The sequence below is a fragment of the Cupressus sempervirens genome, chromosome 5 (genome assembly GCF_028749045.1).
Source record: "Cupressus sempervirens isolate cs-2001-9-10 chromosome 5, ASM2874904v1, whole genome shotgun sequence".
Classification (NCBI taxonomy): Eukaryota; Viridiplantae; Streptophyta; class Pinopsida; order Cupressales; family Cupressaceae; genus Cupressus; species Cupressus sempervirens.
Window position 1 is genome coordinate 778,433,299 of NC_143122.1, and position 144,179 is coordinate 778,577,477.

Below are 144,179 nucleotides of genomic sequence, written 5' to 3' on the forward strand. Positions count from 1 at the left end.
GAGAAGGAGGTGGCAGAGAGAGAGTACGGGATGGGAGAGACAGAGTGAAAGGATGGGAGAGAGAGTGTGAGAGAGAGTAGGGGATGGGAGAGAGTGTGAGAGAGAGTTGGGAATGGGAGATAGAGAATAAGAGTAGGGGATGGGAGAGAAAGAGAGAGAGTAGAGAAGGAGAGAGAGATAGTATGTGGTGTGAGAGGGAGTGGCAAAGGAGGAGAGAGAGGGATGGGAGTGTGTGTGAGAGATCTAGAGAGTAAGGGATGGGAGAGGGGAGAGAGAGAGAGGGGGGGATGGGAGTGTGTATCTGCAAAAGAGAGAGTTTAGGGGATGGGAGAGGGAAGAGAGAGAGAGAGAGAGAGGAGCTTGAGAGAGAGAGAGAGAGAGCACTAGATAGGCAAGAGAGACTAGGTGGTGAGAGAGGGAGAGAGGGGTGATTGGGAGTGTTTGTAAGAGAGAGTAGGGATGGGAGAGAGTGTGAGATTAGGAGGTGGCAAAGAGAGAGAATGGGATGGGAGAGAGAGTGAGAGGAGGGGATGGGAGAGAGAGTGAGAGGAGGGGATGGGAGAGAGAGAGAGAGAGAGAGAGAGTAGGGAGAGGGAGATAGAGAGAAGGGGATGGGATGTGTGTGACAAATCTAGAGAGTAGGGGATGGGAGAGAAGAGAGAGGGGGGATGGGAGTGTGTGTGTGTGTGTGTGTGTGTGTGAAAGAGAGAGTGTGAGAGTGTGAGAGAGAGTAGGGGGTGGCACAGAGAGAGTACGAGATAGGAGAGACAAAGTGAAAGGATGGGAAAGAGTATGAGAGAGAGTAGGAGGTGGCAGAGAGAGAGAGTTGGGGATTGGAGAGAGAGTAAGAGTAGGGGATGGGAGAGAGAGAGAGAGAGTAGAGAGGGAGAGAGAGAACTTGAGAGAGAGAGATAGTAGGCGATGGGAGAGGGAGTGGAAGAGGGGGAGAGAGAGGGGGATGGGAGTGTGTGTGAGAGATCTAGAGAGTAGGGGATGGGAGAGGAGAGAGGGGGGGATGGGAGTGTGTATCTCTAAAAGAGAGAGTTTAGGGGATGGGAGAGAGTAAGGGGATGGGGGAGAGAGAGAGATAGTATGAAGTGAGAGAGGGAGGATGGGAGTGTGTGTGAGAGATCTAAAGAGTAGGGATGGGAGAGTACAGAGGGTGAGAGTAGGTGGTGGGAGAGGGAGAGCGAGAGAGAGAGAGTAAAGGATGGAAGAGGGGAGAGAGAGAGTGTAAGGGATGGGAGAGGGGAGAGAGAGTAGGAAGAGAGAGAGAGTAGGGGATGGGAGAGAGAGTAGGGAGAGAGAGAGAGAGAGAGAGAGAGAGAGAGAGAGTAGGGAGGATAGAGAGTAGGGAGGATGGAGAGTGATGTGTTTTCACATAGTGCATACACACTATAGTGCATATGCACTATGTGAAATCACCTAAAAATGATCAAAAAGAAACTTTGAAGCCCATTTCATTCATTCTTTGCTTTTGGTCTATTGTGCACTCTGTTATTTCAACAGAAATCACGGGTTTCAACATAGCAAACACTATTTCAACACTTTTGAAAGCTAGCAAACACCAAATTCAATCATTGGATACATGATTTGAAGACTTTTTGAATATTCCTTGTATAGAAAAGGTTAGTGCAATCTATTTTAAATATTGTTTGTTGATATATAGATACAAATTTTATTATAATTTGACATGTTGTTTAATATATAGTGAATTCATTGAAATTTGTATGTTTGAATGAAATGTTATTTCAAAATGGTTAGAAATTTGACAAGTTGTTTGATATGTATTGTGTATTCATTCAAATAATTATAATTTTTATATGTATTTGAATGATTTTTAATTTACACATTTTAAGTAATTCAGATGTTTGAATAATTTGACATGTAGAAATCATCATCATGCCAAGGAAGAAACCAAAAACTCAAACAAATGAAGATAGGGAGAGAGATTTGGCAATTAAAAGAGATAAAATGAAATTACTACGTGAGCAAAGAAAATTGCAAAGCAATAATGAATAATTGACTTTCAAAGAGGATCAAGAACCACCAGTACAAAGAAACAAAGAGGAAGAATTGCAAAGACAAAGAGAACGAATGAGACTGTTACGCTCAAGAAGACAATTGAATTGTGAAGCTACACCATCTTCCAATGTTGGAGTTATATCGCCTGCTACACCATCTTCCAATGTTGAAGTCATATCATCCTCTCATGTTGAAGAGACATTGATTTGTAGATCCGACGATATACACACTCCATCATGTCATGTTGAAGGCACAACATCAACACATCAAGTAGCTGATATTCCATCTTTTGCATCTTATTGCCAAGTCACATTATCTTCGGTTCAAAGTACACAATACACTCAACCTTATGTTGATGTTCAAAATGTTGAGAGAATTGAAGAGATTATAACACCTTCTAGAATTCATTTTAGAAGACCAAAATATTTGATTGATATTGATAGTAACATTTTAAAATCAATGCCTAACAAGATTAGCAAGCGTACTTGTCAAAGAAAAGTTAATCGTATGTGGAGATTATTTTTCGATGAATTAAATATTACAGGTCAATACTAATTATTTGTTAAAATGATGAGGAATTTGAAATTTAGGCTTATCATGAAGATTCTTGGGCTAAGAACGATGGATGATTCAAATGAAAAAAATGTTGTAAAGAATCTAATGAGTGCTTATGACAAAGTGGGCTCTAAATCATGCACCAAAGATAGTACTATCACAAGACGAGTACTTACATCGACAATAGTAAGTAGTCAAACGAAAAAATATCAACTCATGAGAAAGACAAGCAAAACATTAAAAATTGGTAGAGGTACTCTAAGGAGAGCCATGCTAAGGTGTGAGAGATTGGAAGATCCAACAAAAAATGAGTTATGGACATTTAGCGGTAAAATACCGTAAAAGGATACAGAAATTAGTGAAGCCTTGAAATCATTGATTGAAAATTTTTGAAAAAATAACACACGTGTTTTCCCTAATCAAAGAGATGTTGTAAGAAGGAGGATTGGTAGCCAAAATTGCGACCCACATGTGAAACATTTTTTGGACTCAACTCAGACACAATTTTTTGCAAAATTTATTGGTATGTATCCTCAAATTTGAATAAGTCAAAGATTTTTTGAGATAGATAAACCTTTTTATGTGAAGATAAATCACACACACACAACTTGTTATTGTAGGATACATATTAAATTTTCTAACCATTTTGATATTTTTAGGCATATATGTGTATTTTTGCATTCTCAGTTTGTTTTGTAGGATTGTGACATAAATGAGCCAGCAAGATCTTCAAGGGAACTCATATCCAACATTTTATGTGAAATAGGGGATGACCAACAATTTTACAAGACATCATGCTTGGATGATACGTGCTTATTTTGTGGTTCTTTGCAACTTTATCAACTTGTCAACATATGGATAATACACATGCAATTGGAAATGAAATAGTAGATTATGGAAAATTTAAGATAGTGACATATGCTCTAAAAGATGGAAAACATGGTAAAAGATGTGATTTAGTCATTGAAAAGATTCCAGTGTATGAGTTCATGAAGATTTTTTGTGAAAAGATTATTTACGAGTATGCAAGGCATACTCGTAGAGCTCGATGGTTGGATTTGGAATTCAAGTTGTGCAAGGATATGTTTCCACTGGATACCATTGTTTCGGTTGTAGATTTTGCAAAGAACTACAAACTAAAACCACAAAATGAGGTGCAAGCAAAGTATTATACTTCTCGACAGGTTTTCATATTTATTCACATAACATTCATGCATTCACCTACAAGTACAGAGGATGACAAGAAGATTTTGAGGGAGTACCATTTTTACATCAGCGATGATCAATCATATTCTACGGAGTTCGTACATGGTTGTTTTCAACTATTTTATGGAGATTTTGTTAACAGAGGCATAACATATCATTAGCACACTATTTGGTCAGACAATTGTGCATCTCAATTCAAGAATGCACGAATGTTCTATTGGTTGAGCAAGATGCACAGGTTGTGTAGAATTTAATATATGTGAAATTTCACAGAGGCTAGTCATGAAAAGGGAGAGCATGATGGTGCAGGCACATGCATCAAAAGAGCCCTGGCTCATGAAGAACTAAAGTACAAAGATGGATCAATATTGATAGATGCAAAATCCATCATCCAATGGTGTAACACTACAATGGGTCTAGGTAAGGAAGGTGAGACTACGGTTCATAATTTTTTTTGGTTGATAGATAATACTAACATTGCACCATATCAAGATTGTTGCACACTAATAGGATCTCGTGAGTTACACTCTTTTAGAAGCTTTGATGCAGGTTCATGGAGTATCCACATACAAAAAATGGCATGCTATTGTCCATCATGTGCAGAGGAAAATTGGGATGATTGTGAGTCAATTGAATGGGTGGACAAATGGGATATACGAGTTTTGGATCCAATTGACACCTATTGTCCTCCACAAGTATTGGAAATGGTAGAGATGGATTCGTCTATTGACTTTGACCGCTTGTCAGATCTAGTGCAACCTGGTAATATATTTATTTATTTATATATCTTTGTAATTTTAATATGTAACTTTATAACTTTTACCTAAGTATTTTCTGAATTAATGACCGCATTTTGTACATTTGTCACTACAAGCCATGTTTTTGTTGTGATTGCACCTGAAGAAAATGAAGAAGGGACAGATTATTATTTGTGTCATTATGTTCAAGCCAAACAAAATTTAGATCACTCGGTTATAGATGGTGAAGGTTTAGAGTACTATGTCAGTGTGGTGGTTGTAACCAGCACATGGCTTAGACGATATTCTATGAAGAACCCTAACTTGTGGTTATTCGAGGATTGGCAAACAGAGAGGAAGATTCTTCATTATTCAAACCTTGTTGTCGCATCAAATGTCCACTTGATAAAATATGGTGGAAAACCACATAATAAGAATCTTTGGAAAGTTTACAAGTCAGACCACATGGTGATACTTAAGACATTAAAATGTCAAGCAGATCTAGTTGGCTCATTAGATTGAATAGGGAGAGAGGGGGAGAGAGAAAGAGTGATCAATTGGATCCAAATACAATGTTGCAACCTCTTCCCCATGATTGTCCACATGACTAAGGTGGACCGTATTGTTATGATGTGTAAGTGATGAGATTTAGTTTAAATCATAGATTTTATGTTTTGATTTGTTTAGAATCTAGATACATTATTTGAATTTATATTAGGTTCTTTAATAGGACTTATTTTTAGATTAGTCGTTTAAATAAGTGAAAGTTTAGAATATGTTGTTTGGATCAAAATGTAATGAAAGAACATGAAAATTGTTAGAATGTGAATGATTTGTGATGTAAAGTCATGATTGTGTGCATGTAACTAGAAACTTCAAACTGGCGAAAGCAAGGATACAATGGGAGAAGTTTTCAATACTCATCAAGCAAGGGTTATCATACAACTCGGAAAGCAAGGATTTGTAATTGCATAATCAAAAATACAAAAAACCCTAATCCATTCTAAAATTTTGGGTAGGGCTTAGAAAGAAATTCAATGAGAGAGCCATACTTTGTATATATTTGAAATTGTGCACATCTCACTACATACAGCTCAGTCAGAAAGGAAGGAAAATTGGGTAAATTTTAGAAGACAATTTGTTTTCCTCTTCCAAGTGCTAGACATGCAAATAGTTTTTGTGTCTAAGGAATTATTTACTAGACACATATATTTCTTTATAATGCTCTATTTATCTAATATTGTTGGCTTGCCTCCAAATCCTATAAGAATCTCTCTCCAATTTTTTTAAGCTAGAACAATATTTTTCATATTTTCTTATTGTGAGGATGTTTTTCTTTCATTGCATGTTATCTTGGATGACAGGAGGGAGAGAAGAAAAATAAGTAGATTTCCAAATAGCCAGCCACCCTTCTTCATGTAATTTATTCATTTAAGGTAAAAGTCCCATTTCCTTTATTCCTAGTTTCATACTTCTAACACAACCTATGTTATCACATGATATAATACTTATTTTGGCTTTGGTATTTGGTTAAAAGTCATTATTCTGGTTGGACCTTCGTATGTTTGAATTTGGAATTTTTTAGTGTTGAGAAAACCATAGTATGTAACTTTAAACACCAAACTTGTTAAAGTTGGATGTAATCAATAAATTCAACATTAAATGTATACCATAAAACTAGCATCAACCATTCTTAACTGTGGAAAATTAAAACTTTTTGAAGAATTCAAAGATAGTGTTCGCACTCAATTCTTTGATACTTTTATTTTCCATTGAGTCCACCAAATTTGAGTCTTCTTCCTCTATATTAGAATGGAATCATGTCATTTATAATAGTGAACTCTATTTAATATTTTTTTGTCAATTTTATGAGAGGAGGGAGAGAAGAAAATAAGCACATTTTGAAACAAGCAACTGACCTTCTTCATGTAATTTATTTGTTTCAGGTAAAAGTCCCAATTCCTTTGTTCCTAGTTTCATACTTCTGCCACAACTTATGTTATGACATGTTATAATACTTTGTTTGGCTTTGGTACTTGGTTAAAAGCCATTATTCTAGTTGGACCTTCATATGTTTGAATTTGAGAATTTTTCAATGTTGAGAAAACCATATTATGTATCTTTAAACACCAATTTTTTTAAAGTTTGATGTAATCAATAAATTCAACATTAAATGAATACCATAAAACTAGCACTAACCATTCCTAACTGTGGAAAATTAAAACTTTTTGAAGAATGCAAAGATAGAGTTCGCATTCAAATCTTTGATACTTTTCTTTTTTATTGAGTCCATCAAATTTGAGTCTTCTTCCTCTATATTAGAATTTAATCTTATCTCAGATTTTTTACTATGCTAATTCTTCATTTGTAGGTCACCAAAGAAGAGGGCTAATAAAGTCGAAGCACTAGTGATAAAGGGTGAGATGCCAAAATCATCTGTGAAACAGTATTATCAATTCACATCCTCAATATTTATTAGTGACATATGATGAGGTTGTTTGTACAACACAATGATTGAGTTGAAGTGATTTATGAAGTAATGGGCTATTTAATGTAGCTATTTAAATCATGCATATTTGATGGTCATTTCTAATGCAAGGGCATCTAGGAGGGCAACTGAACAAAGGAGGACTCCAATAACTAAGGAGGATAAAATACAATCAAAAGAAGTCAAGTGGAATGTCTTGAAACCCATAATGGCCTTATGTAATGATGAATACAAAAATTTATGTAAAGGTCCTAATAAAGGTCTAAGGACCAAAATACAATGTAATAGATGTTAAATGCAATGTAATGGGTGGGGTAATTTTAATAGTTAAATGCATTCAATAAATCCATTTGACCCTTCATAGGTTGATGGAATAGGCTAGGAGATTAGAACATTCATAAAATGCATAGTTTGAAATTTAAATTTTGAATTCAAATAGTTGTATGTGCATTTTGGAGGGAATTAGCTTTTAGATTGTTTGTAGGCTTAGCTAAGCCTCCAACTGTTTAAAGTTGGTTGGGACAGGTAGATAGAGTCTATTAAATGACCAAGACATCCTTGGTACAAATAGAAAGGAAGAAACTAATGTCTGGCCTAGTACGGGCTGTCTCAGAAATTTGCATGTAAAAGCTTGGTTTTTTACAGCAATTTAAAGGATTCTTGGGTTTCTTTGAATATCCTTGGATTTGGAATGCATTGTGTAATATTCTAGACATTTCTTGATGTTCTAAACTAGGTTTTGAATCCAAATTAGTAAGTTTATTGTTCAATTTTATAGACTGCTGGCTATAGCAAATAGTTTATTAGCAATTTTGAAGTTATTTTCAAATAATCATGTTCATTCCATGAAATGTTCCACTATTTCTTCATGGAATGACATTATTATAACTTGTAACATGTTTTCTAACACTAATATGCTCATCTAACCTAAGGATTTTGGTGGCCACCAAGCAAAAGTTCATGAAAATAAGGGGTAATTGTAGGGTACATACCTACAACAAAGGATTTTCCTTAAGGAGGGAATAGTTTGAGTTTTGATTCATGTTATTGATGTTGAAACAATAGTGTTTGAACCTTTAAATTATTAGAGAAGTGTTGGCACGTGTGAGATTGGTAAAACCCTAGGTACAAGGGTTTCGAGAGGGCGAATTAGGGCTTTTGGGGTTAAGGAACCCTTAGGTTTAAATTGAGTGTGGAATCCTCTAATTAGAGTCATTTTAAGAGCCTATGAAAAATTTGGAAACTAGATCTTAAGTCCTCCTATCAGTTGCTTTGTAAATGCATCATTCTTACATTTTGAAAACAGGGGCATTGTGAAGGATCAGTGATATTGTCCAAAGGAAGTGTATCTCAATTTTACATATTTTTTGTGCAAGGATAAAGGGTATGTAAAAATCCATTTTTTCAAGGATTCTTTTGAAAAAAACCAAAGTTATCTACCTATTTATCTTGCTACTGTCACAGAATTGTAAATTTGCATTGACAACATTTTGGCATGTTGTGCATTTTGGCTTGAAAGGTATTGAAACTCAAGGGAATTGATTGAAACATGCTAGATATGTCAAAAAAAAAATCATTGAAGCCTTAAAACCTCCTAGAGTTGACCATTTGTAGGATTTGACCATCCGGACCTAAAAGGGTCACTTGGCACATTGTTACAAATTTGCTCATTTTGGGTTGTTTAAGGGTTCATCATCCTTTCCTTTGCATCAATTTTCCTCTATTTTTTAGTCTTTTTTCACAACACTATTTCTAACATGGTGTTAGTTGTTCAAGTTCATGAATGATCACAATATCTGTGACAAGTTTTTAGTTGTGAATTGACAAGTTTTTGATCTTCCTTGCTACATGACTATCCCATTATATTAATATGGTCATTTGAGACCTTATTGAACACAAAAAATTAAACAAAACTCATATCTACCCTTTGAACCCCTTACATGACTCCATTAAGCCCATTTTGGCTTAATTTTACAAAATATTGCACTTTTAGTGCCTTTTACATCTTTTAGAGGATTTGATAGCCTTACTACATTATTCAAGACCTTTATAGGTCTTTTCTATCCACCCCTAACCTAGGATGAATCCAAATCCATTCCTAGTGACCCCTAAGTACCTTCTAGGCTCAATAATGCCATTAAGGCTTACCTTAAAGCTTTCATTACAATATGATCAATCTATGATCAAAACAAGATCATGTGTCCATGATTAAACTCATTACAATTTTTAATGACCTTAGAAGGCCATTTTTCTTTCAATTGGATCCATCAATGTCCCAACTGCTTATCTTGCCTCCTGCTTGTGACCTTCATGCTCCTGCACCAGTGTTGGCCAACAATTGGAAAATTTGTGTTATCAATTGAGCTACTAGATCTTGTCATTTTCATTTTTTTCCTTGAGCAAATTCTTACACTTAGCATAGCTACTATCTTTCAAAAGTTCTTCCTTATCCTTATAAATATTATATTTCAATGTAGTTTCAATATTTGGTAGCTTATTACCAAGAGTAGTCATCTCATAAAAAAAAGTCTTCCAGCCTAAGCTTCTCTTGAAACTTGTTTTATATTTCTTATTTTCTTGTTGTTTCCTAGGGAATGGATCTATTATAACATGTTTCAAATGCTACTAACTAATTTGAGTGCAGGAAGAAACATTTAAGGGGTGATCACTGTGACTAATAGTGGGAAAAAGAGAGGAAAATGCTACAACAATCTTTACAAAGGAGTGATATGTTTTTTTTATATATGTTATACAAATTTGAAAAGGGTATCTAAAACAAGTTTTTATTTTCTTGGTGTTTTGGAAAGTTTGTGAGATAAGTCCAAAAAATAGTTTTTGCTGACCTAATAGAGAGAGCAGCCTAGTCAAGGGGGGTAACTTGGTTTGTGCATGAACTTGAGTTTTGGGGTTATAAAACATGTTGAAACATGTCCATTTAAGTCTGTTAAAACACTTTGTGAGGTTGAAATAGATAGTCGAAGGTATATTCCAAATTTGTGCATTTGAGTGCCTTTAAGAAGCCTAGTGAACCTTGTGCACCATTCAACTTTGTGAATTTATTATTGAAGTTTTATTGTCCTTGTGAAAGTGAGTCAAGCCTTGAGTGATCTTGTGGAGTATAGGGGGTTTGGATGGTAGTTTGAGTCGCTTGGTCGATTTATCCTTGTAGCTTTTATCAACTACTCACTTTGATCATTCAGTAGAAAATATTTATACCTTCTAAATGCCTTTTCCTCCATGAGCTTAACATCACATATGAGTATAACTCTTCTAGTGTTTGGAAGAAAATTCCTATATTCCTTTGAGGTTTTACTATAGAAAACAAAGTACCCCATATATATAGTCAGATATTACTTAGTACATGTGTATCACTTGGAATATGAAAATATATCAAACTTCCAAATATATTGAAGTGACTAACATCTAGCTTCTTCCCTATGAAAGCTTCCTCTGGTGTCATCTTCCCTAGCATCTTGTGTGGAGATTTTTTGTATGTGTATACTATTGTACTACATGTCTCTTCCCATAGGTAACAAGGCATGTCCTGGTCATGTAGCATATAATACTTTCTACCTTATATATAGAATGATTCTTTCTCTCAACAACTCCATTCTACTATATATTATAAGGAATATTTCAATCTCTTTTGATTCCTTCCCTAGTATTCCCTTTGTACTAGATCAAGAACAACCTCAAATCTAGTGTCACTCATTAGAAAAGATGCTTTTCCACTTCTTAGAGATTCCAAAAGATCAAACTCCAACTATGTTTTAGCACCAACTAACACCCACTTTGAGTCACAGACGTAATTGGCCAGATTAGGCTAGGTTACAAAGGAAGTATGAGTACTACCAATCCACACATACCAACCATACCAAAATTTCACGACTACCAAACCGTACAAGGCGTACAAAATTGAAACAACAGAGAAAAAGGTAGAAATTCTAAGTTTTATTCAATGTTTGCTTCTCATTGGTCAAGTTGATCACATATAAGTATGGATATCTAGTATGGTTGGATGGATTTGTGAATCTTCTTTCTGTTGCACTTGGAATGAGGTTCTAATTCACTCTACAACTCAAGATATTCCCATTTCACTAATTGGTGTCCCCCATTTTGTGCCATTACCTAGGGTTTCATCTACTTTCCCTCACATCTTGAGATTCCACCATGGGAAATTAAAAACCCTAGGTGGAATCTGAGTTAGGACAAAAAAATTTATGTTCCTTTTGGTTTTAGGTCAAAAGAATGAGGCTAGAGAGAAAAAATTGATGCCCTAGGCATGCAAGATCCATGTGAATGCTAGAAATTTGTAGCAACATCTTTGATAACTCGCTACAGATAAGGTTTTGAGGCTTGAAAATTAGCATGTGATCATCTTAAATTATCCCCCTCATGTTCCAATTTTTGGTTTGAATTTTTTCTCAAGGGGTAGGGTACTTCCTTTGTTAATGGATGCCTAATTGCCTACATTCCTAAGTGAACCTTAAAAAACTTAGTTGTTGCATACTTCTCTTGAGATCCCAAGGCTTTAGTATGTTGTATAAAACCCAAAAGGGTATCCAAATACATGATTCTTTTCTTTGGTTTGTGAGGAGATGTTTGTGATTTTCCATGTTCAAGGCTACAAGCCTAGTCTTGAGTTTGTGAAGCAACTAGCCAATGAATGTTGCATAGTTTGAATCTAATGTTGGATTCATGTTAGTTTGGACCTTAATAGACCCTTTCCATGCTTGGAAATCACCCCTGCTCATTATTTGTATTTGTGGGCTTTTGTGTCAAATATGCCTATGGGCCACTTTTTAGGCATAAAAATGAGCAATATAGGTGATTTATCAAGAAAAAAAAGAATTTTATGTTTCTTAGAAGGTTATAAATGTCTTTAGGGTCATTAGGTTAAGTTTTAGGCATCTAGGAGTTAAGATGTCAAAAATTGCAAAAAATTACAAAAGTTGTCAAAGCAAAATTGCAAAAATGCTAACAACTTTATAGGAGTTTGGGAATTGGTAAAGGGATGAGAATTTGGAAATAAGTTATTTTACTATTTCCAAACCTTTTCTAAGTCATAGAATTAGAATCAAGTGAAAAATGTAAAAATTGCACTTTTTGTGCAAAGTTACATTGTTGAAAGTTGTAAAAGTTGCTCAAATTTGCAACTTAGTGGAAAAAGGGTCATGGGATCAAACTGTCTGCTCCATCAGCTCTGGGTGGCCAAGTAAACCCTATCCCCAACCTCATTCTATCCCCTTCAGTGTTCAAACATTCTCGGGCACGCCGAACCGGAATGTCCCTGAGGGTCACTAAATGCCATAGGGCTGTGATCTTTGACGAGGCATATCTCAGAGCTTGTGTGAGGTATGGATGTGATTCTAGTTCCTACAAGACCATGCTGTGGAGACCTACAATAAACTCTCTCACTTTTTGGAGATCACACTTCATTTTCATTTTATGATGCCATCTTGGGTGATGTTGAAACTTGTAGTGTTGGCAAGTACAAAGTTGCCAACTACCAAATCTCTCTCACCTTTTGTCATGGGATTGAACTATCTACTCCATTAGCTAAGGGTGGTTGGGTAAACCCTATCCCCAACCTCATCCTATCCCCTTCAATGCTCAAACATTCTCAGGCACACCGAACTGAAATGTTCCTAAGGGTCACTAAATGCCATAGGGCTACAATCTTTGACAAGGCATATCTCAGAGCTCATGCAAGGTATGGATGCAATTCTAGTTCCTACAGGATCGTGTTGTGGAGACCTACAATAACCTCTCTCACTTTTTGGAGATCACACTCTATTTTCATTTTACAATGCCATCTCAGGTGATGCTGAAACTTGCAGTGTTGGCCAGTACAAAGTTGTCAACTGCCAAATCTCTCTCACCTTTCATTGTGGGATCAAACTGTCTACTCCATTAGCTCCAAGTGGCTGGGTAAACCCTATCCCCAACCTCATCTATCCCCTTCAGCACTCGAAAATTCTTGAGCACACCGAACTGGAATGTCCCTAAGGGTCACTAAATGCCATAAGGCTACAATCTTTAACGAGACATATCTCAGAGATCGTGTGAGGTATGGATGCAATTCTAGTTCCTACAAGACTGTGTTGTGAAGACCTAGAATAACCTATCTCACATTTTGGAGATCACACCCTATTTTTATTTTACGATGCCATCTTGGGCGATGTTGAAATTGCAGTATTGGCTAGTACAAAGTTGCCAACTGGCAAATCTCTCTCACCTTTTGTTGTGGGATCGAACTATCTACTCTATTAGCTCTGGGTGGCCAGGTAAACCATATCCCCAACCTTGTCTTGTCCCCTTCAATGCTTGAACATTCTCGGGCACGTTGAACTAGAATGTCCCTAAGGGTCACTAAATGCCATAGGGCTGCAATCTTTGACGGGGCATATCTCAAAGCTCGTGTGAGGTATGGATGTGATTCTAGTTCCTACAAGACCATGTTGTAGAGACCTACAATAACTTCTCTCACTTTTTGGAGATCACACTATTTTTATTTTACGATGCCATCTTGGGTGATGCTAAAACTTACAGTGTTGGCCAGTACAAAATTGCCAACTGCCAAATCTCTCTCACCTTTCATCATGGGATCAAACTATTTGCTCTGTTAGCTCTCAGTGGCTAGGCAAACCCTATCCCCAACCTTTTCCCGTCCCCTTCAATGATTGAACATTCTCGGGCACGCCGAACCAAAACATCCCTAAGGGTCACTAAATGCCATAGGGCTACGATCTTTGATGGAGCATATCTTGGAGACAATGTGAGGTATGGATGTGATTCTAGTTCCTACAAGACCATGTTGCAGAGACCTACAATAATCTCTCTCACTTTTTGGAGATCACACTCCATTTTCATTTTACAACACCATATCGGGTGATGTTGAAACTTGCAGTGTTGGCCAGTACAAAGTTGCCAACTGCCAAATCTCTCTCACCTTTCGTCATGGGATCAAACTGTCTACTCTGTTAGCTCCAGGTAGCCAGGTAAACCCTATCCCCAACCTTTTCTTGTCCCCTTCAGCACTTAAACATTCTCATGCGTGCCGAACTGGAACGTCCCTAAATTTCACTAAATGCCATAGGGTTGCGATCTTTGACGGGGCATATCTCGAAGCTCGTGCAAGGTATGAATGTAATTCTAGTTCATATAAGACCGTGTTGTGAAGACCTACAATAACCTCTCTCACTTTTTGGAGATCAAACTCCATTTTTAGTTAACGACGCCATCTCAGGTGATGTTGAAGCTTGCAGTGTTGGCCAATACGAAGTTGCCAACTACCAAATATCTCTCACCTTTCATCGTGGGATCGAACTGTCTACTCCATTAGCTCTGGGTGGCTGGGTAAACCTTATCACCAACCTTGTCCTATCCCCTTCAGTACTCGAGCATTCTTGGGCATGCCAAATTGGAACGTCCCTAAGGGTCACTAAATGCCATAGGGTTGAAATCTTTGATATGGCATATCTCAGAGCTCGTGTGAGGTATGGATGTGATTCTAATTCTTACAGGACCATGTTGCAAGGACTTACAATAAACTCTCTCACTTTTTGGAGATCACACTCTGTTTTCATTTTATGACGCCATCTTGGGTGATGTCGAAACTTGCAGTGTTGGCCAGTACAAAGTTGCCAACTGCCAAATCTCTCTTACTTTTCGTAATGGGATCGAACTATCTACTCTGTTAGCTCCAACTGGCTAGGTAAACCCTATCTTTGACCTCGTCCTATCCCCTTATGATGCAGAGAAAAGTATGATGAGCCCTTTAAACAACCCAAAATGAGCAAAAGTGTAGAAGTGTTCCAAGAGGCCCTTCTAGGTCTTGATGGGCAGAATCTACAAATAGTCAACTCTAGGAGGTCTTGTTTTGGCATATCTAACATGTTGCAATCAATACCTTTCAGTTTTAATACCTTCTAAGACAAAATGCTCAATGTACCCAAATGTTGTCAATGTAAGTTTTTCCAATTCTGTGACAGCAGCAAGACAAATTGATTAATAACTTTTGTTTTTCCCAAAATATTTTTTGAAAAAATGGATGTTTTGGATACCCTTTATCCTTGCACAAAACATATATAAAACTTGGATAGCCTTCCTTTGGAAAATATTAGAGATCCTTCATGCTGCCCTTGTTTCCAACGATGCAAGAATGATGCAATTACAAAGCAACTGATAGGAAGACTTAAGATCTGGTTTCCAAATTTTGCATAGTCTCTTAAAATGTTTTAATTAGGAGATTTCACACTAAATTTCAATCTAAGGATTCCCTAACCCCAAAAGCCCCAATTCACCCTTTCAGAACCCTTGTTCCTAGGGCTTGGTCAATCCCACACGTGCCAACACTTTTCTGACCAATTAAAGATGCAAACATCAATATTTTTTCATCACAAGCATGTTCCCAAAATCAAACACTATCCTTATTAAGACAAATTTCTTGCTATAGGTCCGTCCCCTCAACTTTAACCCTTGTTTTCACAACTTTCTTGCTTGGCGGCCACCAATTCTTCAAATTAAATGCTCATTACAAGGTTAGTAAGCATGGTACATGTTAGAGAAGTGTCTTGGGGAGTATGGTTTTAGTTGTGCGATCATATTTGTAGTGATTCTTACAAACTAAGTTGATTTTTTGAAGATCCTTTGTGTTATTGTGATATTTTAAATTGGTTTGAGATAGTTTAGTTTTGATTTAAAGTGTTTAAGGAAAGTTTTCTAGAAATAATCTAAGAAAAGGCTTGTTAAGAGCTCATTCCACAAATGAATCCCTAACTTGTATTTGAACCAGTGGAATTCTCTAATATTCTAGAAAATTCAAGGAGGGTATAATTATAGATTCCTAGAGCTCAAGAAGTGTCTCGATGGAGAAACCATGTTTGCATTAGTCCCTAAGTTGAATAGCTTAGTGTATTTAGGTAGGATTGAGACCAAAATGATTTTAAAATGTTGAATTGAATTGATGGGTAGTTTAGTGGTGGATTTGGGTTATTTTTGGTTAGTAGAGGAGGTTTGAGGCCATGCACCAATTATCTAGTAATTACTTTGAAAACCAAACCTAGTGTGACCTTATTAAGTCTATGTACTTTACATGGGTTAGGTGCTACAGGAATGGAATTAGGTATCTAGCCTTTGGAGTCTTAAATAAATTCCAAAAGGGTGTCTAAATCTACCCATAGTATAGTTAGATTTCAACCTAAGAGGAATTTAAGTCCAGAAAATCAGAGTAGGAGACCTACAAGGAATTCTATGATAGTCAACATTTTGTATTGTATGACAATTGGAGGGTTAAACCAAGAGTTGATTCTCAATTAGTTCAACATAAGGAAGGTGTCCCAATAGAAACTTGGGGTTGGTAAAGAGTTATAGTTATTGGCTTAGAATAGGGCTAGTGTCCCTAAAACAAAAAGGTGCAAGATCTTGATTGGAGAAGTACTCACCTTGGAGGAGTTCACAAATGACCCTATCACTTTGGATAGGCCACAAAAATGATATCCTAAAGGATTAAGATATTAGGAAGGTCACAAGTTTAGTTTGGTAGATTAAGAAGAAGAAAGTGCTTAAACCTCACTTCTTGCTCAACATCTCCACATTAGTGAGGGGGAGATAAAGAGGATAGATGGCTACATAGATATGGAAAAAATAGAAATATAAAGAGGGGGGGAATAAGAGAGAGTGAGATACAAGGATAGAGAGATATGAAAAAATTTATATAGAGAGATAGAGATAGAGAAGTAGGGAAATATAATTATAAAGGGAGAAGGAGAGAGGGAGAGAAGGAAAGATGCATAGAGATAGAAGGAAACAAAAGAAGGTGTAGGTAGACATGAAGATTAAAGGAAATAAAAACATAGTGATAAATGAATAGAGATATAAGAAGAGGATGAATGTGAGATAAAATAGAGAGAGTTAGTGAGATACAGAGAGACATCTAGATGGTGATATAGATTCATAGAGATCATCATATTAATACTTAGTTTTCTCTAATTCAAAAAATATTGAAGATATCATGCTAGAACTCTCTTATTGATTTTGTAACGACTTCATACTTAATTTGTCTTCTTTAGGTCATCCTTTTTAGGTTTAAGTGTATGTGCATACATTAATGATTATTAGCAATTGTAAAACTTGATCTTCTTCTTATGAAACAATATTTCTATGCTTAGATGAATACACTATTTATTTGATTTAAACTAGTAGCAAATATTATTTTGTTAAGGGAAGTGTTAGGTATATTATAGTAATGGATTTATTTCCAGGGTATTTTATCCTTTTGTGACTACCTCGCAAACAAGTCAAGCTATCAAGCAACGCCTCTTAGACTTTGTGAGATTGATCTTGACTGATAAAGTTTATTGCCAATCAATATTGCATCAAAAATTCAAACTAATTATGTATTGAATTAAACTTGATAAACAAATGACAGAGAAGGAAAAATTTAAACATGAACAAGATCATAAATCATATGACGATGACATATTGCAAATGATTAACTTATGCTTAAATAGTGATAAAGTTTATTGTTAATCAATATTCTATCAAAGTTTCGAACAGATTAGGTATTGAATTTAATGTCATACATAAACATATCTAATTTAATGTCATACATGAACAAACATATAATATAAAATGATAACCAATAATGTCGTATATGAACAAACATATCATATATTAACCAATAATGTCATAAGTCAAATAATGTCATACATCAAATAAATGTCATACATCAAATATAAAATGTCATATACATCAAATGTGTATCGAATATGTCCACTGATGCCTATATATACATGTCTAGATCAACTATATCTTTTCCTTCCCATGAGGGGAAGGAAACAAATCTCTCAACATCTTTTGTCGTTGTGTGGAGGGAGACGGTGGAGATGATGGGGTCCTCGTGACATGCTCGCTTGTCCTCTTGTTGAGGCTCTTCTCTAACTCGAGCTGATACAAACAAAGTAGATATGAATCAATATTTATGATACGTTGAAATCAAATATATGTACACACAAAATTAATTATTTTCTTACTGCCATCAAATAGTCGCTCTGTAAGTCCACCTCGAAGGCTCATGGACAATCAGGCGTGACAAGACCCTACAACAATTCAATCAATATAATCGCTTATAAATAACATTAGAAATTTCAATACTAACTATAATAAACAACTAAAACCAAGAAAATTCTTTCATACCTCAGTCAATGGTTGTGAGCTAGCCATAGCTGCAGCCACTCCACGATCGATAGATTGTTAGAGATGAGGAGTGTCCGACGTCATGAGCTACATATCATACAATACATGTTACATGTAACATGAAACATGAAACAAATATAATCAAATGAATTAAATTAACATGAAACAAATGTACCTTAGCTCGTATGATGTCTATGCTCCGAGTCTGTAGTAAAGGTTAACAGTCCAGTAGAGAACTGATGCACATGCATAATTTTTTTCATCAATCCTTAATATGATTACTTAATAAATATATGTATTAATTTAAATGATTAAATTGATACATACCTCTAGACTCGTGGAAGGGACAAAAAATGGGGCTGGAGGATCACTGCTAGGCCCGCCAACACTCTGACCCTAAATTTTTGAACAATGTCAATAGATGATAATTAATTAATCATTCATTATACATATGAAATGTGATCAAATTAGTAAATTATAATTGTAATTTACCTATGTTTCAATGCTAAATGTGTCGTTCAAGAACTGATCAGTGACAAGCCCATCATCTACACTATCTCCAACATGAGTGCCAAATGTGCATAGGGATCCACATGAAGTGCACATGTGACCACGATGCGCAAAAGGATCCCCGTCATCTAATGGGCTCATGGAATGGATGAGTATCTGTGTCAAAGCATTAATGGTCCCTAGAGTGCTTGCATCTACATGTTCCTTCACAATTGCAGGAATAGTCACATGCTCATGCTGTGGCTTGACCACAGGTGCCCTAACTACATTAGGGTCATGACGTGCTCCCGGCCTCTCAAATGATGACCCCCACCTCTACCCTAGGAGTCTAATATATCAAAATAATTGGGGATCTCCCCAAGGACAAACTCATAATATAATTTCTTCAAAAAATACATGGGAATCTCGTGATTGTTGCAAGGAGGGGCATCAAAAACCATCCACCATCTATCCCAAAAATTATTTTAATAGCATCGTGTATGCACCAATGGATGGGGAATCGTTTAGTACCCTCTCTAACAGTATTTTGTTCACCAGGTTTTCTAAATAATTCACATATTCTACCTTTTAATATATATATATTTTTTTTTTAACATCTTCATATGACAATTTATTTGCATAAAATCTTTTTTGTTCATCCCTCTTAACCCGCCAAATATCTAACTGACCACTAACTGAGGCTATCTGGGTCTTAATGAATTTGAGGGATGATGCCAATTGAGCCCTCATTGGATTGGTTTGTCCAAATTCTTTCAATTGACCAATGAGTCTTTCTAATTTAGTTTTGCCTCTCTCTATTTCATTTATTATATTTTCTTGTGTGCCTCGTAGAGGTCTTGCAATTGTTTCGGGTTGTGGAATTTGTTATTTTTCTTAGGGAGGGTTTTGCTTTTGAGGTTCTTGTGGATTTTTCGGTTGACTATGGACGTTTCCTGATAAAAAAATCAATTGAAATAAATAAATAAATCTAAATAAAAATTGTAAAAACCCTACAAAACAATATAAAAAACCTACAAAACAATATGAAAAACATATTAAACAATGCAAAATGAAGTTTAGATCACATACGGCGTGGGCATGGGCATGCTTGTGATCTTGGATTTCACCGGCGAGGAGGCATATTGGTAAGGGGAATGGTGAAAAGCCTTGTTTTTTCAACTCACGTACATGCTGCTGTTGGAAGAATGTAAAAAAAGTGAGATGAAATAGACCTGCAACCCATTTATAAAAATTCACTTTTTTAAAAGTGCGTACGCGCTATAATGCATACGCATTATAGCATGTACACGCTACTCTAAAATAGAAGGAAAAAAAAAACCACAACTCGGTGCATATACCCTGATTAAAAATAATATTATTAACATATATTAATTTAAAAAATTAACTAAATTATATTAAAATCTATATAATATAATTTTTCTAATTTGTACAACTTAGATTATATAATAAAATTAAATATATTTATAATCTAAATATTATTAATAACTTTCTCATATAAATTGTCATAGGATTGTATTGATTTGTGAAATATAATGGAGGATAAAATAATAATAAATTATATATCAACTATATTTTTTCATAACATGTTGTTGAATAGAAAGTTTGAGGTTGAATTAATACTTATATTTATTATAATTTAATTTTAAAAAAATTACTTTATATTTAGATTTACTATTTTATTATAATATTAATAAATGTAACATATATTAAATGCAAAAAATTAATTATAAACATATAAATAATCTACCTCTACCTCTACCCATCTTCCCCTGTCTCCTTCTATATTTCATTTACCTATCTATCTATCTTCTTTAACTGTATTAGTATCTCCCCCACTCACTCCTCTATCCTTTATCTGTATCCTCATCTCTACATTCCTATCTATTTATCCTCCTCTTCCTCTATCATTCTATCTTCATATCTACTTATATCTCTCAATACCATTCTATTTTGTATCTAGTTTTTCCATGAACTTTGACGTATTGTGTCTCTTATTGCAATTAGGGTTATCATAATTGTTCTGATCTCCTCAATAGAAAGAACCTTGGTGTCATAAAAGGATGACAATAATATGAGAATCTTCAACACAATTTCATCTTCAATACTGGTACTTCCAACAACTCTTAGTCCACAAAAAACTTTCATTATCTTTTGAGCATGTGCCCTAATTGTCTCATCTTCACTCATCTCATTGTAGATTCCAACTTTTCTTTCTGACTTTATAACTTTGCTTGTTGCACAGACTTGTCACCTTCATAAAGTGATTGCAATTTTATCCAAATTCTATGAGCAATATCCTGTTCCATCACATTAGGTTATTTGGTATCAACTAGGATATTAAGTAAGGCTTCTTCAATAATAATATTGTAATAACATTTCTTCATTTGTGCTTCATCTACATTCTAAAGATTTGGAGTCTGGTGGGGATCCTTTGTAGTGTTTTAATCCATAATTCCCATGAAAATCAAGTGTGTAATCGTCCTCCCATTCCATTATGCATAGTTAGTTCCATTAAATGTCAAACTTCCCTTATTAAAGTTCATTGCATATCTCCTCAAGTGGTTAAGCTTCAAAAATAGGACCAAAGAGCTATGATACCAATTGTTAGGAATAACAATGCACACCACGCATTCGGAGGAGGGGGGTGAATCATTTGTGACCAAATTAAAATATTAAAAAATCTATCAATGTACCACATCTAAAAACTTAAATGCAATTAAAATAAAATAACACCATAACACATAACATAAAGATTTCTTCACCATGGAGTTGCAAGAAGAGTGGGTTTAACCATGGAGGGAACTTCATAGTTAAGTGCGCTTGAGCTAGAGTAGTACTAGGATGGGTGACCTCCTAGGAAGTCTTGGTGCTTCAACTCTATGAATATCACCTAGATCCAATGAGTGCTAAATGTTCCATTTATTCTCTATTACAACAATAAGGACAACAATCCTAATCAGACAATAATACAAATCTATGAATAACAATTCACTTGTGGACAACAATGCATTGAGATGAATTGACTAAAAGCATCATCTATGCTAATACAACTCATTTGAAGTATAATATTAGATTCCACTCATTTATCTTTTCTCAATCAACTATAATCTCCATCGCTGATTCAATTTTGCATAATTATTTTTGCATCATATCCTTCTCTCCATTAGTACAAACACAAATTTGCAAATGAATTCATGCTCTTATATGAGTCTCCAACACTTTTTAGGTTGGCTCAATATGAGACCTAATAACAAAATTAATTACATCAACCAAAAAAAATCTAAAAGTGTTAGTTGAAACACATATATAATATATTATAATATCAAACAATACACTATCATTCAATAGTTAATCATAATAATGTAATCAACACATTCCTTAACTGAGTTGACTAGGAAATAAATTATCTTTTAGTATTTAACAAGAAAATTGACTTCCAAGTCACCAATCCTCAAGAAATTTTTTATCTAGACATGATTATACACTTTCATGAAGTGTCCTAAATCACATACTAGAATTCTTCTCTATCAAAACACACCAAAAAGAATACCGGACCACTATCTGAAATAGTTCTCTATAAATATTATCAATATCTGGTCTTCAAAAAATCTCCTATAACTTTTCTAAATCAGCTCATAAATATATACAATATCAAACATAGCATGAAGATTCACCAAACATCATCCCATAATGTTTGCTAGCTCAAGTTCAACAAATTGCATCTTTACTGAAACTCTTTGTGCATTGATCATCAATAGGAACACTACTTGCTAGACATATATGTTGATATCAATGGTAAAACATTAATTCCAAACATAACCAATGAAAATTCCTAATAGGAATTTTCAATAATCTCCAATAGGATGATCCTTCAATGACAAAGCACACTAGTTAGACATGGTCTAAACTAGAGAAGTAGTGGAAAATGGTAAATTTTGATAGGAATCAAAAAGCAATCTAGGACTATGTGGAGCTAGATTTTTCTTTCAAGTCTAGATAGGTAATACTATTGCTTTAAGGAATTTTTTTCTGGGTGAAGGAAAAGACAATGTAGCATAGGCTCAGGTTGCCCATATATTCGTGCAAAAGATAATATAGTTCAATGTGATGAAGATCCACTTTGAAGGCAGTTCATTAATCATAATAATGGCTATATGCAAAGTCAACTCCCGCACAAACACACACACACACTCACTCACACACACATGTGCATGCGTGCGCACACGCACACACACACACACGCACACACACATACACACACATGCACATGCATGCATGCATGTGCGTGCGCACACACACATGCACACACACACACACATGCATGCATGCACACGTGCACACACACACACGCACACACACACACGCATGCACGAGCATGCATACATGCGTGCACACACACACACACACACACCCGCACACACATGCGCGCGCACGCATGCGCGCGCACACACACACACACACACACACACACTCCTTTTTTCATCTATAACTCTAACTTCCCATCCCCTTAATCTTTAGACATGATTCCCTCTCGATACCCATCCCTCTCTCTCTATATTTCTTTTGCACTTTTTAGAACTCTATATTTATATGCTTTTGCTTCTCTCCCACTTCCTAGACCTTTATATTTATATTGCTTAGTTTATCCATTTCTTTCCCACTATCCCTCTCTATATATTTATCTCTTTCATCCATCTCTTCCCATCCCTTTCTTCCTCTCCTTCCTTTATCTATCTATGAGAGATTTTACTAATTCAATAATTAATTAATCTTATGTACTACATGCAAAGGTATGTCAAAAATAAGAGTTTTTTAAAAACTATTTACACACCAAGATGCAATTTCTAATGTTATTTTCTTAAATATCATTTGAACATGAATAATATAATATTTAGTTTAGAAAATATTTCAAATGTAGTGACCCTTTAAAAAAAGTCTTTATAAACAAAGCAAATAGATTTAGTGACCTTGTAAACACGCTTACCCACTATAAAACTAGTAATCACACCTTAGGGTGTAATAGGTACGCCAAAGAAATATTGAAGGTCAAACAAGTGATCAAGTTGGTATATAATTTGTTCAAATTCCTAGCCAACAAAAATAATCATGTCCTATTACTATAAAAAATTAACCTTAAACCTTATCACAAACATTAAATTGCAGTCCTAAACATAATTGTAATCTAAATAAAGATCATAACCTAAATTGCAAACATAACCCGAACCTTAATCATGACATGAGCTTAAACCACTATCCTAATGGTAGCTTTGACTATAAATGTAGTCATGTTTCTAAATCTAACCTTAATCCTAAGATTAACCCTAACTCTAAGAAAAAATTCTAACCATAACCATAATACTATCCATGATGTAACCCCTTAGCCTAACTATCATTTAACCCTACATATTATCATAACCTCAACCTAACTGTAACAATAATATTAATCCAAACATTAAACAATAATCTTAAATAAATTCATACCCTAAGCTATAAATCTAATCCTAACAATGTAACCAATGTGTAAACCTAAACTCTTATTCCAATGTTAATCGCAAATAGCAATCTTAATCAAAACCCTAACCATAATTACAACCATGATAAATCCTAAACATAACCATAATTATTATTGTAAACCCTAACTCTAATTCTAAACAATAACATAACCCAAATTCTAGATCCAATTCTAATCCTAATCATTTCATTAACCTGAACTCTTACCCAATTCTAATCCTAACCATTTCATAACTAGATTTCAAAGAAATTCCAAATGTTTCTTATAAGCAAGACAAGTCAAGCACACTTTCCATGATTCCCCCAAAAGTCATAATGGTCCAAGATGTCATAAAGTGTTATAACTAAAAGATAGGTGGAATTGGTGATATGGAGATAAGGGAAGCATATGACAAGTTGTGTGTGTTGATCAAATAAGTAAGATTGACAAATGAGTGTCAACACACTTAACCATTTTCACTATACATGTTGAGTATACAATGGAAGCCAAGCTAGAACTCTAACACATGCCAAGTTATAGATAGTGCCAAGTAGACCAGAAGACAGTATGTGTCGAGCAAGTTACAGTAGGTGCCGAGCAGATGAGACCAACATGTGTCGAGTAACTCAGGATCCAACAAGAGCCGAGCATTGCGAAGTTAATAGGAGCCGAGTGATTTAGGAATTAGTAGAAGCCGAGCAATGTAGAAAACTAATAGGTGCCGAGTGACATAGTAATTCTATAGGAGCCAAGCAACCAAGAAACACAGTGGATGTCAAGCAATCCATAATAGATGGTATCGAGCATCAGTATTACTTCATGTGTGGAGCAATGCAAGATCAACATGAAATTTTGTGCAATCACAAACAAAGATGTAAAATGGTTATGCATGACTCATAGCAGGATAAGGAGATAAGATCGAATCCTTTCTTTTGTCCATGCAGCCAATCAGAAAATTGGAGATTGCATGCAGCCAATGGGTGAATTTTTAGGATTTGAGCGGGAACACTTGAATCAAGGATGCATAACAAACCACTAATCTTTATAAGGGATTCTTGACACCATTGAACAATATGAGAGTAAGAGAGGAAAGAAGAAGGAAAAGCAAAGCCTATTATTAAGGTCATTGCAAGACATCTGGTGTCAAAGATTTAATGAAAGGACGACAATTACACATCTAGTTGATCAAAACAGAACAAGGAACACAATCAGCAGATCAGATCTAGCAGAGATCAGTGATAAAAGAGTAGACGAAGGGCCTAAGATCAGCATCAGAGATTGCATTAGACCAGGTGTATTATTCTAATACTCTCTCATAATTGTATTAGGAATTTGGAAATCCTATTGAGTTAGGTGGGTTTAACAGCCTTATGTAAATCCTTCAACAGGGTGGCATTCTAAGTTGAATGTTCTTAAGTCCTCTAACAAGGCACACTCCTAACAAGGTGTAGAAATCCTTTAACAGGGTCACATTTAACAATGTGTTGTAGCCTTTAACAGGGCAGGCCTTTAATAGGGCAAACCATCAGAAGTGGTTGAAATTAATTGTTGCATTAATTTTGTGGGTATCATGCCCAACCCTGTTTTACCTTCTTATTCTTGGAGGGTTTCTGGGTCATCAAAATCTCAAGTGTTATGTGGTGATGCATGTTTGCTTCTCACGATTGTTTATTGTATTTATGCATGCATTTTAATTTCAGTTATTTGTTATTAAGGATTTAAAACAGTAAAAAAGGCTAGTACTTCTGATTCACCCCCCCAGAAGCACTCTTCCCATTAAGACATTCCAACAATTGGTATCAGAGCCAAGTTCTCTCAAGAAGAAGCCTAACAGCTTGGAGGAAAAGATCTGAAGATAGAAGTCTTCAAAATTGGGAAGATCATTGAGAACCAGGTGATAGATGTGCATCTCACTGTACACAAGGTAGAGGAAGCTAGAGAGGAACTAAGAAAATCCTTAAAAAGAAGGAAGGAAATAGCTATAGTCAAAAATGATATTCACTACAAGGAGATTGACACCACACAAGTATTTGCTAAAGGAGATTCCAAAGAATTTGATGTAGCAATAGCAAAATTGATGGAGAAAAATAGAGTTCAAGCAGAAGAGATAAGAACTCTTAAGATGGAGCATGAATCATAGGCCATGATGCTATGTGAAATCACTGAGAAAAAGAAAAGAGCAGTTGAGGATAGAGTCATGATGGAAGACAACAAAAAAAATCTTGCAAACAGACTTGAAGAAAAATGTACTGAATTAACAAGGATCTCAAACATGCAGATGGATACACTTGGCCAACTGATGAATCTTCATCATGAACTCAATATGAAATATATTGAGATCTCTACTTTGAGGATGCAAAATGAACATTTGCAGAATGAATTGAATAGAGAAAAAGAAACAGCAGAGAACCTCAACAAGTCAAGTGAAGCTATCAAGTACTTTGAACAGTTTCTAAAATCCCCAAGATCAGCCCATGATACATCAGGACTTGGATACACCAGCACTGAAGTTGGTGAATCATCAAAGAGTGTTGAGCAAAGAAGTAACAAAGGTAAGGATCCTAAACCCACTTGTCATTACTATAATAAAAAGGGGCATACTGCTAATGTTTGTAGGAGTAGAAGGATCAATCAGCCAAACACACCCAAAAGCAAGGGTTACTATCACAAGTGCAACAAGCAAAGTCATATGACACAAGACTGCATGTCTAAAGCCACAAGGACACAAAGATTTGATGGAAACTACCATAATTGCAAGAAGTATGGACATAGAGCCTTTGAGTGTAGATTAAAACCTATGTGGACACCAAATCAGCATGTAAGAAGGGACAACTCTGTACACCATTACAATTGGGACTACGATACAAGGCATAGCTATCATTATTGTCAAGATTATGGACATATACCCCAGAATTGCATAAGAACACACTTCAAGAGGAACTATAAAAGATGGTTGAACCAAACTACTTGCTTTAGTTTTTTGAAAATTGGACATGTTAGCAGGAATTCTCCAACAAAGGCCAAGGCACCCAAGACTGAAGTACATAAGGGCAAAGAAAAGGTTGATGAGGAACACATTAGAACAGACATGAAGAAGACATGGCAAAAAATGGATGGATCAAGTACATCCAATGGAAGGGTCACTTCACCCAAGAGGTCAAGTGATCATATCTCATCCAACTAATCACAAAATGAGCCTATGGGGCTGATACATATAAGGAAGTATCATACATTAGCCCTAAATAAAGAAGAAGCACTGCAAAGTATAAATTTTCATGAGTTAAGATTCTAAGATAAAGTTTGAATGATGATGCCAAGCTGTCTTTGGTTGCTAAGTAAAACTACTTTGGAAGCCGAGTCAAGAAGTCAAGAGGAAGCTGAGTAAAAACTGTAGTGGTTGCCAAGTTACTGACAAAATCAATAGGTGCTGAGTGAGAATAACTATCGAGTGAAATAGAACAGATGTTGAGTTGAAAACCTTTGGAAGCCGAGTGACAGGTGAAGGTATAAGAATGCATTAAATGCAAGGTTTTTGAGTTGCTTAAAGGTGAAAATTGATTCATTTTAAGTCATTCAAATGAAGAGCGATTACCAAGAGCACGACTTAGTGATTTTCGAGCATTCAACTAGCGATTTGCATTGATTCAACATCTACCCAAGCAATTTAAGCATTTAACTAGGTATTTTCTTTAGGTGCCGAGTTGTACAGTTTGTGAAGTTTGCTTAAAATGTGAAACCCTAGTTCGGTTAAAAGTGGCATTTGGTTCAAAGTCGAACCAAAGGAAGGAAAGTCATGAGATTTAGCTTGTCAACAGTGAGGTTAAGCAACCTGAATTCAGGCCAATCCCAGAAGTAGCATACAAAAATGATCCTGCAGGTGCATTGTCTATGATCCTCGAAAGAGTTTTTATGGTCCAAGATGTGCGTAAATGTTATAACTACAAAATAGGAGCCATAGGAGACCTAGAAATCTTCAATACCTATGATAAACTCTGTGATAATGGTATATTGAAGGATGAATTTTCAATTATAGAGAATAAGGGTTTAACCAAAGCCCTAGTTTTTCCAATCGTATTCAAAACTGAGTGGATACGCATAATACTTAGTAGAATTCATGATGGATCATTCTGGTTAGAGCAAGGACCAGTTGAAATTACCAAAAAGATGGTTCATAGGGTTATAGAATTTCCAACCCTAGATTGGCCCAAGACACTGAAAAGTGAAAAGAAGGAAACAATAGAGAAGTACACAAGTGCAAAATGGAATAATAGGGGAATGACAATTGACACAGTAAAAGACCCCCTATTAGATTTTTTTGTGAGGATCATATCACACAAATTTTATTAGTCCAGCAGATTGAATAGCATGCCTTGTATAGCTATTGATGTTGCATACAAACTAATAAAGAAGGACAATACATATGACCTTGCAGAGCTCATGTTGCAGCAGATTAATGAAAATCTTGGAACAATTAGAAAGTCCAAGGGAGCACAATGCAAATTTGGGTTAGTATTGGTATGCATGTTCTTCTATATGATGAAGGAATTCCCTTTGTTTGACAAAGTCAACTAGAATCAAAATAAAACAATTGTTGATCAAATAAATGATTTCATTGCACAAATGGGAGATAGTTTTGATGATCAAATGACTGTATATTTTGATGATTTCAAGACTGTAATGAAAAGGAGAATGAGGATACCAGTTTCACTGGTAGAAAAACATGAGAATGACATATGCTTTCTTGTTGACATTGATTATACTTACATCCAAGCAGTGCTTCCAAGAGTAAGATGGCTTAGACCATTGGGATATGAGCTTGATGTTGATCAAGCTTCTGCAGCTATTACAACATTACTTGTAGAGGAAATGAACAAATTTTCCAAGGCATTTGGAACTTATGACACTATCAAATCAAGAGTTGTTACAAAACTCAAGACTGCCACAGCAGTAAAGAAGAAGGAGAAGCTAGTAAAGAAAATAAAGAAGAAATTTGGTGTTGAAGAAACAAGTGCAACAAGAGAAGCAGAAGAAATTACTGAAGGTGAAGAGGAAGGTGATGATGAGAAAGATGAGGATGAGTCAGAACAAGGGCCACTTAAATTGTCACAAGGCCAAGGTGAAGACAAAGATGAGAGTGTCAAGGAAGAAGGAGCCAAGGAAGCACCCATCAAAGGCAAGGTCATCAAAAGGAAGGCAAAGACACCTCCTACTTCTTAGCCTACACCAAAGAAGCCAACAACTAGAGCTACAACAAGGGCCACCACACAAAAAGCCAAAGAGGAATCTAAAAGGAAGAAGCAAACAACCAAGAAGGCATAGGAAGAGCCAAGGAAAAGGAAAAGATATGTGGCTCAACCTGATACTAATGAAGAAGATCAATCTGAAAAGGTATGTCATCCTCCTAAGTCTTCAGTTGATACATTATGTGAAGAGATTAGGAATGGACACTTAAGTGAAATGAAAAATATTGATTTCAATAAGTTCACTAAAGAGGAACAAAACAGAATAGAAGAATCAGTCTATGTAATGATGGCACAGTTCAAGTATACACCTATTGAACTAGATGGACAATTGCCAAAGGAATTGTCTAAAATTGTAGAAGACAGATGATATTTCTGTTTGAAAATGGAGAAATAAATAAGGGAATCAACCATAGCATGTATACTGCCTGATTTGACAAAGGAACAAATATTTAAAGTAGTCAAAAGGCATAATAAAAGGTTTACACCAAAGTATAGGGCATTCTCCATTTTGCAAAATAAAATTGAAGAAGTTGTACAAAGGACAACAAGATCATGGAAGAATTTGTATAAGAAAATTAAAGATGTTCTTGAAGAGGAATACAAAGAAGAAGCCATAGCTAAACTAGAAGAGAGAAGAAAGAGGAGAGAAGAGAAGATAGAAGTAGAGAAAAAGGTTGAAGAGGAGGAAGGAAAAGATGAAGATAGGGGTACTGATGAGTAGCAAAGTCTATAAGACACACAACTTCCACCTCCTAGTCCTCCTCACTCTACCACCACACCTGCAGAAATCATAAAGATTAAGGATGTTGTTGACACTTCAAGTCAAAACATCAATCCATTAACTGCAAAGGATCTCACTAAGATCCTTGACCAAACAACTCTTCAAGAATAGTTGTGTACAAGTCCCATATTGGTTAGTGTAGATGAGCTCCAAAAGTCAGTAGATAAACTCAAAGAAGCCAAGGTGTCACCACAAGAACCACGTCAAATCACTCAAACTACTAGACTTCCATTTCTACCACCTCCATCACCACCAAGAATAGCCATACAAGTTCATCATGAGCCGAGTGCAATAGCAGGGGAAGTCATAGGTACATCAGTATAGATAACAAGTACACCCCCAGCAATAGTGGCACAAGAAGAGGATAAAGAAGAAACACATGATAAGGAGGAGTTTGCAATACAAACTTTGGTTGAATTGCCAAAAATAGGAACTCCTACCAAACCTATTTAGCAGTCGAGTACTGACAAGTTGACCTTACAAGTCAGTACACCAAGCTCAAGTTCTACTAGGGTAGCCAAGACCATTCATTATGGTATTCCTGAGCTTGATGAAGAAATCCAAATACCCTATTATGATTCAAGCACTCTAACTGAGGAAAAGATGAATGAAATATAGATTGCATTGGATAAAAGAAGGAGACAAGAGGCAATGAGGAAAGACTTCAATACAAGTAGGCAATGAATGAGATCAAAGATATATTCATGGATGCCTTTAGCCTACAACCTCCAGATTCAAGCAGGCCAATCCTTGAGCAACTATCTGATATAGTTGACCAAGTGAATAATGAAGACCATGATACAAATGTAAAACAAATTGAATGGTCAGAAAAGAAGTTTCCAGGAAAGGTCAACCAAAAGATAGCTAGTAACATTATTTTGGGATAGGTTGACCTAGCTAAGAAATTGGATAATGTAAAGATTGTGTTAGGGAACATCTTTTCCCTTTATAGAAAATTGTGTGATTTTTCTAGGTTCACACAAGAAATAAATTCGAAAATTTTGAACCTTGAGAGCAAACTAAAGCTCTCTAGCATGCAACTACCCTCAAATCTTGCACAAAGTGAGAAGCATTTTGCTCAAATGCTTTACACTCAAAGGGAATTAGTTGCATTATCAGCAGAAGAGGCCACTATTAAAGAAAAGCTAATGCAAATACAAGCCTCTATCACTCCCCATTTGGAAGTCTTACACAAGGAGCAAATGTATGTAGAAATAGTCCTGAAGAAGGATCCAAATATTTCTACACATGAAGGAATTGTTGATCTAGCAGCAGAGCTTGCAATCCAACACAAGTCATTGGATATTGCATTGAATAACTGGGATGCAGCTCTTAAAATTCTCCTTGAGGTAAATAAGACATTTTTGGCCAAGCATGGCATTACCATTTAGAATCCTTTGACATAAGTGTCAAAAAGGGGGAGAAAATATTCAAAAGGGGATAATATTTTAAGGGGGAGATATATTAAAGGAGGATAAATGCATATAGTAAAATAAGGAGATAACAAGATCAAAAGGCAAGAACAGGTCAGAAATAGGTCAAAGAACAAAGTACATCAGGCACAATGGCACAAGACATTAGAATTCATGACATAATCAACTCAGGGGGAGTCATAAGGTATAATGTTGTTCACAATATCTTTTTGAAATCTTGTAAGTAAAGAATGGACACATAAGGTTTAGATCATGAATGACCAGTTAAGTGTTTTTGACACTCATGTCAAAGGGGGAGATTGTTGATCAAATAAGTAAGATTGACAAATGAGTGTCAACACAATTAACCATTTTCACTATACTAGCTGAGTATACAATGGAAGCCAAGCCATAACTCTAACACATGCCAAGTTACAGATAGTGTCGAGTAGATGAGAAGACAGTATGTGCTGAGCAAGTTACAGTAGGTGCCGAGAAGATGAGACCAATATGTGCCGAGTAACTTAGGATCCAACAGGAGCTAAGCATTGCGAAGTTAATAGGAGCTGAGTGATTCAAGAATCAGTAGAAGCTGAGCAATCCAGAAAACTAATAGGTGCCGAGTGACACAATAATTCTATAGGAGCCGAGAAACCAGGAAACACAGTGGATGCCAAGCAATCCAAAATAGATGGTGTCGAGCATCAGTATTACTCCATGTGTGAAGCAATGCAGGATCAACATGAAAGTTTGTGCAATCACAAACAAAGACGTAAAACAGTTATGCATGACTCATAGCAGGATAAGGAGATAAGATCGAATCCTTTCTTTTGTCCATGCAACCAATTAGAAAATTGGAGATTGCATGCAACCAATGGGTGAATTTTTAGGATTTGAGCGGGAACACTTGAATCAAGGATGCATAAAAAACCACTAATCTTTATAAGGGAGTCTTGACACCATTAAACAATGTGAGAGTAAGAGAAGAAAGAAGAAGGAAAAGCAGAGCCTATTATTAAGGTCATTGTAGAACATCTGGTGTCAAAGATTTAGTAAAAGGACGTCATTTACACATCTAGTTGATTACAATAGAACAAGGAACACAATCAGCATATCAGATCTAGCAAAGATCAATGATAAAAGAGTAGATAAAGGGCCTGAGATCAGCATTAGAGATTGCATTAGATCAGGTCTATTATTCTAATACTCTCTCACAATTATATTAGGAATTTGGAAATCCTATTGAGTTAGGTGGGTTTAACAACCTTATGTAAATTCTTTAATAGGGTGGCATTCTAAGTTGAATGTTCTTAAGTCCTCTAACAAGGCACACTCCTAATAGGGTGTAGAAATCCTTTAACAGGGTCACATTTAATAGTGTGTTGTAGCCTTTAATAGGGCAAGCCTTTAACAGGGCAAACCATCAGAAGTGGTTGAAATAAATTGTTGCAGTAATTTCATGGGTATCATCCCCACCCTAGTTTTACCTTCTTATTCCTAGAGGATTTCTGGGTCATCAAAATCTCAAGTGTTATGTGGTGATGCATGTTTGCTTCTCATGATTGTTTAATGCATTTATGCATGCATGTTAATTTGAGTTATATGTTATTAAGGATTTAAAACAGTAAAAAAGGCTAGTACTTCTGATTTACCCCCCCCCCCCCCACCCCCGCTCTCAGAAGCACTCTTCCCATTAAGACATTCCAACAGTGTGAAAACAACATTCTAAAAGAAGAATTCAAGATTGTTGCAAGGAAGGGTTTGACCCCTACCCTAGAATTTCCCATGGCATTCAAAATAGAATGGATAAAGATAGTGTTGAGAAAAATACACCATGGATGCTTATGGTTGGAAGGAGGACCAATCAAGATTTCAAAGAGAATAATTTGTAGGGTGACTAGTTTTCCAACCCTAGATCGACCAAAGACTCTGCAAAATTACTCAAAAGTGGTAATAGAAAAGAACACAAGTGCAAAGTGGAATAAGCGTGGAATGACAATAGAAACCATCATAGATCCACTAATAAAATTGGTAGTAAGGGTTATTACTCATATGTTAAATTATCAATCTAGTAGGTTAAACAATGTACCCTATATTGCAGTTGATGTTGGCTATAAAATTGTAAAGAAGGATCATACCTATGATCTTGCAGAGCTTCAATTATAACAGTTGATAGAAAATCTAGGAGCAATCAGAAAAACCAAGAGTGCACAGTGTAAGTTTGGATCAATACTTGTTTGCGTATTTTTCTATGTACAGAACAAATTTTCATCTTTTGTTAAAATAGGTTGGAAAACAAATAGATCAGTGGCTATATAGATCAATGAATACATTGAGCAGATGGGAGAGAACTTTGAAATTGTCATGACCAGCTACTTTGAAGACTTCAAGAAGTCTATGAAACAGGGAATGAGAATACCCATTTCCTTAGTTGAACAATACTACAATAATAAATGTTTTCTTGTTGATATTGATTACACACATGTACAAGCTGCCATACCTAGGGTAAGATGGCTAAGACCCTTAGGATATGAGATCAATGTTGATGAAGCCTCAGCTGCAATCACTGCACTTCTTGTTGAAGAAGTTGATAAAAAAGCCAAAATATTTGGAAATTATGATGTCATGAAGTCCAAAATAGAAATGGAACTAAAGACAAACTAGTGAGGAAATTAAAGGCCAAATTTAGTGAAGGTGCAGGTGAATAGGATGAAGAAGATGATGAAGAGGATGAAGAGGAATAATAGGAACAAGTTAAGGAGCCTCTTGCATTAATCCAAGGATTGAGATAAGATAAGGATGAAGAAGAGGTAGAAGATGCTGAGGTGGAAGAAACCAAGGAAGCATCAATACAAGTAGAATCAAAGAAAAGAAAGGCCAAGGCTCAGCCTATGGCAAAAATAAAGGCAAAGAAGATTGCTAAACCCAACCCAACAAAGCTACCAACACCAACAACTAAGGCAAGCACAAGGGCCACTACACAAAAGGCCAAGGAGAAAGCCAAAGAAAAGGCCAAGGCTATAGGAAAAAAAGGCCCAGTGTAGAAGAAACAAAGAAGGAAATGTGTTGCACAAACAGAGATTAATAATGAGAGGATAAAATTTGAGGATACAAGCTAGTTTAGAGTGGTAAGTCATCAACCAAAATCCAATCTTGAAAATATCTATGAGAACATTATAAATAATGTAGATTTGACTGGTTTGTAAAGTATTAATTTTGAAAAACTTGGTAGAGAAGAGCATAGTTTGATTGAAGAATCAATATATGAAATGATGGCTAAATTCAAGAACATCCCACTTGAATTAGATAATACTATGCCAAAGGAATTATATACTATTGTTGAAAATAAATGGTATTATTGTTTAAACTTGGAGAAAGAAATTAGAGAATCCACATTAGCCTAGGTAAAAATTAACAAAAGGGAAGATTACCAAAGCCAACAAGAAATATGGTGGAAGGTTTGCACCAAAATATAGGGCATTCAACATTTTTTAGAATAAAATTGAAGATGTGAAGAAATTCACTCAAATGTGGAAATTAATTTATGGATTGATAACTGTCAAAGAAGGAGAGGAAGATTCCTTTGAGGGTAGAAATAACGGAGATGCAGGTGATGATAAGGAGGAAGATAAAGAAAAGGATAATACTGTGGAGGATATACAAAATAAAATTGATGACATGGCTATAGCTGAAGAGAAGCAGGAAGAATAGAGTGTGCAAGACACACAGATGCCAACTATGAGCCCTCCTCATGAAACTAGTGTACTTGCAGAAACCATAATTGTTAAGGATGTTCTTGGTAGCTCAACTCAAAACATCAATCCCTTAATTGCATAAGGTCCAAAGAAGATTCTTTACCAATCTATACTACAAGCAAGACTATGTGAAAATCTAGTATTGGTTAGTGTAGATGAACTTCACAAGGCAGTAGCCGAAATCATAAGGGATAAGGTGAATACACAAGAACCACCTTCTGCCATCCCTTCAGCTACCAGCACTCAACCTTTAACTCAAACATCTGTAGAAACATCTATTAAGGTTGACACAAATGTTACAGTTGATTTAGTTGAACAAGCAGAAGAAAAGGAGACACCAAAAGAGCAAACATGACAGATAGATATATCTATACCTAAAGCACATGAACAAGGTGCAACTCAAATCATTATGATTTATGAGAGAAAATATAAAGAGAGCAAGGATACACCAAAGGAAAAGGAGCAAGAAGCTATTCAAGCATTGATAACATTACCAACATCAAACACTTATACAAAAATCCTTCAGAAGCTGGGCACAGAGGCTGTACCACTACAAATTTCAGCACCAAGCTCTAGCTCTACAAAAGTTGACAAGGTAACTCACTATGGTTATGTAACTTTAGATGAAGAAATAGTGATACCTACGTTTGAATATGCAAAAATGACACTAGAACAAATAAACATGTTGCAATAAGCTTTAGAGAAGAAGTGCCAGGAAATACTCAGGAAGGAGTGTAGGCAGAGGCAAGCACTACAAGAAATTAAAGACATCTTCTTAGATGCATTTAGCTTGCAATAAACTTTCGAGATGAAGAAGCACCAGGAAATACTCAAGAAGGAGTGTAGGTAGAGGCAGGCACTGCAAGAAATTAAAGACATCTTCTTAGATGCATTGAACTTGCCTACACCTAAAGAAACAAAGCCTCTATTGGAAAAATTGTTAGAAATTGTTGAAAAGGTCAATAATGAAGATATTGACACAAGTGCAAAACTTCTTGAGTGGTCAGAGAAGAAATTCTATAATAAAGTGAACGAGAAAATATCTAGTGAGATAAAACTTACTCGAGTTGCACTAACTACAAAGGTTGAGGAAGTGAAGAAGGTACTTGAGAATATTTTCTCCTTGTACACTAAACTGTGTGATCCCTCACTCTTCACTCAAGACACAAGCCATAGAATTCTAAGACTGGAGAGGAATTTAAAAATCTTAGGTATGCAACTACCTCAAATCCCAGCTTAGAGTGAGAAGCATTTTCATGGATCAAAAGAGGCTAATATAAGAGACAAGTTGACAAACATCCAAGCCTCCCTTACCCCACATATGGAAATACTCCATAAAGAGCTAGGATGTGCAAAAACTCTGTTAAAGAAAGATCCCCGTCTTTTGACACTAGATGGACTAGTTCACCTAGTAGCTGAGTTGGCAATCCAACTCAAGTCACTAGATGTTGCATGTAACAATTGGGATGCAGCTCTGAAGATAATCACAGAAGTCCACAAATCCTTTTTGGACAAATATACTCTATGTGTATAGTCCATTTGACAAAAGTGTCAAAAAAAGTGGAGAGAAAGACAAGAACAAAGGGGGAGATAAGAAAAAGGGGGAGAGTAAGATAGAGAATAATGAAAGGGGGAGCAAATAGAATAAACAAAAGCTCATAATAGAAAAAGAACAAATTACAGAGCATACCAGATGAAATGTAGTCAAAGAATATCAGCAAGAGACAAATCTACTCAGAATGGAGAATAGATTCCTGATACAAAAATAGGCACATTAACTCCGAGGAGTCATAAATTTTGAGGTATATAGGTTATTAAAAAAAATTGAAATTTTAAAGTTTTGTATATAAATTTAGTTGTGAATATGTTATACTCGAGAATATTAGATTGATTATGTATAGTTAAATGTTTTTGACACTCATGTCAAAGAGGGAGATTGTTGATCTTAGATTGGTTTTGACAATTGAGCATCAACGCACTTAAGTCATTTATTGAGTTCATGTCAAAATAGTAATGCATGTTGAGTATAATATGTAAATACAAGACCATGTCAAGTTGCAATGAGTGTCGAGTCACTCATGTGCCGAGTCACTCAAGTGCCAACCAGATAGACCATGCCGAGTGATTCAAGTGATGAGTAGATCGTAGATGCCGAGTACTTCAGGTGTTGAGTAAAAAATAGAATTACAGTATGTGCCGAGCATCAATAACTTCAAGTGCCAAGTAATACAGAATGGAAATATTTGTTTGTAACTGCACAAATAACTATGTAAACCATTTCCTAGCAGACTTAAGGATAGATTACGATCTTTTAGAGATAGGACGAATCTATTTGTAGAATCCCTATGTATTTGCATTTAACCAATCAAAAAATAAGAAGAGTTAAGTGGCAAAAAGTTTGAATCTTAGTCATAGATTCATACCTAAACCTAATCCACCAAAGTCTTTATAAGGAAGACGAAGCTCTAAAGTTTATTATTAAGGAATGAGAGATAGATCAAGTTACATGACGGTAACAAGGGGTGAATGATCGAATCTGTTCATAGAGCATTCAAGGTGACTTAGTAGATAGAGTGAATTGCAAAATTAGTTAGAGAAGAAAATAAATAAATAAAGATACAACATTGTTATATCAGCTTAGAAAGGATCAAGAAGGACACTGTATGGATTTGATCTTTAATCAGGCAATCCAGAGCCATTCCCAAGATCTATGTTGAAACATCTTGATAGGTGATTTTAGTTAAATCCCCTAGACAAAGTAGTCCTAACAGGTTGTAGTAAATCCTTTAATAGGGTGACATTCCAAGTGGATGTTCTAAAGTCCTTTAACTAGGCACACTTCTAACAGGGTGTTGAAATCCTCTAACAAGGTGGGACTTAACAGTCTTTGTAAGCCTTCAATAGGGCAGATCATGATTCATGATCAAACCTTTGTAACCTTAATTGGCTACACTTTATTGCTATAGGAGTAAAGATTTGTGGGTGTCATCCCCACCCTAGTTTTACCTTCTCATTTGGAGGGTTTCTGGGTGATCATATCTGGTGTTAAGTGTGTATGTTTGCTTACATCTTTTAGATGCATTTGCTTTACATTTTATTTTAGTTCATATATTGAATGCATCTGATGAATGGTAAAAGTTTTAATATTTGAAGTTTGAACTTCTGATTCACCCCCCACCCCACACCACCCCGCCCTCAAAAATACATGTTTCCCATTTGTAATTCCAACAACTTCTACTCCTAGCTCTAAATTGTCATCCTAATCAAAAGAAAACTCTAAGAATGATAGGAACCATCATGTGAACATTAACCATTGTTATAGTTGTAAAAGTAAAGATAGAAAAAAAAAAAGATTTGAGATAATTAAAAGATAACTTCAAAATTAACAATATGAATGATCACAAAAAAAAATCTTAAATAAATTATAATTATAAGTTTAAAATTAATTAATAAGATTTACATTTAACATCATATAACAATTTTGTTAATCTCAAATTGGTTTTGACAAGTGAGTGTCTATACACTTAATCATTTACTTAGTTCATGTTGAATAAGTAACATATGTTGAGCACAACATGTAAGTTAGTACATGTCGAGTAAATAATGAGTGTCGAATCACTCAAGTGTCAAGTAGATAGTATATGATGAGTGATTTAGGAGCCAAGCAAGTAGTGCATGCCGAGTCATTCAAACGACGAGTGACAAAATTGAAGCTACAATATGTGCTGAACACCAGGGACTTCAGACGTTGATTAACACAATTTTGTCATAGTTGTTTTTATTGGCACAAACTACTATATAAACCAATTTTGAGCTGACTTAAGGATTGAATTAAAATATTTTGGTGATAAGTACAAATCTTAAGTTAGAATCCTTATGTATTACATGCACCCAAATAGGTAAAGGGAAGGGTTAAGTGGAAATATAGATGAATCATAGTCATTGATTCATACCTAACCCTAAGTCACCTAGGTCATCTTAAGAAGGAAAAACCCTAAATCTATTAATGAGCAAGCAAGGGAATGAATGAATGAAAAAGGAGAGTTTTGCATGTGCAAACTAGGACATTCATGGTGACCAAGGCACTATGACCTGAATTGTATTGCAAAATCAGTTAAAGGAGAGTAGAGGAAGGAAATAGTGAACAACATAGAGTCATTTGATCATGAAAGATCAAGTACACAAGAAGAATAGAGGTGATATGCCATCAAGCATCAGAGTGCTAACTGCAAGATCATTGTTGAGACATTCTAATAGGTAAATCAATTAAATCTCTTAACAAAGTAGTCCTAACAAGTTGCATTGAAATCATCTAACAAGGTGCTTACTTAATTATGAGTTGAATTCCTTTAATCAGGCACACTTTTAATAGGGTAAGACCTAATAGTCTTTGTAAGCCTTTAACAGGGCAGACCTTTCATAGGGTAGATCATGATTCATGATCAAAACTTGTAACCTTCATTGGATACACTTTATTATTGTAGTAGTGAAGATTTGTGGGTCTCATCCCCACCCCAATTTTACCTTCTCATTGGAGGGTTTCTGGGTAATCATATCTTGTGTCATATATGTGCAAATGCTTACTTGTTTACATGCTTTAGATGTATATGCTTTACATGGAATTTCAATTTACTTATTGAATATGTGAGATGGATGTATGGTGAATATTTAATGGGTCAAATTTTGAAGCACTGATTCACACCCCCCCTAGTAGTTTATCTTTCCTATTTGTAATTCCAACAATTGGTATGAGAGCAAGGTTCTCTGAAAGTGAAGCTTTGTAGCTTTGAGGAAAGATCTTGGAAATGGAAGTCTACAAGTTGGGAAAGATCATTGAGAATTAGGGAATTGAAATACAACTCATTCTACATCAATTGAATGAAGCAAGAGATGATCTAAAAAAATCACTAAAGAGAAGGAAAGAAATTTCCATTGAGGAGAATGACACAAAATAGCAAGAGATGGACACTACTTAGCTATTTGCAAATGGAAACTCCAATAAATTTGATGCAGTTGTTGCAAATCTAATGGAAAAGAATAGAACCCTAGCTGAAGAGATCAGAAATCTCAAGATAGAACAAGAATCACAAGCCATATTACTATGTGAGGTGACCAGACAGAAAAAGAAAGTTATAGAAGAAAAATTCATGATTGAAGATGACAAAAGAGTTTTGACCAGTAGATTAAAAGAGAAATCATTAGAGGTAACTAGGATTGCTAACATGCATTTAGAAACTTTGAGTCAAATGATGAACCATGAACTAAATGCCAAGGATACTGAGATAACTACACTAAAGTTGCAGAATGAACAGTTGAGAAATGACCTAAAAAGAGAAAAGGAGTTTGCTGAAAGATTTAATAAACCAAATGAAGCTATCAAATTTTTTGAGCAGTTGATGAGATCTCCTAGATCTAATAATGACACATTTGGACTAGGATACATAAGTACTGAAGAAGGAGAATCATCCAAAAGAGCTGAAGAAATGAGTAACAAAGGTAAGAACTCTGGTTGTCATAATTGTGGTGAGAAAGGACATGTTGCTAATGTGTGCAGGAGAAGGATTGTAAATCAGAATGATAAGCAAAAGAGCATGGGCCACTGCCATAAGTTCAACAAATAAGGACATCAAGCACATGAATGCAAAACTAAAACCATGCACATTCGAAGGTTTGAAGGATATTGTTATAACTATCAGAAGTATGGACATAGAGCTTTTTAGTGAAAATCCAAACCCATGTTGTCATGAAACAAGCAACAAAGGTAAATAACTATGACAACTCTTATAACTGGGACTATAATACAAGGTATAGAACTATCACTACTATCACGAGTATGGACATATTCCTAAGAATTGTATTAGAACACACTTCAGGAGTGACTACAAAAGGTGGTTAAGTCAAACCACATGTTTTAGCTATTTGAAGATTGGTCACATCAGCTAATATTGTCTAACAAGGTCAAAGACACCAAGTTGTGAGTTTAACAAAGGCAAAGGCAAGGTAAATATGGAAAATGTCAGAGATGAGATGAATAAGACATGGAAGAGAAAGGAGGATTGTAGCACATCAAGTGTAGATGGGATCACTTCACCCAATGGGTCAGGCGATCACATCTCATCAAACTAAACAATCAAGGGTATGTGGGATTGATATTTAAAAGTTATACCATATATCAATTCCAAGGATTAAGTTCTTAAAAGACTACATATGAATGAGTAAAGATGTAAAGTGTTATTGGAAATCAAGGGAAAATCTTTAAAGTTTTGTCAACTTTTTCATGTTACTGCCAAGCATGAAAAGTATCCCATGGTTTTTGAGTAAATGGAAAGACATGTGGATGCCGAGTGAGCCAGAAATCAATTGATGCCAAGCTTATACCTATGTAAGCACTTCACATTAATTATAGTGTTTTAAGGGTTATTTGATCAATTTCTTCTCATTTAACATCATTCAAAATCAAGAAAGAAGATGAAGAGCTAAAGGCAATATGGAGAACTTCATCTAAGAATTTGTAGCAGATTTGAATGACTATTTGACACCATTCCATTAGGATTTTTAAGGTATTTATCATGTGCCAAGTTACATAGTTTCAAATTTTGCAAACCCTAGATTTATGAGATGGTGTCTAGTTCTTCGAAGGTGAAATGTGTTTAGGGTAAAGAAGTTTAAAATATTTAGTTGATTAGTAATGAGATTAAACAACCTATTTTCTATTGGATATAATTGTGTGTTGTCTTTGATGTCACACAAATGTCATATCAATCTTCAATAACTGAGTCATAGGAAGTTCAAACTAAGTGAATGCCTCCCGAGTTGCAAGAACTTGAGTTGCAAATAGAAGCTACTGAATCAACATCTACCGAGCCCGAGCAACCAGATCTAGAACCAGAAGTTGAGACACAGAAGGATAACAATGGAAGTCATTCAAAAGGCAAGGGGCCTGTGTTAGCCAAGTATGTTAGGAAGCATCATGCACCGGATCATATCATTGAAGATCTATCAGTTGATGCAACAAAGTAATGAAGACATTGCATATGAATCAATACATCAGGTACAATGCTATTTAGTTGATTTATGTTGTCTTTGGCATGTGCTATCAAAGAGGGAGACTATACTGTTATATCTTTCTAAAATTTGCAATATAATAAGAGTTTGTGTAAGAGGGAGAGATTATTATGAAAGAGGGAGTTTGTTGTGTTTGAAGAAGAAAGTGAAGTATTTTGTCAGTAAAGACTTGTTTTCAAATTTCATTCTGCTATGACATGTTGTGTTGCTATCAATGCCAAAGGGGGAGATTGTTGGATACAATTGTGTGTTGTCTTTGATGTCACAAAAATGTCATATCAGTCATCAGACTGAGTCTACCGAGCTTAGTTGGTCAGCAAGGCAAAGGACAGAGTCTACCGAGCTCAGTTGGTCAGCAAGGCAAAGGACAGAGTCTATCGAGCTCAGTTGGTCAGCAAGGCAAATGATAGAGTCTATTGAGCTCAGTTGGCCAGAAAGGTAAAGGACAAAGTCTACCGAGCTCAGAAGGTTAGTAAAGAAAGTAGACAGTTGTTACTGAGCTTTCAAGGAATTTAGTTGTTACCGAGCTCACTTGGTCGTCAAAGGGAAATATGGAAGAAACAGTTTTTACTGAGCTCTCACGGACAAAGAAGGAATTTAGTTCTTATCGAGTCAACTTGGTAACCAAAGGATTTTGTAGAAGTTGTAATGTTAATCAAGTCAAGGCAGTTAACTTAGGAAATTTTTGGAAGCAGTATCTACCAAGCAAGGTCAGTCAGTGAAGGATTTCATTGATTTTTGAAATAACGTCTATTTGTCTAAACTAATATTTGTAGCTGACTGATGTATGGATTATTGGTAAATGTAACATGTGAATGAGCTGACTTGATAATCTGAATGGTATAAATAAGAAGTCAAGTTGCAAATTCTAAGAGAGTAGTGATGAACTTGATGTGAGATGAAGACTAATTATTGTGGAAGCAAATTTTGAAGAATGATCAGAGATCATTAAGGAACAACAAAGCTATACTTGATCAAGGGGGATATAATGATGATACACAGAGACCTGTAATCAACAAAACTAGTTGCATCTTAATTCAGGTCAACTCATTGTTACTTTCTAACAATTGTAGCAGTGATTTCAAATCTCTTAACAAAGTTGGTTTAACAGCCATTTCGTAAATCCTCTAACAAGGTGACAGTTTAGTTGAATTGTTCTAAAGACCTCTAGCAAGGCCACTCCTAACAGGGTGATCAAATCCTCTAATAGGGTCACACCTAACAGTGTGTATTGTAACCTTTAACAGGGTTGGCTCCTAACAGGGCTCACTTCAGAAGAGTGAAAAATTGGTAGCTAGTTACTTGGTGGTTTTTCCCATATTGGGTTTCCATGTTAAATATGGTGTCTCTTGTCTTCATTTTATTTAACTTTTGCATGCATATTAATAATTACGAATGCTAGATGATCAATAACTAGTTAATCTACCGAGTTGTAACATTCTTACAGTAATTACCCAATATCAGCAGTAAATAAGTACTAAAGACATCTAAGGGATTTGTGGAATTGTTTTTGTGATAACTGATTCACCCCCCCTCTCAGTTACTTCATCTATAATTCCAACAATTTTCAAGGGTATTCTAGACGTAACATATAAGCAATATCTCTTTAGTGTGTTGTCTATGATACCATTATGAGTCTTAATGATACAAGATGTCAGCAATTGTTATAATTGCAAGATTGGTAGCATTAGTGACATGGAAATTAGAGAATCATATGGAAAACTATGTGAAAATGGAGTATTGAGAGAAAAATTCAATATTGTTGAGAAGAAAGGGTTAACTCGTGCCCTAGAGTTTTTGAATGTCTTCAAAACTGAGTGGATAAGGATTGTCTTAAGTAGAATACATGGCAGCTTAGTACATGGCTAGATAATGGACCAGTTAAAATCACAAAGAAAATTACCCATAGGGTAACAGGGTATCCAACCCTAGATCAACCAAAGACTATGAGAAGTGAGTCTAAAGAAGTTATTGAAAAGAACACAGGGGCTCTATGGAACAAAAGGGGTATGACCATTGATATAATCACATATCCCTAGATATCTTTTGTAGTGAGGGTAATAACACATAAGTGTTATCAATCAAACAGATTAAATAGTCTACCTTGCATTGTAGTGGATGTAGGCTATAAAATTGTGAAGTAAGATCATACTTATGATCTTATCGAGTTACAATTGCAACAATTGATTAAAAACCTAGGAGCAATAAGGAAAACAAAGAGTGCTTAGTGCAAATTTGGATCTATTTTGGTATGTATTTTCTTCTATGTACAAAATACATTTCCTACTTTTGGCAAGGTTGCATGGAGAACAAATAGATCAATTGTAGTACATATAGGAGAGTTCATTAAAAAATTAAGAAATAATTTTGAGTCAGTAATGACTTGTTATTTTGAAGATTTCAAACAATCCATGAAGAAGAGACTAAGGATACCAATCTCACTAATGGAGAAACATTATGATGATGTTTGCTTCCTAGTTGATATTGATCATACATATGTACAAGCAATAATTCCTAGAGTGATATGGCTAAGGCCATTAAGTTATGAGATAAATATAGATGAGGTCTCTATAGCAATCACAACATTACTTGCAAAAGAAGTGGACAAAGAGGCGAAAGCATTTGGTAACTATGAATTGGCCAAATCTAAATTCACCATGGAGTTGAAGATTGCCTCTATAATCAAGAAGAAGAATAAATTGGTGAAGAAATGAAAAAAAAAATTTGGTGAAGGATACTGGGAGGATGAAGAACAAGAAGATGAAGAAGAAGAAGAAGAAACACATGCTCAAGCACCACTGGCTCTAACAGAAGGACAAGGAAATGATCAACAAGAAGAAGGGACAAAAATTGCAAAAGGTGCCGAGGAAGAAGAAGTTGAGGAAGCACCTACACCCACTAACAAAAGGAAAAGAAAAGAAAAGATATCTATAGTGACAAGACCAAAGAAGGTTGCAAAACCCAGTTAGCCCAAACCAATAACACCTACCATGAGGGCTAGTACAAGAGTCACTGCACAAAAGGCTAAAGAGGTAGCCAAGCCTACAGAGTAGGAAGGTGGAGCATAGAAAAGATAGGGAAGAAAGTATGTTGCTCAGGTTGAATTTGATGAGGAGAAGACCAAATCTAATGACATCAACCAATTTCAAGTGGTGATTCATAGTCCCTCCTCAAATCTAGATAATTTATGTGAGAACATCAGAAATAATCCTAATTTGTCAAGATTCTCTCACATTGAATTTGATAAACTTGGAAAGATTGAGAAGAATCAAGTATAGGGAGCAATATATATCACGATGGCTACATTCAAGAAGGCTCCTCTAGAAATTGCCAACTCAATACCCAAGAGTCTATATGAATGAGTTGAGAAAAATTAACATTATTGTTTGAACTTAGAAAGGCAAATGTGGGAGACATCCCTTGGCCAAGTTATGCTAGAACTCAACAAGGTTGAAATGACAAAAGCCATAAAGAAATATGCTATGAGATCTATACCTAAGTATAGGGCATTCAACATATTACAAAACATCATAGAGGATGTGGTAAAGAAGTCCAAACAAATGTGGAAAATTACATTTGGACTAGCCACAACTAAAGATGATGAGTAAGAACCTATCGACATAGAAGATGAAAGAGAAAATAAAAATAAAGAAGGCATAGTTGAGGGAGGTACTGAAATGAACATTGATGATTAGGCAACAATTGAGGAAGAGAAGTAACCATATCAAGGTGTACAAGATACACAAATGTTGAGTACTAGCCCTCCACATGTAATAAGTCTAAGTACTAAAATTGTTACAATAAAGGATGTTTCTGATCCTACTGCTTAGAACATCAATCCCCTAACAGAGGAAGATTTGAAAAAGATACTTAACCAATCCACACTATAGGCCAAATTATGTGACAACCCTATATTGGTAAGTATTGATGAAATTTAAAAGTTAGAGGAGAAAGTGAAAACACAAGTCACACCTACAATCACTCCTCAATTCACAAGTGTACAACCTTCACCACACTTAGTTGTATATCAAAGGAATGAGACAACAAGATGCACTTTCAGTACACCCAAGGAAAGCGCTCTAGTCTCACAAAATGAGCAAGAACCTAAAAAAGACAAGTTTGAGATAGTTGGAGAAGATAAGGTGGAAACACAAGTTAATGCTGAGACACCAAGTCAAACAGGTTAGGTAGATGTACCTACACATAAGTTCAAAGTGCAACTATAATTAACAAGGTAGAAAAGGACAAGTCTAAAGAGATAAATGTGACAACCAAGCTGAAGGAGGTAGAAGCAATTCAAGCATTGGTAACATTACCATAATTAGGAACTCCTTCCAGTCAAACTCTTCAGAGGCCAAGCACAGATGCAACACCTTTGCAATTCTCAGTGCCGAGTCCTAGTTCATCAAAGGCAAAAGAGGTAATCACTTATGGAGACGTTAGCCTAGATGAAGAAATTGTTTTGCCCAAGTTTGATTTTGCAGCAATAACAATTGAGCAGATGGGTATACTTCAAGAGGCCCTAGCAAGAAAGAAACATCAAGAATTGCTTAGAAGGGAGCGTAGGTAGAAGCAAGCTTTGATTGAGATCAAAACAAATTTCTTAGATGTATTCAGTTTGTCTACTCCAGATGAAACAAAGCCAATCATTGAACAACTGACCAACATAGTGGACATAGTAAGTGATACAGACCTAGATACTAATGCAAAACTATTAGAATGGTCTAAGAAGAAGTTTCAACATAAAGTGAATGAGAAGATATCTAGTGATATAGCACTAACACAAGTTGCATTGGCAACTAAGATAGATAGTGTCAAGAAGGTACTAGAGAACATTTTCTCTATGTACACCAAATTGTGTAATCCTACACTCTTCACACATGAGAGAAGGAATCACATCCTGAGCTTGGAAAGTCAAATGCAATCATCCAGAGTCAAATTGCCCATGACCCCAGCTCAAAGTGAGAAACATTTCATAACACTCTTGCAAACCCAAAGACAATTAATTGCACTATATGTAGATGAAGCCAACATAAGGGCTAAACTCATCAGCATCAAGTCAACATTGGCTCCTCACATGAAGATTCTACACAAGGAGCTAGGCTATGTAGAAACACTTATGAAGAAAGACCACAATCTTTCTACATTAGATGGCTTAGTACACCTTGGTGCCGAGTTGGCCATCCAAATCAAGTCTTTGGAAGTAGCATGTGATAATTGGGATGCAACTCTTAAGATTATTCTTAAGGTCCATAAATCCTTTTTGGACAAATACACTATTAGTGTATAACCCATTGACATCAGTGTCAAAAGGGGGAGTAAGACCTATGGGGGATAAGAGCTATGGGGGAGCAAGAATGGGAGAGTAAGAGAAATATGGGGAGTAAGAGCATTCAAGCAAAAACAAATGGAGTAAAAGAAGAAAAAAATGAAAGAGTATCAATTGAGGCCAATCTACTCAATAGGAGAAAGATTTTGATACATAATAGATCAAACAACTCAAGGAGAGTTATAAGATTTCAAGGTACAAGTCATGTTGCAAAATTTTGACATTTTGAAATCTTGTATTGAAGATGGATAAGAGTTTATGTTATGCTCGTAAGAATAAGAGTATTAATGTATGACCAAGCGTTTTTGACACTCATGTCAAAGGGGGAGATTGTTAATCTCAAATTGGTTTTGACAAGTGAGTGTCTATACACTTAAGTCATTTACTTAGTTCATGCTGAATAAGTAACATATGTTGAACACAACATGTAAGTTAGAACATGTCGAGTAAACAATGAGTGTCGAGTCACTCATGTGCCGAGCAGACAGTATATGCTGAGTGATTTAGGAGCTGAGCAAGTGGTGTATGCCAAGTCATTCAAATGCCATGTGACAACATTGAAGTCACAGTATGTGCCAAGCACCAAGGACTTCAGATGCTGAGTAACACAATTTTGTCATAGTTGTTTGTATTGACACAAACTACTATGTAAACTATTTTGGAGTTGACTTAAGGATTGAATTACGATATTTTGGTTTAAAAGACAAATCTTAAGTTGGAATCCCTATGTATTATATGCACCTAATCAAGTAAAGGAAGGGTTAAGCGGCAATATGGATGAATCACAACCATTGATTCATACCTAACCCTAAGTCACCTAAGTCTTCTTAGGGAGGACAAACCCTAAATCTATTAGTGAGCAAGCAAGGGAATGAATGAATGAAAAAAAGAGTTTTGCATGCACAAACTAGGACATTCATGGTGACCAAGGCATTATGATCTGAATTGTATTGTAGAATCAGTTAAAAGAGAATAGAAGAAGGAAATTGTGAACAATAGAGAGTCATATAATCAAGAAGGATCAAGCACACAAGCATAATAGAGGTGATATGTCATCAAACATTAGAGTGCTAACCACAAGATCATTGTTGAGACATTCTAACAGGTGAATCAGTTAAATCTCTTAATAGAGTAGTCCTAACAGGTTGTATTAAAATCCTCGATCAAGGTGCTTACTTAATTGTGAGTTGAAGTCCTTTAATCAAGCACACTTTTAATAGGGTGTTGAAATCCTTTAACAAGGTAAGACATAACAGTCTTTGTAAGCCTTTAATAGGGCAAGCCTTTCACAGGGTAGATCATGGTTCATGATCAAACATTGTAACCTTCATTGGATACACTTTATTACTACAGTAGTGAAGATTTGTGGGTGTCATCCCTACCCCAATTTTACCTTCTCATTGGAGGGTTTCTGGGTAATCATATATTGTGTCATATATGTGTGGATGCTTACTTTTTTACATGCTTTAAATGTATATGGTTTACATGGTATTTTAGTTTACTTATTGAATATGTGAGATGGATGTGTGGTGAATATTTAATGGGTCAAAGTTTGAAGCACTGATTCACTCCCCCCCTCAGAAGTTTACCTTTTCTATTTGTAATTCTAACAGATTTTATATTATAACTTTAACATTTATTATATTAAATAAATATTGTATATTGATTACATTACATTATATTTATATTTAATAAATTAAATATAATATATAACAATAAATATAATTATTGTATTGTAATATAATGAAATTTATATTGTATTAAATATAAAACACAATATATATTATATTTAATAATTTCTAATAAATAATATAACAATCATATCATAATAAAAATAAATTTTAAATAAAATTAATGGGATACTAAATTAAAAACAAGAGGAGCTAGAGTCTCGCCTCATGTCAAAAGTATGTAAAGATAATTTATTATGAGATGAGTTTTTACTCGTTACATTCCATAGCTGATAATGTGATACATTAAAAATTGTACCATGAAAAAAAGTTAAGTTATTGTTAAAATAATTATAAAAATCTAAATATTCTTGATATTTCACATAACTATACTTTCATTTAGTTATTACCACATTAATCTATAAAATATTTAAAAATGTATAAATATATATACAAAAAATGTATAGATGTAAATATGTATCAATATTTTTAAACTTTGAATATTAAAAAATAATTAATGAAAAATAAAATTTCAAAGAAATATTAAATTTTTATTTGTTTGCATATTTCTTATTATTATTATTTTTTCAAGATATTAGAAATTTACAAAGATTTTTTAGTTTTACTTGTATAATACATTTTTGGAGTATTTGAATGGAAAATTAAAAACTATTGAAAAAAAATAAATAGCTAATGACAAAAAAATATATATTAGAAAAAAGTTCAAATTAAAAAAAATAGAACCAAACATTATAATTGTGATTTAATATTGTAGAATGTTAAAAAATAAATAGTAAAAATTTGAAGTGAAAACATCTATAGAAAACTAATAAATAAATAATGTATTTGATATGTAATGTTTTAACCAATCTTCATTATTTGAATAATAGACACAACCCATGTGTGATTTGAATTCAATAGGAGTGACTAATAAAAAAATAAAATAAAAAAAATTGACTATTTACAAAGAGATCGCCATTTAGCCGCCATATGAAATGGAGAGCCAATTTAAAAAGAAAGACATGGCAGAAATCGTTTAAAGAATATGGCAGACGTCACAAAATGGGAAACCGCTTTAAAAAAATCAAAATCCACTGCTAAATGCCAGCCGTGGATGCGATACTGAAGTTCGAGAACTTCAGTATGGTACGTCTTCGGCATAATTCGGCGTAAATATAAGTCCTGAAGTAATACTTGTGCATACAAGTTACCGCATAGATTTGCCCCTGACCAAATCGAGATATCTGTTCTTGTTGTTGTTGTACTCATCCATTCCTTCAAAATCGGCACATAGAGTAAGTCGGAGCTAGCGTGTTAACTCCAGCGTTTTTACGTCCAATAAAAACCTGTCCAGCTTTTTCACACTTGTGCAGAGCTCAAGCAAATATGGCTTCCATTCAATCCATTAGCCTTGGCACACAAGGACTCCAGGTCCCCTTTTTAACTTCTATTAGTACTTATCTTTTTGGCTTGATTAAATCTGTAGTTTATAATATTTTAGGTACATATAAGTTAGCAACATTTAACAGTAATTACAGTCTGTCCTGTCTTACTCTGTAGGCTTTTCCTTCTATGCTGATGTTTTACTTTGTCTTTATCTTGGAAATTGTAGTGATGTGATTCGCTTTATTCTGGTGTATATCGTATTTTTCTTCGATCAATTATTATGCATTTTTTACTTCCAGTTGGAACTGTCAGTGCCAGTTCATTGGCCATATGTCTAATTGTCTTGAAGATGTCTCAAATTGGTTGCTTGCTGCAAATTTTCAGGATTACCAATTCCTTCCTAAGATAGTTGAAGAGTCCTACCATCAATTTTATCTCATTAAATTGCTGAACAAGTGGATTTCAAGTGCTTGAATGCCAGTATACTTTTTTTACATGATCTCATTGTTTCATTTAAAATCATCCATCTGTTTTATGTACTTCCATCAGTCCTTCCCTAGGGTTCTTGAGTAATTCACGCGCTTGAGAAATCTTAGTTTATCCATAGCTTCTCTCAGAGACACACCATAGCTGCGCCTCGATAATTGTCTCATTATTACTTTTTTCGGAACTATAAGACCTGTCCAAAGCAGCAGAAATGTGAAAAAATCGTGATTAATCATAAAACTCACGATTTTGTAATTTATTGCCTAAAATATACAGGATTTTTTTGGAATAAATCCTAAATTATTATTTAAAAAAAAAAGATTTTCCCCCCAAAATAGCGAAAAATATGCTATTTCTGATCATGCTAAAGCAAACTAAATATTCCGTAAGTGTTTAGGTTTCTCAAAATAGCTTTTCAACCCTGTTGTAGAGATATATGTTGGATTGTTTAAAATGACACCCATATTCCTCGTGGAGGTTTTATGGGTGCGATATGACAAATTCCCAAATACAAAATGGCGGACCTTTCACGGGCACTTCGTAGCCGATTCTATCCTCTTCAACATGTTTGCAGAAAATATCGATGTTTTACTTTTATACATCCCGCTTACCCCTGAAATTTCCTTGTATCTTATTACTGTGATACATCTGTTTTTCCCTTAAAATTTTCGTTACAGTACCTTGATTTTTATATGGTTTCCTTGCAGTCTGTTCGTGACCAAGTAATCGGACTTTCTTAAATTGATTTTTTTCCCATTTTAAAACCATTTACTTGTTTTCATATTATAAACTTTAATTATAGAATATAATATAATTAAAGACATCTGAAATGTTTATTTTTTATATATAGTGTAGCTGTTGCAAGTATTAGAGCAAAGGTGTGGTGTACTTTGTCAACGAAATGGCTGCCTAGATAGTAAAACATGCACAATAGTCAAAGGATTTAATTAATTTAAATTAAAGCAATAAATATAAAGGGAAAGGCCACAGACCCAACAAAGCCACTCCAACAACAAGCAAGAAGTCATTGTATTGGTGGCTATTTTTGCTACCATTAGCCTATCATAGATAACCGATCTGAAACATTATCATGGGCTGAACTCTGCTATAGTAGGCTAACCCCTCGTGTTTTCCAATGGTTAACTTGAGGTGTTATCCTCCTCTTGGTTTTTGCTTGTTGGTTCGTTAGAGCTTCCCTTTTGTCTTGCTGAAATGAAACAAAGATGAATGTCGATGAGACATTAGTGATCGGTGGGAGGCAAATGATGTCACCCCAGAAGACTGAATGTTGATGAGACATATGACATGTTTCATTGAAATACAAATAAACATGATGTTCGTCAGAGGGACAAGGAAGATCAATGAGAGAAAAATGAGATCCCAGCGAAATGGCATGTCTCACCAAAATCTCTAGTGGGTTAGCACAATTTGTAGCCATGACACGACACCATGATTGAATATCCAATGCCAAACTAATTTGGGGCGTTGTAAACACAATGCAAGTGCATCTCTATCAGTGTTACGGGGCTTGGACTCGCCTCTAACTCGGAAAGTCAAAATTGGGCTTGACAAGGACTCGGAAATCGAAAAACCCATGAAATTCAAATATTTTTAAGGATTTAAAGATTTTTTCATGCATCATTTAGTCAATTAACATCAAATACACAATAATTGAGATAAATAGAAGCTACTTAACACTCATACATAATTTTGCATAGATCACATAAGTATAAAAGCGAATTTCTGAAGGAAAAAAACTGAATAACATAATATAAACTATAAAGTTAAACATAGCGTCACTATCAAATGTCTACAATATATGAAATCCATGGAATCAAAAGTTCAAAACATATATCAAAATATCAGCTAGAGTGTAGAAGACTAAGGCTCATAGTAGCCTATGCCCTCCTACGAGTATGCCTAAGATAAGTAATGGAAGACTCTAGAGCCATCCTCTCTCCCTGTGTTCAAGGCTGAACCTCAAGGGCATCTTTATCCTCATCCACACCCACATAATCTTCACCATTAGGCTCGGATCCATCACTCCTAGCCTTAGGGTCTTGCACTCAGTGTCCTTGCACTGTAGCGTTCTCGACTGCTATTGCTACTGCCTCTGCCTCCCAATCCACCTAATCAACCCACTCCATGTCTTCATCACTGAAGACAAGATCAACAATCTTTGTGTTCCACTCTGCATGTGGATCAACAAGCTCTAATACAATCGGTGATATATCGGTGCGTTGGATGTCTATGGAGAAGGTGAAGGTTGCAGTGAACAAACTACAAAGACAAGATCATTCAATTTTTGCACAAACAATGGAAATGCAAGTAAGTTTGTAGAAGCCTCCTCCAATGCTTCCTTTAGCTCCTCTCAATACTTAAGTGCAAGCTACAAAGTTGCACAAACAATCAACAATCAAAATGGGAGAGTCAACCGGTTTGCTAATTTTTCTCTCAAAATCCCAATACTCTTCTCTTACTCTTTTGTCTCTATCACAAGCATTAGCAAAGGATGGAATGACCTTTTTAGGTAAAATAGATGTTATACAAAGCATAAACAATTCACTTAACCCTTTATTTTATTATTTTTTGCACTTTATGAGTCATGCTACCAGAGAGAGTCCAGAGCTTGGGACTCTGCGAGTCAGGAGAGTTCTTGGACTCAACGAGTCCATGTTGACTCTGCCGAGTCTGAGTCTAGAGGCCATTTGCCTCGGAAATGTGGACTCTGGCTTGGACTCGCAATGTCCTGTAACTATGATCTCTATGCTCATTTACTATTTGCAAGCATATGGTTGTCCTTTTTATCTACCGGGTGCATCTTTATGGCTTTTTTCTGTCACCTCATGGATCAGATGTGCACATAGAAATTAGATTCTATTTTGATTTATCTTATTTACTTTCCTGCTTTTCTATAAATAACTATTGTATTCTGGGTTATGCTTGGAATTTTTAAAAGACAACCTTTTCCATATTTTTTGGATTCTTTTGCAGAAATCTTTGTTCTACATCTGTAACTTTGTCTTCACCATGCATCAATAAAATCTCTGTTTTATCTTTTCTCCCACTTAGCTATTTGTGCATATTTCTTGTCTGGTTATAATTGTTTCTTTTCTCCCTTTCTAATTCTTATGTTGTGTCAATCTGGTTTGTGAATGTTGCATTGCGAATTATTTTCCTTTCAGCATCTCACAAACTCTGATCTTCATATGAGTTTTTTGGGGGCAAATCAAAGTGATAATTGTGCAAGTTTGAGTCCTTATTGATGTTGTGTGTAGCTACAGGTAGGGAGCAACCACATTCAATTTGGTGCATCACCCCGCTCGCCCCTCCCCCCTTTATTTTATTGTATTCGTTCTCCCCTTTTCCTTCAAAGTTTTAGTTTAGGTGCACCCTCATTGGAAGGAAGCCAACCTTCTACAGAGATTCAACCTCACATGCGCGAGTCCCACACTCGAGGTTAGTCTTAATATTCCACAAGGTTCCCTGAGGATAACATGTCAAGCAAGGGTGCAAACTTTTGTAATAATAGCTTTTGGCATGCTCGGTGGGACCAACATTCATATTTCTCTGCTAAGAATTTGGGTGTTATTCTTAGTGCCAACAACCTTTGGAGACATTTCTTTAAACTTCATGGTGATTCCAAGTTCAAAATCTATTGGTTCGAACTTTTAAGTCCTAGTGCTGGTGTACGTAAAGACCAAATTGGATCTTTTATGTTTGAAAAAAAAACATTTTCTATGAACTTGCAGCTTTTTGATGATTTAACATGGAGCCTTTTGATAGAAACACATCATGTGATCCTCCATATCCTGATATTCCTGCCCTTAACCCTCTTATCACCAATATTATTCTAAACCTTAGCTTGGTTTCTGTTTAGATTCCAACATCAAATGACTAGTACACTTCATCTGCTTGTCACCCTCTCACCCCTACTCACATCTTAGCTAAAATAGCTATTGATGGGATCAGGGATCAAATCATGGATCTTGGCCATAGGTTTATTAGCCTTGACTTGGGTTTCAATCGGGATCCAGACCTGCTCATATATATGGATGTTTTGGGGTATCAAGACTTAAAAATTGTGTTTATTGGGTTGGGCTGGACAACTGCTTGAAAGTAGAGGAGACAAGGATATGATATGCACTTGGAGGAACTGACTCACCGGATCTTTCAATTGTGTATGTAATTTGGAAAAGGAATTGCATGGTAGCACTTTTAGAAAAAAGAGTAGCAATTGGAAGCACAACAAAGGCTATACGAGGAAGAGATGGAGGACCAATAGATACAGCTTGAGGAGAAAGTTGCAAAGAAAGTTTCTACAATAGAAGACCAAATGAGACTCAAGTTATCTCATTTATAGAACCAGAAGTAGAGGCAGCTCCTTTCCCCAAATTTGTCATTCCAAGCTTTAAGAAGCCCCTTCTATCACAAGAGCTTGCTGCTATAACTCCTCCATCCCTTCTCCAAGTGTAACAACTATAATATCTAACATGTAAAAATCAATTAGTTTTCTACATGCAACTGTTTAAGTTTTTGAACTCAAAGCAAAATGGCTACTTTTCCAATGTATTTTTTTTTTGCATGAAGTTTTCAAAGTAATTAACAACATAGATTCTACTCTAGTACTACTTGATAAATGACATATACACACATGTGATTATTCCATTAAACGAAAGGAAGCAACTGGTACACTTTTAAGAAACTAAAATGCAACTATTTAAATTCAATCATAAATCTATCTATGTACTTAGATTATGAATTTAAAACAAGGAAAATAGTAAGAGTACTCACAGTATTCAGATGTGGATGGTGATTGGCTGTCATGTAGGCCATGTGTATCAAGTATGTCCTAAAAATGTTGACCTTGTCTCGAAAAGGGGAAAAGGATATCATTGGGGTGTTTATCCACCTGTAATATACCATTTTTACTAAGCTGAAAGTAGAGAACATATTCTAAGATTATAACCGAATATCATAATAGAATGACAAAGTAATTTATATACCGATACATCTTACAGAAATGGAACTATTTCTGAATTGAATATACAAGATATAAAATCAGAATTTAAGTAATGATTACATCCATTTTATATGAAAGACAATTAATTTAACTTCCATAACTAACTTCTATGATTACATTTGAAGAACAAATCAACTTAACCATATTTACAATTATACACTTCAAGTAATATAAAAGTATGTAGAAGTAAGAGATTTTGAATTCATACATGAATAGGAATAACTGTCGATGTGTTGTGCAAGCTTTGGCATCTAGTGAAGAGAAGCATTGACATAGGCTTAACCTTCCAACCGTGGACCTTATCATATCCCTACACAATCTCTTACGAGAAAGACCCTCCCTACCTCGGGTTAGGCTTTGGGCACCATAATCTTGCCATCCAAGCATTCCGGTGTTGAGCGTCGGCTAAGAAGCAAGCAAGGCTGAGGAATTCCTCCATCAACCTTCCCTCTGTGAGCTAGCACTCTTGACCTCTAATGATCATTCGTGGCTGTAGACACCTAAATTTGATTACACCGCTTTGGTAATCCTATTTAGTTATCTCTAAAGGCATCATTAATTAAATTCCTATTTAATTAATCCTTTGCCATCCCCTAGCTGATTAATTTAATTAATCATCTATAGTCTTAATTGATAAATCAAATAACCTATTATTTATCAATTAAATCCTTTTCTTCTATCTAATTCCAAAATCCCCATTTATCAAATAAATCTATTTGATAAATAAAACCCTCAAATCTAATAACCCCTGACCTATCCTAAACCCCCTTTTTAGTCTAATCCACCCCATCCACCCATACTAACCTAGCTTAGCCACTAACTCACCCACCCTCATGAATGTCATCCACTTACAAATCTCTAACATCCCTAATCTAATCCTAAACCCAAGCCTAATCCACCCCCTAATGTTGTCACATTCCCTCAACAAGCTTAAGACTTTCCTAAGCCAAGGAAAGTCAACAATCTCAACTCCTTCCAAAATATCCCAACCACCCAACAATGAATGCTCTTACAAAGGCCATAAAGACTCTTACAAGCTCTTACAAGCCAGAATGAAGGGTCTTTATGAAGATATTATCCCTTTAGCCTCCTTTGTTGACTCATCCATCCCCTTTCCTCCATCCACTCACCTTGTGACATGTGTCACTCCCTGGTTGGTGCTAAATAAGCACAATCCATGTGCTCCCCTTTGAGTGCATCCTAGCCCTCCATAAGCTTTTTTCTCTTCTTGCATCTTAACCCTCCATCCCTCAAGCCCTTAGCCTATAAATTGAATCCCCTCCCAAGCCATTTCATCACAATCCTTGAGCTAAAGTTATAATGCCCTTTTGAGAAGCTAAATCCATGCTTTTACATACATCCACACCAATTTGCCATCTTCCATCTCCATTGAAGCTAATTTTTGAGCATCTTGAGCATACATATCAAACTAATCCATTAGACTCATCCATATATCAAGAGAATAATCTCATTGAGAGAGCCATTCCATGGCTCATATTCTCATTTGAGGGTTTCTCTTTTGGTCTCTCTTATATGTTATAGTAATTTTGTTAGTTAATGCTTTGTTCTTTTAATAGATTAGTATTCCTTTGCTAACATATTTCTCATATACACTTTGGCACGCCCGATGGGACCCCACTATGGGTCATTATTCATTCATCCATTTCACCCTATCTTTTGTTCTTATAAACTAACCATCTAATGTTTGTTGTTGTTTGAGTGTGTTGTAGGGTGTTTTGCTTGTTTTTGCAGGTTAAAGAACGCACTTAGGAAGAAGAAATACCCTCCAAAAATTCGAAAATAGCAAAAAATTAAAAAAATTCTGAAAAAAATCCATGTTTTTCAGCTCTTTTCGCGCAGTGTCGTCTCCGCAGTTTGGCGTCTACGCCTGCAAACTGTTGTCTCCGCCAGCTACTCTGTCGTCTTCGCAACCAAATTGACGTCTCCGCAGTTTGGCGTCTTCGTCTGGTTTTTTGCTGTCGGCGCCGCCATTAGACTGTCGTTTGCGCATTCTCAACTGTTGTCTCCGCAGATCAGCGTCTCCGCCAGATACTTTGTCGTCTTTGCCGCCGCCTCTAATCTAAACTCTTGTCTCTGCTGCCGCCAACCCAAATCGTCTCCGCAAACCAGCGTCTCCGCAAATCAGCGTCTCCGCTTGTCTCCTATTTTCTGCACCGCAAATTTGACCTGTCGTCTCCGCTTCTTTTTCTCTGTCTAATTAACTGTCGTCTCTGCCTATTTATGTTGCATTTCTGTTTTAGCATATCAGTTCCTGCACTTTTTATTTAAAATTTTTTTTTTTTTTTTTTTTTCTGTTTTAGCATATCAGTTCCTGCACTTTTTGTAAATCAAAATTTGACTTTTAGTGGTTCCGTAGGATTTAGACCATTCTAAGCATTTCTACGCGTAGGAAAAACAACAAAAAAAATTAAAATTTTTTTTCCCATAGTTAAGCTTTCATTTTGGAAGATTTTGGATGACTAATCAATTTTCTTTTTTGTCTTATTGCAGGTTGGAGCAACAGATTTAATCATGTTTTTTAGGTTTTTCGTGGAATGAATTTGAATGGTTAAACACATTTTTTTTTCATTGAATGAATGTTGCTCAAAACACACTCTTGAATGCCATGGACTAAAATCAATTTTTTTTGGAATGCATGCTTAAAACAAACAACTCAATCTTGAATGCAAAAGATCAATTAACCATTGCAATATCGAACACTTCATTTGGAGCTTTTAAAATTGAACAAAACAAATCTCTTTTCCACATGCAATTTAGACAAAGTTTGATTTTTGGACATTTAAGAAACTTCGTTAAGTTAAATACAAATTTGCAAAAATCAATTTGAGTAGTTCCTTGGACTCACCTCTTTTCTAATCACCCATTAATTCAACCATTGGTTGCAATCTCAGCGCCATCTATGGGGATGGGTCTACTTGAAAAAGGTGTTAAATGTTCCACAATCTAACTCACTCACTTGGTCTTTGAACGTTTGCTTTAACTTTATCAAAATTATTAAATGACCAAAACTCTAGATTAAATCGATCACACTTCAAGTTTGGGCACTAAAATTGAACAACTATTGACGTGGAGGGCCTCCGGGCGCGCGCTTGACAATCTAGTTTCACACACCTTTGTTTTGGGCTTAAAACAAAATCACACCAACTCTTGAATGTCTTAAAAGAAATTAATCGATACTTGACGTGGAGGGCCTCCGGGCGCGCGGGTTTACTTTTTTGTTGACCCTAACTCTTCTTCTTGTATTCATTCTTTGCTCAATTTTGCTTTGTTGGCGCATTTCAAAGTTGGAATTGAACATTGTCTCTTAAACATGAGTGCTTGCAAAGTCTAGATCAGCACACATAAGAGTCAGTTGGTAAAAGAACAAGCGTGTTTTTTAGCCCAAGGTCATCCAAGTCTTCTCTCCCCTTGTCGTCTTTCGAGGCCATCTTAGGTGCATAAGATTAGGATCCAAAACCTTATTTCTCTTTTTAGGAGGCCTGCTTGGAGATTTCATCACCCCTTGGGACGACCTCAACTCTAGCGTTCCGGCGGAGTATAAGAATCCGGAGGTGAATCGAAAGACACCTCTCTTGGGATTAAGATTTTGTCACTCGGGCTAAGCCTCAAGGAACTTTATACCCTTGAGAAGTGAAAGAGGAGAAGTGGGTTACCGCTCCTCTCGGCTGTGTGACATCTTTTTGGTTTCATCTACAGATTTGGGCCTCACGTACCTTGGGTATATCGAGGACTCCCTAGCTAAACCAACTGTTAGCCTTGTAGACAACCATCTAGGATGTTAATGTGTTTGAAGTGACTGATCGAAACATTTGTAGAACACACACTCCTTGGCGCAAGTATCACATTCTGAGAATCAAAAACTTCTATCTGGTTGTTCCTATCTATTGCTTGATCTTTTACTTATTGAATAAATGTTTGCCAAACTTGGTCGATCCTAGCTTAGGGCACACTTACCGTAGTCACTGCCTGTTCTAGAAGTTGAACGAGTTGAAGCAAAACAACCAAGACTCTCAAAGCTAAGCAGATTCAGGAATTCATGTCAGAACAACCCAAACCCAAACAGAAGTTTCAAAAAAGTTAAACTCAAACCATCTCAGGCATACCAAGAACTTTCAGCCAAGAGAAAGGAACTAACACCAAGTCCTCGAATTGCCAAACTCCACAAAGCAGAGGACAAAGCTGCTGACGAAGCCCTTCAAGACGCCTGGTTAGATCACACCATTCAATTTAACCAACATCCAGGAGTTAACAATGCCTATGCCTTACCAACTAGGCATGATTTCTATAATTAGACCCCCTTGTTTCTCCACATCTTCTTGCATAAGCTCACTTTTGCATTAGAGTCATCTTTGTAGGTAAGCCAGCCATCTTTAGTCTTCCCCTTAAGCATTTTAGCTCATCCATCTCATTTAGAACCAAACCATCTAGCCAACAATCCAAAAACTTCACATCCAAGCCTTCAAAATTGTTGTCACCTTGCCAAAAGTTTGCCATTCCTAACATCTTCCAAATCCACCAGCCTCACCAAGGTTATCCCTTTGATAGAGCTTTGTCTAGGGTAATCTAGCTTTGTCACTTGTTATCCCTCATCACCTTAAGCTAAAGGTTGGGATCCACAAGTGGTCAATCTCGTGTTCTTCCTAAAAGATCATCGGTCTATCCTTAAGTTGACACAATCACCACTAAGCTTGCACATAGGAAAGCAAACCTTTCGTGCTTTGGCAACATATCTTTGAAGTTAGAATCCTCAACCCAATCCTCCTTAGGTTTTGTCATATAGCTTTGCCTCAACCTAGGAAATCTTTTGCATAGAAAAGCCTTCCCCTTTTGCATCCATCAGCATTGTTGCATCTCATCCCTAGGAACATTCTGCATTTTCATGCCACCTGTCACTCGCTTAGCCAAGAAGAAGAAAACAATGGAGCCCTATCATTTGGATCAAACAGCATCGCTCCCCTTGAGCAGTCAACCATCCTTCAGCCCAGAGAACACCATACCATCACCTACTGACATTGAAGCTTTCATGAACCAACCAGGAAATGCAGTATTGGTGAATGCCATTATAGACAAAAACAAGGAAACAATCATGGCTAACTTTCGAAGGGACAACATTGGAGCCTTTGACTTTGGAAGACCTCCTCCCCTATCAGAGCCATCTCACCCATTTTTTGGACAACTCCCACCACCCATAGGCTCTTATGATTCAAATTATCCTCAATATATGCCAAAAGAAGAGCCTCAACCCACCCCATATGATCCAACAGACCCAAACATACCAGCCTCCACTCAAGTTGAAATCTCCCTTCCACAAGCCAATCCAGCCACCACCACTCCAGCATTGGTCCATACCACTCCATCCCAAACCCCCTTTGCCCAAAACACCTCACCATTCACTCCCTTCACTGTTGCTGCTCTCCAACCCAACCTCAACAATATACAACAGGGATGCCACCCATGGGGCCAAGTAATCAACCCTTCATCACCCCCAGCTTGTTTACTTCAGCTTAGAACACAATTCCATCATTTCCACTAGGTCCTTGGAGCTCAGTGCCATTAGCCACAAATCCACAAGCTACTACCCTCACTCCACAAAGCTATCAAACCCCACCAGCTACTACCAATGTTCTGCCCAGCTCTCAAGTGACCCAAGCTCCTGCCACCACTCTACCAAACTTTCAAATCCAGCCACCAAGCTATCAAACCCCATCAATTCCATTTCCTAGCATTCAATTCCCACCACCTCCACCACCAACGAATCCATTACCTCCTATTACCAACTATTTTTCTATGCCACTTCTAGGAGGAAATCCACCACCACCAACCACCAATTACTTGGCCTCTTTTGCCATGCGAACACCTTCCCAGATGGGGGCACAACCCACATATATTGGTCAAACTCCTCAAATCCAAAGTCAAGTTCCACAAGCTCTCCAATCCTTTCCCCAAGCTTCACAACCATCTTATACCTTACCTCCACAAAGCAATCCATTTATCCCACAGCCAGCTTATGTTCCTCAATCCCAACCTCAAATCCAATATCAGCAGCAAGCCTTGCAATACATGCAGCAATATGTGCCACCTCCACCTCAGCAACCCATCATCCACCATTCAGTTGCCCAAGCCATGTACAATCCCTACCAGCCCATACCTCAAAGCCATCCATATTTCATTGCCCCATCTAGCACATACCTACCTCAGGGCACTCCTACATTGGGGGCACCCCAGCCATCACCCATTAATGCAGAATGGGAAGCCATGAAGATAGCTTTGAAGAACATCCAGGAAGGAAATGATCCAAAAACCTTCAAGTTTGAGAATGTGTGTCCTTACCCATTTGACAGAGCCATTACCATGACACCATTTCCCAAGCATTTTGAGACACTCAAATTTGACAAATTTAGAGGAAAAGGAGACTCTGTCACACATATCAAAGAATTTTACATGCACTGCCAAGAAGTGGCATACGATGATGTCTTCCTTTTGCGTCTCTTTCCCAAAAGCTTGGTCGGACCAGCTCTTGAATGGTTTTATAGAATACCATATGGCACAATTAAAAACTTTGCTGAATTGTCTGAGGCATTTGTGGCCCAATATGCCCATCTTGTTGAAACAGAGCTATCAGTAGTTGATCTTGTCCACACTAAGCAAAAAGGTGGAGAAAGCCTTCTTGAATATCTACAAAGATGGCAAACCCTTACCACCCGCATATCTTGCACCTTGCCAGAGCGCCATTTGGTGAAAATGTTTATTGATAATGCCCATCCTAGCTTGGCTCACCACATCACTATGAACTGTTTGCAGACCTACAAAGATATCAAAGAGAAAGGAATGATCCTTGAGCAAGGACTCATTAAAGATGGCGTGGTCAAGATTTACAAGGAAGCCAACCAAAATCAATCACATTCCAACGACAAGTCTAGGTATTGGAACAAAAACAAGCACGTTGCAACAGATGGCGTCACTGATACCAAACATGTGAATATTGTTGGTCCTTCTCAAAACCAGTCCAACCCACCATATCAACCAAACAATCAGCAAGCTATCAACTACCAACAACAGAATAACCAAAGCTATCAAAACCACAATCCAAGACCCAACTTCCAAGGGTCTACCAATCAAGCTAATGCTATCAATGTAGCTGCAGGACAAAAGCCCAGATTCCAACCTACACCTAGAAATTATACACCCCTTGGTGAACCTTTGGATGTCATTTTTGAAAAATTAGTCAAGGAAAACCTCATCAAATTTCCTCCTACCCAGCAAATCGACCCAAGCCAATCCAAAGCTGCATGGTACAAAGATAATGAGTACTGCAAATTTCATAGGGTAAAAGTTCACACCACCCTCAGATGCATGAAACTGAAAGATTATGTGCAGGACCTCATTGATCGGAAAGAAATCACCGTTGGTGCCCAAACCTCTCCCAATGCAGGCTTACAGATCTATCAAAATGCTTTTCCTCCACACAACAACCAAAATCCTGGAAAAACACCTATCCAAGCCAACAACAACCACACCAACAACCGCCAGCCAAACCAACAGCATGGGAAGAACAATGACCACACTTCATCCTATATAGACTATGGCAGCCTTATAGGTTGTATATTCGAGAAAGAGCTTTCTGTCAATGCTATCAATATCCAAGGACCAAACAATGAGTGTGCAGTCACCACTCGAAGAGCGCGATTTAACATCGCAGGCCCACCCGTTCCACCAGCATCATCAGCTCCATCAAAAAGCCAGTACAATATCTTGGAACACTTTGGGAACATGCCAGCTCAAATCTCCATTTTAGACCTTCTTCGCACTAGTCCTGTGTACAAGAACATCCTTGACAGTGCCCTCATAGAATCCCGTGTCCCTTCAGATATTAACACTACTGATTTTCGTAATCTCGTTGGACACCTATACTCCTCATGTGCCCTATCATTCAAACCCACCGACACACCCGTGGTCGAGCCAGATCACACCCTTCTGCTCCGCATAGCCATCATGGTATCCAATTTTGCCGTGAAAAGAGTAATGATAGATAATGGATCAGCCTTGAATATTTGCACCCTAAAATTCATAAAACAAGCTGGGTATACTGAGGCAGACATCATCAGTGAGGTTATCACCATCAAAGCTTATGACAACTTGGAAAGAACCACAGAAGGAACTATTTTGCTGCCAATCAAGGTTGGGCCAGTCATCCAAGAGACACTCTGCCATGCTATTGATCTAAACCTACCATTTAACATCCTCCTCGGTCGCCCATGGATTCATGCCATGAAAGCCGTTCCATCCACTTACCATCAGTGCGTCAAATTTCCGCATCAGGGCACTGAGGTAACCATCCATGCCGATCCAGAACCCTTTGCTTACTGCAATGCGGTTGAAGCCTCATATACAAACCATTGCCCTGGAATTGATATCGGCACAGCCATCGCTAGCTCATCTCACACTTGTAATGACCCAGAAACCATCCTCGCCTCCACCTTATCTACTGTGAAGATCAATAACAAAGGCTGTGGAGAGTATAGTCTGTCAGATGCATTTGCTGTTGGGGCACTCCCACTTGATCCACATGCCCATGGACGATCGACATATCACAAAGCTACGGAGATTCCACCTCCTCGATACAAACAGTTTGGCCCAACAACCTTTGTATCCTCAAAAATCCCTCTTCATGAGGAGCTCACTCCAGATATCAACAATTGGTTACATAAGGATGCACCTCAAAGAAATCAAGCACGCCTTGATCACTTCAGCCAGAAGTATCCCCAAGAACATAAGCTCATCACTGACAAATGGAACTATCAAGGTGGTGGTCTAGGACCAGAAGAAAGAGGCATGCAGTGCCCCATCGATGCACATAGGTGAGAATCGAAGTCAGGTCTTGGCTTTGGCATACCCACAACTGGGGGCACCAATATGGACGGTCACGCTTTTTTGAACATTCACCGCGACCTTGTCGAAATCGAAGACATTCCTAAGGAAGTTGAAAAGAGAGCCTACGACGATATCCCAGACCAAATCTCCCTAGGAGACTCTGTTCTCCAAGAACTATCCATCCATTTCATTGACCTACCACTCGCCCATCCACAACTCATAGATTGGGACCAACCAAGCGTCATACACATTGATGAGTTCACATCAGAGGAAGCACTTTTGAGATTCATGGGAACCGAAACTCCTCACAAGCAAACAAAGCCAGATTTTGCCTATATCTACAAGCTAGATCCCAAGGGGTATTTTGGAGAAAATCCCCAACCTAGTTCCGATACACCCAAAACTGGAACTAAGGTGAATTCGAGACTAGCTAAGGCAGTGAAGAACACCCCTCATCAAGAACATCCAGAGCCACAAGCAGAACATGAGGATTTAGCATTACCTCCTCAAGATAATTGACCAGAGGTGTCTTCTATTCTAATCGAGGATACTAGAGAAGTCAACATCGGTTCTTCAGAGATCCCCAGACTTGTTCACATTGCTGCATCCCTATCACAAGACCAAGCTGACCTCCTCTTTGAGGTCTTAAGAGAGAACATTGGCCGATTTGCATGGTCATATCAGGACATGCCAAGACTTGATTCAAAGCTTGTAGTTCATCATCTTGCAGTTGATCCAAAGATCAAGCCCGTCAGACAAAAGCTTAGAAAAATGCACCCAAAGGTGGTATTATTGGTCAAAGCTGAATTAGAAAGAATGTTAGCTGCTAAGGTTATCCGACCTATCGACTACTCAGAGTGGATCTCCAACATGGTCCCAGTCACTAAACCTTCCAGTGACATCAGAATCTGCACTGATTTCAGAGATCTTAACAAAGCTTGTCCAAAAGATGATTTTTCCTTGCCCAACATAGATATGATTGTAGATCTTACAGCTGGACATGAAATTTTGTCCCTCATGGATGGATTTTCTGGGTATAATCAAATCAAGATTGCAGAAGAGGATCAGCATAAGACAACATTCACTACCCCTTGGGGAACCTTTTGTTACAACATGATGCCTTTTGGCCTAAAGAATGCTGGGGCTACCTATCAAAGAGTTATGACAGCCATTTTTCATGATCTCATCCATAGCATTTTGGAAGATTATGTGGATGATATCTTGGTCAAATCTCATACCTTCATGGATCATTTTGCTGACCTGGAGAAAGTCTTTGATAGGTTAGCCAAATATCATCTCATGCTAAATCCCAAGAAGCGTGTCTTTGGGGTCATATCTGGCAAGCTTCTAGGGTTTATAGTTTCTAAACGAGGTATAGAGATCGACCCCAAGAAGGTCAAGGCTATCTTAGACATGCCTCCTCCCCAGACACCGCGACAGCTTTGCTCTCTTCAGGGAAAGCTTCAATCCGTTCGGCGCTTCATCTCCCAGCTTGCAGATAAGTGTACGCCATTTTCACATTTACTAAAGAAAGATGAGAACTTCAAGTGGGATCCTTTATGTCAGCGCAGCTTCGATCAGCTCAAGCAGTATCTCACCAATCCCCCTATCTTGGTTCCACCAGTTCCTGGTCGTCTCCTGATTTTGTACATATCAGCAACGCCTACTGCTCTGGGGGCACTTCTAGCACAGCTTGATGACTACAGCAGAGAAAGAGCCATCTACTACATCAGTAGGACCCTAGTTGGTTATGAACTCAATTATACTCCTATGGAAAAAGCTTGTTTGGCAGTTGTTTTCTCAACTCAAAAGCTTCGCCACTACATGCTAAGTCATACCATCCAACTAGTCTCCAAGATTGACCCTCTTAAGTATATGCTCTCCAGAACAACACTTACAGGCCGTTTGGCCAAATGGGTTATGCTCCTTAGTGAATTTGACATCCAGTATGTGGACAGAAAGGCAATCAAAGGGCAAGCTATAGCAGATCACCTAGCTGATGCACCTCTAATAGATGCATATCCTTTGATCACAGAATTTCCAGATGAGCATATTTGTCTAATTGAAGAACAACCTCCATGGAAACTTTATTTTGATGGCTCACACACATCTCGTGGATCAGGGGCAGGAATATTGTTGGTCACACCTCAAGGAGATTACATTCCAAAAGCCTTCAAGCTACAATTCCCTAGCACCAACAATATAGCTGAATATGCGGCTCTCATAGCATGATTAAAGATAGCTGTAGAATGGAACATTGCTGAGTTACAAATCTTTGGTGATTCTTAGCTCATCATCAAGCAAGCCCTAAATGAAATCAAACCAAAGATGAAAAGCTATTACCCTACAAAGAGCTAGTTGATTAGCTAACCCAGCATTTTACAAAGCTTCAGTTTACACAAGTGCCTCGAATACAAAACAAAGCAGTAGATGCTATGGCTACTATCGGCTCGCTCTTGGAAATTCCCCAAGCAGCTACACAGTATGAGTTTTTAGTCGAGCAGCTCCTCACACCTGCCTATGTGAATGATGACTCAAACCGTGTTTGTATCTTGGTTGGTCCTCAATCCCCTTGGTACCATGAGATTCATGCTTACCTTAACGATGGTATCATATCCCCTCACCTCACACGTACCCAACGCCAGAACCTCATCCGAAAATCCTCCCGCTATGTTATCATAGCCAATACCCTATATCGTCGGGGTTATCACGATACTCTCTCTCGATGTTTAGACCAAAACGAGGCCGCGATGGTGTTAAAGGAAGTACACTCCGGACTTTGCGGTGCCCATACGAGTGGTATTGTCCTAGCGCGACAAATCCTTAGAGCAGGCTACTATTGGCCTACCATTGAAGAAGACTCCTGTGACTTTGTCAGAAAGTGTCTCCCCATGTCAGCAACACGCAAATCTTGTGCACGCTCTAGCATAGGATCTACAACCTATTGCACCACCTTGGCCTTTCGCTTGTTGGGGCCTTGATCTAGTTGAAACTATCACACCTCTCTCATCTGATGGACATAAATGGATAATAACAGCTACAGACTATTTCACTAAGTGGGTAGAAACAGTCCCCCTAGTCTTAGCTACAGGAGTTCAGGTCTCCAAGTTCATCTTGTACCACATTGTTTGCCGCTTCGGCATCCCATCCACCATCTTCACCGACCACGGAGGTAACTTTGAAAATCTCAACATGGAAGAATTATGCACTTCCCTCCGCATCCATCACTGCTTTTCTAGCCCATATTTCCCACAAGGTAACGGCCAGGCAGAGGCAACTAACAAAACCCTCCTCAAAATCCTAAAGAAAGTTGTCAATGATTTCGACCGTGATTGGCACCTACAAATAAATCCAGCCCTATGGGCCTATCGAACTTCCTTCCGTACATCCACAGGCACAACTCCATACTCCCTAGTCTATGGTGCTGAAGCGGTCCTACCTATAGAGGTTGAACTTACCTCCTTGCGCATATCTTTGCAAGGGCAAATATCAGATGAAGAATACAGAGTAGCTCGGCTCACCTAGCTAGATCTCTTAGACGAGAAGCGACAACAAGCCTATGATCATCTCACAGTCTATCAAACTCGTCTCAAAAGGAATTTCAACAAGAAGGTGCTCCCACGACACTTTCAGTCAGGTGACATGGTCCTCAAAGAAAATATGAATGTCCAAGCAGATCGAGAAAAGAAAGGCAAGTTTGGACCTACCTGGCTTGGTCCTTATGTTGTCACAGCACCCTTTGGCTCCGGAGCCTATCAGCTATCTACACCGGAAGGAGAACTCTTGAATGATCCTACTAACATCATTCATCTCAAGAAGTTCTATGCTTGAAAATCCTTGGTATACCCAACTTTTGAAAAATATAAAAAAATAGTAAAGAAAAATAAGCGTCCAATGGTGAAAACTTGGCAATTCAAGCGCCTTGGATAGGTACCTTGGTGAAAATCTGGTAATTCAGGCACCTTGTGTACTAAGACTAATCCATTATCTATCACTATCCTATCCCTCATCCATTCACCCACCATCCCATAAAATACCTGCTTGTTCCCTTGGTGTTCCAACCAAATATCCAAAATCTGATGAAGCTTGTAAATACCTCTTCTACAGCTTGTAAATCTTGTACCTTAGCTTGTAAATCTTGTACCAAAGCTTGTATCATACCTTGTAAATCTTGTACCATACTTTGTATATCCGAATCTTGTCCAAAGCTTGTACCATATTTCAGCTTGTAAATAATCTTGTATCCTAGCTTGTATCCTATCACATGCACACAAAGAATCCCATTTTCACTTAAGCTTTTCGCAAACCATCTACCTATCCACCTATCAACTATTGTAGACATCCCACCCTTCACGACCATTTCCATCTCACAAACCCAAACATGAACAACCTTGTACATTTGTAACATATCTTGGTCTGTCAGCTTGTACATCCTCTTTAGCTTAGTACCATTGTATCTATCCAGCTTTCGTGTCAGTTCCTCCTTGATCAGCATCTTGCACACATCACACAACCCTTGGTTAGCTATTCCAATGCATCCATTAGCTAGATCTCCTATCACCAAAGTGTTATCCTTCTTAGTTCCGCTTGCCAGACGCCTCAACTCATCTAAATCCATTAGCTTAGGTGCTCTCCGATAGATCCTTGGCGGATATAGCTTTTCTCATGTCTGATTTTGGTCCGTTAGTACCTCGTCCTACCCATCTCGTTGGCAAACAGTTCTCTTTTGGATTTTTGCTTTCTTTTGATTTGGAATCTTCCCTTTTGGGTCTTGAAGTATCTTTTCCAAGCAATCTTTTTGTTCCCTCCTCAAAGTTGCCACAATCTTCCATATCATGGTATACTTCGAATGGGGCAATCTGAGCGTAAGGTCTTGATCAGGTCTTTTGTTTGTTTTTCTTTTCCGCTCGTGGGTTACCCAGTGTCGGTTCCACGTTGCTTCCTCTGGGATTCATGTGTGATGCTGGGGCAATCCTTGCGTGTTTGTTTTGAGTCAGTTCGTCAGTCCTCTGGACAGTTGGTGAAAAGGCCTTGATGTTCTTGGTAACCTTGGCAATTAACCAATAGTCCTATAGCAAATCTAGTGCTCAACTACATGGTGGTACTTCTCTTTGAAGTATCCCCTCGCTCAAAAAGCTTCAATGGAATCCCTTCATCTCCATTATCCCCCATCCATATCCAGCATCTGTCTCTCCTACCTCAGCTTGTGCAATCGTATCTTTTTGAATCAATCATCACTCTTAGCTTTAAGGATCCACAATCCTAGTCTTAGGATCCACCAATCCAATCAATCCACCAAGCCTCATCTTTCGAGATCCACAATCCTAGTCTTAGGGATCTCCGAAACCCATCTTTCGCCAATCTGACTCTTTGAAATCTTGTTGCATCAGCTTTATAATCCCCTCATCCATCTCCCTATCCTGGATTCCTTTTATAGCGTTCCGCTCCTTCATCCTCCACCCAATCTCGAAAGTCTTAAGCTTGCTTCCTCTTGTGCCTCTGATTCTCCCTTTATCATTCTCCCGTAGTGAGAGTTTGAGCTAACCAAACCTCTTCTCTTAAGCCAATCTGAGTCTCCTTGCTCATCTCGGATTCTTGTACTTTTTAAGAAGCCGTCGAGCCTCGTTTTCTCTCCCCGCCGCCTTCTTGAGGGGGCATCTCTACGTCTAGTCTCTTCTCTTCTTATCCGAGACTGGGGCAACCTTGTTGCTAAAACATCTTCTTCGTGTCGTCTTCGTTCGAACTTCTTTGAAATAATGTTGTCTCAACACTATGTCAAAGAGGGGCAAAATGTAGACACCTAAATTTGATTACACCGCTTTGGTAATCCTATTTAGTTATCTCTAAAGGTATCATTAATTAAATTCCTATTTAATTAATCCTTTGCCATCTTTTAGTTGATTAATTTAATTAATCATCTATAGTCCTAATTGATAAATCAAATAACCTATTATTTATCAATTAAATCCTTTTCTTCTATCTAATTCCAAAGTCCCCATTTATCAAATAAATCTATTTGATAAATAAAACCCTCAAATCTAATACCCCCTAACCTATCCTAAACCCCCTTTTTAGTCTAATCCACCTCATCCACCCATACTAACCTAGCTTAGCCACTAACTCACCCCCCCTCATGAATGTCATCCACTTGCAAATCTCTAACATCCCTAATCTAATCCTAAACCCAAGCCTAATCCACCCCCTAATGTTGTCACATTCCCTAAACAAGCTTAAGACTTTTCTAAGCCAAGGAAAGTCAACAATCTCAACTCCTTCCAAAATATCCCAACCACCCAACAATGAATGCTCTTACAAAGGCCATAAAGACTCTTACAAGCTCTTACAAGCCATAATGAAGGGTCTTTATGAAGATATTATCCCTTGAGCCTCCTTTGTTGACTCATCCATCCCCTTTCCTCCATCCACTCACCTTGTGACATGTGTCACTCCCTGGTTGGTGCTAAACAAGCACAATCCATGTGCTCCCCTTTGAGTGCATCCTAGCCCTCCATAAGCTTTTTTCTCTCCTTGTATCTTAACCCTCCATCCCTCAAGCCCTTAGCCTATAAATTGAATCCCCTCCCAAGCCATTTCATCACAATCCTTGAGCTAAAGTTATAATGCCCTTTTGAGAAGCTAAATCCATGCTTTTACATACATCCACACCAATTTGCCATCTTCCATCTCCATTGAAGCTAATTTTTGAGCATCTTGAGCATACATACCAAACTAATCCATTAGACTCATCCATATATCAAGAGAATAATCTCATTGAGAGAGCCATTCCATGGCTCATATTCTCATTTGAAGGTTTCTCTTTTGGTCTCTCTTATATGTTATAGTAATTTTGTTAGTTAATGCTTTGTTCTTTTAATAGATTAGTATTCCTTTGCTAACATATTTCTCATATACAGTGGCAAGCATGCCTCTAATCTACCTTGGCCAAGGATTTAGATGGGCAAATAAATAGCCCGATCACAACCGCTCGACTTGACAACTGAATATTTTTTGGACAATCATGAGCTGATTTGGACTAAACAGATTTCCCCCTTTCTTTAGATATTCATGCTCTTTGGTCACTGATTTTCAGTTTATTTCTTGCAGGGATAGCTCTCCTCTTCACCCATTTATACTCGACCTAGCTGGTCTTGGTTGCATCTTGGGAGATATGCTGGTATCTATGTATTCTTATTTAGAACTTATGAACACAAATCTGGTTCTTATCTCAATTGGTATACCGATAATACCACTATATAAGTTAGATATATTCTTGTGAAATATAAAGAATGATTCTTATACCATCTTTCAGCATTAAGCATTGCACGGGTAATTGATCAACAAACCAAAGGAGTCTCTTCGGGCTGGATTGCAAGTCTATACTAGCACTTGATTTGTAAGAATGATTACATAAAATGGAAGGCAGAGCTGATGTTCTTTTAGAGTTCTTCATACTATTGAGCCTTCAAATCATGGATGCATTAAACATAATGTTTTGTTAGTCCTTGCGGAATTTATTTCAGAGAATGCAAAATAAGAGATGTTCATATAAAATAAGAAATAGGACTGGTCGAATGATTTCATGACTAGAGAAATTTGCAGCTTTGGATTTGATGGTATGGTCTAGCAAGACGACTCCAGCATGAGAATACTATCAAGCATAGCCAATGCTGCTATTGAGGTATCTAAATGTGATCCTCCAATACACCATTCTTAGAAAAGAAGGTGCAATGGAAAGAGAGGGACTTTGGTTGAGAGAAATCGCATGAGGAAAGAAATGATTTCGAATGCTTCACTCTTGGTGCGAGGAGAGTAAGTAATGTCTCCCGCAGCTTCAGTTACAAGAAGGAAAATTGATCAATGCCAATATCGGTTACAAGAAACTTTCATAACTTTCAAATTAAAAAATAAAAATAAAGCCGATATGAAAGGTGGTAGTGCTCATTGATATGGAGCCAAAATTAAGATATAAAGATTATACTTTCTCATGGTTTGAAACAAATAAATATATATATATATATATATATATATATATATATATATGTATGTATGTATGTATGTATGTATGTATGTATGTATGTATGTATGTATGATGTCATCATGCTATTGAATTTTACCTATAATTGTACATATACATATATCTATACGTGTGTGTAACTTGAGAGTACGTATAATACCTTTTTATCATTATATTCTCTCTAGGTACACATGCATATATGTATATACATGTAAGTGCAATTCATAGATATTACCAGAATATCATGGTGGCATTTTATATATATAAAGTTACAGTGTTGACCACTTCCACAGTTTCAAAATAAAAGAGAGGTAATAGTTCTTCTTATGATATTAATGACCCCATTTAGGAGTGTGGTCTTGAAATCCATTTGGTGCATCTTCCATCATTTGGCTGCTACAATTGTAATAATTGTTCTTACCGAAGTGTATCGAGCAACAGGGGCAAAAGTTTCTTCATAATCAATACCTGCCTTCTGAGAAAAACCTCGAGCAACAAACCTTTCTTTATGTTTTTCAATACTGCCATCTGAAGCATATTTGATTTTGTATAACTACTTTGAAGAAACAACTGATTTGTCTTTTGGTCTAGATACAATATCTCAAACATCATTTTATAGTTTGGATTGATATTCTTCAACCATAGCATCTTTCCAAGCTTGACAAGTTAGGGCTTCTTCAATAGTTGATGGTTTAAATTTAGTAAGCTCAGTTACTAGCGCAGTGTAACAAGATTTGTTTTTGGTTTTCTTGCTTTCCCTGGAAATTTCATCTGGCTCAACATTATTTTCTTTAATAATTTTTTTTGCCCATAATTGCCTTTTCTTGATATTAGAGATGTCTCTATTTTTTTGTATCTAGTAATAGTTCATTTTCTTTTGATATGTTCTCCCTCTGAATTTCAGTTTGTAGATTTTCATCTAGCTCTGTGATGGGCTCATCTTTTGTACTTGTTGATAGTTTTAATGCAGTGTTTTGCTCAAATATGACATTTCTGCTTACTTCAACTGATTTTTGTCCAAGTATATAGACTCTATACCCTTTAGAGTTTTCACTGTACCCAACAAATATCCCTTTCTTCCCAGATGGTTCTAACTTAGTTCTTTTTCTTTAGGTATGTGAATATAAACAAGGCAACCAAAAATTCTAAGATGACTTAAGTCAGGTTTAGTTCTTGTAAAAACTTCTTCAGGTGTTATGTTTTCTAGTATTGAGTGTGGGCATTTGTTTTGAATGTATACAACAGTATTGGTGGCCTCTGTCCAAAATGAGAAGTGTAGGTTTTGATCATGAAGCATGGCTTTTGCTGCTTCAACAATGGTTCTATTTTTCTTTTCTACTACCCCATTTTGTTGAGGATTATAAGGTATTGTATACTCCCTCTTAATCCCAATAGAGGTACAAAAAACTTCGAAATTTTTAGAAGTATATTCTCCTCCATTGTCTGATCTTAGGGTTTTAATTCTTTTTGACATTTGATTTTCCATAATTTCTTTGAATTCTTTAAATTTTGATAGAACCTCATTTAATTCTTTGACCTTTAGAAAATAGGTCCAAGTTTTCCTAGAGAAATCATCAATGAATATTATTTAGTAAGAGTAACCTCCTACAGAAAGTGTTGGCATAGGTCCACATAAATCAGAGAGAACTAGTTTCAAAATGGATTTAGATTTGTGTTCACTAGGAGGAAAAGGTTTGTTAATGTTCTTTCCTAGAGCACATCCTTTACAGGTGCCTACATGTTTTGAATTTAGGCTAGGTGTTCCAGTGTTGATTTTCTCTACATTTGGAAGTGAACTAAATCCAATATGTTTGAGTCTTCTATGCCATACTTCATTAGAATTTGTCACTTTGTGGTTGAGAGCTTGCTTTTGAATGTTGCATAGTTTATATAAGGTTCCATCTTTAGTCCCTATGGTGATAGCATTTTTTAGATTAGTGTTTTTATGCCAGTACAAAAATTTGTCTTCATTGAAGTTGACTTGAAAACCTTCATTTGTTAGTCCATAAGTTGATCCTAGATTTCTTTTTATGCCTGGTACAAAGAGAACATCTTTCAAGTTTAGTGTGACGTCGGTCCTTAGTTGTATAGAACAGGTCCCAATTCCTTTAATTGGATAAGTGGAGTTGTTTTCAATGGTGATTCCTTCAGTGAGATAATTTCCAAAAGTTTCAAACTTATCTCTGAATCTTGTTATATGTTGGGAAGCCCCACTATCTATTATCCACACATTTTCCTTGGATTTCATCTCACTTGATAAGACAAAGTAGAATAATAGATTTTCATCTTTCTTTGTTTCGGCTAAAGAAGCTAAGATTTTTTCCCTTTCTGGACAATTTCTGAAGGTATGTCCGAGTTTCTCACACTTCTAACATTTAACTTTGGAGAAGTCATTTCTTTTGTAATTATTATTCCCTTTCCTTTTGTCATAGTTCTTTCCTTTGAATTCCCTCTTTTTCCCTTTGTTGTTAGAGACTGAGAAGAGAGCTTGATTTTCTCCTTCTTGATTTGAGATGATCCATCTAGAGATTAGTCTCGATTCTTCTAACGTGCACTCATTTTTTAGTTTGTCAAAAGCTAGTATTGAGGGTTTGTTGACAACTTGGATGAAAGCTTCCCAAGATATGGGTAATCCTCTAAGTGCTATTATCGATAGTTCTTGGTCTTCTACTTTAGTTCCAATAGAAGATAGATTATTTTTAAGTTTGGAAATCTTTCCAAAGTAGGAGGAGGTTGTTTCTCCTTTATTCATTTTTGTATTCATGAGTTGATTTTTTAATGTAATCAATCTACTTGAGTTGTTGATTTCAAATGTATCCTTAATTGTCTTGAATACTTCAAATGCCTTTTTGAGATTTGAGATGGATGGAAGAATATTATCTTTTACTGAGTCCACAATGATTTTCCTAGCTTTATTATTTCATCTTTTCCAAGTGGCTTTTTCTGCCTCATCTTCAGGTATCGAAATGTCTGATTCAATAAAAGATTCTAGTTCTAATTCTTCAAGAATTGTAATAATCCAAATTTTCTGAGAAAATAAATTTGCTGCTCCTTCAAGCCCGTCCTCTACTCTTAACATTATTTGACACTGTCACTTTTGGTTCAAGATTAAATTTGAAAGTTTCTCTACCAATTTGGCTCTGATACCATGTAAAGTTTGATAGATCTTTATTGGTGGAGACTAAGCAATTATATTTTCAGTCTTGAGATGAATTAAATCTGGAGATCTTAGAGTTTCTTATGTGACTGCTTGATGATTTGTGTAAATTCAATATATCTTCAATATATATATTGAAGTAGTATTCTGATATAACTTGAGATCAAATATGCTGATGTTATTGATAATGATCCGCAGATTGAATAGAACACATATATGTTGAAACATAATCACGTAGGGGCATGACCCTACATGATCATGCCTCAACATATATTTAACTGTACCATATCATAACTAAACATAAATCACCTGATACTGATCAGTGTGAAAGGCAAGACAAAACAACCGATAGAAGTCGGTGTGTAAGCAAAGCAAAACACCCAATACCAATCGGTGTGTAAGCCAAAACAAGACTCCTGATAATAATCGGTGAGTGAGAACAGATATCTTACGTGGTCGATACGATCAAGATACATGATCCCCGAGTACCTTATATTATATTAGTGATAAAACATTAGTGAATAGAGTGTCACCGATAATTGGTATTTGCAATATAAGGTTATGACAGATTATACATACATACATACATACATACATACATACATACATATATATATAATGTATAGAAACATATGAATAATTAATACTTAATTAGATGTTTCAACTCACTAATAAGCTAACATTCTTAACAAAAGCATTCTCCATTTGCACTAAAGGACCAAAATAGAATGGGAGCTATCACATGGTGGTACATGTATGGTCAACCTTTCAAGCAATTTCAACCTCTTGCAATCAAGGTCCTATCACAAGTAAGTTTTTAATTTTGTTTTGTTTTAGACTTTTATGTTTACACTTGCATTCTAGAATTTAGTGTTTCACACATTCTTTAAAAATAATTTTCTTTTCATTTGTATGTTTTGTGGCAACTATCTAGGTTCCCAGTCCTTCTGTTGCTGCAAGGAATTGGAGTACATACTCCTTTATCCATTTAGTGAAGCGCAACCGGTTGGGCTTCAAGAAAGCTGAGGACTCCGTCTTTGTCCACACCAACTTGCATCTTTTGTTACGTAAGAATGATCATTACAAGGAAGGGGCAACAAAGCTTTGGGATGTAGCCCTTGAGTGTGCGGATTTTGATGCAACACTTCATGATCTTACTGTTAAGTAACATGGATCGTTTTCTGCAAATGTACTATCATGGCCATTGTAATTGATGTGTTCCAAATGCAGATTTGGATCTCATATAATTATGAAAGAACATGTCTCTATGGTATAATCATCATTTAATAATATTATACTAACATAAACAATAATAATATGTATATATATTATATTATATACTATTATATACAATAATATTATTTAACATGGATAAGTATATATAGGAAATGATGATTTACCAATAACAATAACGTATCTCAGATCGAACCAATCCAATAGAAGCTACAACTTTAACACTCCCTCTTAGCTAGGGAGGATTTATAGAACACATTATGCTCTCAAGTATATGAAGAGATATCATCTTAGTATAATATCACAATTTGACTTGCTGTGGAAATTATCTCCTACTTATCAATTGATGAGCTTAAGGGGCTTTCTAATGAATGCTTCATAAGGCACAACACTTGGTGAAGGTTTTGCAAATGGGGTTGCAAGCTTTGGATTTAACCATGGAGGAAACTCCATAGTTAAGCACGCTCAAGTTGGAGTAGTACTAGGATGGGTGACTTCCCAGGAAGTCATGATGCTTCACCCCTGTGAGCATCACCTAGATCCAATGAGTGCTAAGCGTTACATTTATTCTAATGAGAGATGGATTCATGTTGAATCACTACTCATGAAACATGGATCAATGAGTTTGACTCAAAATCACACAGTTAAATCCTGATAGCAATATCACTATTTGACTTGCTGTGAAAATTATCTCCTTATCAATTGATGAGCTTAAGGGGCTTTCTAATGAATGGTTCATAAGGCACAACACTTGGTTAAGGTTTTGCAAATGGTGTTGCAAGCTTTGGGTTTAACCATGGAGGAAACTTCGTAGTTAAGCGCACTGAGGCTAGAGTAGTACTGGGATGGGTGACCTCCCGGGAATTCCTGGTGCTTCACCCCTGTGAGCATCACCTAGATCCAATGAGTGTGAAGTGTTCCATTTATTCTCATGAGAGATGGATTCATGTTGAATCACTACTCATGAAACATGGGTCAATGAGTTTGACTCAAAATCACACAGTTAAATCCTGATAGCAATATCCCAATTTGACTTGCTGTGGAAATTATCTCCTACTTATCAATTGATGAGCTTAAGGGGCTTTCTAATGAACGGTTCATAAGGTGCAACACTTGGTGAAGGTTTTGCAAATGGGGTTGCAAGCTTTGGGTTTAACCAATAGAGGAAACTTCATAGTTAAGTGTGGTCACGCTGGAGTAGTATTGGGATGGGTGACCTCTCGGGAAGTCTCGAGGCTTCACCCCTGTGAGCATCACCTAGATCCAATGAGTGCTAAGTGTTCCATTTATTCTCATTAGAGATGGATTCATTTTGAATCACTACTCATGAAACATGGGTCAATGAGTTTGACTCAAAATCACATAGTGATATTGCTATCAGAATTTAACTGTGTGATTTTGAGTCAAACTCATTGACCCATGTTTCACGAGTAGTGATTCAACATGAATCCATCTCTCATGAGAATAAATGGAACACTTAGCACTCATTGGATCTAGGTGATGCTCACAGGGGTGAAGCACCAGGACTTCCCGGGAGGTCACCCATCCCAGTACTACTCCAGCCTGAGCGCGCTTAACTACGGAGTTTACTCCATGGTTAAACTGAAAGCTTGTAACCCCATTTGAGTTTAACCATGGAGGAAACTCCGTAATTAAGCGTGCTCAGGGTGGAGTAGTACTGGGATAGGTGACCTCCCGGGAAGTCCTGGTGCTTCACCCCTGTGAGCATCACCTAGATCCAATGAGTGCTAAGTGTTCCATTTATTCTCATGAGAGATGGATTCATGTTGAATCACTACTCGTGAAACATGGGTCAATGAGTTTGACTCAAAATCACACAGTTAAATCCTGATAGCAATATCACAATTTGACTTACTGTGGAAATTATCTCCTACTTATCAAAAGCACATAGTTAAATCTTGATAGCAATATCACAAATTGACTTGTGGAAATTATCTCCTACTTATCAATTGATGAGCTTAAGGGGCTTTCTAATGAATGGTTCACAAGGCACAACACTTGGTGAAGGTTTTGCAAATGGGGTTGCAAGCTTTGGGTTTAACCATGGAGGAAACTCCGTAGTTAAGCGCGCTCAAGCTGGAGTAGTATTGAAATGGGTGATCTCCCAGAAAGTTCCAGTGCTTCACCCTTGTGAGCATCACCTAGATCCAATGAGTGCTGAGTGTTCCATTTATTCTCACAAGGGATGGATTCATGTTGAATCACTACTCATGAAACATGGGTCAATGAGTTTGACTCAAAATCACACAGTTAAATCTTGATAACAATATGACAATTTGACTTGCTATGGAAATTATCTCCTACTTATATATATATAAATATATATAAATATATATATATATATATATACACACACACTATTATATACAATAATATTATTTAACATGGGTAAGTGTATATAGGAAATGATGATTTACCAATAACAATAATGCATCTCAGATCAAACCAATCCGATAAAAGCTACAACGTTAACACTTATTACAGTCGGAGATGGTGATGATGATAGCGTGGCACATGGCGAATCTAGCATAAGTGGAACCATGTTTGCTTCAAATGATCTTTCAGTAGTTGGATATGATGAGGAGAATGTGGATTTTCTTGCAAATCCTTATGATTCAGACTCTGATGCATATTAGTTGATTGAATCTTCAATCATTAACTAAGTTTTTATTTTGTTGGAATCTTGAACATGACCTATTTGAATTTTGAACTTATTGTCTAAGACTAAACTCTAATGTTGGACAAGCATATATTGATGTATCATATGAATTTTGATAAAGGGTGACGTATCATAGTCATACTATCAAATGATTTCTTTTTGTATGTTTCTTGCATTTTTTTGCATATATATATATATATATATAGGTTTCCTCCCATATCCGCATAAATTTTTTTTTTTCCCCCCACATCCTGTATCTGCTTCCAGAATCCGCTTTGGAATTCACATCCAAATCGGTAACTTAGGAATTATAATGTGAATCATTCAAATGACAGCAAGATTTTACAATATAATGATCATAATCTTATAATAATCTTCAGAATAACGCGACTCAACTTTTCAAATAAACTCTTTGAATTAGTGGTGGGTACTGGGTCACATGCTATGACCCATGCTGGCTATCTGGTGTAATGATTTGGTCACAAGTCATAAAAAGTCATTACAGGGTTATGTTATCACTCACACCATTTCATATAGAAGCCTGTTATCGGTGTGTCAAAGATGCATTTTTGTTGCTATCACATTTGTTTGAGAACAAATATTTTCAGCTGTATGAACTCTCACAATTTGGCTATCGTTCATTCCCTTGTCCGTTCAATAGCAGCTGTCATCAACTCATAATTGGTAACTAGCTTTTGATATGTTTGAAAATAATTTCACCAGAGCTGTATATTTTCTTTAATGTGATAGCTTTTTCCATTTCATCTTCAATCCACCAATGATCTCTAATAAGGTCATCCACTTTGCCTTCCAATAAGATCTTTTGTCTCCATAAAATTCCCCACCTTAATATTACAGGTGATATTAGTGGTTCCAGCACGGATGGGACAGTGCAGGTGTGCCCAGACATTCATCGTATACAAGCAGATTGTCTTTGTTTAAGTTTTTCAAAAGGAAGAGACCTCGTCAATTATCTATATGTTTATTACAATCCTCTAATGTACTTTGGTTTATCAATTTTCTTTCATTGCAAAGTTATATCAAACTACTATTCAAGCGCTCAGATGAGTTAGATATTGTAATGTGCATGAGTCTTGTCAATATGGTTTTGTTACATAATATTACTTTAATCTATTTTTGTAATTGAAACTACATGAGATATATTAATATTTATTTCCTTTAAAAAAAAAAACTCAAAGATTCCCAAAATGTATATGGATTAGTGATATTATGTGAATCTCAAAAAGAAAAATGTATTTTAATATACTTAGGTTTATAGTGGAATATAGGAATACTCAAATTTCAAATATAAAGAAGTTGGGATCCAAGAGTGTGTCTCTGGAATGATTTCTCATGTGAAATACATACATACCTAGAGATTGACCATTGGTTGCTAGAAGTTGGAAATAGAAAGAACATACTTGATGAGAAACTTGTTTCTTGGTCATGGATCTGGAACTCTAAATTTGCAAAAATATAGGGTTCCATCAGTCAGGATAGAGCCAAGATTAAAGCTTTGCTGTTTCTTTGGTTTTAAGTTTGAAAATATATCTTGACCTCCACTTTTGCTTGATTTATTGCTTGCATTTCATAAACTTGAACAACTAGTTCATTACAACTATCTACCTAATTATCTTTGCTTCAGTCTTGATTGTAGGGCTAAACATTTATATAAAGTATGCTAAAAGTGAGGCTTCTCATAAACTATTAATTTCATTTTCATCTCTTTAGTCTTTCCTATTGATCTTCAACCCATTAGTTACTATGTCTTCTTTGTTATTTTATGAAGCGTAATAGGAATAATATGGGAGAAAGTTTTTCCATTTTGATTATTATTTGGAATGTCATCCTATTTAGAAGGATACCTTAAAAAAATGTTATTTTTGAAGAAAAGGTAAAGTTTATTTATTTATTTTTTTGTTAAAGCTTAAACTACTTGAAATGAAATTTTGTGTTGATAAATATTGTGAATGTTGAGCACTGACACCATAAATGATCAGTTTATAAACTAAACTCTTGTAGTAACCATTGCTATTACCGAACTTTTATTTTTTCATTTTGGAATGTTGCTTCTGCAAACATATTTAATTTGAATACATAAATCTATAATAAAAACATGCCTATCTTTGTCTTAAAATTTTAATTTTTCCACTGCCAAAGTTCCCAACTTTCATTGTGACCAAATCAAATTCGAATGTGAACTTGGTGACTAATGTGATAAAAGCTATCTGGATTGTAAGAATTTAAGGTATCTATCTCTTACCGGGTTTCTATTTATTATTGAACAATTTTAGTCAGGTGCTTGTTTCTTTGATACATCCTATTTTCTAATATAAATGCTGAATTAAACATGCTAATAGGTTTCTCAACTTGGTTTGGGATGTATGGGGCTGTCAGCATTTTATGGTACACCTACTGCCGAGGAAGATGGGATTGCTTTAATTGAGCACGCTTTCAACAGAGGCATCACTTTCTTTGATACTGCAGACATGTATGGACCTTTCACAAATGAGGTTCTGGTTGGTAAGGTATACTTGAAGTTTCCAATTAATTATTTTGTAATAAAATGACAAATTGTAACTAATGACCATCAATTGACATTGTTGTGAAACTGCTAACACTGTGTACAAACTGTATTTCATCCCTATGTGCAGGGTGCTCCTTTTAGTTACACATGAGCCATCTTTTATAAATAAGAAGTAAACAGATTGGGAACACTTGCCTTGTTATAATGCCATTTATTGGACTGGATTGATATCAGATCAACAATTGTGGCTGTTTCTTATGATAAAATTGACAAGGAACTCTTAATACATTTTTAGTAGCAGTCTTGGAGATGGAGACATTGATTGGTGCAGAAAATAATATGGTGATGGATTGATGGGTACAATGAATGTATCACATGTCCTCTTCCCTCCTTGACTCATGTTGGTTTCTCTATACTTATAGAGAATAAATGGAACCACAAGTATTCCAATTTGTCACATGATGAAAAAAACATGCACCTGTGAAAGTAATTACTTTGCAAATGATTGCAACTCTGGTGCTTCGTCACCGTACCATTGTATAGGGTCTTTCTTTTCCTGCAAAATACAAGTCTTCTATGGTAGAAAACTCTCTGTTGTCAGTTCTGTACTTATAATAAAAGCAACCTATCCGTGGTTGTAAATCTTCTTTACTACAGTCAAAAATCCTTTCAGTAACTTGCTATCCACCTGTGGAAGCCTCATCCCTTTGATTTTTCAATTCTGTTGCTTTGAATTTAGAGCATAGGCTGCACAATTAGAGGCATGTTCAGTTTGTTCATTTCCTGTAATCTACTTTTATTAGAGTATATAGAGAAGCATCCTTCATTTCCTTTTTTAATCTTAAATACTTTTCCCTATGTTGCTGGCTTGAGTTTGGGATTTGGGTTTGACAATTTGTGCTTTTCTACTGGGTTCAGTATGGCTGTATTCAAGGATATTCTGTTGACATGTATATTATAAAAATATGTAAAATAATCTAAGTTTTCACAGAATGTGCAAAATTGGTTACAAAATTGAGATCACTACTGATTTTTGATAATGGAGTACTACTTGGCATAAATGTTAAAGATAAATTAACTTGGCATATGCTGTAATGGCATTGTATAAAATTGGGATTGATTCCACAAATCATTATTATTAATGGACTCATTTACTTGGGATTTAATTGAAAAAGATCTAAGAACCTGCTGCTTTCCATTTAGTGCAAACCAAAACATTTATTTTTTCTTTGTGAGGCCAAAGTGAGGATTCATAGGTGGATCCTATGTCAGTAAGACCAAGTTAAGCTAAGTTTCTGGATTGAAACTGGAATCAGCTATAGATCAGGTTTGCTGGTATCATGAATTTCTGGGGGCTGGTTGTGTCTTGTTGTGTTCTGGGTATGTCTGTACAAAAACATAGAAAAATCATAAATATATACACATTTGCAGCCATAAATAGAAATTAAACTTGGAATACTACATATGATGCATGTTCTTAACAAAACTACCACAAATATCACAGATTTGAAAATATATACCAATATCATGTCTATTTGTAAAGCATGAATGTCATGATCATTCTTCAATATTGAAATAATACAATGAATAATCAGTGTAATATAGTTTCATCAAGAGCAACATCATTATCATTATTAGCATTAGATGATGGAGTAAGATTTGAAAAACTGCAAGCAGACCACCAATTGTATTAAATGTATGCCAGTGCAATCTGACACAAAAAGTGAAAGTAGTTGCAGAATTAGAGGAAATTCATGGTGCTGCTTACTTGGTGACTGCAGATCTTACATTGGCATTACCTACTTGTCAAGAAAAATGCAATGCTTTTTTCATATTACCCATCAAAGAAAATGCAAGTAAAAATCACTTGGTTTAGGGTTTAGGGGTTGAATTTTGATTGTCAAAAGTAAAGAAAATTGCATTGATACTGTTTCTCACTGTTGGAACTGCTTGGGTTTGCTCATGAATAATTACAAATGAATTCGTGCATAAAAAATTGTGTCCTAGACATATCCATAGGTAAATTGAACTTGATTTTAATTCTAAATAAATTGTACAAGGGTATGTATAGTTTTGGCTGATTCCGGTAACATAGAATTAAAGTCTTCAAGGCCACACAAACCTTCATGGCACATGCCATTTTTTATAATTTTGTTGCTTCTAACCAAGTTCCAAAATTGTCAAATATGAAAAAAAGAAATTTTGATTGAGTTAACTTTGTTTTAATCAGTATTATTTTAATAATTGTTTTTATGTTTCGATTTCTCATTTTTAACCTAGGTCCACCTTGGGTTCATTTCCCCTAGGTACAAACCAAATAGGTAGGCATAAGCTCTAAACATGTCCATACTTGTATGTATATATTTAGACATATGTGACTTGTTGGGTCAAGCCAAAGCAACCTGCAAGGAAATTTGTCAAAACTGAATATCTGGTAATTACGGCTAATAACAATTTCCAGGGTTATATGACTGTAATTAGGCATACATGATTTCTTGAGGTTAGGCTGAAACAAGCTGCAAGGAAATAGATAAAGTAGGGAGGGTATAAAATAATGTAAAGGGTTTGAGTACAGAAGGGCTTATTTTGAAGTGCAATTATATTGTTATTCAGATCAGGAGAACCATACTAGTTGTCACTGCTTAAAGATAGTAGAAATCCTTTCTCTAAATGGTTAACTTTTTTTTATCTCACTTTAACAGGCTTTGAAAAGACTGCCTCGGGAGAAAGTTCAACTTGCTACAAAGTTTGGCAATGTCTTAATAGATGGTGTTATGCAAGTTAAAGGTTCACCAGATTATGTGCGAAAAGCTTGTGAGGACAGTCTTAAGCGTCTTGAAGTAGAATACATTGATCTTTATTACCAGCATCGTGTGGATACTACAGTTCCAATAGAGGATACTGTAAGTTTTTAATATGTCATACATGGTGCTTAAATGTACTCAAATTTTCTTGCATAATGTTCTGCTTTCTGTTTTCATAACTACATGTTGTGCATGGATATGTTCCAATGTGGAATATCATTTCTGAATAATTTTACTACTTTTGAATCTTTGTTTATTGACAATTGTCATTGCAAACTGTTTCAAAGAGAGCAACTGCATATTGCCGGAGTTTGCGGCTAATTTGGACAGTGAAAAGCTTTAATGATGACACAAAAACACTTAAGGATTAGTACAAATTCACTTCAATTATAGATGTCTTTGTGAGTGACACTTAAACATGGTAAGATGAGATTCACAAAAGAGTTCATTGAAAAACTGTTAATTAGTGGAAGCTAAAACATAAAGATCTTATTTAATATGTGCGCGCATGCACACACACATGCACAGACACACAAAATGTTGCCATATCGTGAACTGCTAACACCAAAGGCTCACTAGAGAGAAAATGTATGCATCTTCAGTTCCTGTCAGTATTAGACACTCTTTAAAAACTCAGTCAAGTGAGAAATGACCTTAATTTAAATTTTAAACTCGTCCAGCCAAATATTTCCATAATAACTTGATGACAAATCGCTGGAAATTTTCAGAATCCCTATATATTATGTGCAATCTTATAAATGTATATATTGTGATTGCATTTGAAGTAATCAAATGAAATCTGGTATATATTTTAACAACAATTAATTGTGTTTTACCTCATGGAAATTATACAAGCTTAAATGGCCTCAACTTTTGCAAACAGTTAAACACGAGATATTATGCTTATATACCAAAAAATAGCTGAAAAGTTGGCTCTATTAATTGGAATTGCTTACTTTTACTGAAGTTCTTTGTGATATTTTATCCTATGCATTAGTTTATACATTGTTGGAAGGCGTCTGTAAGTTTTCTTAGATGATAGAAGGCTTGTAATTTCCAAATGTTCTTAGTTGTTTTCCATCTGTGAATCATACTTTCTTTATTTAGTTTAAATGGTTTACTCCTATGTCCTTGGTAGTTTAATTAATAATTGTATGTGTAGTTAAACTTTTAAGCAATAAAAGTAGCTTTTGTTGGGGGTTCTTGATTTATTGACTACAAGAATTGATATGATAATCACATATTTTGTATTTATATTTGTTTAGTTTTTCGTATCCATTTTCTGTTTGCAAGATAACTGCTGGACTTTGTCATAGGTAGGGGAACTCAAGAAACTAGTTGAAGAAGGAAAGGTCAAATATATTGGGCTCTCTGAAGCTAATGTGGACACAATCAGACGAGCTCATGTGGTGCATCCCATTACAGCTGTTCAACTTGAATGGTCTTTGTGGACACGTGATATAGAGTGTGAAATATTACCTACTTGCAGGTTAGTTATGTTTAGGAATCTCAGTGCTGGATTTTTTTTTAGCCAAGTTATCATGTGCTTTAATACAAAGTTATTGTTTACAAATTTATTGTTTTGAAAATGGATACATAATCTTATTGTTTCATTAATTTTCCCTTCTATAGGAAGATTTTTGAAGCCCTGAAACCGTGCAAAAGTTGACTGAAATAACACCTCCCTAAGTGGTTTTGAAAGTTGATACTAATGAAACCAATCAAGGATCAAACAAATGAGCATGTGAAAGTATTTTCTGCTATCACAAGTTTAATATTCTGGCATTAAATAATGCTTTTCTGTTACAAATGTTAGATGAGTTGTTTACAATCGGTTTTATGATTTATCATCTGCTGTTCAATTCTGAGGACAAAATAGATATCTAAATAAGTCTAAATAATTCTAAACTGAACATACAACCAGATAATGCTATTAAATACCTCGAAAATTAGAGAACTTGACACATGGGGCAGACCAAGAACAACTTAAATGTTATTAGCTCCATCAGAAAGCAAGCATTCCCAGCTTAGCAGAAGGACTGAATTACACCTAACTAGTTTGTTGATGTCTGCAAGGCAGGTAAAAGGATTTTCTCAAGTCTCAACTCATTCTTATCAACCCTCAATATAAGAGATAAAACCCTCAGAAAAATCATTCAAAACCCACCAATGGAGCATACATCCAGTCTGAAAACACCAAGTCCAAGATCCAACATGTAGGTGTGAATAAACCCACCAAACCCCATGGCTTTTATGAACCCTCATACCATGAAAGGACAACCTGGATCACCTAGCTGTAAGGGGTGATTTCACTAGGAAATAAATGGCAGCTGATAACTACTCTCAAAAAGATGCAAAGGGGGCACTTAGCATTAAGAAAGAAGTTGGAACAATGTGTGTCCCAAAACGGGGTGTATTGCCAGCTTAATGAAGTGTATAATCAGCAGCGTCTGAAAGCTCTACAAATTGTCAGTGAAAATAATTTAGCAACCTTTTTCGTTTTCTTTTTAATCCACACTTTCAGGGATAGTTGTTATTGTATCTTTTCTTGTTCATGATATAGGGATAAAAGTGTCGTTGCTTATTTTATAAGGTAAATAAGGACATTGAAATATGTTTGCTACACACTTCATAGAGGATTTTATTTTATTTTCGTCTTATTCATTTGTTCTTATGTTTTTTAACTTTAAGTCTCTTAGAAGTCATGGATGAGGCACATATTGATTTTTAAACATACTGACAAGAATTAGGACAGCAATGGCATTGTGGCCTGTAATGTAATTTGATTGGGTAAATGTCCTTTTCTGTTGACCACTATGGCCCACATACGTATTTTTATTTTGCGTGTTAAGCCTTATATTATTAATATCTGATTCTATCAGTTATCCTTTATATTATACAGAGAGTTGGGTATAGGGATTGTACCATACAGTCCACTTGGTCGTGGTTTTTTCGCTGGTAAAGCAATTGTTGAAAGCTTACATGAGGGTGACAGCCGATTGGTAAGTATTCAATGCCTCCAAATTGGTTTAAACTTTAAATTACTTGCATTTGTATTTTACTACAAAATAATGAGATTTTAATGTACTGATAGCCTTAAAATATTGATTGTTCTCTTTGACAAAGTAAAACATATAAGCGAAAGAAAGGTGGGTACAAAGCCTGCCAAATTGTCAAGAAGCTTCATGGTTACAACTTATAAGAGGATACTTATTTTTAGCATATGGAGAACATCCTTAAAACCCACACTTCTTACAGAAATTTACATAGCAAAATACTGTTCCTCGTGATGAATCTTTTAGACTATATTTTTTCTGTGGACACTATGATGCACAATCAAATATGAATATGCACGTTAACTCTTTATCTCAGGTTTACTGATCATGAGTGTACTCTAGCAGGCTGCATATAGCTTGGAGAAATAATAATTAATTCCTTATAAAAAAAAAAAACTCTTCAACTGGCTAGAAAAATGCTTTGATACAATATCATCTGAAGGCATTGTTGGTTGTCACTTGTTATTGAGTTGGACAGTTGGGGATTGATAAGAAGGAATACTCCAAACAGAACTCTTTATGGTGGCTTCCTTGAGCTCACAACATGTGCTGCTTGTTATTTGTGATGTGAGGTTACCTTAGCTTGCTTTTGTTGTATTTCAGTCATAGCATGAGTATTAAAAATTGTAGCATCAAATGTATACTTACCAAAGGTGTTTTAATATGACTCACTAGACCAATATTTTCTAAGAGTGTGATCTCAACCTTGGATATTGTTCCCAAGATTTAGTCTTCCCCTTAAAATCTTGAAGTGATTGGAATCTAAGTGAATTTGTGTTCAAAAGTGATGTCTAAGTATCCTTTAGGTTGCTTCTCATCTTTCCCGAGTATCTCACTTTCTTTGCTTTCCGGGCCTCCTAATCACGCTGTGCAGGTTTCTTGTTTTTCCGCTGTGCATGGGGTCTAGGTGATCTAGGCATGGCCTTGGGGTGTCATCTGGCGTCCTCCCTATGAGAAGTGTTTCTGTATTTCATTTTCTATGATCTTGACCTATCATTCCATGTCCCACGGATTCTGAGCTTTTGAGCTGATTTCCCCCTTGAATGAACTATATTGAGTGCGAATCCAAAGGATGAATTCATGACAGTAAATAATAAGCTGTGAATGTGACCATGTGATGCTAGGAAGGCCTTCAAAGTTGTGGATTGAAGCTAGAATGAATTTCATTCAAATTTACAGAGGTAAAATCAAGTGCTACAAGGCTACACAAGTTGGTGGGTTTTCTGCTATGCACTCATGGAAATAAGGTTGATTTGTTCTATTTCTGATGTTGTAATAACTTGAGCCAAATTTCAGTCTCAATGATCAAGTAGTGTGAACACGATGTTGAATGAACCATCTTGGGCTCATAATCAGGTAGGGATGTTCGAAGACCTAGCTTTGAGGCCATTAGGTTGAGTTTAAGGGTAAAGTGTTGTTTGCACTGCTCCAGTCCGGGAAATGGTGTCGAGAAAGGGGTTTTCTGTCCCAAGGCAATGGAATAGGCCACTTCTTCGGAAGCTTTGACAATAGAAAGTAAAGTAACTCTAAAATGTGAATATCCTTCAGAGACGCTCAAAGGATACTTTCGGAAAAGTTAGTGATGAAAATGCAACCCTGTTATGAAGGTGATGCAGTGTTAAAGGCTTTAGGCGAAAAGTGAAGGAATGAAGTACGCAAGCCATTTGAGGATTACTCCTTGTGCAGCGATCCCGAATAGAAGGAAAATTGGTTTGTGGAAAAGCTAAGTTTCTCCCTCTCTCCCACATATGTTAATGTTATCAAGTATATCTACATTCTAGATTTTGAAGCAAAGCAGGGCACTTCCCGTAAAGCTAAAGCAATTGTGTTATTAAGTGACTCCTAGTCCTATTACTTTATTTTATGTAAAGTAATAGAGCTTTTGAGAAATTAATATAATACATGCAAATGAATAGAAAGTTCAAATAGTCGTTACTCATTGAATTAAATGCAAATCCCACCATTATAATCGTTGGCCAAACTTAATTTCGTTCATGTGGTGCCAACGTTCTAATTCCTAAATCTATTTCATCGGAATTGCCTGTAATTGGTTTCTACAAGTATATTGAAACGACTATTTATTGAGAACTATATCCTGTGCAATCATCGCGAATGGCAATCAGAGTTGCTGGTTATGATAAGTTAATTGGCCTAGAGAGTGAGTTAAAAGAGTTAGCAGATACATCTTTTAAATTCTACGACTTGGGCGATCTTCATAGGAGATTCAATTCTCAGCCAATTCATCCCATTACTCAGAAGCTTAAGGAGAGTGGACTGGTTGAGGCAGCTGGTTTTCCAATGGCAGTGCATGCACCTGAGCTCGTGAAGGAGTGTATCAAGAGATACGACCCTGAGACGAAGAAAATCTTATTCCCGGATCAATCTATCCTTATTTCAATCAACAAGGCGTTGATTCAGTCCACATTCGACATTCCAGCAAGGGAAGAATACTATGACATTGATTTTGGGTCTTCTGCATCCATGTTTATTGAGAAGAAAACTCTCGGACAAGAGGACATGCAGAGGACATTGTTCCAGACTGCTGGCTCAAAGAAGAGCAAAATGCCTAGGACTCTGTTTGGGACTAATCTGAAAAGGGAGATAGTAGACATCCTTGCCCTGCTCCTCAGGTTAAAAGGAAAGGAGGAGATTTTGGAGTTCATCAAGCGCCATTTCTTCCTCATACAAGCTATATGTGCAGCAGATATGAAGATTGACTGGGTGCAGATTATCTGCGATGAGCTCTCGTCATGGTTAAATTCGGCCAAAGGGTTTAAGCAATTTTACATGTCTTATCTAATTTATGCCTTGACAACTCACCACATGTGGCCCGGCCTCCCTAGCATCTAGAATTACGACGAGCACATCAAGGTATATGAATTTTACCCACATTTGCAATTGCAAAGAAGCTATGAGGAGTATGTGGCTGTTAATGATGCTTTCTCAATGAGGCTGTGCCGAGAATTGCAAGGATGCCCTGAAAGGAGATTCTCACTAGAGGCAATTTTGGTCATAGGCCGGTTTGGATGCTCGTTCATCCAGTTTCCAAGTTTCTCCTATTTGCAAATAGGGGCCTACGACGGATTTCCTAAAAAATTGCCTAGATATCCAGAAGACATGGTGGTTCTAGTCGAACTGTGTCGACAGTTCCTTGAAGTGAATACCCTGTGTTCAAATCTGAAGAAGATTGCTAGGATTCCCTTCCCTATTGTGTTTGGTCCATATTCATGTGCTTCCAGATCAAATGCTCGTAATTTGGTGAAGAGCTTCGAGAACAAGATCAAATTGTTAGACTATGAGGTACTCAGGCCTCAATATGATCCAGTCAACTTTGTGAAGGATCATCTGAAGTTAGGATATGCCTACAGGCATGTCCCGAACATTGAAGACTTCTGGGCTAGGTGTCTTGATGAATACCAAAATCGGGAGAAGTTTTGGTCACAGTTAACCATTGACGAGATTAAACTGTATAACGACTATGTTGATGTTTTTGACCTTGTAGATGATGGAGCTTACATGCATCCCACCTCCTACGAGAAGATCAAGGGCACTCCAATTCTGTTTACCCTACCTATAGGTCCAGTCGTTAACACTATGGAGGTTCTTATGTAGGGGATCATCAAGAGAACCGATAAATTGGTGGAGTGGACTTGAGCAAGGAAAAAAAGGATTGGGAGCACTGGTTCTATAGCTGGAGTATCTTCAGGGGTCGCTCAGTCAACTGCAGCAGCAACTACCACAACGACTACATCAACATCTGCGGGCCCATCACAGTCCATTGGTCAAGGAGGAGATCAACCTCCAGAGAAGAATGTGCCTATTACTCCTACTTGTGGAGTTGGCTCGCCTCCTAACACCGGGAAAGTGGGAGAGAAGGAGGACGACAAGGATAAGGGGAAAGAACAAGAAAAATCAGTGGCCAAGCCATCTTCCCCTGTCCAAGTCATCAATTTGGATGGCGATACCAACCCAATGGATGGCCAGGAACAAGATGCATCCCAACAAGGAGACACCTTAGCCCTTTCGGTAACCAAGATCGCGGCCTTTCTTGTTGCTTCTTAGAGAAAGCAAACTCCATTAATCTCGAGGAAGCTATTTGACCCTACTACCTTGCAGTCGGCTATTAATGTGCTCTCTACAGAGTCATGGCTCAAAGAGACCATTGATAGGAAAAAGAGGAGATATGAGGAAGCAACCACATCGAAGGACATGATCACACAAGTCACTTCCTATCAACCATCCAAGGAGACAAAGAAGTAGAAGACAATTGCTGCACTGGCTACAGATTCAACAATTGGCCATATGCTAGTTGAGATTGCTGAGTCATAGAGGGAAGGCAAATTTCGTGAGCTTTCCAAGGATGATTTCTAGATCAAGATAGTGGATCTTGGCATCTCAGTTCACGACTCCATGGTGAACATATGGAAACTTACAAATGAGAAAATTGAAGATAAGCTGGAAGAGCTTAGAGCAGAAAAGGAAAAATTAAAGGCCTCCAACAAAGGATTGGTAGAATACATAAGGTCTATACTCGAGAGGACTTCGTCTAGTCAATTTCACTTGAATGCAGAGGAGAACAAAAACCTACTCCTAAAGCTGCAACAGGAAAGGCAATTCGGGCAGGTTGGCCGAGCATGGATAGATTAGATGAAGGCTCAAGGCCCCTTATTAGTTGAAAATTTGGGAAGCCTAGTATTGGATGCTCACAAGCTTAGGAAAGCAGCTTCAAATCACCAAACAACCATACAGAAGGCAGCTGATGGATTGACAGAGCAATTGGCCCTTCTACAAGAAGTAATTGACATGAAGACAAATGTGGCCATTGCTCAAGGGATCCTTACATGGGCAAGGAGCCACTATTTCATTGGAAACAATCCTTAGAGTTTGTCATAGAAAGCTCCATGAGATCTGCAAATGAGCTCAGGGATGTATATGACCTGGTGCCAAAGGTCATTGATAAGTTGTTTCAATATTTGAAGATATTGCAAACAGAGTCTTTTGTGTCCACCAATTGCAAGCTTGTGGATATCGAGAGAATGAAATCAAAGCTCTTGGCATTTGTCGATGAAGCCGTTGACCCTCTCAACTTCCAAGTGTCCAAGATCCAGGAACTCTTAGTAGTGGATGCAATCATAAAGAGAGAATCAGAGAAGTTCTAGTCAAGGGTGACTAGAATGGATGAATTAACGGAGATGCATGACTGCTGGATGGTCTGAGCCGACAACATCATCATTCGAAATGTCGAAGAGCTAGACAAAGTAATTGATGCTATGAAAGCCTATAGAGCTAAATCAGTTACTCCTAAAAAGACATGATGTTTTGATGCTCTTCCAGAGATCTGCCAGTCTTCCCCTTCTCTTTCGTTTTGTAGCCATTCTGGGCATTTTGTCAGTCTCTGTAAGGGACAATGATTCAAGCTTGTCCTATTTTTAGTCTTTCTGTTCAGAGATACTCTGGGAAGCAATCATCTAATGTAACCGACCATTTTGAGAAGGCCTATAAATGTAATCTTTGAAGAAGTTAATAAGATCGACAAAATTTACTTTGGGCAAACCCCTATAGCTAGGACTACTGTGTGTGACTCTGAGTTCATCTTAAGTCTTGCTGTTCACTTAGTTTAAGTATAGTGTATGGGATGAATGTGCTAATGTTGAAAGTTCAATGAATATGAATGAACTTGGTTTTGTTTCCTTTGTTCAATAGATTGTATGTTTTACTTTCTTCAGCATAAGCATCTCGTTTGGTCTCTGTGTTGTACGCTATAGTTTGTGTGTTTTAGTATAGTTTGTTGCATAAGGAAGCCGAAAATTGGTGTGTGGAGTAGTTGAAGGATAGATAAACCTGGTATTGACAAAACATCAGCTAATTGTGTAATCCGGGAATTACATATTTCACCATCTCTTCCTTTCTTCCTCTTGTTGTAGCTGTTTATGCATGTTTCCTTTCCTTGCATCTAGATTAGAATAGATTGCTTGTTGTGAGCTAGTCCCCCTTTTATTGCCTGAGTTGTTCAAAATGTTGAGCAATTTGGTTTTTGCCTCTTCTGCTCTCTGGTTAAGAGCATACCCCAAAAACCCGAAAAATAACATTCATTGCATACCTTGCATTCAAAGGGGAGCTGTTCCTTTCAATTCAGGGGTCCTTGATAGATCACTACATTGACCCATTCTGTTGTTAACATGTTTGTTCTCCACAAAGCATTGGGCCATTTAAAGAGTTAAGGTATAAACCAAAGTAAGGACACAAACTGCTAACCAACAGATATATTGCTTGTTGATGTGACTTTTATGCCACTGTAACATGTAGAATCAAATACATAGTATTCTAAGATGAAACACCTAATCTCCAACTCTCTCTTGGATAAGGATGCTCATATGCTAAATACTGTTGTGTAAATAAATTAGACAACCAGAAGGTTTCTTTTATGTGGACTTTGTTGAAGATCTGATGTAGCTGCAAGAGAGATCTTTTTTCTCTGTCTTCTGCTTCATGAAATTTTCATGTGTGTTATGCTTTAGTCAATTTTGTGGTGCTATGCTTCAAGAAAGTTTTTGATGTGCTTCATTTCTAGCAAGTTTGCTATGCTGGAGTCAAACATCCTTCAACTGTTGTGTTCCTTGTTAGCTTCCACGTTGGAGTATGGACTACTCACGACAGGTATACCAGTTGGAGTCCATGTTGGAATTTTTATTATTGGTGGCATATTAGTTCCTTTGTCTTTTTATGGATGATCTTATTTTTGGCGAACTCTTCTCATATTTGCGGCAGATATTTTTATCAGGTGCTCCTGTTCTTGACAGTGATTATAGTTACACTTCTTTGTAACTGTCGGGATTATTCTCCTTGGCTTCGTGTGCTCATAGCTTCCAAGATGACCCTTTCTATTCTTAGGAAGCTGCTCATTATCGAAAATCATTTTTATATTTATCTTCATTGTGTTAAGACACAAGCGTGTCAAGTTCAATTTCTGGGTGTGTGCGTAACTTTCAGGAGAAGTGCAGGCTTATTCTTTTATATCAGTTTTCTCTCATTCTTAGGCGGATTTGGTTCCTCTTTTACACTCGTGATCTCTGTTATTCAAGCACTTGCAATAGTGCCCATATTTAGCTTTGCATATGCATCTGTCTCAAGGTTTCTGGCATTGTCTTTGCATTTATTATGTTGTTTGTTTTTGATTCATTTGTAAAGTTTTACTGATTTATATCAATGTATAGTCTTATTGACTGAGACTTCATCAGAATTCTGTTTATTATATTCTCATCTGACATTTTATTGCATATGTGGTGCAAGATTGTAATCTTCATAAGTGTTTCAATCTGATTCAAACTTGTGAAAGACTCGGAAGTATTTTTTCATAAATAAAGGCATCATTTAGTGGAGCTGGGTTGTTTCCCTCAAGAGGAGGGTTTTTCTGGGGATAAAAGGTTTCTTGCTGTAGTTTAATTTAATCTAGTTCAAATTTAACATGGTATCAGAGCCAGGTTGCTGAAGATCTATTTTGAACCAGGTTTCTTGATTCTCTATCTTTAATTTCTCTTGTATTCAAGATGGTGAATGGACTTAAAGTTGAGGATAGATTGGAAGGTTCCTCAAATTTTGCATCATGGAAACCCAGAATTCTAGTTGTTCTTGAAGAAAATTATTTACTAGATTATGTCACCTTTTGTGTTTCCGAACCTTCTGATGAGACTGCTAAATCTTAGTGGAGATAAAATAAAGTCTCGGCTAGAAAGATCATGATAGATTTTGTGAAAGATAAATTGATTTCAGTCATCCCCAAATTAGATTCAGCTAAGGAGATGTTTGATACCTTGAAGGAGGTCTATGAAATCAATAACACCAGTAGGGTTCTTGCCTTGAGAAGTTAGCTGTTGCATGTTAAGATGTCTAAAGGAGAATCTGTGGTTTCTTACTTCATGAGAATTACAGATCTAAAAGATCAACTTGTTGCCATAGGTGAATCTTTTGGTGACAAAGATTTGGTCATGATTGCTATGAGTGGACTTCCTCGATCACGTGAATCATTTATTCAAGGTATCAGTGGTAGAGGTGAACTTCCTAAGTTCGATCATTTAAGAGGAGATTGTCTTCAAGAAGAATGCAAGCATGAAGCAAGAGGTATTAATCGGAAGTCCTTTGAAGATGATCATGTGTTCATACATCTAAAAGAAAGGAATAAAGGAAACTTTAAAAGATTCAGAGAGAAAGATCTTGATTCCTCTTTTGCCTACAGGAAAAGAAAATAAATCGTTCTCACATTCAGTGCTTCAGATGTGATAAATTTGGTCACTATGCTAGAGATTGTCATGTAAAATTAAAACCATCTCATGGAGTTGTTGCAGATGTGGAGAACTCTTCTCCGAAAAAGTAATCCTACAAAATAAATGAAGGTTTTCTTTTTGTTTCTTCTCTTTCCAGCAATATTCCCTCTAACAGTAATACTTGGTTGATTGGTAGTGGAGCCTCTCGTCATATTATTGGTTTCAAAGACAACTTATCAGATTTAAAGGTAAAATATTCTCACCTAAATGTCATTATTTGTGATGATGCTAGTTAATTTGTTAAAGGTGTTGGCTCTGCTTCTTTTCAATTGGAGTTTGGAGTTCCTCTTCATCTAAGTGATGTTCTTTATGTTCTAGGTATTAAGAGAAACTTGATTACCATTTCTGCATTGGAAGATAAGGGTTTTAATATAGCATTTGCCGATGGCAAAGTTTTGGCTTGGATAAAGAATTCTGATTTTAATTCATCTTGTGAGGTTGGTGTTCGTCGTGATAGTCTTTATCACTTCTCTGCTCACCTTGTTCAAGCTCTTTCTTTGAATTCATTTGACTCCTATGAATTATGGCACAAGAGATTTGGTCACTTGAATTTCAGATCACTATCATCTATGAAGTGTAATGTTCCGAAGGCAAACTCAGCCTGAAAGCGATCGTGGCTCGAGGGCAATCTTGTCCCAAAGGGGATCTCTACTCAAAGGTAATCTTGATCCAAAGGGGACCTCAATCGGTAGGGTATCTTGACTTGAAGGGGAACTTGATTCGAAGGGGAACTCAGTCCGAAGGGAATCTTGATCCGAAGGGGATCTTGGTCCAAAGGCAATTACTTTGATACCAATATAATGTTCTGAAGGCGAACTCAACCTAAAAGCGATTGTGGCCCTAAGGCAATCTCGTCTCGAAGGGGATCTCTGCTCAAAGGCAATCTTGACCCGAAGGGGACCTCAATCTGTAGGGTATCTTGGTCCGAAGGGGAACTCGATCCCAAGGGAAACTTGATCTGAAGGGAAACTTGGTCCGAAGGGAATCTCGACCCGAAGGGGAACTCAGTCTGAAGGGAATCTCAACCCAAAGGGAAGCTCGATTCGAAGGGGAACTCGGTGTTACATCCCAATTTTTGACCTAATTTAAAATATAGCTGTTGAGGTTCACATGAAGTCAGTTGACAGTTAAATTGTTTATTATCCTATGAAATGATAAGATGGTTATTCGTTATAATTTCATGTGAAGATAACATGCTAGTTGATTATTTATCACGAATTCATGGAATTGAAAAGGCAACTAGCCGTTACGATTATTTATAACTTGTTATGATAATATGATTTAATTGTGGAGAATTTCCTTGTAGGAAACATGTCGAGGGGGTGGAAGCATTGTCAGAAAAGAATTAGGCAGGAGCATCACTATCATTGGGCAAATGGGTTGAGGACCTAGCATTGTTACGGGACTCGCCGAGTCAGACCAGGACCCTGCGAGTCCGAGGCAAAGTCCTGATTTCCGAGGCAATCTGCCTTTGGACTCGGACTCGGCCAAGTCCTGGTAGAGTCCACACGGACTTGCCAGACTCGCCGAGTCCTGATGCTAGGACTCTCGACGACGGCTAAGAAGGAAAAAGGCAAAAAAATAAAAAATGCTTTGTTTTATGTTGACTTTTTTGGTTTTTATAACATGTTATTGACCTAAAAAGGTCATTCCACCATTTTCTTGTGCTCACAAGAGAGAGGAAAGAGTTAGAGAAGCATATTGGGGTTTTGAGAGAGAAATCAGCAAACCGGTTGGCTCTCCCGTATTGATTGCTAATGGTTTGTGCATCTTTGTAGCTTGCATTAAAGCATTGAAAGGAGCTTAAGAGAGCATTTGGAGGAGGTTTTTATAAACTTGCATTTCCATTGTTTGTACAAATTTGAAGAGTTAAGCTACAAGTTGCTTTTCTTTGTGTTGTTTAAATTTGTTTGGTCTCTACTCTCTACTACTAGTCTACTACTATCTACTATTTTTTACTTCTAATTTTGTTTACATTCATATTGCAGCAGGCTAGTAGCAAACACATTGAATTTTGACATTATGTCTCAGGGTGAGGAAAGTGGAACTAGGCCTCTATTTAACCCTAATGCAGACCCAAGTGCAATAGCAAGGGATAGGGCTTGGAAACATGCCATCCTGGGGCACAAAAAGGGAGTTGTTACATGTTGGCATTGCGGTGTAGTGTATAATGGGGGAGGAATAAATAGATTGAAGTGTCACCTAGCACATATACTTAGACGTGATGCTAAAAAATGCAAAGATGTACCCCAAGATGTTATGCGAGACATGCAAGCTCTTCTAGAGGAAAAAATGTAGAAAAAAGAATTGAAAAAGAAGCAACATGAAGAAATGACACAACTAGCCGGAGCCCAACAGGGATCTTCTAGTTTTTGCTCTCCATTATCCCCTACTCCACCTACGGATGCCACTACTTCTACGAGTGGGACCATTGGGCCTCGCATTTGTAAGCAAAGATTGACACTTGATTCCATGTTTGCTCCACGCACGGTTCCAGGTGCACAACCATCGCTTCAGGGCATGGGTTGGAACAAGGATAAACATGATTATGCAAAAAATGGAGAAAATGGAGAAAAGAGAATTGAAAAAGAAGCAACATGAAGAAATGGCACAACTAGCCGGAGCCCAACAGGGATATTCTAGTTTTCGCTCTCCATTATCCCCCACTCCACCTACGGATGCCACTACTTCTACGAGTGAGACCATTGGGCCTCGCATTCGTAAGCAAAGATCAACACTTGGTTCCATGTTTGCTCCATGCATGGCTCCAGGTGCACAACAATCGCTTGAGGGCATGGGTTGGAACAAGGATAAACATGATTATGCAAAATTGGCACTTGGAGACTTCTTCATCTACAACAACATTTCATTCAATGCAGCAAGGTACTTATTTATTTAAAATTGAATTTATGTCTTCTTTTGTTTTCAAAGTTTCAACTTTCAACTTTCAACTTTCAAGAGACAATAATATGCTTATTTTGTTTATTTTAATTTGTATTTTGTTTTCAAATTTATTTATAATATACTAATTTGTTTAACTTTAAATTTTATTCTATTTGTTTCCTGATTGGCAAATTGGAATCGATGTTGTTGCTATTTGTGGTCCAGAGTTCAAAGCCCCTAGTGCTGAAGAGCTAGGAGGCCCTATTTTGAACCAAAGGGTGGTTGATGTAGAAGTTGAAATCAAGGAGCAGCGTGAGGTGTGGAAGAGGAAGGGTTGCACCATCATGATTGATGGTTGGACTGATAGAAGGAGTAGAACACTCCTCAACTTTCTTGTCTCCTCATCAGGTAAACCGTAATTGTACTTAGAGTCCTAGACATTATAAATTTAGAAGTAAAACTTAAGTGATTAAGTTTATATATTATGAATTTATAAATTATGATTCATGATTCATGATTAATCATTAAACTAATTTGTTTCTTTTTCTTTAGGTGCCACGATTTTTTTGAAATCAATTGATGCCTCAGGAAAAATAAAAAATGTTGAATATCTTTGCGGGGTAATGGATGAAGTGATAAAGGATGTGGGTGAGGAGAATGTGGTGCAGATAGTTACAGATAATGCAGCAAATTATGTTGCTACAGGAAAACTTCTTATGGAGAGACACCCTCACTTATTTTGGACCCCTTGTGCTACTCACTATATTGACCTCATGTTAGAGGATCTTGCTAAAATACTTTGGATAAAAACAGTTATAGAGCGAGGAAGGAGTGTATGCAAATTCATTTATAATCATACATGGGTCCTCAACCTCATGAGGAAACACAATGGGCAAAAGGAGTTGTCTCGTCTAGGAGTCACTAGATTTGCAACCAATTTTCTCACATTGAAATCTTTGCTTGATTCAAAGGGAGGTTTGAGATGCATGTTTGTTAGTGAGGAGTGAATTGCATCATCATATGCAAAGAACACTGCGGTATTGCTGCAGCTGATTATGTTTTTGATGAGGCTTCTTTTTGGACACTGATTGCTGATATTGTGACGGTAATAATCCTTTTTGTCCTCATTTCAACTTTATTTTGTTTATGAAATTATGTTATAAATTATTGTTCATTTTTTAAAGAAAAACTTAAAACTGATTATTTCTTTTCCAACTTTCATAATGATTGCAGTTTGTAAAGTTGTTTGTTGTTCTCTTACGAACTTTTGATGGAGAGAAGCCCTCAATGGGCTACATTTATGAGGGCATGGATAGGGTGAAGGAGGCCATTCGCTCTTTTTTTGTAGGGAATCGAGATAGGTATGGGCCTATATGGGATGTCATTGATAGACGTTAGCACAATCTACTTCACAGGCCTATACATGCAGCAGCCTACTTCCTTAATCCAGCATACCAATTCAGCCCACATTTCAAGGCTAATGATGAGGTGTGGAGCGGCCTCTACGATGTTATAGAGAGAATGTCACCTGAATTAGTAGTTGGAACAGATATAGTCGATGAGATTGAGTTGTTTAAGAAAGCTCAAGGGGACTTATTTGCATGAGTTGTGCAAGAAAAGTAGGCCAGAATTGATGCCTGGTAAATACTAAAAATCTTTGATTCTACATCCTAGATTCCTAATTTCTAATAGTAATTCTATTACGGTATTACCATTTTAATTTGATAAATTCAAAGTTATTGATATGATTCAAAATTTTCTTGTTTCAGATGCATGGTGGGAGATGTTTGGCACAAAGGTGCCAAATTTACAGAGGATTGCAATTTGCATCTTGAGCCAGCCATCTAGTGCATCAGGATGCGAACGTAATTGGAGCCTATATGAGCACATACAATCAAAGAAGCGCAATAGGTTGGCAGTGAAAAAATTAAATGATCTTGTCTTTGTTCACAACCTTCGCCTTCGCCATTGACAGATCCTTGGCACCATAGAGATGGCTGATCCTCATGCATCACCAATTGTATTAGAGAATGTTGATCCTCATGCATGAGTGGAACATAGAGATGGCTGATCCTATCTTCAGTGATGAAGATGTGGAGTGGGTAGATCAGGTGGATCAGGAGGTTGAGGCGATAGCGATGGCAGTTGAGGAGGCTACAATGCGAGGAGATAGAGTGTAGGACCCTGAGGCTAGGAGTGATGGATCCCAGTCTGATGACGAGGTTATGTGGGTGAGGATGAGGATGATGATGATGATGAGGATGAGGATGAGGATGAGGTTCAAGCTCAGCTAGAGACACAGGGAGAGAGGATGGCTCTAGAGTCTTCCATGACTTATTTTAGGCGCACTCGTAAGAGGACATAGACTACTATGAGCCTTAGTCTTCTAGTTGTTATTTTGATTATGATATATGTTTTGAACTTATGAATTTGATACCATGGAATTTGTAATGCATGAATATTGTAGACATTTGAGTCTTTGACACTGGAGTGACACTATGTTTATTACTTTATAGTTTATAACTTTATATTGTGTTATTCAGTTTTTTTCCTTCAGAAATTCGCTTTTATACTTATGTGATCTATGCAAAATTGTGTATGTGTATTAAGTAGCTTCTATTTATCTCAATTACTATGTATTTGATGTTAATTGACTAAAAGATACATGAAACAATCTTAAAATCCTTAAAAATCTTTGAATTTCATGGATTTTTCAATTTTCCGAGTCCTTGCCGAGTCCGATCGCCGAGTTTGAGTCCGAGTCCCGTAACTATGGGACCTAGCGACTTGAAAACTATGAGCTATTTAATTAAATAATGTGAGAAACGTAAAATAATCTAATTTAAAATATAAAACATATCTCAAGAGATTTTTAAATAATCTTCATCATATTATTATAATAAATACACACGTACATATAAATATAAAAGTGAATTTATATATTTGTATGAACGTATACAAATATATATTATAATAACATTTGAAAATTATAATCTTCCAATTCTTCTTTCCAACTTATTTTTATTTTATTCTTTTCTCTCTCCATAGTCGATTTAATACTTGAAATTCGAATGGTTTTAAATCTTTAAAAACTGATGGAAGCTGGGAAGCCACGGCTAGTCTTTTAATAGAAGCCATGATGGGAGTCGGAGACGACTGTTCTCATTTCCTTACCATCTTTTTTGCCACCGTTCCAAACTCCTTTGCAATAACTCGAGTTCTAGATTTCACGGTAAATTATATACATCCGCTAGCACCCTGAGATTTCCGAATTAAACCTTGGTCGGTTTGTGGGTTGACATTGATCCGAGCAAGACTTCTGTTTAGACTACCGAGTTTAGAGGGTGCCGGGCATAAGCCGAGTGTTGCAAACTTTATATATATCAGGTCATGAAGTATTTCCCTTTGATTTATTCTTTCCTTTGTTTGAATGTAAGATCCACTGCAGCCAGCTAGGCATAGAAATCCAATATTAAGAGTGATATTATCATATGTAGCTTTGCTGTTGGTCTCCTGTGAAACTCATACAGTCTCCCATTTTGTTCTTTATTTTTTTCATTGTATCTTGAACCATTATTAAAGAAGTCAAGTGGTAACTTTAAGAGTCTCTTAATGTTGTATGAACCATCACAAATAATATGGATATCAATAGCAAGTTTATGTTGTCTTAAACCATGATAATTATATTAAGAGTAGAATGCTCATAAATTTTCAATACACCTGGGATTCACTGACAATGTGGCCATGAAAGGGTGAAGAGGTGAAAAAAGCAGAGTGTTCATAATCATATAATACACTTGGGAATCACTGGTTGTGTAGCCATGAATGGTGAAGAGGTGCAATAAATCTGCAAGAAAGCAAAAGATGAATCAGACATGAATAACTTAAATGAAATATATTTAATAGCTCAAAGCATGATCCTGTTAATTGTATCCTCCTACTGTCAAGTCGAATGGTGTGTATAAATATCAGGATGCTTAGTAGATAACAGATGTTCCTTGTCTATTCCGGGTAGGGAGGGCCTTTCTTGATAGAGATTGTGTGGGGAATAAGTTAAGGTCCGAGGTTGGCTGGTTTAGCCCTTGACAATGTTTCACCTCTCCCCAAGTTGTCGGACGCACAACAGACAAGGATAAGCTATACATTCAATTGTTTATCAGAACAAGTATTTTTACTTTTATGATGTACATGCAAGATGAAGGTAAGATTAATTGAGTTGTATCATCGTTACAGTTATTTTACATTTAGTTGCGAGAGATAGATTTATCTAATGAATTGTTATATCAAACTTTCATTATATGAATAATAAATATGAACATATCTCCTAATCTCGAGTTATTGCCACAGTTAAGCAATCGGAAGAAAAGGAATGATACAGTGATATCTGAAGCCCTAATTGATTCAGTTGTATCTGAAGTCTTAATTGATTCAGTGGTACTTGAAGCCCTAATTGATACAGCGGTATCTGATACCCTAAATGATCCAATGGTAATCGATGTCCTAATTGATATAGTGGTATTTGATGCCCTAAATGATCCAATGGTAATTGAAGCCCTAAGTGATACAGTGGTATTTGAAGCCATAGTTGATCCAATGGTAATTGATGCCCTAATTGATACAGTGGTATGTGATGCCCTAATTTTATATAGTAGTAATTAATGGTAATCGTCATTTGATTTTGATATAGTGGTATTGGTGGTGGTCGTTATATGATATTGTTATAGTGATATTTGTGGACTAATCTGGGTGATTGCCATAGCATCCCTACAATGATTTCTCAGTTCAAATTCCATGGTATGTGGATTTTGATTTTTATAGTAAATTCATTGATGGTGTTTTAAGGTCTTAGTTAAGAAATTTTGTGTAATTGATTTTAACGGTAAATCTCATTCACATGAACATAACTGATTTAACTATCTTCCTATGAAAATGAAGTTATAACTGTATTCCTTTGAGTATGTTAGTTGTTAATTAAGAACCGAGAAAACGGGTTGTTATACTCGGTCCGAAGGGAATCTTGACCCAAAGGGGGACTCAATCCAAAGGGAATTTCTATCCGAAGGCAATTGCTCTGATACCACTGAAATGTTTCGAAGTGTGGATCAACTGGTTCTATGCTTAGTTACGCAGAAATGGCTATTTGAGGTCCATATGGTGGAAGTGAAGGGGAAAGGATCTGTACAGTATACAATGCAGAGGGATGCCCTGCAGAATGGATGGGGAGGCTGTACGGTAGGCCCTTGAGTGGCCGTACGGTTAGCACATAGTCCGTATGGTATGGAGATGTTCGTATAGAAGAAATGGAGTGTGTGCTGGGTGAGGGAAGAGCAACGTACTGTGGGAATGCCTACTAGCCATATGGTATGAGGAGTTGCAGTTGTACGGTAGGAGGGAATGAGTCAGACCGTACGATATTTAGGCCTAGGTTGTATGTATGACCGTATGGTGTGGATGGTGTCCATACAGTAGGACAAATGGAGGTTGAAGGAGGAGTGAGGATGATGGTGTGTTGCTTGCAAGGAGCCGTACGTTTGTATGGTGGTACATGTAAGAGGTTGGAAAGGTTAAGGTGATCACGGCAAGGAGGAATACGAAAGAATTTGGCAATGCTGTTTGAAATGTAATGCAATATATTAAACACAAATAACTTGCAAAGCCAGGGACCAAATAGATACACACTTGTTACCAAATAGTAATGATATTTCCATATACAAATGATGCTCCGATTTGCAAGATCTGAGCTGAGAAGTACACAAACGAAATAGGGTGAGGGTTAAATCCCATTGAAACCGAAAAAACTAAGTAGGGAAGATCTTTCAGTTCCGAAATGGCAAACCACAGAGAATCCCAACGGGAATTCGCAGTACAAAGAAATAATCCAAATCAGATATCAACTACTACGTACATGCCGTGCTTAAATACCTGTCAGGGAAACCTTTCGAGAGTGTACAAAGATAACCGACGACCACACCTACGTACGGAAACAATTAAATAAAAATAGGTCCGAGATATACTAAATCAATCGGAACCACAAATTCAAATATTGATAACTAGGGCCCCATATTAATTAATTAAAGTAACTAATTAAAGGTCCTTTTATTATATTATTTAAATTTTGGGACCAATTAATTAATTAATTAAATTCAATTATTACATTAAAATTTGGGGACATGACATGAAGGATGCAGTTATTGGTCTTTCTCATCTTAAGAAGGATCACGAAGAAGTTTGCAAAGGCTATGCTTTAGGTAAGAACATCAAAAGCCTTTTTCATATTAGTGAATCTAAATCTAAAGGAATTTTAGAAATCATTCATTCAGATTTATGTGGTCCTATGTTTGTCACTTCTCTTAGTGAATTCTAGTATTGCATTTCATTTATTGATGATTAGTCTTGTAAGTGTTGGATCTACTTTCTTAAGACTAAAGAATCAGATGAAGTGTTGTCTCGATTCAAAGATTTCAAAGCTTTGGTTGAAAACTAATCTAACAAAAATATTAAGATAATGAGATCAGACAATGGCAAAGAGTATGTGTCAGGATTTTTTCAGAATTTTTGTTTAGAAGTTGGGATTAAGAGGGAGTTTTGTGTTCCCTATAATCCCCAACATATTAGTGTGGCTGAAAGAAAGAATAGGATATTTATTGAAGCAGCCAAAGCAATGATTCATGATCAAGACCTTCCTATCTTCTTATGGGCTAAGGCCTGTAGGACAACAATGCATATTCAGAATAGATGTTCTCATCAAATTCTTGGCAATTTAACTCCAGAAGAAGGTTTCTTAGGTATTAAACTAGACACAAGTTATTTCAAATTTTTTGGTTGTCTGGTTGTAATTCATACTCCTAAGGAAAAAAGATCTAAGCTTGAACCTTAAGGAAAAAGTGGCATTTTTGTTGGATAAAGTGATTCATCTAAAGCTTACAGGATCTACATTCTAGGTCAAAAACAAATTGAGATTAGTAGAGATGTTATATTTGATGAATTGAAAGCTTGTAAACTTTCAAATGGTTCAAGTTCTGATAATGTTGAAGAAGATGTTGATGTTCCTCAAGTTCCCCTTAATTCTGATCCTACATCTCCTGTAGAGGTTGAGAGGGAGTCTCATAATGCAGATTTTAATTCTAATCCTCCTGATGTCATAGATATTTCAGCTGGTTCTAATTCCTCTTCTAGCAAGAAATGTCCCCTATGGGCTAGAAATCTCATGGAAGAAAGTGAGCCCTTCGCTGCACCTCGTGGAACATTTAGAGAAAGTAAGAGGCCTCATAACTTTTCTGGATATGTTGCTCTGATGAATCACTTTATTGCTTCAGAACCTTCTAGTGTTAAAGAAGCTTCAAAATGGCAAGTATGGAAAGATGCAATGGTGGAAGAATATTAGTCTGTTCTCAAAAACGATGTGTGGGATATCGTTCCAAGACCCAAAGGTAAGTCTGTGGTTTCTTCAAAATGGTTATTTAAAATTAAACATTCTGTTGATGGCAGTATAGAGAAGTATAAGGCCAGATTTGTTGCTAGAGGTTTTTCTCAAAAGTAGGGCATAAACAATGAGGAAACTTTTTCTCTTGTAGCTCATTCTTCCTCTATTAGATCTATCATTAGCATTGCAGCAGTGAAGGGCTGGAAACTCTATCAAATGGATGTTAAAACATCATTTCTTAATGGTGTTATTGAAGAGGAAGTATTCATTGAACAACCTGAAGGGTTCATTATTCATGACAAAGATTTCTATGTGTGCAAGCTGAAAAAGGCCTTATATGGCCTTAAGAAAGCCCCTCGTGCTTGGTATGAAAGGATTGATAATTATCTTCTTGGTTTGTGATTTGAAAAGAATGATGTTGATTCAAATTTATATTTTGAAAAGGAAGATAACAACTTTCTGATCCTTGTATTTTATGTGGATTATTTATTTCTTACTGGTGATGATGATCTGATTAAGAAATGAAAAAAAAATCTTACATCAGAATTTGAAATGAAAGATATTGGCTACTTGCATTATTTCCTTGGTCTTGAGGTGTGGCAATCATCTAAAGGTATTCTTCTAAGTCAACGTAAATATGTATTAGACATTCTGAAAAGGTTTGGTATGTTGGATTGTAAATCCATTTCCACTCCAATGGAAGCAAACCTTAAAAGGCTCTATGAGGAGGTTGCTGATTCAGACCTAATTAATCCTACTATGTATAGACAACCCATTGGTTCTCTCATGTACTTAGTTAACACAAGGCCTGATATTTGTTATGTTGTTAACACTCTGAGTCAAGTCATGTGTGTACCAAGGCAAATTCATTTGGTTGCAGCCAAACATATTCTGAGATATGTTTGTGGTACATTGGGTTTCATCTTATTTTTTTTATTCAAAAGCTGATTTAATTTTGGCAGGATTTTTGACAGAAAGATTACTTCAGGATATTGTTTCAGCCTGGGTTCAGCCATGACTGCTTGGTGTAGCAGGAAACAATCTTGTGTGGCTCAAAACATTGCTGAAGCAGAGTATCTAGCAGCATGTATGACTGCAAAAGAAGCTGTATGGCTTTCCAAATTGCTCTCTGATCTTTTTGGTCATAAGGCAGAACCTACTATGATTATGTGTGATAATCAAAGTTGTATAAAGCTTTCAGTTAATCCTGTTTTTCATGACAGATCTAAACATGTGGAAATTAAATATCATTATCTTACAGACATGGTTCAAAGGAAAGTTATTGAACTAAAGTATGTTTCTACTGAAGAACAAGTTGTTGATATTCTTATCATGCCTCTACCTAGGACGGAGTTTAACTATTTCCGAAAGAAGCTTGGCCTAATGGAGAATAATATACTTGCTGAGAGAGAGTCTCAGTTTTAGTAACTATTTCATGGGTAGTACTTCTTTGGGAGAGAAGTCATATAATAATACTTCTTATGTTCATCCTCTGCAAGTAGGCATGGTGAAAATACTTCACCCATTGTAAGTAGGCATGGTGAACTTACCCTCTGCATGTAGGCATGGTTTAAATAAATAAAAAATCTTCTCCAAAAAATCTTCTTAGGGAGAAGATTGAGGTGAAATTCCTCATTCAAACACCCTCTACAAGTAGGCATGGTGAAATCCATCCTCTGCAAGTAGGCATGATGGAAGCATGTTGCATTGTCTTCATCTTGTAGGAGTGGCTATAATGACGTACATGTTGATAACAATTGTTGTGATATTGTTATGAGAAGATAACAATAGTATTTTGTGAATGCAATTGTTATGTTATTTTTATGTTGAGATAATATTCATCTATTGTTATAATGTGATGACAATAGTATAAATTAAATGAGAAACATTGTATTAACCATTTGACTGGTTGCAACCACTTGATATTATCTCATAATGAAAAATCAAAGATCTCTCTCTTGGTAAGAGGGAGTGTTGAAGATCTGATGTAGCTGCAAGAGAGATGTTTTTCTCTGTCTTTTTCTTCATGAAATTTTGGTGTGTTATGCTTCAAGCAATTTTGTGATACTACGCTTCTAGCAAGTTTTTGGTGTGCTTCATTTCAAGCAAGTTTTCTATGCTGGATTCAAACATCCTTCAACAGTTGTGTTCCTTGTTGGCTTCCACGTTGGATTATGAACTACTCATGACAGGTATAACAGTTGGAGTCCATGTTGGAATTTTTATTATTGGCGGCATATTAGTTCCTTTGTCTTCCGACGGGTGGTCTTATTTTTGGTGCACTCTTCTCATATTTGTGACAGATATTTTTATCGGATGCTCTTGTTCCTTATAGCAATGATGGTTACACTTCTTTGTAACTGTTGGGATTATTCTCCTTGGCTCTGCGTGCTCATAGCTTCTGAGATGACCCTTTCTATTCTCAGGAAGCTGCTCATTATCGAACATCAGTTTTATATTTATCTTCATCTAGTTAAGACCCGGGTGTGTGGAGTTCAATTTTTGGGTGTGTGCGTAGCTTTCAGAAGTGCAGGCTTATTCTTTTATATCAGTTTTCTCTCATTCTCAGGTGGATTTGGTTCCTCTTTTACATGTGATTTCTGTTATTTGAGCACTTGCAATAGTGCTCATATTTAGCTTTGCATATGCATGCTCTCTTTGTAACTGTTGGGATTATTCTCCTTGGTTCTGCATGCTCATAGCTTCCGAGATGACCCTTTCTATTCTCAGGAAGCTGCTCATTATCGAACATCAGTTTTATATTTATCTTCATCTAGTTAAGACACGGGTGTGTGGAGTTCAATTTTTGGGTAGCTTTCAGGAGAAGTGCAGGCTTATTCTTTTATATCAGTTTTCTCTCATTCTCAGGTGGATTTGGTTCCTCTTTTTTATACATGATCTCTGTTATTTGAGCACTTGCAATAGTGCTCATATTTAGCTTTGCATATTTAGTTTTCTCTCATTCTCAGGTGGATTTGGTTCCTCTTTTACATGTGATCTCTGTTATTTGAGCACTTGCACTAGTGCTTATATTTAGCTTTGCATATGCATGTCTCAAGGTTTCTGGCAGTGTCTTCGCATATAGTATGTTGTTCATTTTTGCTTCCTCCATTTGTAAACTTTTACTGATTTATATCAGTATGTAGTCTTGTTGATTGAGACCTCATCGGAATTCTGTTTACTGTATTCTCATTTGAGATTTTATTGCATATGTGGTGTAAGATTGTAATCTTCATAAGTGTTTGAATCTGATTCAAACTTCTGAAAGACCTGGAAGTATTTTTTTATAAATAAAGGCATCATTTAGTGGGGCTGGGTTGTTTCCCTCAAGAGGAGGGTTTTTCCCAGGATAAAAGGTCCTTTTGCTGCTATTTAATTTAATCTGGTTCAAGTTTAACATACTTAACTCATTTGTAATGATGTGATATGTTGGGTATCACAAAGAGACTTGCTATTTTCATTCAATGGATATCAACACTTCTACTACTTCCCAACAAAACAAACTACAAGGGAAAAGGGTTTAGAAAGCTAATCTGCTCCTAAAATGAAGGAGATTATGAATGCCTTTGTGACTCTACTAGACTTAGTTTAGCCACTGGCACCAACCAAGTTAGTGCAATCTCCTAAGGTAAATATAAGATGTTCAAACTATCACCATTCTGTTAACACCATTCATAGATGAGCAATAATCAAGATAAAGTTCATAAATATGTCATTCAACCACGCAAGGGAAACTTTCAACCAACGAGCAGCTAGTTGTTTGGTCTAAATGAGTTCACCAAAGATGCATCCAAGATATCTTCCATTTAACTAAACACTATTTCTAATCAACATGAAACAAAGTCCTAATCTAAGTGAAGAAATGAAGAAACTATGCAATACTTCAGAGCAACACAAACAATCCACCACCAAAACCAACAATGAATTAGCAATTATTTTGAATAGTATTACGGCAACAATTTCTCCAAGTCTCCCCTTACTCTACTCTCTAATGAGTTGCAAATGAGAGGGCCTTTTCCTTTTATAGTAATTCCAAGAACAATGAGTGGCTAGGATTGATTTGAGATCAATGACCAAGCTTAATTTACATAACCCTAATTAGGGTTTCTAGCTACAAACATTTAATACTGTCCAATCAGAAAAAAGACACTTTTGGGGGCAAATAAGAAAATTATGTTGCTTTTATTGACTAATCAGAAAAAGGTTAAGTAGAGGCACTAGATGCCTTCCGCATGTACACTTGACATAATATGATTGGAGAATTTAGGGCAATTTCACATAAATTTTCTGATTGGATGGAAATGGATAGGTGCCAGATCAACATTTCTATCTTGCAATCTTTGTTTAAACTCCACTTCAGCATCTTAAAAATTTGGAAATCTTCTCATTGGCATGGCCTTCAACTTGCTTGTACACAAGATCTCAATGTCATTTTGATTTACTTGCTTGATCAATTCTCATGTTTATACTTGCATTGTTTTTGCATAGTTATTTTGTCCTCGAACTCAGTTTACATGTTGGCTTGTACTTTGACCTAAAACCTCTTGCAACTTGCTGGTGAGCCTCCATGTCGTCATTTGTTTGTCACATTCACCCTTCCAAAACAGGAAAAAAATAAACTTTCCTTAAAAAATGGCAACTATAAACAACATTAACATAAACTAATAATTGAAATTCACATGATGTTAAATTGATATAAAGTTGCATCCGTAAAACAATTGCCAAGTTATGAATTTCAGTGTGATGGTAGAATTTTGTTTTTTCTAAAGCTTAATATTTTGATTTTCCTTGCACATAACAGAAAGCCGCTTGTTTTTATCAGGATTGATCCTTAAACACCCACTAAACACCTAGTTTGCATCCTTAATCTTGATTTCACTCCTCAAACATGATCTGCATTAAGTGATCATGTTCTTATTTTGTCCTCTGTGTTGGGTAAGTTTGGGAGCTGACTGGACATGAAGCCTGAAGAGAGGTCAGAATCCAACCTCTTTTTGGTCTCTTGAGCCCCAAGAGAGGTTGAATTCCGACCATATATTGAACTCAAGCCCAAGGTAAAATGTTCAACCCTTAATTTAAACTTTTTCAATTCGATCTCTTTCATGCCCTCAAGGTTGATTTCACGTTCTGGTTTATCCTTTTCTACGCTTCATCTTTCACACTTTGATCATCCCAACTTATACACTGGTTTTCAGGAACTCGAACGTTCATGGATCAATCTTCTTGAGTTTCAAGTTGACCCTCCTCTGATCTGCTCTTGAGTTCGTGAGCCCCAAGGGAGGTTGGATTCTGACCCTCTCTTGGGCTTGACCAATAGGAAAAACTCGCATAAGTCATTGGCTCTTCATTCGAACTTGTGTTATCTTGCCATTTTGACTTGCAATTCAACACTTCAATGCATGACATACAGCATGGAGCCCCACAACAGGTTCGATTCAGAGCTTCTGTTGGGCTCCTTGAGCCCTAGGAAAGGTCGGATTCCAATCCTCTCTTGGGCTCACTCCAAGGATCAAAATTTTGTTAAGTGTCAACTCGCTGCTTGGAGGCCGGAATATTTTATATAAATATAACATAAATGTTACATTTTAGATATATACCGTGATGATGTTTGAGAGTGGTTTCAGGTCGCCAGGAGTTACAATGGAGATTGTACATTTTAAGAAATCGTAAAAATTTCATGACAGTCAAATATCAGTCAGCTTGCTTCCATCAGTGTTCTTAATCATGCCTTTTCCTGACTTCCCGAGATAAATCTAAAACTGGAACAAGGATTACAACTCATTTCATCACGAATTCCACATCCTTAATTGGCTTGGCCAGTTCTCACTCATATCCCCGACTAACTTGACTCCTTAATGGGCGAAAGTCACTCAAATTCATCTCTTACACTTGGAGATTTAAATATTGCCACTTAACTAAGACTACTTGGGACAACTACCCCACTGCCAACTGAATAGAGGGGGTCTCGCTTTGACATGAGGCAATGATATGGAAACCTCACAACACTGCTTTGTAGGAAAACCTCGCTGAAGACATTCTTTCAGTAGTTAACCTTGTTTACGGCTATAAAAACTTGGTAATCACATTTGAAAATAAATCTGCTACCCTTTCAAAAAACTGTTTTTCTTGAAAATAAGTAAAGTAAATGAAATCCTGTGTATCTTGCCTTTTATAGTGAGATATAAAAGTCCAAATACATATTACGTAATTTATATAGGAATCATAGCGATTATGGAGGCTCTTGAAAGAGAGGGGCTTGAACACAATAATGTTTTGCCATTTGCAGAAAACCAAACATATTTACAGTTATTCTTAAGTTGCATCATCTTCGAAGATGATGCAAAATGTTTTGTTTTCCCTACTAACCTTTGCTTTTACTGAGTCTAGATCAGGATACCTCGGTTTCATGGAGAGAACTTGGAGAAGAATAAAGTATTATATGAACGAGTTTCTGCACTCGCTCAGAAACATGGTTGTACACCTGCACAGTTGGCACTTGCCTGGATACTTCACCAAGGAAAAGATGTTGCACCTATACCAGGTAACCTTCAGCACAGATGATTAATATTGGATGCAGATATCACCTAAGATATAAAAGTGTGTCTATGTTTTAATTTGATTTATTACACCTCATGTCGCCTTTGGCTTGCAGGAACAACAAAAATAAAGAACTTGGACGAAAACATTGGTTCCTTAAAAATTAAGCTATCACAGCACGAGCTGAATGAGATTGCTTCAGCTGTTCCAGAACATGAGGTTGCAGGTTTGAGGTATAGTGAAGGCCCTTACCGTGCAACATGGCAATTTGCAAACACTCCTCAGCCAAAAAAATAGTTGCCTTGGTGTTGTGTCTTTTACCCTTAATCCGAATCTTGAACTGAAAAGAAATTGTGTATCCTTTTAGCTTTGATTAAATTGTCAATGCCTCAGAATGATTTCTCAGATATTGGAATGCTTTGCCTTGGTCTCCTTTTCAGCATTTCAGACTCATTATAAACATAGTGATTTTTATATTACCAGTGGCTGTATTTATCAGCTCATTAGTCTGCTTTTGTCACTACTTGACCTCTTACAATTTCTCCCCATCCTTTCAAGATGAGCATGATGAAGTACATTTCAACTAAGGATTATGTTGGTTGCTATTTAAAGAGTTTTGAACATAACTATATTTTTGCAAGTGTTGCGAAATGCCTGTTAGTTTTTTTGAAAAGAAAAAAATTAAAATGATCGATAAAGAGCTTTGTTGCTATATAGAACAAACCAAATTCCCAAAATACAAGATAGCTTGCTTGGGATGATTGGATGATTTTTAAATTGATAGTTCTGAACTTATCCAAGATGCTTATAATTATGAAGTTGAATGTGAAAAGACAATAGAGGCTGCAACAATCAATTTTATCTGAAAATCTCTTGCAGTTGCCGAATTTGTTCTATACAGAATGGCAGAGAGTTTATTATTCAATGTCTTTTAGTTTTTATAGAAATCATGTGCTTTGATTGAGAGAGTGTGATATACTTACAAAGAGTGTAATGTTGTACCTAAAGGTTTTATTATGGGTTTAATTGTATGCATGGTACATTTCCAATCATCTTTGTATCTCAATGTAGGTTTCTTTGAACTATAATTTATTCGTCAAGCATGGCTGAGTAGTAAAACACAATTTTTGAGAGGAATTATCACAAGGATTGCACCCTGATGCTAAGTTGGAAGATCAACAATCTTGTGAAACATGAAAACTCCTTCAAACCTATGGCTTGCTCATAACAAAGGTGAATGTCGAGATTATAGGTAGCTTCCTTTATTGATCACCCTAAACTAATTCTTGACAGTGAAAGGGTCAGAAGAATTGCTTTGAGATGAATTGCTAAAAGCCTTAAAGGTGATACACCAAACTATGAAATTCCAAAATCTCTGACAGCTACACTTATTCACAATGGACTTCAAATGAAAGCTAATCTCCGTTTACAACTTGATTCATAACCAGGAATACATAAATAACCATACAGAGGTTCTAGTTTTCAATGTTTACTTGAAGGAAACTAAGTTTCACAGCTTTAACATATTGAAAACAGTAAAACACAACATTAATCTTCATAATTTTTCTTGATTCCATTTTTTCTGAAAACAGAAAAGTAAAGGACTTAGCATTACTAAAAATCACACAGACAAAATAGCCCAAAAGATCTGTAAGTAACATTTTGCTGCATTTTATTGAAAAACAAAGGAGTTTCCTTTTACAGATCTGAAAATATCTTCTCTCCACTTAAAACCACTTTGAAAACTGAGTTTCAGTGCAATCTTTGCCTTTGCACATGCAAAAAGAAGAAAAAGAAAGAGCTCTGGAGAAACGAAAATACAACTGCCTTGTAGAAAGGTCTTCAATCCAACTGAAAAGAACTGCATCTAGAACTGAAAGAGCTTCTTGAAATCTGAAGAAGAAATGGAAATTTGTTGGTAATTGATGTGTCAGTTTGAAGAAAGTTTCTTATTGTGGCCTCAAAACTTGCCTTGAGTAATGGCACACCTATATAACTGCTTTACATTTCTCCAAAAATCACCTTTTACAGGCCTCAACTGGTCTTTGATTCAGGACGTGATGATCTCCACTGATTGTTGAACTAGTAGCTCCTTGAAGATGACTAAAAGCTTGTTTTAGCAACAAAGTCTTATTCTTTGTGTTTTCACATCATATTTCTTGTCTATGCTTTCTTATAGTATCATTGTCTGTGGGAAGCTTCATTGCCTCTGCATTCTTTGGTACCTTTATGCACTACTTATGATCACGGCATACTGATCCTCTTACATTCTACTTGCTCATACAATTATTGTTATGACATCTATAATTACAATTGTTATTCCAACTCAACTTTTCCACATCTTGAAACATTTACTTCATGATATATTATTAATTCCACCCATGTATTGACTGCTTTGAATACATGCACACAATTCACTGTAGTTGCTGTAACAGAGAGTACCCCTGCCCTTTGAACATTGTTCCCTAATAAATATGCACTTTAATGGAGTTCTTCCTACTCTGAGCTGCTCTTGACATTCTCTCTCTGTTTGTATAACAGTGACAATGACATCTTTTCCTCTGCTCTTTACATCTCAGGGTGTTGCACTTTGTCTTACATACGTGTCTTGATCTCCATTCATAATAGTGCTTTTTTTGGTATAAATAACTTATAATATGAAGCTCAATTAATTAGCCCAATCAAACTCTGTAGATGCCAAACTCCGAGGTGCCTCCACTGGACTGCTAAAAGTAGTAATCACCCATAATTGACTTACTATAAATAGCAAGTTAAACAACAAAGACTCTCAAATAAAACTGTCAGCTCACGACGGTTGCAATTATGAACCGACCATGCCCAATTATAGGAACTTGCTAAAATGGGGACATTACAGTCTCCCCTCCCCAAGATTGCTTGTCCCCAAGCAATCGTAGTATGGGGTGTTGAAGTATATATCCTTAGGCTCCGAAGTGGCATCCTCATTTGGAAGTTCTTGCCACTTTAGTTGAAACTCTTTGATGATTCGTCGATGCAAATGCCACTCCTTGGTATCTAGAATAGCCTCAGAGATCAACTTAAGCCTCCACTCATCATTTAGTGTGGGTAAGGTGGAAGATATGATATGTCTGCCTAATGCCTTCTTGAGGTGTGACACATGGAACACATGATGTACTTTGTTGTCCGCTAGTAAGTTCAACTCATAAGCAACCTCATCCACACGTCTCACTACATAGAAAGGACCATAATAATGAGGCTTGATCTTCTCTACTCCGCTCATCCTGATGGAATACTGCCTATAGGTTTGTAGCATCAAATAGACCATATCCCCTACCTGAAAAGAATGAGTAGTCCTCCTCTAGTCAATGGGTTGCTTCTGCTGATTTTGGGCTCTTTAAAAATTGTCCCTAAGTGTCCTCGTGTTATCCCAACTATCTTGTAATGAATCACTTGCATTAGCTACCCCACTTTCGTTGGATAAATTGGGGGAATATACCCATATAGAGCTTTGAATGGGGACATTTGAATAGACATTTGGTGAGTTGAATTATAACAATATGCTCACATAAACAATGAAATCCATAGACAAACATTCCCACTTCTGCTCATGAATCGAAAGTGGCAGCAACAACCCTACACGATAGATGCTCTTGTTTGTTCTACTAACAAACAAAGAACTCTCTAGTATAGTGTTGCTCATCTAACTTGAGGCCCTTCCATGTGACACTCTCGGATTTGTCTATAGGTCTTCAAGAACTCAAGATGTCTAGCTAATGGCGAATCATGAAAGGGCCACAGTATAATATGCTTGCCATCCGATCTTGGGACTAAATAGATTCTCCCCTTATAAATGATCAACTCATTCGCAAGGGTATAGTTGTTATCTTGAATACTACCATCAACAATGTCAATTACCCATTGATCTTTGGCGTACTCTATGATGATCATGTGTCTCCAATCCTTAGCTATCTCAGTAATCACACAAAAGTGGGGTTTTCGAGAGAGGGCGTTAGCTACTACATTTTGAGTACCCTTAATGTAGGAGATATCAAAATCATAAGATTGTAACTTATTGACCTGCTTCTATTGCCTCTCATTTAGATCCCTTTGACCAAGGAAATGTTTCAAGCTATTGTGATTTGTTTTTATACAATTTTTTTTGCTAAGTACTACTTGAATTTGGCCAAAGCATGCATGATGGACACCATCTCTTTGTAGTATACACAAAATGATATTTGAGGATCCCCAAGCTTCTTGCTCTCAAATGCAATGGGATGGTGATCCTAGGAAATAACTACTCTAATGCCCTCACCCGAGGCATCACAATGCAACTAAAACGACATCGTGAAATTTGACAATGCTAAAATTGGGCATGATGCCATGATCTCCTTGAACTTCTCAAAGCACTCCTGAGCCTGAGCAACCCACTCAAAAGCACCCTTATGGGCTAGATTAGTAAGGAGAGTTGCTTGTTGAGAGAACCCTACCATAAATATGCGGTAGAATGCACTTAACCCAATGAACCCTCTAAGTTGTGTCAGGTTCTTCAGTGTAGACCAATCTTGAATAGCACAAAACTTATCAGGGTCCATGTGAACTCCCTCTGCATTGATGATATGTCCCAAACACAACAACTTTGTCATGTCTAATGCACATTCAAACTCCTTGACCTAGAAGGAAGTTGTATCAATAATGCCCAACACTGTATCTAGGTGTGCTATGTGATCATCCCAAGTCTTACTATAAATCAATATGTCATAAAAAAAAAAACTAGTATAAATCTCTGCAAGTGGATATGGACGACTCTAATCATAGTATACTGAAATATGGTAAGAACATTAGTCAAGCTAAAGGACACGAGTATAAAAATGGCCACATTGATACTTGAATGTCATATTCTCCACATCCTCCTCTTCGACTTTGATATGATGGTACTATGATCTCAAGTCAATCTTGGAGAAGTAACATGCCTTATGAAAGTCATCAATAAGATCATTCGAGGAATAGAATATCGATTCTTTATAGTTTTCTTGTTAGTTTCCTGTCCTTTTTCTTCACCAAAACAACTCATGAAGCAAAAGGAGACTTACTCAACCTAATATGTTCCATAGCAAGAAAATCCTATATAGTCTTCTCCGTCTCACCCTTAAGCCACTTGGGGTGTCGGTAAGGAGTAATCATAAAAGGCTTAGTGCTCTCCTCCAACTCAATAATATGCTTAATCCCTCTATTATGTGGCCTGCTAAGTGGTATGTCACTAAACACTTTAGAGTGTTTAGTTATCAGATACTGAATCTCAGGGTGGTAGGCTAGCTTATATGCCCCATCCAATGTAGGCAACATCCTAAACTTTATTGCCCAATCAAATATTTCATCATGTCGTCCTAAATGATGTGTACATCTGAAATGAATCAACTTCAAATTACTATACCTAACAACCTTAAGGATGTGTGTTTTACCATTAATAAATATCATCTCCATCTTCTCGATGTTGATATAAATGTCCTCGAAGGTATGCAACTAACTCATACCAAGTACTATGTCAGTGTTTCCCATGTCCTCCACATAGAAATCTACCTCAAAAGAATAATTGTTTAGCTTCATAGGAAGCTCAAAAATCATCTTGTTACACCATAGGGTGTAACCGTCAAGCACCTGTACTCTAAGTTCCTCAAAGCCTTTTGTTTTAATACCTCTCTTTGTAACCAAACGTGAATCAGTAAAGTTATAAGTAGCACTTGTATCAAAGGGAGCAATAACATGTTGCCCTGACAAGAGTCCATGCATCTTGAAAACACCTTCCATTCTCATGCTAGAAAGGTAAACAACCTTGAGGTTAGAATCATCTATCGCCTCATCACCATCATCTAAAGCATCATGTGTGACATGCTCATAATCAACCAACTATCTGGAAAAATCAGAATTGTCCTCGTCATCATAGAACCACTCCATCATCTTATTGATACCCTTAGGCTTCATAGGGCAGTCATGTTTTTTTTTAAATCATAAAGTCCTCTACAATAATAACACAGTCTCCTCCTCCTTAGGTCATTCAAAGTCTCTTGATCTAAAGGGGTTGTCATAGGATGCTTAGAATCAACTTTGTTATCTTTCTTAGGGGCTTCCATATCATAGGATGAAGCAATAGGCTTTGAAGGAAACTTGTTTCGTGGTGTAGATGACTCAAGATTCCTTGCGTTTCTCATTTCCTTCTGCAAGGCAGGTGCCTCCAAGGACTTAACCCACCCTCCAAGTGGCTCAACCACTCTCAATGAAAAGCATAACTTGTCTCCTCTCAAAAATATTGTAAACCATCACAAACAATTGCTAAAACTCATTGATAAATGCCTCAAGGCCACATGTCTGTCTCAACTATGCCAACTCTCTAAACTAAGTCTCAAGATCCTTCCTATCAAATTGCTCTATCAACCTGTCAAAAAACTTCTAATAGGAAACTATATGATTGTGATGTAGTAACACAAGCCCATGGTACCACCAATCATGAGCTACTCCATCCAAATGAAACACAACAAAGGGAATAACATCCTCCTTAGTCATGTGACACAATGCTAAATAAGTATCAAGCTTATGAACCCAAGCTTGTGTTGTAACCTTTCCACTTCATCAGAGTGGGCTATGGTCATCTTGTTGGCTGCCTCTCTCAAATTAGTCTTTCTTGGCCTTTGGCTTTCAAGTGCGCGCCTCTCTCTAGTGTACTCCCACTTCTGTGCAAGTAATCTGTCAATGTTCAGATTCTTCTTGATTGCCTGTAGAAGAGCAGCCCACTCATCATTGTGAGCAACACCATCATCAACAAATGATGCGGCCTCAGCATCAGTACTAGCCACATCAATCTCAAGTCTTAGGAAAGTAGGTTGTTGTGGCCTATCATAAACATTTGTATATCCAGTCCTGTCAATCCTGCCATCAACTATAATATGGTCCTCAACTCTAATCCTATCCCCAACTTGTTGGCCTATATTTTCACCATTTTAAAATCCTGAGAACCTATTGTGAAAATTCAGGTTAAATTGATGTAATTAGGGTTTGCATTTTCATGTTGTAGAGATATTTCCTAGAGAAGCCCTAATTTCATTCTTGTATGCATATTTTCATGTCTTAACATTTCTTGTTTTAAATGAATGTGCTAAAGGTTTCATGCTTTAAAAGAAATTAAAAAAGTTTTAAATGAATGTGCTAAAGGTTTCACGCTTTAAAAGAAATTAAAAATTTTAAGTGGCAAAGTCGTGATCAAGGCTCATCTCTATATCTCTACCTTGTTAAGCTTTAACCTTTTCCAAGGGGTAATGATGTGACACAGTAACTGCAAGGTGTTCATGATGTCTCTACGGTTTATTACAAAAAGTTGGTTCAAGCAGCGAAGGCACACGACTAAATGGGCAATTTTTGCGGCTTCTTTGCGATTAAGCTTGAGGCCATGGTTTAAGTGGCGACGACAGGAAAGACATTCACGCTAGATCTCTAGCCTCATGACATCTTACAAATGCGACATGTGGAGGTGTTTGGAGACAATACATTATGTTACAGCATGAAGAATTAAGTGGCGAAGTAGAGATTAGTGATAGAGAAACCCTTCATGCAACTTCACAACTTAAAGTTTTAAGAGTTATCTAAGCGAGGAGATCTAGAGACCAACTTTGATTGCGCATTCGCAAGGCTAAAGGTTGCAGTTTAATTGACAAATTGCGAATTGGCAAAATAGTCAAATGTGTGATAAAGGTTTGGTTAACGCCCAATCTTGCGGTTAAAGCTGTAAATAAAAGGAGAAGCCATGAAGAAGAGATAAGAAAAGTTAGCTTTGTTTATTGTTTCGTTGGTTGTTTGAATGCCTTGAAAACTTAATGGTGAAGAAGCGATCATTCAAGCCTTAAGGTATAGCACCCTGCCATGGGTTAAAGGTGCTAATGTTACTATTAAGAAGAGAACATGAGCCTAGGGTGTTCGCGGCTTCACAGTGTAAAGGATGCATCTAGTGCACACAAGCAATACCCTATGACACAATTAAGAAATGGAGAAGTTTGAGTTAACTCTCGAATGCCCAGCTAAGAGTATAAGGCAAAGAGGAAGTCAAGAAGTGATGGGGTGATACTAGTAGTATTTGTTGTTTCACATGGCTTAAAGATAAAATGTGAAAATTAACTGCGAACTAGAGAGTAAGGGATTCACATGGTCACAAACATGACAAAAGAATTGTACAACAAACCTCGCGATGCCGTGAACAACTCAAAGTGTTGCTTAAAGCATAAAGAGGTAAATTGACTATTGATATTTCATAATTGCTAGAAACATAAAGTACTGTCTAAAAGGGTAAAAATATTTAAGCACTAGTAGTATGAGCACCATAAAGTATGAATATGACAGTTTTATGAATTTTCAAAAAATTTCATGCATGTTGCCTTAAAAACACCATTAATGCCACTCCAACGCTCAAGCACCATTAAAAGGGGCGATGTAATAAAATTTTCAACACTAACATTCATAAAGTTCAGAGCTAAGAAGTTGTGCGCGAAATTGTTCAAAAGGGTTGAATTGTAGAAAAGTCTTGGAGATCTTGAATTCAAAAAACATGGCACAATAAGAAAGCAAGTTTATAGCTCAAGTAAATATTAAAGAAGTTGCTCCAAGTACTGAGCAATGAAAGACAAAGATAGAAAGTTTGTATGCTAATGAATGGGTCTATTGTCTGCCAGGGCCAACAAATGTCTAGTTAGTTAATTTACACATCCTCAGAGAGCCTTATAGCTTTTGTAGGGATGCTAACGTACCAGAGATGAATGGTAATGAACTATTTGGTTATTTCTATAACAACACATTTTGTAAGCTGCCCATTTCAAATCCCTGGAACATAAATTTGGAAAAATTGATTATGCCAGAAGTCATTGTTGATGTATATTAGGTGAAAGCTCTAATAAAGGCATATAATCTTGTGACCCATATAGAAGTGTCGTGTACATTGGATAGGGAGACATTCTTTGAACCTGGGAGGACCTATGACAAAAATTATTGAACATGACAAGCTTGATGAGACTTTCAAGAGTCAAAAGAGTTTCTTTATTGGCAAGGTTATGTGAAGACACATGCCTAGGTGTAGAAAAGAAAAGGGTGAAATCCCTAAAAAGGTAGGAGACCTCATGCCCTTGGAATTTTTCAGTACATATTTTTAGTATATAGTCTTTGGATTGAACAAGATCATAGGGCTGTATGGAACTATGAATGCTTCTGGTAATGTATATATCATCAACTTAGACATACAATATTTGTACACTAATGTGGGGTATGACTTTGTTACCCATATAATCAATGTTATGCACAATGAGATCACAACTGCACAAAAGGGGGAAATGGGGACTTTCAAATTTCATCATTACTCATTGTTAATGCATATAATCTTGTACAAGAACATAGGGTAAATCAATCTTGATTTTATTGAAGGAATAAAGGAGATGAGAGAAAGCTTGCTAGTACAACAGTGGACTAGGGTATGGCAAAGATTCTAATCCTTTTCAGATTCTTTAGCTTTCCACAATGATTTTGTTCATCCAATTTCAAATATGTTAGTTGATATAACCGAGGGGCTCCCCAGGGGTGTTAGAATGCTAATTAAACCCTCTAGATGCTATGATGATGATAGGAAGTTGGGACATGATTGGGGAAGTATTTTTCTTTTTGAAAATTGTTCCATCATAAGCGTTTATGGAAGCACCTAGCATCCTCATCTTTTACCAAGACACATTTTAGAAAGAATGTGAATCATTGAATTCTTTTCGCAATTGATTATGATGAACAATGAATATTTGTGGCCCACAATTAGAAAAAGATATTTTGTATGTAGAAATATCAGAGTTGGGGACTTTATCATAGGCAAAGATGCAACAGAAGAGTTGGATGAATTTATGAGATAATTTCTATTGCCTTCAGCTCTTACTAGGACCTATGACCCTAATGATCTTTTCAGACATGCCCTCAGACAAATGAGGAAGTTTAACTTGCCCAATAGAAAGCCTTACTGGGAAGAAGATGTGATCACAAATTGCTTGGAGACTCTGGAATGTATAGATAGGACCTTGAAGTGCAAAGAGATAATGAAAATTGAAGAGGAAATGAAAAGAACAGATCCTTCTTTGAAAGGTTTTGATCATGAAGAGAGATATTTGGACAAATTCAAAAAATGTATCCAAAATTATGAAAACATAATGTCTCAGGTGCCCCCTAAAGTGAGAAACAAAATAGAGCTTGAATCTCTTGAGAAGGATATCATGATTGAAATTGATGAAAAGGAGGAACAACCAGAAAGTTCTTCTTGGGCTCAAGATGGTAGAAAAAGGTAGAAGTTGATTGAAATAATAGACAAAGCAAGGGAAGAGGCCCTCTAGATAATGCCAAGAGGGAGTAAGTATTTTGATGATATCGAGCACAATTTTCTGATAAAGGAGGCCAATAAAAATGATAGAATCCCAAATAAACTCGTGCTTGAGGTCAGAATAATAGATGACAGAATTATACAAGCTCAAGAGTTTATGAAGGATGATGACTTCATTAGTTATGAGAAGATCAAATCTTTTCTTTTCAAGCTATAGAAAAATGAATTGTCTCTACAATTGCAACCAAGAGATTTAGAAGAGAAGGTTGCAGAGTTAGTGCAAAAATTACAATAATATGATCCAAATAGTAAAACCCTCACTGTAGATGAAGTTAGAGATCTAGTAAAGAGAAGTGGAATGTTGCTATTCCCTGGATGGGAAATAAGTTCATCTTTTATGTTGGATCAGATTAGAAGACAAAGTAAATTTGTCCCATTTGAGGAGACCCATACCGGTGGAGAATTGTAGGGAATTAGTTTTAATATTGATACTAAGACAATGGCAATATGGAGTTTGGCCCTCGAGTCTGATAAACCAACACTTATGGATGTCAGAGACTGCACCCAAGGAAATGTGATATTCTAAAATGTTCTACAACATCAAGTGACTAGATACACAATACGATGAACACATTGTCACTTATGGGAAAAAACAAGATGGACATGTTTGAAGAACTACTATTTAAGACTTATAGCATGTACATTGAGACAAAGAATAAGTATGAAGAAGAAATGAAGAAAACACATGCTTGAACAAAAAATGGCTACTCTAGAAAATGAGGTTAAAACTTTGAAGAATGTAATGAGGCCAATTACTGAGGTGAAAGCTGAAGAAACCCAAACAAACATTGATATATCAAATGTGAGCATGGATCAACAAATGGAAGTGGAAGAATTAGAAGCAGTCAAAGAGATAGAAGTAAGAACAATGGAAAACATGCTGTCACATAAAATAAATATCCTAAAACAAGCTTCACAAAATCTCGAGAACAATTACATTTCTTTACAAGGACCAGAGATCAATGTTCATAAGCATTATCTTTACTTTCTCCATCATTTACCAAGTGGAGCCTATACATTTAATTCTTTGATACGTTTGTCCCAATTTTGATATAGAAGAAAGATTTACCTAAGAAGGTTATCATTTCCACAAGGAAGATGATAAACAGAGTCAAGGAGTTGAATGGTTTCTTCTTAGGAAAGATGTAGTTGATAAACAATAAGATGAAGACCATTGCTAATGGGACACCTGGCTTCATTCAACAATTGTTAATGATGATAATAACCTAAGGGAGTGGTAGGAATGGTCTGATTCTTTTGATAATACCTTGAAACATGAAAGATTCATTGCTTATAGCAATGATGAAACCAATATTGTTATAGTTTTTAATATTATTGACATTATGTACAAACTTGAAACAGATATCAATAAGACAGTTGTAGAGGTTCGAGCTGTAAAAGATGCCAAGTGGAATAAGTGTTTGAATGAGTTGAATACTATTAGATCAGAAGCCACTTGGCGACATGAAGAGTTTGTATAAATTATCCTTTTAATGTTTTATTATTGAAGATTTGAAAAGTGAGCCTGTACTTGATTCATGGAGTTCTAGGGTTTGATAGATTAGCCATTTGTCATTTCTCTTATAGTCCTAGAATTAGAAGAAAATAAGGCATTTATCTGTTATATTGGAATTCATAGTAAGATTTGAAAATTGGATAGAGAAGATGAATTCCTAGGTCAACCCGCTTGAATTTTGCAGAGTTCAAAGTGGAGAAGACATTGTAGAGTCTTGCCAGTTGGTCCTTTTAAATTGTTTTCTTAGAAAATACTTGTCATGGTTTTTAGCTAATTCCTAAGTATTTCTCTTCTTTTAAAAGGTTGTTGAAATTCTGTGAAATTAGAAGCCAACAAAATGATGACTCTATTGGGGAGCTTGTATTGATTTCATTTAATAGACAAACCTTGAAAATCTAACAAAGTTTCAATATAGTAGGAAGTACATGACGTGGGTTGTATCCCAATATATGGTAGGTCATGCATCAAAGTAGTGTCGTGTCTGTGTGATAGAGTTCTCATTTCCCAACGTGCGCCATGACAGAAGTATATCAAGTGTATTGGGCCTTTGTGTCAAATTTGTGGTCAAACATTCTATTCTCATGATATTTTTTTGTTTTCTAGCCATAATAAATTTTTTCCCTTCAGTGAGTGGCGACTCAGTCAAAAGTTTAGTAGCTAGTGCTATATTTTTTAAAGTGTGTATGAAATGGCTGTTAGAAGGAAAAACACAAGACCATAAACGAGGACAAATCCAGAGGTCCTTTTGCACACAAAACTACCTTAGGTTGGTAGGAAGAACTAGTCTAAGAAGAAAGGAGATTTTAGCCATACATGGAAGCCTCAAGATAATGCCTCAACCCATTCACAATATCAACATGTGATAGAAAGAGAATCCTCATCCTTGAATTCTGAGTTTGAAAATACTAGGCTTCTTGGTGAAATTTTCATGACCCCATTACCAGAAGAAAGAATATACTAGGATAAAACTATTTCTTCCATAAGAGATACTACTTTTAGACCCAACATGTCTAAGGAGGTAAACCAATGGTGGGGGTATATGAACACCTTGAATATTAGGCCAAACCTTGGGAAAGTTCCATCTGTTGAAAGAATTCTCATAGATCTAGATAATCCCGTAGATTCAGAAACCACCTTTGTAGATCCTAATGATCTGTTATCTAAGATTGAAACACTTAGGAAGAAAGTTGTGGAGGAAGATGCCAAATGTATATGTTTGGAGAAAGAAAAAGAAGTAATCACTATGAATGCCCTCATAGAGAGGGAAAATTTTCTTAGAAGAATGGAAGCACTTAAAGAGTAGAATAGGAAGTTGGAAGAGAAATCTTCTACTCTACATTTATACATATTTGGAGATATGGGAGAAATAAGGACCAAAATCCAAGATCAAGAATGTATTCTATGAGAGAAAGGACTTGTCATTTCTCAAGTCCAACCCTATAAACCCATTGAGGAAAATGTAATAGATATTACCACTAAGAATGCTGATAAATGAAAGTAGAAGGTTGTAGGTATACAAATCAATGAGCCTCAGGTTGCCCCTAAGAACATTGTTATTTCTAAAATTGATTTAGAGTTGGAAAGAGAAAAAAAGGAGAGGGACGATCTTGCAAAAGAACTGGAGAAAGTTGAAAATGAGGCTGAGGCAACAGAGACAAGGAGGAAAATTCATTTCCTTAAATTCACTTCTGGCTTAACAACTTGGCAAAACTAGACTTCACAGGCTATACTTCTCTCCCACCTTGTGGTCTTGTGATAAATAGCCAAGGTTTTTCCCAATCAATACCAACTTCCTCTTCCACTACTACTACTTAGTTAGCTGCAACCCAACAAGGAAAAATCCCATACAAACCCAAGGGGCAGTACCTAGCTCTTCAAATATCTTAGGATTTCAAGAAAGGCTCATCTATATGGAAAGATACAAACATAGGTCTTTTATAGGTATCCATCATTTTCCTCATTCTATCCCCAATGAGTTAAGACATAAAGTCACAAAGTTATCTAGGAATAATGTCATCAGTGGTGAGGAACATCTTAGAAAATTTATTGATATGCTAAATGATTATGAAGTGGAACATGAACATGTTGTCATGAAGCTATTTGTACATTCACTCATAGAAGATGCCAGAGACTAGTTTAAGAGACTTCCTGATGATAGCATTGGTTCATGAGATGATCTGGAGAAGTTTTTAAAGGAGCAGTATGGGGATAATACTAATGCAAGTTTTATGCTGAATGAGTTTAACAAGATTCAGAAAAATCAAAATGAATTTACATTTGATTTTAATGTGAGGTTCCAAAAAGGAATGTATAAGTTATTCCAAGTCATGAGATTAGGTGAGAATGTATGTCTCATTACTTATTTCAATGCTTTTGACAATAAGATGGCTTATATTTTGAGAGACAAAGATCCTAGGATATTAAGGGATACTTTTAAGATATCTATCAACATTGAAAATAATAGAAGAACATCTGGAAAGCTTGGAAGGAGAGATGATCCCAAATTGTTTAACCCTAGGGAAAAAAAGAAAGAAAGTGATAAGCCTATCACAACCAAAAAACCCAAGGAAGACAAAATGGATTAGGTTTTGAACTTGGTAAAAAAATTGAAGCCTCTAGTTAACAATGCAAATAAGCCTAATACTGGTCAAAAGCCACAGTTCAATAACTACTATAATAGGTAAACTAGATTGTATAATTACCCATATAACACACAATGGAAGGATGTAAAGCCCATTAATAACCATGTGCAAGGCACAAATGAAAAAAAAAATACCAGATCCATTACAAAGAAGTTCTGTGAATATGACGAAAGAAATGCGTTGGTGTATTATTTGTCAATCTCCTCATTCTTCTGACTACTTTGCAATTGCTCATTCATTCTCTACATCTCAATAGACATAGCTTGAAGAGGGGGAGGAAGAAAAGAATCATGATGATGTGGCTTGGAACATGATTAACTCCTGTGATAATTGTGAAGAATCTAATAATGAAGAGTTTGAAATGGATGTGAGTGATCAACGAAACATGTACCTACTATACCATCAATTTTTTTTTCAAATGATGAAGATCAAGTTGATGACAAGACATGAAACATGGTTTCAGGTGTTGAACATATTAATATGAGAAAACCTTCCAAGGAAGAAATTGACAGAATAACTACTGAGATGGTTTCTCAGGTTCATAGTTCTTATAATCTAAGGAATAGAACGATGAATAATATTGCTAGGAAGGCATCATGAATCTTCATTAAGGATATAACCCACAAAATGAATAATGATAATAATGAAGAGGATCAAATAGTTGTCAAGATCAAGGAAAAAAGAGAAAAGAAGTGGGAACCTAAGAAGAAGGTGCAAATTCAGGGTGTAGAAGTAGTCAAGACAAATACAAAAGAAAGGAAGTTGAATCTTGATGCTATCAAACAAATTGAGGATCCTACTATTCAAGTACAAGAAACTAAAGGTAATTCATGCATAAAAGAAAAGGAAGATAAAGGAGTCATATTCCAAATACCCCAAATGTATCTGGATAGATCATCAACATCATATATAGAGAATATTGACCCCTTTTCGCTAGCTTGATTATAAATGGGAAGACCTTAAAGAATTGTATGATTGATTCAAGAGCTTCTAATACCGTCCTTGTTATAGGCACCATCAATGCATTACCATATAGATTAGCTACTTATCCTAATGTTGACTAACCATGAGTGTCTTAGTAGTTGATATCCCTCCTTAATATTGAATGTTACTCTCAAGAAAGTAGAGTGCTGCAATGGGACAAAGCTTACAATGTGACTTGTCCAATGCTACATTTCAAATAGAGGAAAAAGCTATCAAGGTCAATATGGAACCAAGGGTTACTCATATGATTGAAGACAACATTGATACTAATTATACATATTTATTACATACATAAGTAAACACTTTTAGGGCTGAAATCACTATTCTAGAAACTGAAAAGAAAGTCCCATTGATTTCATAAGAAGCAGTAAGATGTATAGATTTACACAATGTCTAGAAAATGTATTTTGAAGGGACTAGTTCAAAAGAAGGGTCAAGGGTTGGAGTAGTTTTTATATTACTAGAGAAGAATATATTCAGACACTCATTGACCCTAAATTTCACTTGCACAAATAATATAGCAGAATATGAAACACTTTTACTTGGGTTAAAAGTAGCTAGAAGTGATGACATCAAAAGGTTGCATGTTATTGGTGACTCTGAGTTAGTTGTATCTCATATTAGATAGACATATGCATCCAAGAATAAGAGAATGAAACAATACATGAATGCTATATGGGATGAGATTGAAGCATTTGATGATTTTGGAATCACTTGGATGGATAAGACTAATATTAAAATGACTGATCTGCTAGCTAATTTGGCCATCAAACTTGATGCTATATCTTTTGCTAGGGTCTCAAAGATTGAAGTGCAGAATAGACCCTCAATTCCTGATAATATAGAGAATTGGTGGCTATTTGAAGATGATAGAGATATTTTGAATTTTCTTTTGAATGAAGAAAAATACCATGGTCATGAATCAGAATGTAGTACCATTTTTGAGAACATAAATGGAAAGGAGACCATTTTTGTTCAAGGGATATTGCAGTTGAAAATAAATAAAGAACCTAAAGGGTTAGTAGTGTTGGAAAGTGTATTTGACAATCAAGGTAGGGTTCACCTTGAGGTCAAAGACAAAAAACTAGAGGAGGTTGAAGAAATTAATCTTGGAACAAACAAGTCTCCCTAAAAGGTGTTTATAGGTAAGACTCTATCCCTTGCTATAAGAAAATCCTTAATTGATTTATTAAGGAAGTTTAGACATGTGTTTGCAAGGTCTTATGATTATCTAAAAGCTTATAGGGAAGATTGTTTCAAGCATGCTATCCCATTAAAAGAGAATGTTAAACCATTTAGACAAAAGTAGAGACCTATCAATCCTACACTAGCTCCAAAAATGTAGGAGTTAATGAAGCTTAGGGATTTGGGAATTATTAAGCCTATAAGATATTTTACTTGGGTATCCAACTTAGTGCCAATCAGAAAGAAGAATGGTGATATCAGGTAATGTGTAGATTTTAAAATTAAATTAATATTTCCTCCTTACAGGATAATTAACGTTTACCCAACATAGAAGCTATGTTGTAGTAGGTCACTGGCTCTGAGTTGATGTCTATGAAGGATGAGTTTTCTAGTTACAACCAAGTACTAGTTAATGAAGAAAAATAATTCAAGATGATTTTTATCACACCATGGCAAACATATGTGTATGTTAGAATGCTCTTTGGCCTAATTAATGTAGGGGCTACTTTCCAAAGAGCCATGGATGTTGCCTTTGCAGAATATATAGACAAATTCATGGTTGTTTACCAAGATGACTTGATAACCTTATCAAAGAAAATCAGAAGATCATTACAGACATTTAGAAAAAATCTTTTTAAAAGCTTTGGAATATGGAGTTTCTTTGAACCCAAGTAAATGTGCTTTTGGAGTCACAAAGGGGAAACTACTAGGCCACATAGTATTTAAAGATGGAGTGAAAATTGATCCACAAAGGGTTGCAACAATAGATAAATTTCCCAAGCCAAAAATTGTCAAGGGTGTTCAATCATTCTTTGGCCAGGTAAACTTCTTAAGGAGATTTGAAACTAAATTTGCAGAAATTAGCAACACCATATCCAAGATGCTTAAAAAGGGGGCACACCAATCAGATGGGAAGGTGAACTATTAGTTCTTAGGACTCTAGATTACACCAAACAAATGCATATTTTTTCATTTGTATATTTCCATACCATTGTGGCAGTTTTTCTCCAAAAGAATGAGGAGGGTTTTGAACAACAGATTTCTTTTTTTAGAAATTCTCTCCAACCTACAGAATTTAAGTATGAAATCAATGAGAAGAAAGCATATGCTCTTGTAAAAGCAGTCAAATATTGTAGGTGTTACTTGGTTGGTGCTATTGTTGTAGCTTTTGTTCCTAGTGCTACTGTGAAGGACATTTTTTTTCCAACAACAAGTGTCTGGTAGGAGGTGCAGATGGATAAACATGATCCAAGAGTTCAATATTGAGATCCAAATAAGAAAACTTTTGAGAGGCCAGGGATTGGCTAAACTAATGGCTCAATCCAATTTAGATGCTAACCAAATAAATCTTGTTGTTGAAGATCATCAACCACATGCATGTGATATGGATGACTATGAGTGGTATAAAAATGTCATTTATTATTTAAAACATATGGAAGCTCCACCCAATTGGACTGACAATGAAAAAAGATCTGTAAAGCTACAAACAATAAATTATATTATCATTGATGGGAGGCTCTAGTGGAGAAACTTTGAAGAGTATTATTGAAATGTATTAATCATGAAGAGTGAGCCAAAATACTTATTGAGATGCATTTAGGAGTTTGTGGAGGTCATTATATGGCTAAGACAATAGCTCACAAGGTGATGAGAGATGGTTTTTGGTGGCCAAGCTTATTCAAGGATGCTTACTATGTGGTTAGAAAATGTGATCCTTGTTAGAGGTTTGCTAGTAAGCTATTATTTTTAGAAATACCCCTTTGAAGCCAGTAGAAGTTCAAGCACCTTTCTAGCAATGAGGAATGGATTTCATAGGAGAAATAGAAAACAAGTCTAGTACTGGCTATTCATGGATTCTTGTAGCAACATACTATTTCACAAAATGGGTATAACCCATTCCTACCAAAAAAGCCACTAGTAAAGTTGTGAACAATTTCTTGCTAAACAACATAGTCACTAGATTTGGATGTCTAGAGAGAATTGTATTTGATAATACCATGCACTTTAGATAAGATGAATTCATACAATTCTGTGACAAATATGGTATCTCTAGATCAACATCATCTCCATATCACCCACAAGGAAATGGATAGGCTGAATCTATAAATAAAAGTTTACTGAATTTTATTAAAAGAACTCTAGATGACAACAAAAAGGCATGGGATTCGAAATTACATCTAGTAGTTTGGGTTGACAGAGTAACAATAAAAAGGCAATAGGTGTGTCACCTTTTGATTTGGTATATGGGATTCAAGCAAGATTGCCTCAGAACAACTTGATTGGTTTATACAATTATGTCTTGAAGTATGATGAATATGTCATAGATGATATGCAAGAGAGGATGGACAAACTAGATGGATTAAATGAGCACAAAATATAAGCCTCTGCTAGAAATACTAAGTTGCAATTGCAGATAAAAAACTTGCATTACAAAAAAGTCACTTGCAAGAAAATTTGAATCAAAAGATTTGGTATCATTGTGGAATGCTAGAATGGAAGACAAGGGTAAACATGGACAGTTTGACACTATTTGGCTTGGCCCATATCTGATTCATGAGAAATGGGGAGAGGATTCCTATTTTGTCAAATAATTGTTAGGAGACATTGTAGAATTGCTAGTTCATGGACAATTCTTGAAGAAGTACTTTTGTTGAAGGTACTTGTTTTTCCATGAACAATAGCTTAGGTCCTTGTACATTTGTAAATTCTTGTATAAATCTTGTGCTTTCCTTGTTTTGTTGGGTGTTCCTCTTTGAAAAAGATGTCATTGCATCAAGTATGTTGTCTTCTCTCCCAAAAATGTTGAATTCTTATATGGATGCAAACAATCCATTATCCCTAGATAGAGCCATTGTTGGCCTCTATTTTCACCATTTTAGAATCCTGAGAACCTATTGTGAAAATTTAGGTTAAATTGATGTAATTAGGGTTTTCATTTTCATGTTGTAGAGATTTTCCTAGAGAAGCCCTACTTTCATGTTTGCATGCATATTTTCATGTCTTAACCTTTCTTTTTTTTAAATGAATGCGCTAAAGGTTTCGTGCTTTAAAAGAAATTTTAGATTTTAAGTGGTGAAGTCACAACTGAGGCTTATCTCTATATCTCTACCTTGTTAAGCTTTAACCTTTTCTAAGGCATGATGATGTGACATAGTTAACTACAAGGTGTTTGTGAGGTCTCCATGGTTTATTACAAAAAGTTGGTTCAAGCAACAAAGGCATGACATGACTAAATGGGAAGTTTTCACAGCTTTTTCATAGTTAAGCATGAGGGTATGGTCTAAGTAGCGACGACGTGAAAGAAATTCACGCTAGATCTCTAGCTTCATGATAGCTTACAAATGTGACATGTGGAAGTGTTTTGAGACAATACATTATGTTACAACAAGAATAATTAAGTGGTAAAGTGGAGATTGATTTTAGAGAAACCCTTCATGCAACTTCGTAGCTTAAAGTTTTAAGAGTTAATTAAACGGGGAGATTTGGAGACCAACTCTGATTGTGCATTCACAAGGATAAAGGCTACAGTTTAATTGACAAACCATGAAATGACATGATAAAGGTTTGGTTAATGCTCAGTTTGATGGTTAAAGCTATAAAGAAAAGGAGAAGTCATGAAGAAGACATAAGAAAAGTTATCTTTGTTCACTGTTTCGCTGGCTATTTGAAAGCCTTAGAAACTTAGTGGCAAAGAAATGATCATTCATGCCTTAAGGTATAACACCTCATTGTGGGTTAAAGGTGTTAATGTTACTATTAAGAAGAGAATGAGAGACTGGGTGTTCATGACTTTGTAGTGTAAGGAATGTGGCTAGTGCACACAAGCGAGACCCTGCAACACGGTTAAGAAATGGAGAAGTTTATGTTAATGCTCAATCACACAACCAAGAGTATAAGGCAAAAAGGAAGCTGTGAAGTAGCGATGAAGTGATACTAGTAGTATTTGCTGTTTCAAATGGCTTAAAGATTAAATGTGAAAAATGACCACAAACCAAAGAGTAAGGGTATCAAATGGTCGCATGCAAGACAAAAGGATTAAACAACAAACCTTGTGAGACCATGAACAAATCAAAATGCTAAGGGTTCACATAGTCGTTGCTTAAAGCATAAAGAGGTAAAATGACTGTTGACATTTCATAATTGCTAGAAATGTGAAATACATCTGAAAATGGTAATTTAAAGATTGAAGTGTTAGAAATAGATAATACTGAAAGTGGGGGGAGGGTGTGAATCAATATTCTACAAATGTTTTCCCACAACTGAATATTGTTAGTTGCTTTATATCTTGCATATGAAAGTAAACCAACAATGTTGAACAATAAATAAAACTATACACAAAGAACTCATAGCACCATTATTTGTTAACTAGGGAAACCTAGCCAAGGGAAAACCTCGGTGGGGATGATACCCACAAGATGATCCACTAAACAAAAGAATCTTGTTAAGGATATTGACCCTGTTAGGAGTATGTTAAATATATATAGTATTTCGAGTCCTTATTAGAGGACTAGGCCCTGTTAAAAGTCTCAACCTTGTTAGGAGTTGCTTCAACCCTATTAAGAGTTGGTGGAACAATTACCATGTATGCAAGAAGAGCCCAGTGCCCTAACATGCAATATACAAATAAGTTTCTTCACAAGTATAGATATATATACGATATTGTCTCATTGCTACACTTTGTGAATCTTTTGATCATACAGAAGATCTAGCATCATACAAAGCTCGCATATCATATCAAATTCCTTTACAATAGTTCGCATCACATGTTCACTTCTTACTGGCTGTGCAAGATATGATCTTTACTTATATCTTGCAAATTATCAAAAATCTTGACCAATCGGCCTTAAAGCTTCCACATGCTTGGCTAATTATAAAAATTTCTCGGGGTTAACATCTAGGATGTTGACCCATCATGACTAAGTAATTGTTTTTTTACCAAAATAATTCCTTAAGTTGTATAATGAATTTTACTATTGTGCTTTGTTATGTTTTGTTAATTACCTGTACTAGTAATTCCTCTATAACTGTCACCATACTATCAATACAGATCTGTACACTGACTTAAATCACCATGACACTATAATCTATTAGTCCTTAACTACACATGAGCTAACTCAAAACTTTTCATCCATACTTATTGAATCTCTCTCTATGCTTCTGCAAACTGTCCAATACTTAGAAAATATTTTGTCTCTGATTTCACAATGAAATACCAAAATATGTCTGTTTCCATAAATGACAACACTACCTCATCTATCTAGCCATATTGCCAACATTAAGCACTACCACCATGAGTGCCATAAAGAATGAATATGATAGTTTTCAAAATTTTTGGAAATTTTCATCCATGTTGCCTTAAAAATGCACTTAATGCCACTTCCATGCTCAAGCACCATTAAAAGGGGTGATGTAACAAAATTTTCAACACCAGCATTCACAAAGTTTAGAGCTAAGAAGAAATTTGTGCACAAAATTATTCAAAAGGTTTGAATTGCAGAAAAGTGTTAGAGATCTTGAATTCAGAAAATATGACACAGGAAGAAGGCAAGTTGATTGGTTAAGCAAATATTGAAGAAGCTACTCCGAGTACTAAGCAAGGAAAGACAAAGATAACAAGATTGTATCGTGATGAATGTGTCTATTTTCTGCCAGGGTCAACAAATGTCCAATTAGATAATTCACATATCCTCATAGATGCTTACAACATTTGCAGGGATGCTAAAGTATCAATGAATAATGATAATGAAATGTTTTGGTATTTCTATAACAACAAGTTTTGTAAGCCCCCATTTTAATTCCTTGGAATAGAAATCTGACAAAATTGATTATGCTAGAAGTCATTGTTGATGTAGATTTGGTGAGATCCTTGATAAAGGCATATAATCCCATGACCCATGGGTTTCACAGAAAGGATAGAAGTGTCCTATGTACACTAGATAGGGAGACATTCTTAGAAGTCTTCGACCTAGGAGGACCTATAACCAAAATTATTGAACATGACAAGCTCGATGAGACTTTCAAGAATCAAAAGAGTTTCTTTACTGGCAAGGTTATGCGAAGACACATTCCTAGGTGCATAAAAGAAATGGGTGAAATACCTAAAAAGGTAGGAGACCTTATGCCCTTGGAGTTTTTTAGTACATCTTTTTAGTATATAGTCTTTGGATTGGACAAGGTGATAGGGCTGGATGGAACTATGAATGCTCCTAGTAATGTATATATCATGACCTTAGATATACAAGATTTTTACACCAATGTGGGGTATGAATTTATTACCCATATAGTCAATGTTATGTACAGTGAGATCACAACTGCACAAAGGAGATGTAAGAAAGCTTGCTAGTACAACGGTGGACTAGGGTATGTCAAAGATTATATCCTTATTCAAATTCTTTAGCTTTCTACAATGATTTTGTACGTCCAATTTCAAATATGTTAGTTGATATAATTGAGAGGGTCCCTAGGGGTGTTAGAATGTTAATTAAATCCTCTAGATGCTATGATGGTGATGATAGGAAGTTTGGACATGATTGGCGAAATGTTTTTCTTTTTGAAAGTTGTTCTGTCATAAGGGTTTATGGATGCTCCCAGTCTCCTCATCTTTTACCAAGACACATTCTAGAAAGAATGAGAATCATTGAATTCTATTGGAAATTGATTATGATGAATCGAGAATATTTGGGGCCTACAATCATAAAAGGATATTTTATATGTAGAAATGTCAAAGTTGGGGACTTTATCGTAGGCAAAGATGCAATAGAAGAGTTGGATGAATTTATGAGAGAATTTCTATTGCCTTCAGTTCTTGCTAGGACCTATGACCCTAATAATCTTGTTAGACATGCTCTAAGACAAATGAGGAAGTTTAACTTGCCCACTAGCAAGCCTTACTTGGAAAAATATGTGATCATAGATTGCTTGGTGACTGAGGAATGTAGAGATAGGACCTTGAAGTGGAAAGAGATAATGAAAATTGAAGAGGAAATGAAAAGAAGATATCCTTCTTTCAAGGATTTCTATCATGAAGAGAGATATTAAGACACACTCAAAAGATATATCCACAATTATGAAAACATAATGCCTCAGGTGCCCTTGAAGCCAGAAACAAAATAGATCATGAATCTCCTGAGTAGACATCATGATTGGAATTAATAAAGAGGTGGAAAAATTAGTAAGTTCTTCTTGGGCTCAAGGTTTTAGAAAATAAATGCTAGACAAAGAAAGGGAAAAGGCCCTCCATATTATGCCAAGAGCGAGAAAGAATTTTGATGATATCAAGCACAAATTTCTAATAAAGTTGGCCAAAAAAATTGAAAGAATCCCAAATAAGCTCGAGCTTTAGGCTAGAATGATAGATGCAAGAATTATACAAGATCAAGAGTTTATGAAGGATGATGAATTAATTAGTTCTAAGGAGATCAAATCTTTTCTTTTCAAGATATAGCAAAATGAACTGTCTCTACAATTGCAACCAGGAGATTCAGAAGAGAAGGTTGTAGAGCTAGTGCAAAAATTACAAGAATATGATCCAAATAGTGAAACCCTCACTGTAGATGAAGCTAGAGAGCTAGTAAAGAGAAGTGGAATGTTTTTATTTCTTGGATGGGAAATAATTTCATCTTTTATCTGTCTAATTTGAGGAGACCAATATCACTAGAAAATTGTAGGGAACTAGTTTTAATATTGACAATAAGGCAATGACAATATGGAGTTTGGTCCCTAAGTCTGATAAGCTAAAACTTATGGAAGTCAGAGACTCCCCCAAAGGAAATATGATATTCTAGAATGTTACTGCAACATCAAGTGACCAGATACACAATATGATGAACACAATGTCATTTATGGGGAAAAGAAAGATGAACATGTTGGAAGAACTACTATTTTAGACTTATAGCTCATGTACATTGAGACAAGGAAGAAGTATGAAGAATAAATGAAGAAATCATATGTTCTTGAGAAAAAAAGGTTGCTCTAGAAGATGAGGTTAAAACTTTGAATAATGTAACAAGGCTAGTTATTGAGGTGAAAGATGAAGAAACCCAAACATACATTGATATATCAAATGTGGGTATGGGTCAACAAATGGAAGTGGAAGAATTAGAAGAAAGCAAAGAGATAGAAGTAAGGAAAATGGAAAGCATGCTATCACATAAAATAAATGTCCTCAAACAAGCTTCACAAAATCTCCACAACAGTTACATTACTTTACAAGGAGTAGAGTATCAATGTTCAAAAGCATTTCTTTACTTTCTCCATTATTTATCAAGTGGGGTCCATACATTTCATTCTTTGATAGATTGTCCCAATTTTGACATAGAAGGAAGAATTACCAAATGAACTTATCATTTCCATTAGGAAGATGATAAATAGAGTCAAGGAGTTGAGTGGTTTCTTCTTAGAAAAAAATGCAGTTGATAAACAATAAGATGAAGACCATTGCTAATGGGACTCTTGACTTCATTCAAAAAATTATTGATGATGATAATAACTTATGGGAGTGGCATGAATGGCCTATTTATTTTGATAATATCTTGAAACATGAGAGATCCATTTATTACAACAACGGTGAAACTGATATTGTTACTATTTTTTATATTATTGACATTATGTAAAAAATTGAAGCAGATATCAACAAGATAGTTGCAGAGGTTTGAGATATAACATATGCCAAGTGGAATAAGTGTTTGAATGAGTTGAATATTGTAAGAGAAGCCACTTGGCTAGATGAAGAGTCTGACATTACCATTTGGGAGGTTGTGATAGATATCAAAGCAATACCATCTGGTGATAGCAATTGAGCAAGCTGGAAGGAGCAATACATGTCCCTAATTCATTCATGAATATATATTTATTACACACATGAAAAATTATATTTACGAAATAAACACATCACAAAAAGTCTTCCTTCCAAAGATTCTCCTTGGCTATATTGTGTCCACATAAGTTCGGATCTTGTTTCCCCACTAAATTTTCATCCTTCTTTTTCCTGCACAGTAAACTTGAGCATCAATAGTCCAATAAAAACTATATAAAAATACATGCATATAAGTGCATGCCAATTTAATGTTGCATAATTCACATTAATTAACGTATCCATTTATCACACTTAACTTTCCCTTCTAATAATTTTCATAAGGAATATTCAAACCATTATAATATCAAATCTACATATCCATGTTCATTGACATACTTAATTCCACATTCCTAAACATAATGCATCATGATCATTCTTATGTACTCCAAATATAAAATCAACTTATATATGCCAATGTAGGATTCAAATGTAAAATAGATAATTAAATTACTTTTCATTAACAATAATGATATATTAATTATAATCCCAAATACATAAGTATGCTAAAACATTAGTAATTAACATCACCTGGAAACCATGTATGACAACCAAAGTATCACAATTAATGTATTGAATTAGTATCATCATGACTCATAGAACATAAGATAGTTGGATAAGAATGTCCTAAATAACATCACATGGAACCATCACATAGTCTAGATGATCCAAAATATCAATGTCTAAAACATTTCCTAAACAACAACCCATGAGATCATCATGTGGTCCAAATAAGAAAAACATCACTACCCTCCAATATACAAATACAACATAAATAATTTACACTAGAATCTTACATAATGTTGAATTCCTTTCCATTTAAAAATGCTTCCATCTAGTACACATTCTTCTTGTTATGCTCCATTTTTAAATTAATTATTTATAATAGTATTACTAAAAAATCCCATTATTATCCTTAGATGAGGCATAACCCTAAATTTACTTAAGTCAACTAATCAAGAATCATACTAGTTATGTTATCATTGATTTGGTAATTGTTCATAGCATCTGGGGTAGATGAGAACAACTTCAACCAACATATCTATCCCATTTATTTATTTTTAGTTAAACTCTAGTTCAATTTCTACCACAATTAAATCATCTACTCTCTCAAGCATATATGAAAGTAACCCAAACTTACATTTGATTTTAGTTAGCATTCCCATATAGATAATTGATACTCACCATAGTATAGCACTATAAAATTTTATCATATGTAGCCTTACAAATTTTATTCACATTAAGTTATCTTAACACCTAACATTAGGTTATCACATTATGATTTTCTAATTTATCAACAAGAATTCCCATGAAGGTATATGTAAGACCATTATTTCCAAAATTATCCTTTGGATTTGAACAACTATGGTTTTATTCAATGCTTAAGAGAAGGGGTCTTACATCACCACCCTCCCCCCCCGCTTGGGGTTTGATTTCCTCCCACAAGTTGGTTAGGATTCCAGAAGGTATGCCTCACACTAGCTTCTCATTTATGCTCATTGGGATCTTTAATTCTTATTGGCTAGAATTCCATATTATCAATCCTATGTAGGTCCTTACTCAATGAAGGCTTAGGTTCCATAATTTAGACACTTCACAAATAATTTGGCTATGTAAAAATGCAATATAATAAGTTAATTGCAATAAATCTTAGGATAATAATAAATCAAATCCTTAATCCTAACCTTTCTAAGCCTCAAAATACTATAAAAATTGCTAAGATGATTCTATAAAATTGGTTACTCTCGATAGTTGGAATGGATATCTCCTCCATTTACCCTCAATTCTCAAAAGACACATTCCCATGCGCAATCCCCCTTTTCGTTTGGTTTGTCAAAATCCACCTTGGTTATGATCATCTACAATAAATCACATTGGAACACCTTTGCCAATAATTCTTCACTTAAAAATGCCTCAAAAAAAGTAAACTCAAAGCCAAGGTAATAGATATACCAAAATCCAAGAATTTAAGTTTGGTGCTAGTATTAAAAAAAAAAAACCTTAATAAAAACCAATAAGGGTGTCCTTGAGGCAAAATAGGACTTTGAAAAAGAAATTTGGCCAAGTGGCCCCAACCTTATGCTACACAATGTTGGCAATAAAAAGAAAAGTAAAAGAAATCTCAACAAAGGTAATGGTGAAAGTTCACGTTACATAATAATTTTTACATTACCAAACAATTTTCACATTACAAGCACATATTGGCCATACCAACGAAACCAAGGGGGACAAGAAAAGATGATTTTCTTCTTTCACCATACTTGCAATTAACAGTGGACCTTATTTTAATATTAATAATAACCTCATTTAAATATAACTAGCAGTTGCATGTTTATGTACATGCAACAACTAGCTGATAGGAGTAAAAACCTTGCTAAACGTTATGTATTTTATAAATTCTCATTATAAGTAAAAACAATAGAAGGAAAAAATTATGCATTGTTTTTTAGAATGGAAATATCTATTGAACTACAATACTTTAACATTAAAGAAATTAAGATTATGTTATTTTTTTATAATAATAATAAAATTACTATTTATAAATATTTAATTTTTTTAATACCAAATTTCTTACATTCTATTATTAATGATCTTAGACGAGTTCTTTAAAAGTGAACCAATACGATTAAAAGAGACATGATATACCTCTATATAATTGTACGAATAGTCAATTATAGAGAGAATTCAATGCTAAGGTTGAGCATGTGAAAGATGGTGAAATTATTCTCTAAATAAACATTTGATATAGGCAAAATGCTAGAATTACAACCTAGATAATCCATTAGTTCAAATATGTGTGATATTCAACTAGACATGAATTTGAATTTGGTTTTCCTTTACTTTTACAATTTCACATTTTAGTTTTCAAAATTGATATATCTAGATTTTCTTTAATACATTTGATAAAATATAAATATGTTAATTATATAAATTGAACAAATTTGATTTTTAAATAAACTTATTCTCGTATTCATGGCAGTTTAATTTTTCTTTTTCTAGATTTATATTCATACCAAAGATTCTAATGTCCATATATTTCAATTATTAAAACAAAAACAAAGACAAAACTACATCACAGTAGCATGTAAAAATGGAAAGAACTTAACTTTCTACAACTATACATGTGTATGAAAGAAAATTGATAACTAAGAAGAATCATTATGGCATTTTTATTTTTGTTTGAGGAAATTTGTTGTTTAATTTCTTGTTCTTAGCTTAGGAGTAGTTTAAGATAATAAACTTGGGAATAACAAGACCTTACATCATAGATTGATGAATTGTCATATGATCAACATTAAATAAAAATCCAGGAGCAAAGCTCCCTCAATAAGCCTATCAGCTTAATTAATTCTTTTAAACTTATAAAATATGTTACAAAATGAATCATCGCCTTTTAAAAACAATTGAGATTTACAAATTGTTGTGCAATTTGGATTTGGCTTACTAAAAAATAAGAATGATTTTGGTAAGAAAGTAAGATTATCTTATCTTCAAGCCTTCTTTAAATTTATCATTCAATATTTAGAAAACTTCTTTAGATTTATCATTCAATATTCAGCCAACATCTTTAAATTATCATTAAATCTATTTAAGCATCATCAAAAAAGATATTAATTTTGCACTCAACCAACACCAAATCTACCAATCACAAAAATTACATTAAAAAAACAACAATAATCAGTTTGAACCATTATGTTAAGGGAAGCATCACTTAATTTATTAATTTTTTAATTATTAATTTTCCACATAACTCTAATACAACACTTTTTTACACATCAATCAAGAACATATAAAAAAATATTATCTAAATTACATTGTAGTTATAATAATTTAACAAACACAAAATGAATAGATTTAGGGACAATCTTTAAATCATGCATAGACTCAAAACTAATAAAATAAAATATCAAAACAATCATTTAATCAAGTTATGTAGTATTTTTTATAATAGCAATAAAATAACATACAAAAAAAAAACTACAAACAACATATTAAAATATAAAGTAATATAATATTATAAAATGATAAAATTAGAATATTTTAGACATTCTTAAATTTAATTTGATAGTATTATAGTACTACTAATTTGATTAGATAAGATAAGAAATGATAATGATATTAATGTCCGACAATAGACCAACAAGGGGTCCAAGTGACTGGAAGATACAACAGGGCAAAAAAACAACCCAACAGGAGCACCAAACGGTGTTTGAAAAGGAACGAGCAACAAAATAAAATGAAACAAAGAGAGGAAACATGAATGTACAGACGAGAGAAGGACTAGATATCCTTTCTTAGTACAAATCACTAAAGGATTAAGAAAAGACATAAGCCAAATATGAATTTAAATGGAGAAATGAAAATCAGTATCTAACCAACTCTAATTTTCTTTCCTCTTTTTACTTTATAATCTAGTTTTATTTTCTATTATTTTTACTTTCCACTTTCTAAATCTAATTTTGTAAATAAATATTTTATAGAAACAATATAAAATTAGAAATGTAAAAGTATAATACTTAATTGTAAATGATTTAAATACACTTTATAATTTATTTAATAAAATTTAAATTGTATTAAAATTAGAAACTTTTATAAAAAGATATTCTATCTTAAATTCTTACAAACTTACTAAACTTAATATCTTTAAAACTTAAAATTCAACTTCTTTAAAAAGATGAAACATAAAAAAAGA

At 36.0% G+C, this 144,179-nt stretch overlaps 1 protein-coding gene across 1 annotated transcript; it reads left to right on the forward strand.

The window, feature by feature from the left end:
- Positions 1–50,666: 50,666 nt before the first annotated feature.
- LOC149558247 (putative aldo-keto reductase 1) lies at positions 50,667–114,514 on the forward strand. Its single transcript, XM_089832550.1, has 7 exons — positions 50,667–50,897; positions 82,698–82,865; positions 85,567–85,767; positions 86,985–87,157; positions 88,571–88,670; positions 113,739–113,892; positions 114,004–114,514. The coding sequence occupies exons 1-7, from the start codon at positions 50,853–50,855 to the stop codon at positions 114,183–114,185; spliced, it is 1,023 nt and encodes a 340-aa protein (XP_089688676.1). The 5' UTR covers positions 50,667–50,852; the 3' UTR covers positions 114,186–114,514.
- Positions 114,515–144,179: the final 29,665 nt, after the last annotated feature.

Bases quoted from the DNA above. Each gene is read 5' to 3' on its own strand.
- LOC149558247 (XM_089832550.1), top strand. From the start codon at position 50,853: ATGGCTTCCATTCAATCCATTAGCCTTGGCACACAAGGACTCCAG. The intron at 82,866-85,566 runs GTATACTTGAAG...TCACTTTAACAG, and splicing joins ATGAGGTTCTGGTTGGTAAG to GCTTTGAAAAGACTGCCTCG. The intron at 85,768-86,984 runs GTAAGTTTTTAA...ACTTTGTCATAG, and splicing joins CAGTTCCAATAGAGGATACT to GTAGGGGAACTCAAGAAACT.